At 38.0% G+C, this 140,286-nt stretch overlaps 1 protein-coding gene and 2 pseudogenes across 2 annotated transcripts; 1 reads left to right on the forward strand and 2 right to left on the reverse strand.

Annotated features, from left to right (window-relative positions):
- Positions 1 to 18,263: 18,263 nt before the first annotated feature.
- On the reverse strand, positions 18,264 to 77,542 carry LOC110287368 (uncharacterized). Of its 2 annotated transcripts, none has more exons than XM_021154011.2 (7): positions 77,470 to 77,542; positions 75,031 to 75,136; positions 60,056 to 60,247; positions 57,357 to 57,450; positions 19,911 to 19,993; positions 19,124 to 19,262; positions 18,264 to 18,386 (listed from the first exon to the last, which is right to left on the reverse strand). In XM_021154011.2, the coding sequence occupies exons 1-7, from the start codon at positions 77,540 to 77,542 to the stop codon at positions 18,264 to 18,266; spliced, it is 810 nt and encodes a 269-aa protein (XP_021009670.1). The 2 variants fall into 2 exon arrangements, with proteins under 2 accessions (XP_021009670.1, XP_021009669.1); XM_021154010.2 differs by having other exon boundaries at positions 57,327 to 57,450.
- Positions 77,543 to 97,770: 20,228 nt separating this feature from the next.
- LOC110286344 (elongation factor 1-alpha 1 pseudogene) lies at positions 97,771 to 107,396 on the reverse strand (annotated as a pseudogene).
- Positions 107,397 to 107,615: 219 nt separating this feature from the next.
- Positions 107,616 to 111,773, forward strand: LOC110286343 (ubinuclein-2-like; annotated as a pseudogene).
- Positions 111,774 to 140,286: the final 28,513 nt, after the last annotated feature.

Here is a 140,286-nt window from a genome sequence, read left to right on the forward strand (position 1 = left end):
TTCATATTGTTGTTCCACCTATAGGGTTGCAGTTCCCTTTAGCTGCTTGGGTACTTTCTCTAGCTCCTCCATTGGGGGCTGTGTGACCCATCCAATTGCTGACTTTGAACATCCACTTCTGTGTTTCCTAGGCCCCCGGCATAGTCTCACAAGAGAGAGCTATATCTGGGTCCTTTCGGCAAACTCTTGCTAGTGTATGCAATGGTGTCAGCGTTTGGAAGCTGATTATGGGATGGATCCCTGGATATGGCAATCACTAGATGGTCCATCCATTCGTCACAGCTCCAAATTTTGTCTCTGTAACTCCTTCCATGGGTGTTTTGTTCCCATTTCTAGGAAGGGGCAAAGTGTCCACACTTTGGTCTTCATTCTTCTTGAGTTTCATGCGTTTAGCAAATTGTATCTTATATCTTGTGTATCCCAAGTTTCTGGGCTAATATCCACTTATCAGTGAGTACATATTGTGCGAGATCCTTTGTGATTGGGTAACCTCACTCAGGATGATGCCCTCCAGGTCCATCCATTTGCCTAGAAATTTCATAAATTCATTGTTTTTAATAGCTGAGTAGTACTCTATTGTGTAAATGTACCACATTTTCTATATCCATTCCTCTGTTGAGGGGCATCTGGGTTCTTTCCAGCTTCTGGCTATTATAAATAAGGCTGCTATGAACAAAGTGGAGCATGTGTCCTTCTTACCAGTTGGCACATCATCTGGATATGTGCCCAGGAGAGGTATTGTGGGATCCTCTGGTAGTACTATGTCCAATTTTCTGAGGAACCGCCAGACTGATTTCCAGAGTGGTTGTACAAGCTTGCAATCCCACCAACAATGGAGGAGTGTTCCTCTTTCTCCACATCCTCGCCAGCATCTGCTGTCACCTGAATTTTTGATCTTAGCCATTCTGACTGGTGTGAGGTGGAATCTCAGGATTGTTTTGAATTGCATTTCCCTGATGATTAAGGATGTTGAACATCTTTTCAGGTGCTTCTCTGCCATTCGGTATTCCTCAGGTGAGAATTCTTTGTTCAGTTCTGAGCCCCATTTTTTAATGGGGTTATTTGTTTTTCTGGAGTCCATCTTCTTGAGTTCTTTATATATATTGGATATTAGTCCCCTATCTGATTTAGGATAGGTAAAGATCCTTTCCCACTGTTGGTGGTCTTTTTGTCTTATTGATGGTCTCTTTTGCCTTCCAGAAGCTTTGCAATTTTATGAGGTCCCATTTATCGATTCTCGATCTTACAGCACAAGCCATTGCTGTTCTATTCAGGAAATTTTCCCCTGTACCCATATCTTCGAGGCTTTTCACTACTTTCTCCTCTATAAGTTTCAGTGTCTCTGGTTTTATGTGGAGTTCCTTAATCCACTGTGATTTGGCCTTAGTATAAGGAGATAGGAATGGATTAATTCTCATTCTTCTACATGATAACCGCAAGTTGTGCCAGCACCATTTGTTGAAAATGCTGTCTTTTTTCCACTGGATGGTTTTAGCTCTCTTGTCAAAGATCATGTGACCATAGGTGTGTGGGTTCATCTCTGGGTCTTCAATTCTGTTCCATTGGTCTACTTGTCTGTCACTATACCAGTACCATGCAGTTTTTATCACAATTGCTCTGTAGTAGAGCTTTAGGTCAGGCATGGTTATTCCACCAGAGGTTCTTTTATCCTTAAGAAGAGTTTTTGCTATCCTAGGTTTTTTGTTATTCCAGATGACTCTGCCGATTGCCCGTTCTAATTCGTTGAAGAATTGAGTTGGAATTTTGATGGGGATTGCATTGAATCTGTAGATTGCTTTTGGCAAGATAGCCATTTTTACTATATTGATCCTCCCAATCCATGAGCATGGGAGATCTTTCCATCTTCTGAGATCTTCTTTAATTTCTATCCTGAGCTTTTGTCCCCACAGGCAAGAACATGCTCAGGACAACCGGAATCTTCTGCAGCAAAAGCTTTATTGCTCACTTCTTCAGGAGCCAGTGGAGAAGAGAGAGGAAAATGGCCGAGCCCCATCCCTTTTATGGAGGATAGTCCTCCGCCTCGGATGTGTAGCTCCCTGATTGGCTGCAGCCCATTGACCGGAGTTGTCGTCATGGGGAAGGCAGAGCACATGGAGTGGAAAGGTACCCCGGCACATGAGCAGCTTGCTTGTTTACTACTTAGAATACGGGTGTCAGCGCCATCTTATAATGGCGAATGTGAGGGCGGCTCCTCACATCTCCCCCTTTTCTTTTATTTAAGAGCAATAGGCCACCCATTCTAATGAGAGTGGAGATAGAGGTCAAATCCCCAGTGTGCAGGTAAAGGAGCCGTACACAAAACCTCCTCCCAGGCTCATCACCCAGAGGGGTCCTGGTCTGGTCCCGTGTTGTTTTTCCTGGGGGAAGGACACTTGGACACTCAACCTTCTTGAAAGATGACATGTCTCCCTAGAATAGGCTCATATATGCCGCAAAGCCCTTCTACTGCAGTGCTTAGCGGTGCAACTCTCTCGGGCTGCTGAAGCACACTCACTCTATCCCGTGCAATGAGACTAGCCTCGTGGGGTGCAAGAGCTGAGTGGCCAGCGACCTATTGCTTAAGCATAGATAACCATATATCAGGGGAAGCACCATGTTCTAGTGCTGCAAGCGCCTGGGCAATAACCACCTTGTCTCTCCTAGTTTGGGCCTTAAGCTTACAGACCAACCAGAGAAGCAACACTAATCCACAGCAAAGAACAGCTCCAAATAATCCCATCCCCACCCATTCTTTAAAGAAGGAAAATGTTGAGGAGATAATCCTTTGGTCAGGGACAGGTCCAAGTGCGTGGGGCAAGTCTCAATTTTTGAAGGGTCTGTTCAAATTTAGCCGTCCAATTCTGTATCTCCCAACGCTGCTCTCCCTTTGTTGTTGTCGCCCTGGACATCACCAAGACGAGGGACATCAGTATTCCCTTGGTCAGTCTGGATTTTTCGGGTGAGTCTTTCTGGTATCCAAAATGGGTTGTCTTCATTCTGTGGAAAAACACAAACAGCTCCCCTGGGTCTTATCAAAATAGGATCCGGTCCTTTCCATTTGTTACTTAAAACATCTTTCCATTTAACCATCTCATTGGGCCTATCTGGCTCTGAACAATGACGTTCAGCCGCAGTATGGCCATGAGAATCAAGATTTAAAAAATTGAGTGTAAAGAGTGCCATAGACACAGACACTCTTGGTACTCGGGGTAGAGCCTCTCGACTCCCCCTTTCTGTTTTATTAGATAGGATTTGAGGGTGCGGTGCGCCCGCTCAACAATACCCTGTCCTTTGGGGTTGTATGGGAGTCCAGTCAGGTGGGTCACGTCCATCTGACGGCAAAACTGTTGGAATTTTTGAGATGTATAAACTGGTCCATTATCAGTCTTAAGGAGTTTGGGTTTCCCCCAAGCACTCCATGCCTCAAGGCAATGTTGACTCACATGTGAGGCCTTTTCTCCGGTTAAAGGAGAGGCAAACATGATGCCAGAGCATGTGTCAATGGACACATGGAGATATTGAAGTTTTCCAAAGGAAGAAACATGTGTAACATCCATTTGCCAGACCTGTAGAGGTTGAATACCATGTGGGTTAATTCCCACATGAGGAACTGGCAAGAACTCACAGCAGCTTTGACATTGAGTAACAATGTCACGGGCTTCTTTTCTTGTCAAGGAGAAACGACGGCGTAATGTTTCAGCCGTCACATGAAAATTGTTATGAAAATTTCTTGCAGCCTCTATCGGGGATGATAGGGCAGCAGCCACCACTTTAGTGGCCTTATCTGCCAAATCATTTCCCAGAGCCATGGGGCCAGGTAGGCCTGAATGGGCTCTAACATGAGTAATATAAACAGGAAATCTTCTAGATAACAAAACTAATTGTATCTGCTGAAAAATATTGGCAACTTTACTGGAAGGCTTAATCACTCCAGCCACTTCTAAAAGATTTACTGCATTGACTACATAACAGGAGTCTGACACAATATTAAGGGGTTCTAAAAAGGTTTTTAAAACTTCTAAAACCACTAAACATTCTACCACTTGAGGTGAATTTTCATTATATTGTTTGGATACTACTTTACCATTAGCCACATAGGCACCTATGCCAGTTTTTGATCCGTCAGTATATACCACAATCCCATTTTTAAGTGGGTTTCTTACTGTTATTTGTGGAAACACAACAGATTGATTTTGGGCAAACTGTAAAATTGGATGTGTTGGATGATGGTTATCTATTTGTCCTGAAAAGGAGGTAACTAAAACTGCCCAATCATATGGGTCGTGCTGCCCCAATGCCCCCTAGAAAAAAACCCAGACCCTGTCTATCTTGGTTTCTTGCAGCCTCTTGCCATAGAGCTCTCCATTCCATATATTTGCCCATATTGGGGAGAGCGGCTTTTGCAATCATTTGCCAGTCGGCAGGAGTTAGTGCCATGCCGGCAAGCCTGTCTAACTGCACCAAGGTAGAATTAGCATTGGCTCCATATTTACAGACCAACTCAGCAAGCTTTTTAATCTGTATATACTCTACTGGAACGTGGACACGCCCACCCTCGGCTCCTTCAAAGACCGGAAATGCCTGTTGCATCTTCCTTTGTTCCTCTCTTGGAATGAACAAGTCTGCGCACTGCCTCTCTGTCCATTGCCTCTCTGCGCAGGGCTGACGCATTACGCAGGGCGGGGGCTCCGCATAGGGCGGAGGTGCACTATGACCTTGAATCCCACTGCCTCGAGCAGCAAGCTGGCCTTTGCCAGCTGCTTTTGGCTTTTTTCTTGACCTATAAGCTCGAATTTTATCTGGCTGGTACTTTTCTCTCTCATAATGAGCTGCTTTCTCCTCCAAGTCTGTTTCCTCAGAGGTGCTAATTTCTTCATCTGATTCACAGCTACTAAGAGCTGGCTCCTTAAACTCATCTTTTTTCTCCTCTTTCCTTCTAATCTCTCCCCAGGTATTCTTCCCTGACATTAACTTTTCCTCGGGTTCAAGACCCGTGGAAAGGCCTGTACACTTATTTGGTGCACCATGTTTCCTCTTTGCTCCTGCTCTCTCTCCCCGCTTTACTTCTGATAGACTGTCTTGAATTTTGTCCAGAATTCTCCACCCTGCCTTAACCACTTGTTGACATGTGAAAAGGAACAAAAGGGCTTTTAACACTAGAGAAAGTTCAAGACCAGACATACCTTGTAAAGCTGTAACGCATGTCCGTGTCCCTGAAGTTCTGGTTCCGCACCGCAAACTAGGGATCTTCTATGCGCTGGTGTGATGGTAGTTCCCGGGTTTCTCCACGCCACTTATCCTGTGCTTTCGATCCTGGGTTTTCGGCACCACTTATCCTGAGCTTTTATCCCCACCAGCAAGAACATGCTCAGGACAACCGGAATCTTCTGCAGCAAAAGCTTTATTGCTCACTTCTTCAGGAGCCAGTGGAGAAGAGAGAGGAAAATGGCCGAGCCCCATCCCTTTTATGGAGGATAGTCCTCCACCTCAGACGTGTCGCTCCCTGATTGGCTGCAGCCCATCGACCAGAGTTGTTGTCATGGGGAAGGCAGAGCACATGGACTGGAAAGCTACCCTGGCACATGCGCAGCTTGCTTGTTTACTACTTAGAATACGGGTGTCAGCGCCATCTTATAATGGCGAATGTTAGGGCGGGTCCTCACAAATTTCTTTCTTCAGAGACTTGAAGTTCTTATCATACAGATCTTTCCTTCCTAAGTTAGAGTCATGCCAAGGTATTTTATATTATTTGTGACTATTGAGAAGGATGTTGTTTCCCTAATTTCTTTCTCAGCCTGTTTATCCTTTGTGTACATAAAGGCCATTGACTTGTTTGAGTTAATTTTATATCCAGCTACTTGATTGAAGCTGTTTATCAGGCTTAGGAGTTCTCTGGTGGAATTTTTAGGGTCATTGATATAAACTATCATATCATCTGCATAAAGTGATATTTTGACTTCTTCCTTTCCAATTTGTACCCCTTTGATCTCCTTTTGTTGTCGAATTGCTCTGGCTAGGACTTCAAGTACAATGTTGAATAGGTAGGGAGAGAGTGGACAGCCTTGTCTAGTCCCTGATTTCAGTGGGATTACGTCCAGCTTCTCACCATTTACTTTGATGTTGGCTACTGGTTTGCTGTAGATTGCTTTTATCATGTTTAGGTATGGGCCTTGAATTCCTGATCTTTTCAAGACTTTTATCATGAATGGGTGTTGGACTTTGTCAAATACTTTTTCCGTATCTAATGAGATGATCATGTGGTTTTTGTTTTTGAGTTTGTTTATATACTGGATTACGTTGATGGATTTCCGTATATTGAACCATCCCTGCATTCCTGGGATGAAACCTACTTGGTCAGGATGGATGATTGTTTTGATGTGTTCTTGGATTCGGCTAGCAAGAACTTTATTGAGGATTTTTGCATGGATATTCATAAGGGAAATTGCTCTGAAGTTCTCTATCTTTGTTGGGTCTTTCTGTGGTTTAGGTATCAGAGTAATTGTGGCTTCATAGAATGAGTTGGGTAGAGTACCTTCTGTTTCTATTTTGTGGAATAGTTTGTGAAGAACTGGGATTAGATCTTTTTGAAGGTCTTATAGAACTCTGCACTAAACCCATCTGGTCCTGGGCTTTTTTTTGGTTGGGAGACTATTAATAACTGCTTCTATTTCTTTAGGGGATATAGGACTGTTTAGATTATTAACCTGATCTTGATTTAACTTTGGTACCTGGTATCTGTCTAGAAACTTCTCCATTTCATCCAGGTTTTCCAGTTTTGTTGAGTATAGCCTTTTGTAGAAGGATCTGATGGTGTTATGGATTTCTTCAGGATCTGTTGTTATGTTTCCCTTTTCATTTCTGATTTTGTAAATTTGGATGCTTTCTCTGTGTCCTCTAGTGAGTCTGGCTAAGGGTTTATCTATCTTGTTGATTTTCTCAAAGAACCAGCTCCTTGTTTGGTTGATTCTTTGAATAGTTCTTCTTGTTTCCACTTGGTTGATTTCACCCCTGAGTTTGATTATTTCCTGCCTTCTACTCCTCTTGGGTGAATTTGCTTCCTTTTGTTCTAGAGCTTTTAGGTGTGTTGTGAGGCTGCTAATGTGTGCTCTCTCTAGTTTCTTTTTGGAGGCACTCAGAGCTATGAGTTTTCCTCTTAGAAATGCTTTCATTGTGTCCCATAAGTTTGGGTATGTTGTGGCTTTATTTTCATTAAACCCCAAAAAGTCCTTAATTTCTTTCTTTATTCCTTCCTTGACCGAGGTATCATTGAGAAGAGTGTTGTTCAGTTTCCACGTGAATGTTGGCTTTCTATTATTTATTTTGTTATTGAAGATCAGCCATAGTCCATGGTGATCTGATAGGATGCATGGGACTATTTCAATATTTTTGTATATGTTGAGGCTTGTTTTGTGACCAATTATGTAGTCAATTTTGGAGAAGGTCCCATGAGGTGCTGAGAAGAAGGTATATCCTTTTGTTTTAGGATAAAATGTTCTGTAGATATCTGTTAAATCCATTTGTTTCATCACTTCTGTTAGTTTCACTGTGTCCCTGTTTAGTTTCTGTTTCTATGATCTGTCCATTGGTGAAAGTGGTTTGTTGAAGTCTCCCACTATTATTGTGTGAGGTGCAATGTGTGCTTTGAGCTTTACTAAAGTTTCTTTAATGAATGTGGCTGCCCTTGTATTTAGAGCATAGATATTCAGAATTGAGAGATCCTCTTGGGAGATTTTACCTTTGATGAGTATGAAGTGCCCCTCCTTGTCTTTTTTGATTACTTTGGGTTGGAAGTCTATTTTGCTAGATATTAGAATGTCTACTCCAGCTTGTTTCTTCATACCATTTGCTTGGAAAATTGTTTTCCAGCCTTTCATTCTGAGGTAGTGTCTATCTTTTTCTCTGAGATGAGTTTCCTGTAAGCAGCAAAATTTTGGGTCTTGTTTGTGTAGCCAGTTTGTTAGTCTATGTCTTTTTATTGGGGAGTTGAGTCCATTGATATTAAGAGATATTAAGGAAAAGTAATTGTTGCTTCCTGTTATTTTTGTTGTTAAAGTTGGCATTCTGTTCTTGTGGCTGCCTTCTTTTAGGTTTGTTGAGTGATTACCTTCTTGTTTTTTCTAGGGCGTGGTTCCTGTCCTTGGATTGGTTTTTTTCTGTTATTATCTTTTGAAGGGCTGGATTCGTGGAGAGATAATGGGTGAATTTGGTTTTGTCGTGGAATACTTTGTTTTCTCCATCTATGTTAATTGAGAGTTTGGCTGGGTATAGTAGCCTGGGCTGGCATTTGTGTTCTCTTAGTGTCTGTATAACATCTGTCCAGGTTCTTCTGGCTTTCATAGTCTCTGGTGAAAAATCTGGTGTAATTCTGATAGGCTTGCCTTTATATGTTACTTGACCTTTTTCCCTTACTGCTTTTAGTATTCTATCTTTATTTAGTTTGTTTGTTGTTCTGATTATTATGTGTAGGGAGGTATTTCTTTTCTGGTCCAGTCTATTTGGAGTTCTGTAGGCTTCTTGTATGTTCATGGGCATCTCTTTCTTTAGATTTGGGAAGTTTTCTTCAATAATTTTGTTGAAGATGTTTGCTGGTCCTTTGAGTTGAAAATCTTCATTCTCATCCACTCCTATTATTCATAGGTTTGGTCTTCTCATTGTGTCCTGGATTTCCTGGATGTTTTGAGTTAGGATCTTTTTGCATTTTCCATTTTCTTTGATTGTAGTGCTGATGTTCTTTCTTCCATCTTCTGCACCTGAGATTCTCTCTTCCATCTCTTGTATTCTGTTGCTGATGCTTGCATCTATGGTTCAAGATTTCTTTCCTAGGGTTTCTATCTCCAGCGTTGCCTCACTTTGGGTTTTCTTTATTGTGTCTACTTCCCTTTTTAGGTCTTGGATGGTTTTATTCAATTCCATCACCTGTTTGGTTGTGTTTTCCTGCAATTCTTTAAGGGATTTTTGTGTTTCCTCTTTAATGTCTTCTACCTGTTTGGTTATGTTTTCCTGCAATTCTTTAAGGGATTTTTGTGTTTCCTCTTTAATGTCTTCTACTTGTTTAGCAGTGTTCTCCTGTATTTCTTTAAGTGAGTTATTTAAGTCCTTCTTGATGTCCTCTACTATCATCATGAGATATGCTTTTAAATCCAGGTCTAGCTTTTCAGGTGTGTTGGGGTGCCCTGGACTGGGCAAATTGGGAGTGCTGGGTTCTGATGATGGTGAGTGGTCCTGGTTTCTGTTAGTAAGATTCTTACGTTTACCTTTCGCCATCTGGTGATCTCTGGAGTTAGTTGTTATAGTTGTCTCTGTTTAGAGATTGTTCCTCTGGTGATTTTGTTACCCTCTATGAGTAGACCTGGGAGACTAGCACTCTCCTCTGAGTTTCATTGGTCAGAGCAGTCTCTGCAGGCAAGGTGCACAGTTATCTGGTGTTTGGACCTCCTCCTGGCCAAAGATTAAGGCCCAAAACAGGATCTTTCCCAGAAGCTGTGTTGCTTTGGCCTGTCACAGAAGCCCTTGTTTCAGTAGTCCACACTCTCCCCTGTGTAGACTACTTTCCGCGGAGTCCTGAAACCAAGATGGGTACCGCGGATCCTGAGGCAAAGGTCACCCAGGCTGGGTGGACACCTGTCCTCTGGCCAGGAAGGTGGACAGTTGTCTGGAGCCGAAAATGGCGCTGCCTCAGGAGCTCTGTGGCTCTCGCCTGTCCCAGAAGCTGCTAGCCTCTGTAGTCCACACTCTCACTTCTCTTGTACATTTATGGCCATCTCTTTCCTTAGGTTAGGAAAGTTTTCTTTTATGATTTTGTTAAAGATATTTACTGGTCATTTGAATTAGGAATCTTCCCTCTCTTCTATACCTGTTATTCTTAGTTTGTTTTGTTTGTTTTTTTGTTTTGTTTTCTTGTTTGTTTTTGTTTTATCTTTCTATTATGTTCTGAATTTCCTGGATGTTCTGGGTTAGGAGCTTTTTGCACTTTGTATTTTCTTTGACTGTTGTATCACTCTCTTCTATGGTATCTTCTATGCCTGAGATTCTCTTTTCTGTCCTTTGTATTTTGTTCTTGATGCTTGCATTTGTGTCTCCTGGTCTCTTTCCTAAGTTTTCCATCTCCAGAGTTTTCTCCCTTTGTGATTTCTTTATTGTTCCTATTTCCATATTAGATCCTGAACTGTTTTTGTTCAATTTCTTCACCTGTTAGGTTGTGTTTTCCAATATTTCTTTAAGGGAGTTATTTATGACCTCCTTAAGGTCTTCTATCATCTTAGGACCTCCTTAAGGTTCTCTATCATCTTCATGAGATAGGATTTTAGATCAGAATTTTGTTTTTTGGATGTGTTAGGGTATCCATAGTTTGTTCTCCTGAGAGAACTGTGTTCTGATGCTGCCAAGTAACATTGGTTTCTGATGCTTATATTCTTGCTCCTACTTCTCATCATCTGGTTCTCTGATGTTAACTGTCCTTGATATCTCTGACTGCAGTCTGTTACTCCTATAAGTCTGATTATGATGAGCCTCCTTGGATCATGCTGTCTCTTAATATGGGTGTGTGGGTGTGTGTGTCTAGAGTGCAGAGAAGGAGGCCCTATATTCTCTGGGGCCAGGGGTCAGGGAGAGGATACCTTTTCAGTTAGGCCAGGTATTAAGGCATGGAAGGAGAACTTACCTGTGAGCCTATTAGTGTCAGAACTCTTAAGGGTTTAGGATGTCTCTGGGTGTGGGCAGGGGAAGGGGTGACTGGATCACAATATCTGCTCCCAGTCCCAGTTGCAATTTGGAAGCCAATGAGACATTTTTAAAGCCAGTCTGCTTTCCAGAGCAGAAGTTGCATAAAAATATTATCCCAATTAAAAAATATGTTTAGAGATCCTGTATGGCTCATACCATGAATAACTTTAACTTTCCAGAATGGCTTTAATCTTGAGTCATTTTAAGCCAATATTCTATTGCCAATATAATAGATGATTAACTGTGTATCATAAATTATAAATCAATATTTTATAACCAAGACATACAAAATGTAGTGACCTTATAGATTCAAGACTGGTCAGAAATAAGCATGCATTGACCACATATATTTATACATTTAAAACAGAATCTTTTTTTATTTCTTTTAGCTATAATTTTAAGGAAGGAGAACCTTGCTACCTGTTGAATCCATTTCTCATGGGCACAGATGTTCTGTTGTAGAATTATCCATGCTGCTTTCTTATTGGAGAAGCTGAGAAACTGCTGGACTCTCTATGTACAGCCTGAACAGAGCCTTTGGATTGCTGCCAGCTTGATCCAGGCAGGAGACAGGACTCCAAGGGCAGTACCAGTTTGTTAGTTTTTGTTGTTCCAATTCAGCTGCTTTTTTTCCTTCTAAAAATCCTTGAAGGAGTTAAAACTAAGGCAAAGGGTGAACAACCAGCAAAAGAAGTTTTAACCATTTTCCCCCAGACCCAGATGTCCTATATCACAGGAGTTAGAGATAGATGAGAGAGGCACAAAAAACAAAAAACAAAGCAAAGAGTTGGTGGACCTGTTGGCTATTTGTTACTGCAAAAAATGGTTAGTTTCCCTGACCATACAGTTAAACTTAGATTCTCTGTCAGGCATTTGAAATCATTGAAGTATAACTGCACTAGGTCCAGCAGAGTAGAGCTGTTTGTCTTTCCCATGGTGTCTCTCAAGGTAATAAGAGATAACAAATAAATCACAAGTACATAAAGTACACAATAAACCTACAGGAGTGAGAAAAAGAAACTCAAACGAAGCTGATAGTGGTGCATTCCTCTCTAGGGCTCTGCCTGTCAGAAACAACATTGTATCCTCCAACAAAACCCGCGTTTGGCTAGAGTTCTCTGACTCCCAGTGCCAAGGGAAGTGTCTAGAGATGACAGCCTCTCTAGCCCTCAGGCTACCCCAACTATGTCCATCCTGTCAGCCTCTACCAAGACCTGGTGCAAATCATACAAATGGGAGCTGTTCACCTCCAACTTAAGGGTTCACAAGCATCCTCAGAAATGCCCAGCCAGGAGGGAATCTGTGTCATATCTGTTCTGCCTCCAGTGGCCTTCAGGCTGTGCCTCCCAAAGAAACAGTAAAGGAGATAAAAGATCCCACTACACTGAACAGAGCAGGTTCTGAGAAAACAGGACAAGAGAGAAAAACACAAAGACATACAACACAGAGAGGTGCCTCAACTCACAGATTGGTGAAGAGCCAATTGCTCCCCTAAAATGTTCTACTACTGAGCCACAAGTGTCCACAGTGATGTGAGACAAAGTCCCAAATGTTAGGGTCCAAGAATTGCTGAAGGAAGACCCCAAATACAAATAGTATGCAAAGGCAAATAACATTTATCCTGCAGAAATTACCAGCATGCAGTGGGCAACCATTTATCAAAATGGTGCTCTTGGAGGTGAGATCACAGGCTCAATTTAAGTGGATTAGGGGAATTCCAGGGAGGAGTAGGTGACCTTTATCTTGATTGGTTTGCTCTATCTCCAGGGGTACAGGTGTCTCTGGGATTGGCTATGGTTCTAGGGGCTTTCCATAACCATTGCTGCTGGGGGGTCTGGGGACTTTCTAGAATAATTGCTGACTAACTATTCTTGGCTTAAGGTCTGACAGCCCCCATCCCCAATCACTGTAACCATTTTGTTCCATCCCTGTAGCTATTTCATATTGTTGCTGTGACATGTCTTGCCAGTCATAGACAAATGGATGTGACAGCTCAGAGCAAGGACAATGATGCCCACATACCCTGTTTTGTTCTGAATGTTCTATATGCAGTTTGCTAATCTTGGGATCCATCACATCAAAGGTCAATATGAAGTGCTTTGACTAACATATCTTGAGTCAGAGCTGACACTTCCTGTACCTGCATATGAATTTGCTGTGGGTTTTTCCTTTATAAACTGACAGGGAATGATATCTGTTCTTATAGTTCAGATAATCCCAAGCTATGTTCCTGGTCTGACCAGTATTAGGTTGTATACTCAAAAAACTATTACCGCTTAACTGAGATCAGTGTTCATATGGTTTGTGTGGTGATTCTTGAACCCCAACAGGTTCAGTCCAGATGGTGGGGCAGTTCCTGATTGGCTGCTCTCACACTGTGGCTTTTCCTGGAACTGGTTTGTTCAGCTCTGGGAAACAGAAACTTAGGCCTAGTCTCCCGAACTTGGCATTTTATAGCCTGTCATGGAGACACTCTAGCTCAGCCTTCTCACTAAACAGTGGATTCTGACAAAATCAAGCCGTGTGACAAGTCTCATTTGAGAGCTTTATTAAAAGGGACAGAGATTGCCTCTGGGGTGCAAAGGGAAGAAAAGATGGGGGAAGGAGAAACAGAACCTTTTATAAGGGTGTGGCACATCCACAGGAGGACATGCAACAGGAAAGCTAGTGATAAAGTATTTTGCTGTCCCTCAGAAGCTGGCTAGGAAGATGTCTGATTGCTAACACCAATGATCAATGGAATGGCATTGAAGATCTTCACATAAACCCATACTCTTACAGTCACCTGATTTTAACAGAGGCCAGCATCACTCACTGGAGAAAGGATAGCATCTCCAACAAATTTTGCTGGACAAATTGGATAGCTACATATTGAAAATTGAAGCTCATTCCTTCTCTTTAACCCTGCATTCACCTCTTTCACCTTACACACGCGCATGCACACACACACACACATGCACACACACATACACACACACACAATATTGTTGCTGGATTAACATACACATGCACACACACATACACACACACACACAATATTGTTGCCGGATATTAAGATATTTGTTCACACTGTGAACCTCAAAATTGTGTTATTTACTTAAAAAAAAAACTGTTTCTAGTTGTGGTGTGGCTCAGCCTTCACACACACCTTACTCCAAAAACATTCTGTTAATTTTTAACAGGATTAAATAAAGTCAACCATAGGTCAAGATATGGAGCAAGCAACCAGTTGACAGGGAATAAACATAGGAAAAAATAAGAGGGAGTGAGGAGGACAGAGATGCACAGGAAGTAGAAGGGAGATAGCCAATTTGTGAGTTTTTGGGAATTCATGGAGGAGAGCTTCCTTTTCCTTTTTGGAAGTCAGCTGAGGAAAAAGGTCAGTTGGGTGCTTTCTCTGCCTCTCTGATACCAGGCCCAGCCCATTGTGGATAGTGCTATCACTGGGCTGGGGTTCCTGGGTTCTATAAGAAAAAGGCTAATAAAACCATGGGGAAAAGCCAGCAATCTGAATCCCTCCATAGTATTTGTATCAGCCCCTGCCTCCAGGTTCCTACCGCCCTTGACTTTCTGTCTGATATCTCCCTCTGATGGATTATTACCTAGAAGTGTAATCAAGTTGTTCCCTCCTCAAGTTGCTTTTGGTCATAATATTTTATCACCGCAACAGGAATCCTCACTAAGACACCAAACAATCCACCATACTTGATGCAGACAGGACAGACAGTTCCTCAACCCAAACCACATATTACCCCTCCCTTTCACTGAGATTAGAAAACAGGAGTAATCATTTTGTTACCCCCAAGAAATACACTTCATTATCAAGAATAGATGCACCATAAGGTAAAAAATGATGAAAGGTGTTCTATGCAAATGGAACTAAGAAACAAGCAAGTGTAGCTATCTGAAAACACATAATCTGGACCAAAATGAATCACAAGAGATATGGAAAGACACTTCATACTCATCAAAGGAAAAAAATCCACTGGTAGAAAAAGAGATTTGTAAGGAAGTCCTACAGGAGTCCTACAATGAAGGGAAAGGAAGTAGAGTAAATGGGGATAAAGTAATCAGAAAGCATTATATACATGTATAAATGAAAAAGTTATCTTCTGGGGTATTATTATTATTATTTATTTACATTTTAGTCATCACCTCCCCTTGGTCCCCCCTCCCACAGTTCTTCATTCCATTCCTCCTCCCCCTTCCCTCCTAGAGGGTGCTCCTCTTCACCAGGCCTTCTCCTTCACTGGAGCCTTTGAGGCCAGACCAGGTAGATCTCTGCTATCTTTGTGCTAAGGGTCTTGGACTAGGCCATGTATGCTCCAGGTTGGTGGCTCAGTCTCTGGGAGCTCCCTGGGGTCTGGGTAAGTTGAGACTGCTGGTCTTCTTATGGGGTCTCTCTCCCCTTCAGCTTCTTCAATCTTTCCCCTAATTCAACTTTAGGGTGTCCTGACTTCAGTTCAATGGTTCGGTGTAACTATCTGCTTCTGTCTCAGTCAGCTGCTGGTAGGGCCTCTCAGGGGACAGCAATCACAGGCTCCTGTCTGTAATCAGCTCATAGCATCAGTAATAGTGTCAGGCCTTAGCATCCTCCCATGAGATGGATGGCAAGTTGGGCAGGTCATTGGACCACATTTCCTTCAGTCCCTTTTCCATTTTTGTCCCTGTAGTTCTTTAGACAGGAATAGTTCTAAGTCAGAAATTTTGGCTATGAGTTGGTAGTCCTGTCCCTCCACTTAGAGCCTTGTCTATCTACTAGAGGTAGAGTCTTTGAGTTTCCTCTCCCCAGTGTTGGGCATTTTGGCTAAGGTCACCCCCATTGAGTCCTTAGAGTCTTTTACCTCTGGGTCTCTGGTACTTTCTAGAGGATCCCCCCACTTCTCACTTCCAATGCTGCTTATCGCCACTTTCTTGGCCCTCTGGGCTTCTCTCCTGTCCCCCATACCTGATCCATTTCTCTTTTCCCCCTCGCCTCTCCTCTCTCTTACCCAGGTCCCTCTCTCTCTCTACCTTGAGTGATTAGTGATTATTTCCTTCCCCCTTCTAAGTGGGACTGAAACATCCTCACTTGGGCCTTTATAAAAAGGAAGAAAATTATTTTCTTTTTGGAAATAAGACCTGTTCATTTTGCAGTTCTTGCATCACCCAGAACATATTTATGTAATAGTTTTTTTTTCCAAATTCATCTTTATTCCTTGACAAAAATCTGAGGACTATCATTATCTAGAGCTATTTTGGTTCCTTAATCCATTTTCTTGGTGTTTGTTTGTTTGTTTTGTGTTTGTTTGTTTTGTTTTGTCGTTGTTTTGATTCAGGGTCTGTGTATGTATCCCTGACTTTCCTGGAACTCCTTATGTACACCAGGCTAGCATTAAACTCAGGAATCTGCCTTCCTCTGCCTCCAGAGTGTTGAGATTAAAGGTGTTACTGAGAATAGCCACTTAATTCATTATTTTCAAGTCATTTATATTTTATTATAGAGCCAAGCCTGCCAGCATGTGGGAAACTATTCTAAGGTTTCTAGTTTAAACTCCAGGCACTATAAATGTAAGAAATTTCTTCCCCAAAGGATCATTGGCCCAATATCTAGTTTGTCTCTTGTTGTTGATCTGTGTTTGTACTCTGGTTCACCAGAGATTTTGATAGCAGCCTTTTGTGACCTTGTTTTTGTTTTGTAGATTTTGCTCCCTGGTCCAGATGCACAGGTTCCTAAATTCTAATTGTTCTTCTAGCTACATTATAGACCACTGTCCACAGCATTTTACTTACTTTAACCTCATTTTTATAGTAGAATCTTGCACATGTTTCTTATTGGATACTTACCCTTTTCTGAGTTGTTTTAAGTACTTTGTATGTCATATCTTCATTTAATCATCTTGACTACCCTATTAATTACATAGACTCCTTTTCTTGGGTCATCCATTCAAGATTTGGATGATGCAAGAACCATATTATTTGTAATGAAATTGGAAGGTTAACACATTCATTTTACAGACAAGGAAACTGAGAACTTGATATCTCCTTTACTGGCTTTATGACATTTTCTGAATTTCTTGGCCCCATCTGACACCTCTTATATTTTCAAGCTTGCCGTACTTATAGCATCCCTCTTCTAGTGTAAAAACAAAACAAACAAGCAAACAAACAGAAACAAAATACGTGGAAGTACTTGCCAAGTCCTCCAAATTTTCTAGAATGTAAGTATCACAAATCGTGTGGATAAAGTGTCTCAATGATATAAAAACAAATAATATAAATATTCAAAATACCTACTTAAATAAAAGCATAACAACAGATAAAAGGAGATAATTGCTCAAAATTTATGAAAAATACCACAGGGATAAGTAATCCCTCAGAGATCAGCATGAACAACTTTGTAAAAAAAAAATCAATGCTATTTAATGATACTGCAAATGACTGTTGTATCCAAACTTTAAAAATACTAGATATGGAATTCTGATTCAAAAAGTAATGCAAAGTGGACTACTCTATTATGGTTCATTGGTAAAGACCTTACACATATTACTTCTTGTGGATGAAGCCTTATATAAAACCAGAGATTTGTTGGTTAGTCCCATAACAGTTGTGCCACTAGTGCACCAGTTGACACATCTAGAAGGTTGTTTTTGTTTTCTTTTTTTTTTTTGTAGTTTGTGGAGTTCATAGATGAATAAGACCACTGAAACTTTTACTTCTTTAGTAGCTTACACAACATCTTTCAATACTATGACAACTATATAGCATGAAAGAAGCCTCTAGCTCATTTCCAACTTGTTTTCTCTATATTATGAAACAAAGGTGTGTGGTGTCTTCAGCAATAGGTTCTTATCAACTAGTTTCTGGTAGGTAACCAAGAGGAATGCTAAGAGCCTGTATTGGGTGAGGAGCTCTGAAGCCTCCCTGACAAAGAGCTCATAAGATGATATTCTATAGCCACCACTGGAATTTTTTGCTTAAAAAAAAAAAAACCCATGGTTTTTAGAAGCAGCATTATTCAGTCCTCCAGGATTCCCTTCACCACTACCCCTCTCCTAACAAGATTGTAGTTTTCACATGGCAATTTTATACACCTTCTATTTGGGTTAACACTTCCTTTCTCCCAAATTTCTTCCCACCTTTTTCTCCACCCCATGAATCTTGCGGTTGAACTCAGGTCATCAGAATTGCCAGTAAGTGCCTTTATTCATCATTATTTATTTATTTTATAAACAGTTTGCAACGGATATTCTTTTCATTTCACTGAACATACTAAAGAATTCCATGAATAAATACCCAGGTATTGTGCCAAATTTTGGAGATAACAAATATCTGCATCTGATGAATTAATGGAATTGAATAGAAGAAATGAAAATTTTGCATTATGGTCATCAGGAGGGGCCAGCAAAGAAAAAAAAAAACTCAAGACATAAAGAAAACAATTATAATTATAAGAAAACAAGGTATGTAGAGCATGGAAATCATATTTGTAGTGTTTTCTTGGTATATAACAAGATTGGTGTATGTAGATTTACACACATTTATTTTTTTCCATGGGGATATTAGTAGTTGGATATCATGTTTGCACGGCCAATTTTGTAAGGGATTTCTGACTCTTTATAAACCGAGTACTTCTTTTCTTTTGGAGGATATGCTGCTTGTGAGACCCCGGATGTGGAAAAATCCTGCAAGGAAGTTGAAAATGTCAAAGTAATTACATGACATTTGATAAAATGTTTAACCTTGCTTAGATAGGGATTGAATTAGAAAATTAAGCATATGCTATGTTATTTAATTAAAATGTTTAATTATCATAATAAGTCCATAATTATTTAAATCAATAAAGTATTTCTTTCAGTAAATGAATTTTAGTTGCTTTTAAATAGCCACTAAATACCTGTACTATTATTCCTCTAAACTAGTTTTGATACTGTGCAACTGATAATGTATTCACTAAAAGAAGCAAGCATTGCTGAATAATATGTATTTAAGAAAAATAAGTAGTTTTGGAATACTATCAAAGTTTATTTTGTTACTGTACAAGATGAATGTTAATACATCCCTGAATAAGTCTCCTTGCATTTAATCAGTTTTCATTGATTTCAAATCTCCTTTCTAATAATTGCCAATTTAAATATTTTATGTATAAATTATAGTACACAAACGAATACAAAACATGTTACATGTACTTACATATGCATTAATACCTATTCTATATCATGTATTCTATATCTTTGATTCTCATTTCCTAAGCCCATTATACAAACTGAAATAGTAGATATAGCAATTTATATAAACTTTAAGCCTTTGTTTGTACTGATTTTATTATGTAATTTTAGCATAATGAATTCTATTATTCACTATGTTATCTGTACTGTAATTATAATGATGATAACCACAAACAGAAAGGTTTTCTACATACAAAGTTTGGCTTTGCATATGTGGCTGACAAATGACTGTTTCCATAGTTTACTGCAGGATTACTTGGTCCTGGAGAGGCATTCCAGTTAAGATATGGAGAGTTGTAAGGATGGTCTTCTTTGTGTTCTTGAGCAATAAAGCTATTTTAAGAATAAAACATAATACTTTAAAATATAAAATATGCATAAATTGTTAAAGTATATAATGCTAAAGTATTATATTATAGATTATTATGACAATATTCTATATGAAGCAAATGAAGTTATGCAGAAGTCATTAGATTGAACCAAGAAGCATAATGACATAATGGTATATTCATAAGACAGAAAGTACTAAAACCATCTTTCTTTTAATCATATTACAAAACCTAGAGGCTTGATAGGAAATAGTCCCTATGTTATTTCTCAGAATGCCTAAGAAGTTGTGATACTTAGATAAATGGGGATGTACAGCATTTAATGTTCTAAAGTTTAATTTTGGTCATTTCTGAATTTTTCCTCAGGAAATATGCTAAAGAGCTATATTTTATGCTGTCAGAAATACCATTATATAAATATTTACAGTTGGAAACAGTCTTATCGTTAACTATGTCTGTTTCTCTCTGCAAATTTGCCTCCTATCCAAAAACCAATCAAACAAAACAACAATAAATAAATAAATAAATAAATAAATAAATAAATAAATAAATTTAAACTGTCTAAAGCAATTCTTTCCAAATAAGAAATTCTCATCTTTCTTTTTCAGTATTTGTACTTTGCAGTTCCCTTTTATAGGATAAGATGGCTTACTTGGAATTTGTTCTGGATAATTGTGATGATGGAGAAAAAGAAGTTCTAGAAAAAGCTTCTGGGTTTGATAAGCTCCATGGATTCTGCACAGGGAATTTTTTTAAGAGGGAAAGAAAGAGGTTAGTTATGACTTTAAGGAAATGTGAAATATAGTTTTATAATAACTCACTTTGCATCTCCATGCTAATATCTAAGTATCATGATAGTGTTAAACCACTTCCTACAAAATGACATATGAACTAAAGTAAGCAAAAATATTAGGAAGTTTGCAAGCATCTATTAATTGAGCCTTCTGGTCACTATCATCTACCTGTCACCTAACTAGTGATACAGAATGGCATTCTGAACCTGTGTAAATGGGAGTTACATTTCAGACACAATCTAAGCATTAACACTTTTTAACCAAAGCTTAAATTTAAGCCCATCTTTCAACTGTCATAATGTGGAAAAACTTCATAGATACAGCAGTTTTATGACAAAATAACTCTGGGAGAGAAAATTTCCGTTGAATACAGAACCACAGCATCAGAGAGCTATAGTACACTATTGTGCAAATAAAAAAGAAAATCCATGAAAAATCAATTGATTAACACTTTGAACTCAAAGACCAAAATACCTCAAATGAATTTAGAAGGGCTAACTTGTAACAGTATGGATTTGTAGAAAGAAATTCACATTTTAGTATAGATGTGAATGAAGCATGTATAGTAGATCTAACTCTACACAAACCTATTATTTTAAGCACTTTATCTATGAATGCAGGTACAACACTGTACTGTGGCCATTTAGACAGACAACAATTTAAAAATTAAGGATAACTTTAAATAGCCACTTTGATACATCTAATTTGACAATGAGACTCTATAAACTATACATGTACTTTGACATAGAGATGGTTAGATGCTGTGAAATATACATCATGATCCATGAGGGTTTTACTTTCTCCATGAAAAACATTTTTTCATAAAAATTTTTCATAAAAATTTGATATATTCAACAATAGGAATTCATTGTTTTGCATTCATATTGATGCAGAGAGAGTACATTTGTCAAATACACCATGAATCAATTTGTAGCCTAACTCACTGATTTCAAATAACAAAGAAAGATCCTCGTGGAAGAATCCTTCAGGGGTACAAGGGTATAGGAGCTACCACACTAAACATTTAAATAAGTAATCAAAGAGCATAAATATCATTTGTGTTTCTTTCATAAATACAGAAGAAAAATTTTAAAGTGAAATTCATGATAATATTATGAAAAATAACCAAATAGTCATATGCATTAAGATGTGGAGGTACATCTAATGTAACTACAATAGCCTAAGAGCCTATCTTTTGAATGCCACAGACAAGGAAGTGTTCTACACTTCCTCTTCCTGAATGTCAATGATGATTCCCCAACTTTTATATAATACAAGCCATCTCTATGAAAATAATACCTGGAACCAGAAGAACACTGCATCATGGGGAACAAAATCTGAATTTCTCAGAGGTAGTTAATCTTTTAAAATTCATGATTGAAAAAACAAAACCCAGAAACTTCAGAGACATCAAAGCACTATTCAGCCTATACTACAATTGTCTTATGTTCTTATAATCTCAAACTTCCAAATCATTCTTTGTGATCTTTATCCTCAGTTAATAATCTCACTTTTTAAAAATTATAATGAGTGTGGTAACCCAGACCCAGAAAGACAAATACCACATGTTCTCTCACTTGCTTTTCCTAGTTCTACATCTTCAGATGTCCTGTATACAAAATGGAGCAACCACTGAAACCACTAATGTGTAAAGGAACCATGAAGGGAATAACAGAAGGGAGCTGGCAGGTAGTAGAAAAGGAAAAATGGAGAAATAGGCTCCAAATGGGAAGGGGAAGTAAGATCAATACAGAAGAGGAGTGAGGGAGGAAAGAAAGAAATGACCGTGAGGTTCTGTTTTTAAAAAACACTTCAAGTAATCTTATTATTTTATAGTTACCAAAAATTGTACATATAAGTGTATTCAAATATATATATAAAGATTTTTTAAAAATTTTTTTACTGATAACTTTTTTTAAATTGTCAATGCAGTTGAATTGTTGCCTAAATCCTATAAATCCAACATGCTTCTTCAACCTTTCATCCATGGTAAGTTTCCTTTTTTGAACATGATACCCCCATTTTTATAGCTACTTTTTTTTCCAGAAAGTCCTTTCTCTGATATTGTTTATGTATAAAGATTTTTCTCTAAGTATCTAATTCAAATACTTCTTCATTGAGTTATCCCTAACTTTTGGAAACAATTAATATCTCCAATTTCCAAGTCATCATTCAGCATTCTGATTTTTTGTTTATTTGTTATGTTTTTTATTAATATTTTGTTTACATTTAAAATGATATTTTCCTTCCCAGTTTTCCCTCCATAAACCCCCATACCCTCTCCACTTTGCCTCTATGAGGATACTCCTCCACCCACTCACCCACTCCTGCCTCACAGCTCCTGCATCCCCCTACATTAGGGGCAACAAGCTTCCACAGGACCAAGGGCCTCCCCTCCCACTGATGTCAGATAAACACTTACACCAGGGAATGGATTTTGTGCTGCAATCTCCCTCCACCCTGCCCACACCCAGAGGCAGCATCCTGTTTTAATTATATATTTTTCTCACAATCTGAAATTGCCTTATTTCATATATGCTCACTTCTAGATTGCCCATGAGGATAAAACCTAAATTTGGATATTTGAAAACTAAGTATAAAGGACAGTTTTAGTCATATGTATCAGAATCTTGTTGGATGAATTAGAGAGTATGTAATATAGTTTACTATATATTTTATGCTAAGGACCAAACATAATAACGTTGATTCTTCCCTCATAGAGTCTGAAATCCTTATATTGTAACCAAGTACCTTAATAGCATTTTAAAAATATCTACCTGAGAGTATAACACACACACACACACACAAACACACAAACACACACACACACAAAGGAATGTCTGAGAATAAAGAAGGTGTACTGGCATTTCAATTAAAACTAGTCTACTATTTTTACTTCTACACCATTCTGATTGCCCTCTGATACCTCTGTGTCCTCATGAAGAGAATTTAAAACTATTTTCTTAATTCTTTGAGACTTTCATACATGCATACAATGTATTTTGATAGTATTCACTCCTACTAATCATCATATCTCCTCCTAGATCTATCCTAACTCCTCTAAGGTTTGTGCCTATCTTGTTATATTCAGTAACCAGACTAGGTTGAATCTGTATTGCCCATGTGCTGAAGTATATAGGGTCACATACGGGAGCAGGGTTGACCCACCAGATAGTACAGATTTAGATAAAACTGACTTTTCCTACCTCAAAAACCATCAATTGTCAGTACTATCTCAGCTAGTAGTGGGAGTTCATGAGTCTCTCCTCCTTCACTCTGGAAAGATGATTGAATTGATCTTGTGCTGGCCTTCTACAGACAATCACTGCTACCATGAATCCATGAGTGTAATGGTGTGTCATGTCCAAAAGACCCTGTTTCTCTCCAGTTCTCTGTATCGTAGAATCTTTCTGTTCTCTTCTCCATGATGGTATTTGAGCTTTGGGGAAAGGAAGTATGATGGAGACGTCTTATTTATAGCTCATCACTCCATAGATACTTGTTTTGTGTACTTAAAATATTTGCGATTTTCACCATTAACTTCCTTCACTGCCAGACACTGAACAAAGAAACTTCTCTGATGAGGTCTGCTCCACTAATCTATGAGTATAGAAATATAAATTTAGAGGGCATTTAAATGCTATGTCCATTTACTAAAAGAATACTAGGTTCACCTCTAGAGTCTGTAAGCTCCCCAGCCATAAGTGTTTGGACAGATTTACAGTACAGGTCATATAGTTCTTCCATAAATTCAATCATAAAATGATTGGCTAACCCCATAACATTCATGCTACTCTTGCAACCATAGTCATTTCTAGGCACACCAGTTGTTATTGTAACTCTCAGAGTTAACATCTGGCATGGCTGTTGATTTCTTTGCTCTGTCAGCCTGTCAAGCACCCTAGGATATCTAGCAGGCAGGAAAGAAGCTTCTTTCTCAGTACCAAATTGAATGGTCTATATACTGTAACCAAAGCACGCAATGCCTTTAGCAAAGGGTCAGACCACCAGGTTCTTGTGGGCAACCAAGAGCAACATCTATAACCTGCATATTTTGAAGAAGATGGTGGGTTTGAAATATTTCTGACAAACAATTCAAGGGGTGATGGGCCACATCTGACATTGAACTTCCCCCTTCGATAGATATAAATAGATAGATAGATAGATAAATAGATAGATAGATAGATAGATAGATAGATAGATAGATAGATAGATAGATAGATAGATAGATAGATAGATAATGTGTGTGTGTGTGTGTAAGTTGACTGCATAAGCCAAAAGAATGTGTTCATCTCCTAGAGCTAGGAGATTTGTAGTAATCTACCCAATGTGGGTACTAGGATGTGAACCCAGGTCCTCTACAAAAGCATTAAGTGGTCATAGCTGCTAAATCATCTCTTCAAGCCCCGTATAAGGCTTTTTATTTGACAATTTATAGGTTATGTGAGGAGCATTATCCCCAATGTAGAGTAAATCCAATCAGACTGTTCTGTAAATATACATGTAATTAATATAGTAGGACTGAATGTGACTTTTTCAAATTCCTTGTTAATTATTCTACCTCCTGTTCTTTCTCTTTCTTCCTCTCTCATACTTCACACCATTTCAACTTCCTTTCCCATTATTCCTCTTTCTCCTTCATGTCACATATGTTCTTCTATTCCCCACTCTCTTAAGATCTTTCTTCTCCTTAAACTTTCCTGACATCCACTGGCACTGCAAGTTAAATACACAAACATAAATAATGTTAGGTTTCAAATATGAGTGGGAAAATGTGAAATTTGTTTTTTGGAGCCTGGTTTACCTCACTCAGTATAATGTTTTCGATCTAGCTCTGTCCATTTACCTGCAACCTTCATAATTTCACTTTTATTTACAGATTAATAAAATCTCATTGTGTATAGGAATCTCATTTCCATAAAAGAATATTAATCAGGAACAAAATTTTTACTCAAATCTTTGTTACTATTAGTAATTTTAATAAAAAAAAGAAACCAATCAAAAAAAAAGCATTCAGAATGAAATTTGATTAGTTTTTACTTGAACATTTAGCATATCCACATTTCTTTTACTCTTCCATTTTCAAGACTCACAATAATTAAGCACCAAGTATATAAAATATAGTGAATAGTGTTCATCTACCCAGAGAATAAATAAGTTAAAGAAATGGAAAAAGGAAAAGGGTAGTTTTAAAGCATCTATGATAGGATTAAACCAAAAGCCAGAATGGAATTGTTTCCTGTTTTTACTTCATAGTAATACGCCCCCCTCCCCCCGAATAATAACCTTAGGTCTCCTTTGATGTGTTTTGCCTCAATTTAACCACTATACGATCGCGGCAAGCCACACGCCCACCTTTCCCATATTTTTTTAATATATGCCAATTGGCTTGTGAAACTTAGAGATAAATTCACTTTCATGACTGAGAAAATCCATAAAGCATATATAAATGGAGCTAAAATATATCTGTGAGAGGAAAACCTAAAATATATCAGGTATACACAGGTACACAATAAAATCTTAGAGATGTCTCTTGTAAAACCAGCAAAATAGTATCAGAATCTCATAAGATCATTCTTCCTAATTTACAGTCTTCTTTGTTATGTGGAAATTCTCTCTGACCACAGTGAGGAAATATGTATACATGTATTTCAGTCATTGGCCAAAACTTTTTTCTTCTCTCTAAAATCAAAATTACACTCACATGAGTGTATTCATGCATGCACTTGCCCACATAAATATGTGCTATGTATGTATTGTAAGGTCCATTAAAATACAGTCACCTCTGTTTGCTTTCTCTGCTACACCCTGAAGGTACTTTAGAGTAGAAAGAGTGAATGGTGCACACTTTATAACTGTTGTGTTAATTAAGTGCCTCATCTTATTCATGTTACAATTTCTTCCACTACATAACACCTAATAAAGAGACTATGTATCTTGGGTTTTTAAAAGAGACAGCACAAATTTCATGTACTTGTTTTCAATACTAGAAGTCAAGGACCCATGTGGTTGAATTAGGGAAAGGCTGGAAGAAGCTGAGGAAGAAGGAGATCCTGTAGGAAGACCAGCAGTCTCAACTAACCTGGACCCCTGAGATCTCTCAAACACTGAACTACCAACTAGGCAGCATGCAGTAGCTGGTCCGAGGTCCCTGTCACATATACAGTAGAGAACTGCTTGGTCAGGCATCAGTGAGAAAAAAAGGGGCCTAATGCTTGAAAGACTTGAGGCCCCAGGGAGTGGGGAGGTCTTGTGGGGTGGAGGTGTGTGGTGTGTGGTGGGGACATCCTCTTGGAGACAGGGGGAGGAGGAATTAGATGAGGAACTGTGGGAGAGGGAAGGGCAATGGCTGGACTGTAAAAATATAAAAGTAATATACAAAAGAAAAGAAATTGTTACATGTATCACCTAAAGTAAATGCAGCCTTATGCAAAGATTTTAATGTAACTAAATATAAAATTGTTTTAAACAATTTTGAAATGATAAATATTTTTCTATAAAAGTAAAATTCTCTTGTAAATATTGCCTATCATTTTAAAATAATTGTCTTTCAGATCCATGATAAGGGAAAAAAACACAAAACTTGCGAGAATGAGTCTATTTATCACCACATCAATTTTTCATTGTTTAGGAGATCACATATGTTTCCAATATCTGAGTGCAAGTTCTGTATTAATCATTTGAGTCTCAGGTGTTTACTTTATTGTTTATTTCAAAGTATGAATAATAGTATCAGCAACAGAGGTTTCTCTTGTGATAATTAAATAAGATTTGTGAAATCCTGAGCTCAATGCCTGGTGAGGTATAGCTTTCCATTGAAATTGTCTCAAAGACTGTTCTTAATATAAGGTTATAACTTTCCCTATTATCCACACTATACTTTTCTCTAGCCCCATTATATATTTTAATGGTGCAAACACAGAGATAGACATGTCACAGAACTTGTAGTCTGGATGGAAAAGTTCTCAGGAAAAAAAACCAAAACAAACAACAACAACAAAAAGGCCACCAACAGATTGGGAAAGGATCTTTACCTATCCTAAATCAGATAGGGGACTAATATCCAATATATATAAAGAACTCAAGAAGGTGGACTCCAGAAAAATCAAATAACCCCATTAATAACTGGGGCTCAGAGCTAAACAAGGAATTCTCACCTGAGGATAACTGAATGGCTGAGAAGCACCTGAAAAAATGTTCAACATCCTTAATCATCAGGGAAATGCAAATCAAAACAACCCTGAGAATTCATCTCACACCAGTCAGAATGGCTAAGATCAAAACTTCAGGTGACAGCAGATGCTGGCAAGGATGTGGAGAAAGAGGAACACTCCTCCATTGTTGGTGGGATTACAAGCTTGTACAACCACACTGGAAATCAGTTTGGCGGTTCCTCAGAAAATTGGACATAGTACTACCAGAGGATCCCGCAATACCTCTCCTGGGCATATATCCAGAAGATGTCCCAACCGGTAAGAAGGACACATGCTCCACTATGTTCATAGCAGCCTTATTTATAATAGCCAGAAGCTGGAATGAACCCAGATGCCCCTCAATAGAGGAATGGATACAGAAATTATGGTACATTTACACAATGGAGTACTACTCAGCTATTAAAAAGAATGAATTTATGAAATTCCTAGCCAAATGGATGGACCTGGAGGGCATCATCCTGAGTGAGGTAAACCAATCACAAAGGAACTCACACAATATGTATTCACTGATAAGTGGATATTAGCCCAAAACTTAGGATACCCAAGATATAAGATACAATTTGCTAAACGCATGAAACTCAAGAAGAATGAAGACCAAAGTGTGGACACTGTGCCCTTTCTTAGAATTGGGAACAAAACACCCATGGAAGGAGTTACAGAGACAAAGTTTCAAGCTGTGATGAAAGGATGGACCATCTAGAGACTGCCATATCCAGGGATCCATCCCATAATCAGCTTCCAAACGCTGACACCATTGCATACACTAGCAAGATTTTGCTGAAAGGACCCAGATATAGCTGTCTCTTGTGAGACTATGCCGGGGCCTAGCAAACACAGAAGTGGATGCTCACAGTCAGCTATTGGATGGATCACAGGGCTCCCAATGGAGAAGCTAGAGAAAGTACCCAAGGAGTTAAAGGGATCTGCAACCCTATAGGGGGAACAACATGATGAACTAACCAGTACCCCGGAGCTCTTGTCTCTAGCTGCATATGTATCGAAAGATGGCCTAGTCAGCCATCACTGGAAAGAGAGGCCCATTGGACTTGCAAACTTTATATGCCCCAATACAGGGGAATGCCAGGGCCAAAAGAATGGGAATGGGTGGGTAGGGAAGTGGGGGGGTATGGGAGACTTTTGGGATAGCATTGGAAATGTAATTGAGGAAAATACGTAATAAAAAATATTAAAAATTAAAAAAAAAACTGTAACTTCATTCATGGGATCGTGCGCCCTCTTCTGCTCTCAGTAGGCAATGCATGCATGTGTTGCACAAGCATGCACACTGGCAAAACACTCAAAGCATAAAAATAAAGATTATAAAAGGGATGGAACATGAAATGTAAAAGTGAAAGGTTTTTGGACATTTGCAATCACTCTTTTCTAAAAAAGCAGTTTTATTAGGATGCTGTTAAGATAGTATAGAACACATCCACTTAAAGTCAATGTTGTTTTCAGTATAGTCAGAGAATGGGGTAGTTGTGAGTAAAATTGTAGAATATTTTCAGCATCTCCAAAACAAAATTCTGAACTCATGAGCATTCATCCATCATTTCTTCTTAAATCTTACTCCATACTCCTGCCCTAGAAAATTATCAATCTATTTCCTGACTGTGGAATCGCTGGAAATTGTGGAATTATGAAAAATGTAAGTTACTGGCATTTTCACATACTGCAATGTCTTCAAGTGTCATCAATTCCATAAAATATATCAGAATTCCTATTTTTAATAGCATATGATATTATCAGAATATGCCACTTTTGTGTTTCTATTGATTGATGGATGTTTCGGTTCCTTAGTTTGTCTATCTTGAGTTTGCTATAAACATTCCTGAATAAAATATTATTGGACTGTAGCCAATTCTCCTTGTTCTATCCTTACAAGTAGAATTGCAGGTCCTATGGTAACACTGTGGTTAACTCTTGGAGTAAATGCCAAGATGTTTCTCTAAAGCAGATGTGCTAGGCTACATTCCAAATAACAGTGCAAGAAAATTCCAATTTAAAATGGTCCTCACTAAAACTTTTCTTTTCTCTTTCATTTTATCTACCCTTGAGTGCCAGCATATTATCACATTATAGTACCAGTTCTCATTTCTCTGATAACTATTGATGATGAGTATCTTTTCATACATTTATTGTTCATTTGTACATATTACTTACTAAAAATTTATTCAGAGACTGTCAAATTTTAATTGGGTTATTTACATAAGCCAAGAAAATGTGTAACTGTAACCTACTAAAAATTGTCTTTTAGCTCTTATGTTTAGATTGTTTTCCAATTCTAAGTTAATTTGTATATGATATGAAACAGATGACTGGTTTATTTTTGCATATGCAGACTTGATGCTCTTCCTGAAGACCCGAGTTTGATTCCTATTATCCACAACCAGGTGGCAAACTGCCTGTAAGTCAAGCTCTGGAATACCCAGCATCCTCTTCTGGCCTCTGTGGACATCCACACATGTGTGGCATACACTCACAGACAAATATCAGTGCAAGTACAAATACATACAAATGGGAATAGGGAATACAGTCAAATAAAAATAAATCTCTGGTTTTTGATATAGACAGATAATGTTTCATCAGGATTTTTAGTCTATTTCTCATACCAAGTTTCATTGGCATCCTTGTTAATACCAACTGATTACAAATGTGAAGGTTTGTTTTAAAATTGCCAATTTTATTGTATTGGTTTCTATGCCTACAATATGCCTAATACTTCATCATTCAAACCACAGGAAGGTATTCAGAAATATCAATCCTTCAACTTTCAAAATTGTCATTTTATTGAACATATTTATGAGATATAGCATGTAATGGGCACTGCCCATATGTTAAATATACTAATCAAATCAGGATCAATAAGGCTTTTGTTTCTTTATCATGATTTTTTTCTGAAATATTTAGGTTCTTTTCTAGACATCCAAAATACATACAATAGATTATCATGAACTATATTTATCAGATTGTGCTTTGAAACCTGCAACTTAATACTTTCATCATTGCCACAAATTATTTTTAAAGATCATTAATATTACTCATGTTTAAAAAAATCTTGTAATTCTCTTCTTCAACAGGACCACAAAAGAACCTCAAATGGCTTAAGTAATTCTAAGCAAGAATAACAAGATGGGCAACACAACACTGCCTGATTTTTAAACATAATACAAAGTAGCTGGTGAGATGGTGGTGCAGCCAAGCTTGATGACCAGAGTTTAGTCAACAGAACTACCACATACTTTCTGTGGAATGTGTGTAGCCATTGTAATCATATCATTGGCACTTGTACAAGAGCAAACCCACAGAAGACAGAATCAGGATGGAGTGCAAGGAACTATCTCTGAGCATTTATAGCTAACTGATTTTCAAGTTGTATGAATATGTAGTTGTTGTATAAAACAATGAGCATTCATAATGAGATTTCTGCTGAGGTTTATCATGTACTTTGGACAGATTGACTCCCAGTGACCCTCTTATATACCCCATCCCACACTTTGCTAATCCTCTGTCTCTTCTCACGTAGACCTCTTCTTATTTTCATGCCATATGTATATGTTTTTGATGTATCACCTAGGTTCTATCTAAGATAAAATGCATGCAAAATTATCTTCCTGGGTGTGATTTACTTAGCTTAGTATGATGATTTTTACCTCCTCCTATTCTCATGCAAATGACTTAATTTTCTTTTCCTACATGGCTAAAGAATTACCATTGTATTTCTTTCTTATATATATATATATACATATATATATATGTATATGTATATATATGTATATATAATTTATAAGATGTAATATTATATATGTAATATAATATGTAGCAGGATTTTAGCAAGAATCTAGAGTGATGGTAATTGCTATCTGACATTTTATACGCTTATTCATTTGAAGGATTCTCAGAGCCTTTGCATAACTTAGTCCTGAGACAGGCCTGGGAAACCAGGGAGTCTTGTATGACTGAGAATTGCTTAGGCGATGGGTCTTTCAAGATAACCCCTAGATCAGATAAGAAGTTTTGGTATGCGGAAATTGACTTGATAAAGGCGCCTTTTAATATAACAATAAAAAGAGTTTCTAGGAAGCTGTCAGTGCTCAGTCCTTCAGAGGCTAAAGCCTAACTTTATCCTGCAGTGGCTCTCTCTTCTTTGATCAACCATCAAGCATAACCCCAAACATCAACAATAATATATAAATATATATTTAAATATATGTATCACACTTTATTTATATATTTACTTGTCCTTGTACCTAGAGATAAGTATAGTCTTTACTTCTCATCAAGGAAATTTCTCTTTGCTATAGATAGAGACCATTACAAAAAATTACATCAATCAAAATGAGGAGTTGTGGAGACTGATCCCAACTGATTCATCTACAAAACCATTCCTGTACCTGAGGTTCAAATAACATTGTGGAAGAAGAGGTGGAAAGATTTAAAGAGCCAGAGGTTGAGGAAGTTTACTATGAGAATATCAGAAACTAGACCCATAAAGGCCCACCAAATATGATTGCCTAAATATAAACTGAACAAGCACCACAACAATAGACATGCCAAAGTGGACAGAGGAAAGCCCATAAGGCCTCAGGTCTACACAAAGCAACCTACACAGGCAACCAAGGAATGTTTAGAATGGAAGAAGAGACCACGTCAACTGGCTATCCAATGCCAAATGGTCAGTACCGAAGACATACATACAAATAATATTATACAAAATGAGCATTTTATTTTTGGAAAAAAGTTATCTGCATGTAACAATTCTTGCAAAAAGATGCCATGAATTTGAAAGAGAATAAAGAGGAATATATGGGAGATTTTTATTATATTTTTATTATATTATACTCTAAAAAACAAAATAAAGTTTTTATAAACTAACACAACATATACAACTCAATTTAACATCAAGCAGCAAAACAAAATATACAACTCAAATTAAAAAACAGGAAGATATACAAATATGTACTTTTTAAAAGAATAGATTTAAGTTCCTAACAAAGTCAAATAAAAGTGACAAAAATTATTGGCAAGTCAAAACTGCAAGAAGATATCATCTTACCCCACCAGAATGACTTTTATATATAAAATAGAGATAAATAAATGTTAGCTGGGTCAGTGAGAAAGGCTACCCTATACTGTTAATTAGCTCTCCAACTTCCTCTTTTACAAAATTGTTTTGGCTATTATTGACTATTCTTGAAATATATATTTTAGGGTAAAAATTTATCTTTCTGTAAAACCATTGAAATTTTGATAGACCTTGCATTTAATCTGCATATGTATTTGAAGACTGTTAACAATCTTAACATCTGTGGGTTTGAATAAAATGGTCCTATAGGTTCATAGGGAGTGGCACTATGAGCCAGGTGTGGCCTTGATGAGGTTGGTATGGCTTTATTGGAGGAGAAGAGTGACTATGGAGTAGGTTTTGAAGTCTCAAATCTCAAGCCAGTTCCTTTCCTGCTGCCTGCAGATGTAGAACTCTCAGCTACTTCTCTAGCACCATGTCTGCCTGCATGCTCCCATGCTTCCTGGCATGACAATAATGAACTAAACCTCTGAACTGCAATCCAGCCCCAATTAAATATTTTCTTTATAAGAGTTGCTGTGCTCATGGTCTGTCTTCACAGCAACAGAAAACCTAAGAGAACATCATTGAGGTTTTTAAAACCATAATATAATTATAAATTATAACTAATTTATAATTTAAACCCAAGATATAATATAAGGTCTTTCTAACTTTATTTCAGTACCTTTTGCTTTTGTGAAATTTATTCCTGAGCATTTTTAGTCATCCTAGAAAAGTTGTAATTAAAATTGTTTTGTTAATTTCAGCACAGCTCCACATAGATAAAAATTGTTTATTAGAAGAAGACTTTTCATTTACATTTCAAAGAAAACATCTCATTTTAAAAAGACTTTTCTAGAGAAACAAAGAGTTCATAAGACATTTGTATCTTTTCTTGTGTATCTAAATTTTCATATCTTATAATCTAATCTATCTCATCCTTATCATAAGTATATGCAATAGAATAAGTAGAATGGACTATTTAAAATGATTTATTAATATAAAACTAATGTGTAAAAATTTCAACTTGACGTCATAATTGCTTATTTTAACTTCATAAGAGAATATGTCTAGCCAGGGCGTGGTGGTGCATGCCTTTAAACCCAGCACTTGGGAGGCAGAGGCAGGTGGATTTCTGAGTTCAAGACCAGCCTTGTCTACAGAGTGAGTTCCAGGACAGCCACGGCTATACAGAGAAACCCTGTCTCAAAACAAACAAACAAACAAACAAACAGAAACAACAACAAAAGCAGGATATGTCTGAGTATAAATAAATTAAAGCATAAAATTTAATTTTTAAAATTAATTTTCTCATTTGTACAGGGGATTTGTTTGACTGCATATGTGTATGTGTACCACCCATGTGCATGATGCCCATGGAGTCCAAAGTTCATGTGTCAAATACCCTGGAACTGGAGTTACAAATGGTATGGACTGCATGTGGATGCTGAGAATTAGAGATGTACTTTCTGGAAGAATAGCAAGATCTTTTAACCACCGAATCCTTTTTCCAGTCCCATGACCTATACTTTTATATTGTTAATATCTACCAATGAGATTGGCAATCAACCCTTTAAGTTTTGTGATAGGTAAATATAAGAATAATCTGCAACTCACAAAAAAAATGATTAAAGAAGACACAAGCTGTTTTTTTTTTTTTGTCTGTTTACTTATAAAATCCTGCAACTAGCTGCACTGATCATGCTGTATAGCTGACAGTTGTCTGGATGCAATGTCCAATATACACGTCAGTGTGATATGCACAAACTGAATTTCAAATCTTAGCAAGCAGCATTCATGTACTTGTGTTACAAAAAAATCTTGCTTTGCCTCCTTTACACTAACATCTCTGAAAAAGTCAGACTTATGAGTCCAACATTAGGTTGTTCAGCACCAAATGGTCAGCCCTGAAAAATACACAAGCAAATAACACTATGTGGTCTAAACACATTGTATTGTGTATATTAAAGAATATGTGTATATGCATGTAAGTGTATATGCAATAATTAAAGAAAAGGATGCCAGAAATTCAAATGATGACAAAGTAGGATACAGGTATTATGGAAAGAGAAGGGGGGATGTTGTTAATATTAAAATCTCAAACTCCTTCCATGATTATTTTGTTCCCTAACCATCCAGAGACTGCCCAACCAGGGGATCCACCCCATAATCAGCCACCAAACACAGACACTATTGCATATGCCAGCAAGATTTTGCTGAAGGGACCCTGATATAACTGTCTCTGGTGAGGCTATGCGAGTGCCTGGCAAACATAGAAGTGGATGCTCACAGTCATCTATAGGATGGAACACAGGGCCCCCAATGGAGGAGCTATAGAAAGTAAATAGGAGTTGCAACCCTATAGGTGGAACAACAGTATGAACTAACCAGTACCCCCGGAGCTCGTGTCTCTAGCTGAATATGTAGCAGAAGATGGCCTAGTCGGCCATCATTGGGAAGAGAGGCCCCTTGGTCTTGCAAACTTTATATGCCCCAGTACAGGGGAACACCAGGGCCAAGAAGTGGGAGTGGGTAGGTAGGGGATCAGGGCGGGGGGAGGGTATAGGGGACTTTCGGGATAGCATTTGAAATGTAAATGAAGAAAATATCTAATAAGAAAATGAAAAAAAATCTCAAAATACAACAAAATTATAAAATATATTCAATGACAGAATATTTCAGCAAAACTAGCAGAATTTAAAAACTTTCCTTGTTTACTACTGGAACAGGGAAAGATTGATATATTTTTCCATTCTAATGCCTGAGTTAAGTTGCTGTGTGAGTGAGTTAATTGTGTGATCAAATTCAATCTATAAATGGATGTGCTATCATTTTGATATTGGAATAAAATACCTGAGGCAATCATCTTAAAAATAATGAAGGTTTATATCTCCTCACAGTTTCAGAGGTTTCTGTTCACGAATAATTTTCCCCTTTTCCTGTGAGACTGTGATAATGCACCACTCACAATGTGAGTGAGTGAGCAATACAGCAAAAGACTGCTTTATCAAGATCCGAGAATCACAGAAAGACGAACTATGTAGGGTGCCAATAACCATTCCAGAGAATATCCCTAATGATGCTTTTCCTACTAGGTCTCATTTCTTGAATGATCTAATTGCACTATATTCCTCAATAAAAAGCTTTAACATATGATGAACCTTTGAGAGACACCTAACCATAATAGCCAATACAAAAATCCAAGAATCCTATGGCCATTCTGGCAGCCACACACTGATGTAGATAATACATTATCACTAACAAGTACAAAAGCTAGAAGTGAAAAGGGATAGTACATCATTTACTACATAATTCTTCCCTTTATCATCAATCACACTCTATACAGTGTAATAATGTTAATAAAAAAGCAATGAAAATCTAATTTTTCAAATATGTTTCTATGTCATTTGCAGTTTTTAAAATGTGTAACAGGTTTGAGAATTCTTTTTTCTTTTTTTTTATTTATTTTTTTAATATTTTTTATTACGTATTTTCCTCAATTACATTTCCAATGCTATCCCAAAAGTCCCCCATACCCTCCCCCCCACTTCCCTACCCACCCATTCCCATTTTTTGGCCCTGGCGTTCCCCTGTACTGGGGCATATAAAGTTTGCATGTCCAATGGGCCTCTCTTTCTAGTGATGGCCGACTAGGCCATCTTTTGATACATATGCAACTAGAGTCAAGAGCTCTGGGGTACTGGTTAGTTCATAATGTTGTTGCACCTACAGGGTTGCAGATCTCTTTAGCTCCTTGGATACTTTCTCTAGATCCTCCATTGGGGGCCCTGTGATCCATTCAATAGCTGACTGTGAGCATCCACTTCTGTGTTTGCTAGGCCCCGGCCTAGTCTCACAAGAGACAGCTATATCAGGGTCCTTTGAGCAAACGCTTGCTAGTGTATGCAATGGTGTCATCGTTTGGAGGCTAATTATGGGATGGATCCCTGGATATGGCAGTCTCCAGATGGTCCATCCTTTGGTCTCAGCTCCAAACTTTGTCTCTGTAACTCCTTCCATGGGTTATTGTTTCCAATTCTAAGAAGGGGCAAAGTGTCCACACTTTGGTCTTCGTTCTTCATCAGTTTCATGTGTTTTACAAATTGTCTCTTATATCTCGGGTATACTAAGTTCCTGGGCTAATATCCACTTATTAGTGAGTACATATCCTTTTCTCTGCATAGGCCCTAATTAATATATAAACAATGACTTTCATCGAAGTATTCATAAAATACAGTTGTACATACCTCTTCCCAATTGCTTTAAATTCTAATATTTCCCCACACTAGACTTCATATTTATAAACATCTCTAATTCCACAAAGGTTGGAAAATGTATTTATTTTGAGGAGAATACAAAAAGCAAGAAAGCTACTTAATTATATCTACTTGGTCTCATTTGGCATGTTTCTTTGTATTTTGTGGCTAAATGCTCTTTCATGCATATTTTATATGCAAGGAAGGTAAATTTTTACTTCCAAAGAGATAATGAATGATAGAGTATGTTAAAAAAATGTTCCAGTGAGCTTTTACTGAATCATATTACTATTTTGTAAGATGAACAATGGATTATTGAGATTTGGGGATGATTTGTTTTCATGTTACAATAAAGGAACTGAGAAATTATTAATTTCATATATATATATATTTAAAAACTTAGACTTTGTAAAACAATGTCTCGCTTTAAGAGATCATATTTTATTTTTTATTATTTAAAAATAGCTTTGAAATTTATATACCATTTGATCATATTCTCCCCTACCCTAAGTCTCTCCAGATCTTCTCCCCCTCCTTATCTACCCAACTTTAAGGGTTTTTTTTTCCTCAAAACAAAACAAAACAAGAACCCAATACAACAACAAAACCAAGAACATGAAACCACATGCAAAAAGTTTTTTTTTCTCAAAAACTTGGCTAGGGTTATTGAGAAAATTATTTTAATATGCAGAATAGCCCATATTTGTTTTGCCCAATATAGTAGCCACTAGCACCACTTTTACTAGTTACATATAATTAAAATTATTGAAAATAAAATTTAGAGTGAGTGCTGGTAAGATGGCTCAGCAGTAAGAGTGCTTGTTGGACAAGACTAAGAAGATGAGTCCTATTTCTGCGATCTTTGGTGAAAGGAAGAAAACAATGCCCTGAATTTGCTTTCTTACCTCCACACATGCGATGTGACATGAACACATGTGTATATACATATCCCACACAAAAATGAGAGATACATTTTTGAAGATGCATTTATGTTTGTTTTCTTTGCATGGGTGTTTTATTTGCATTATATGTATTTGTACTATGTGCAGGCCTGATGTCCACAGAGGTCAGAAGAGGATGGTGTCTGCCCTAGAACGGAAGTAACAGATGGTAAAGAGATACTATTTGGGTGCTGGGAATCAAACTCAGGTCCTCTTGACCTGAACAATAATAATTCATATTTGTCCATGGTATATAGAATAACATCATATAAAATATGATCAACAATGGGAAAGCAATCATGATTTCTATAAATTAAAACTATTTAAAAACTATAAGTGAGTAAAGCAACTATGGTCTTCTGAGTATTTTTAGTAAGGGAGTTCAAATATTTTAAATTTATTTAGATGATGAGAGAAGTATTGTATCTCTTATTCATTTGAAGCTGAGTTTTGTGCAAGGTGAGAGAGGGATCTAGCTTCATTCTTTTGTCCATTGATAACCAGGTTTCCCAGCACCATTGGTAGAAAATGCTATCCTTTACACAATGAGTATTTTTTGGTATCTTTGTCAAAAATTAATTAGCTGTAGATGTGTGAACTAATATGTGAGTCCTCTATTATACTGATGTATGTACATGGGTTTTTTTTTGCCAGAAGCATTCTACAATATTGAGCATATAATTATAGATAGTAGTTTTCTGAATATGACTCTAGTAACACAGGAAATAAGAAAGCAAATGACAAATAGAACTTCATGGAATTTTTAAAAAACTATGGTAAAGGAAACTATCAATCACATGAAGAGGCAGAATGGGTGAAAATCTTTGCTAGCTACTTATGAAAGAGATTTCATGCCTAGTGTAGAGAAAAATCTCCAAGAAAGCAAACAACCCAATTAAAGATGAGCTATAGGACTAAGTATGTCTGAAAAGAAAAGTGCACAAGCCAGTGAATACTTTTTAAGTGTTCTCTATCCTTAGCCATCAGAAAAAACACAGATGAAAAATACTTTAATATTCTATAACCCAAGTTTAAATGGCCTCATCAAGATTAAGAATACCAGTAACAACAATCACTGGTATGAATATGGGGAAAGGACTTTATACAGTTTTACTGGGAATATAACTAATGAAGCTACTTAGGAAATAAGTCTGGGGGTTTCCAATAACTAAAATCAAAATTGCCTTCTTACTTAGTTTCCAGGCATCTACACAGATGACTCTCTATTATACTACAAGATATCTACACATCTATGTTCATGGCTGCTCTATTTATAATATGTTAAAAGCAGATAGAGCCTAAGAGTTCATCAACTGATTATATATTCTGGGATATAATTATATATAATGGAATTTTATTTGGCTTTAAGTAACATTAAAATATGGCATTTGATGTGAAATAGATGTACTAGGAAAATATTATTCTGAATGACATCACCCTGAAGGAAAAACACTACATACTCATTAATATACGGATCCTAGCTCTATAGCATGGATAAAAGTAATTAGTTTGGTTGGAAATTATTAAGCAGGGAGGGAGTGCAGGGATTTGGGGGGTGAGTTATGGAGTTGTAGGGAGGAGTAACCAGGATAAAGACATTAAAAATCTCTATGGAAACTTTTGATCTTGTATCCTAAGTAATAATATATGACTCCTTTCATGGCTTAATGGCACTGCTCGTAGAAACAATGAGTTATCAAACATTTTCCCTAGTCCCAAGGATGAGATCCTGTCACTGGACTTGGTCATGGGGCCCCAGAAGCCCTCAAAACAATGTAGGCTCTTGTCAATTCTTTGGTTTGCATGCTAGAACTAGAGGATAAGATAGTATTGTTGAAGACATCTGTCCTGGTTAGGTTTTGTTTGTTTGTTTGTTTGTTTTGTTTTGTTTATCAACTTTTTTCACACTCATAAAATGAAGTCCTTTATACATTGACCAATTACCCCTGGCTTAAACACTTGAGAACAGCTAGTAGGTAGTAGGAGGAAGGAAGAGGATGGAGAAGTATATCTGTGGTGACTGTTGAAAGAATGGTGCGATGACAACTCAGTTAAGAAAGGGCAACTTCTTCAGGAACTGCTGCTGAAAAGTTGCTGTATCCTTTTCAGACTAAACACATACTTCAACTTACTTCATTATTCTTCCTAAATGCTGTACCATACCAGAACTTGTGATGCAAACTATGTATGTTGTAGTAATCATCTCTTTGTCTTTGTGACAAATAAATGTATTTTCAATGAATTTATTCTGACTCATGGATTCAGAGGTCTCAGTCCATGGCCATTTGGGTCTTTGTTTGGCCTATTGAGAGACAGGGTCTTACGCAGTGGGAGTATGATGGAGAAGTTTCTTCCCATCATGGCAGCCCAGAACACATAAATGAGGAACACCCCTGTGTTCAACTGGCTTTCTCCTATTCATTTTACCCCTTGATTCCTACTCTCAAGTCTTTAGGATTGTACTGACCACATAGAAGGTGGATCCCTTGCTCCAGTGAATCCTTCCTGGAAACACTGTCACCTACATGGACAGAAGTGTCCCTTAGTGAACTCCTAGGTCAATGTTGCTCAATCTATGGGTTGCAAATTCTTTAATGTTCAAATAACCCTTTCACAGGGGTCAACTAAGACAGAAATGCCAGATGCTTACATTATGATATGTTACATAGCAAATTAATATTATAAAGTAGCAACAAAAATAATTTTATGCTTAGAAGTTATCACAACATGAAGAACAAATGTTTTAAAGGACTGCAGCATTAGGATGGTTGAGAACACTGTCCTAGGTAACTCTGAATTCCGTTATGGTGATAGTAAGGAGTAACATCTGTGAAACATGGGCCTTGGCCTGTTATACCTATTGAATTCTTTGACACTATGTCATCTTCAAGTCGTGTTTTGAGTCATTTCTTCTAGTATTAGTCTCATGACTATGATTTAAGCTATAAAGCAACTGATACTCATCCAAACAAAAGTATAAAATGATCAGAAACACACAAACATTCATACATCTCATATATACATTATTTGGGAACCTCAACTTGACCTAATCCACAGTTATCTTGGAAGAGACAACCTCAGTTGAGAAAATGCCTTCATCAGATTGACCTATTGGCATTTTCTTGGGCTGCATAAGAAAGCTGGCTGAGTGTGACCTGGGGGAAACAAGACAATAAGCACCACTCTCCATGATCTCTGCTTCACTTATGACCTCCTGGTTCTTGTACTACCTGAGTTCTGTCTTGGTTTTCTTTAGTGAAGGACTGCAGTCTAGACATGCCAAAGAAACACTTTCCTCACCATGTTCCTTTTGGTTATGGTTATTAGTAACATAACTAGAACAATACTCAACTTTGGTCATAGGAAATATCCACAGCAGGAGAACAAAAAGCAGAAGGCCAATCTGCTAGTCATTATTGGCCCACCTACACAATAGCAACTTCACTGGGGTTAACTAACAGCTCTCTGATTGGTTTTGAGGTCCTCTCAAGTAAGGGGCCCCATGTCTTCTACTTTAAGTGTTGCTAACAGTTTAGGCCCTGCTAACAGGCAACAGGCCCTGTTGGACAACATTACTCTAGTATAAGTAAATTGACATGGCATCAACGTGCCTTCCTAAGTATTTATGCTTATTCTCAAAAACCAAAAGCTGCTCCCAGCTTTGATCAGAGAAACCTCTCTCTACAACAAACAGTGGCAATATAGAGACTCATGGCAGTCCAAGATACTGAAAACAAGTAAATGTTCAGTTAATTTACTGAGTTCAAAACAAAATATTTGCATTACCTTTTCTAAGTTTCATGTAACACTCCAGAGGGTGGGGCAGGAAGTATTTAAGACCTATAATATAAAGCACTGCAAAATGTAATCATTTGTACTTGACATGACTATTGCAATCATTCTCTCCCATCTGTGGTTACCTACCTGCACTAGGCTCCTATAAGATTTGTCTATCAACAATTAGTCAAGGAATGAGAAGAGACTAATGGGTCCCTGCCCTTTACTTTTGAATTGTTCACTATTGGTTAAATCTGAATTTGGGGGGGGGGTGTTCCTGTCTTAGTTGTATACCCAGCAGGTTCCAAAGGATAATACCAAACCCATAATCAAACAGATAGCCCTTGTTTAACTCTGCATGTCACAAACATACAAAATAAAAAGATATGAACATGAGAGAGAGGAAGACATGTATGGGGTAGAAGAGCAACACAGTGGTAGTATGAAGCTGAGAGAGAGTGGGATTTGAGATTGGTCTGTATGCGTTCTATACTTGTGTGAAATTGTGTCAAAGAAAAACTTTGATAGTAAAAAATTAGCTAGACCTTCAAAATTACATGTCAAATTACCACAACAAAACCTATTTAAATTTAGGTCACCATAGGACTAGAAAGATTATCTGCTAAAGAAATACCTATTTTCCTCCAGGCTACCATTTGATGATGTCCATCCTTGAAATGAAGTTTTAAGTCAAGGATAATATTCACTGAGATCAGTGAAGGCTGATTGAATGAATAGGACTCAGCAGATAATCTTCATTAAACTAAGTGTTATTCATTAGAAAATGGGCTTCAAAGAATAGCCTTGGCATTTAACATACCTAGAACACAGAATTCAGAAAGGATGTTTGGAAATGCACAAGCCTAGTAAGTCAACCACTTTCTGTTGGAAGGCCACATATCCAAGGATGTATAGGCAGCATGAATTGAACTTAAAATGACACAAAAATGTGGTGGATCTGGGAACAGTTGGGGCAGTGAATATGATTTAAATATGTTGTACAAAATTCTCTAAGAACTAATTTTAATACAACACACACACACAAACCCTTTTGATCCTTCACATGTAGAGTTAAATCAAATTTAAATTATGGCATGCAGAAAAAAATATAGATTCTTGGAGATGACTGATGATCAGGGAATCTTAGCTATCATTTAATCTACAGCTTCACCCGAAGATTTACTTTTTGTCATTTTTTACCTTCCCTAGAAATATTTAGAGTTTAGTTGTGAACAGCGTTTTGCCCTCACTGGAACGACTGTTGTTGTTTCAGTTGTTAGAAATTTAACTCATTAGATTAAGGTTATGTTTGCCTCTATTATAAGTTCCAATGCAGCCCATTGAATCCATGCAAACGTAATATAGACCCTCTTTCACATGAAATATCCTATCTATACTTTCAATCCTCTTTCATGTACACTATTGTATAGAATGTTTCCTCTGATGCTGTTAAACACAAATTCTAGAGGCACAGTAGATATTAAGAAGGACCATTTACAAACTAACTACAATGAATAATGATGACATAAGGCCAGGAGCACATATTTCTTCATCATAGAAATTTCAATTATTTTAGCTATTTATAAGGAGGTGACAGTTTTAAATTTTTAAAGCCTAAATGGTCTTTTCCATAGTTGCAGCACTAATTTATGTTCCACTCCCAACAACATTGCCTTTTTTCCCAATGCAAACATTTAGAGATGGCTCAGTGGCTGAGAGCACTGGCTGCTCTTCCATAGGGCCTGAGTTCAATTACCAGCAACCACATGGTGGCTCACAACCATCCATAATGAGATTTGGCTCCCTCTTCTGGCATGCAGGTATATATGTAAACAGAACACTGTACATAATATAAATAAATTTTATAAAATGTTTCTAAATTATGCATAGTAGAATATTATACAGCCTTGAAATAAGATTCTGTCATTTAGGACAATCTAGACAAAACTGTGGAACCTATAAACCAAGAACAAAAGGAAAGGTATCATTTAATTTGAAATCTTAAAAAATGTGGAAAACACAAAGTAACAGAGTTATAAAGCACCTGTAGTCTTGGGCCTAAATAGTAATGTGGCTAATTCATTGGTTACTTTATTCCTATAGTTTATATTTACGTTTTCAAAAGGTAGATGTAATAATTCATCATCTGTTTTCCTATATTTTCTTGAGTGTTGTTTTAGAATGCCTTTGATGCAAATCAATAAAATTTTTATTAAAATAATAATATGTTGTTGTTGGCTGAACCTGGACCGTGAGGAGACCTTGGGCACTGACTCTGTATCTAGTTCCACAACACCCAGAGGAAGCTTGACTCCCAGGTACTCTAACATGTCAGGATCACAGGTGGGGAAGCCCCAAAACCTGGAATAACTGGGATCCCAGGATCCAGAGAAGCAGGAACCCCAACTGGTGTGTGACACCAATTCCTTCTGGTTTCAACCTGCACCTGGAGAAGACCTGGGGTGCTGGCTCTGCACCCAACACCCAGAGGGAGTCTGACTCCCAGGTGCTCTGAAATTCGCAGGATCGCAGAATCTCACATTCACAAGATCACAGAGGCATCTGAATTCTGAGGAGTTATGACTCAACCAGGATCACAGGAGCGACAGACTCCAGTCAGAGACAGCAAGGGCAGGCAGCACTAGATAAAACCAGATGACAAGAGGCAAGCACAAGAACATAGGAAACAGAAACCAAGGCTACTTGGCATCATCAGAACAGAGTGTGTCCACTACAGAAAGTCCTAGATACCTCATCACACTAGAAAAGCAATACTCAGATTTAAAATCATATCCCATGATAATGACAGGGAACTTTAAGAAGGACATGAATGACTCCCTTAAAGAAAAACAGGAGAACACAGGTAAACAGGTAGAACCCCTTAAAGAGGAATCACAAAATTCCCTTAAAGAATTATAAGAAAATTCAACCAAATAGGTGAAGGAATTGAACAAAACCATCCAGGATCTAAGAATAGAAATAGAAACAATAAAGAAATCACAAAGGGAGACAACCCTAGAGATAGAAAACCTAGGAAAGACACCAGGAGTCATAGATGCAAGCATCACCAACAGAATACAAGAGAGAGAAAACGGTATCTCAGGGGCAGAAGATACCATAGAAAACATTGACACAACAGTTAAAGAAAATGCAAAATGCAAAAAAGCTCCTAACCCAAACGATCCAAGAAATCCAAGACACAATGAGAAGACCAAACCTAAGGATAATAGGTATAGAAGAGAGTGAAGATTCCAAACTTAAAGAGTCAGTAAATATCTTCAACAAAATTATAGAAGAAAACTTCCCTAACCTAAAGAAAGAGATGCCCATGAGCATACAAGAAGCCTACAGGACTCCAAATAGACTGGACCAGAAAAGAAATTACTCCTGTCACATAATCAAAACACCAAATGCACAAAGCAAAAAAAGAATATTAAAAGCAGTAAGAGGAAGAAGTCAAGTAATATATAAAGGTAGACCTATATGAATTACACCAGACTTCTCACCAGAGACTATAAAAGCCAGAAGATCCTGGACAGATCCTAAGAGAACATAAATGCCAGCCCAGGCTACTGTACCCAACAACAAAAAAAATCTCAATAAACATAGATGGAGAAACCAAGATATCCCATGACAAAAACAAATTTACACAATATCTTTCTACAAATACAGCCCTACAAAGGATAGTAGGTGGAAAACTCCAACACAAGGAGGGAAACTACACTCTACAAAAAGCAAGATCGTAATCTTCTTTCAACAAACCCAAAAGAAGATAGCCACACAAACACAATTCCACCTCTAACAACAAAAATAAGAGGAAGCAACAATCACTTTTCCTTAATATCTCTTAACATCAGTGGACTCAGTTCCCCAATAAAAAGACATAGACTAACAGACTGGATACATAAACAGAATCCAACACTATTATGGATGCCAAGAAGTGCTTGCGGAAAGAGCCTGATATATCTGTCCCCTGAGAAGCTCTAGCAGAGCCTGGCAAATACAGAAGTGGATGCTCACAGCCAACCACTGGACTGAGCACATGGTCCCCAATGGAGGAGTTAGAGAACAGACTGAAGGAGCTTAAGGGTTTTTACATCCCCATAAGAAGAACAACAAAATCAACCAACCAGACCTAGGGAATAAACCACCAACCAAAGAGTACACATGGAGGGACCCATGGCTCCAGCCTCATAGGTAGCAGAGGATGGCCTAGTAGGCCATCAATAGGAGAAGAGGCCCTTGGTCTTGTGAAGGTTTGATGCCCCAGTATAGGGGAATGCCAAGGCAAGGAGGCAGGAGTGGGTGGGTGGGTGAGTTGAGGACACCCTCATTGAAGCAGGGGAGTTGTGGAGGGGAAACCCAGAAAGGGGATAACATTTGAAATGTAAATAAAGAAAATATCCAGTAAAAGAAAAGAAATAATGATAATATATTGTTTTTATATCCTTCAAATAATTAGGCTCAGAGGCCTTAACCACTATTTTTTGATACTGAAATAGTATAACCTATTTATTGAAGTCAGTATGTGTATGTGTGTGTATATGTGTATATGAATAATAGAATCTTTAAAACCAAAGTTTTGGTAATTTGAAAGAATGGACCTACAGAAAACTTTGTTGAATGTGAGACTAGAATTTTAGTTCATGAGTTTTCAAAAATTAGATTGCTGGGAGCTGGAGAGACGTCTCAGTGGCCAAGAGAACTGGCTACATTTGCAGAGGAACCAGGTTTAGTTCCTAGCACCCACATGGTGGTTCCCAACAACTCCTAATTCCAAATCCAGGGAATTCTGACTTCTACAGTTACCAGGCATACATATGATGCAGATACACAACCACAGACAAACCATTCACACAAATAAAATCAATTAAAATCTATGTTCCTGATCTTAGGAGATTGTTCTGTCAGTAATGTGTTTGGCAGACAGAATAAAAGACCAGAATTTGATCTGAAAAGCACACATGAGGCAAAGACTGAATTAATGAAACACATGTCACCCTTATCTGGGGGTGCAAAAGGCAGGCTGATCCCTGAGGCTTACTGGCCACCTATGATAGCATACTTGTTGAATTGCAGGCAAATGAGAAAAGTTATCTCTTAAAAGCAATAAGGAATGCATAAGGATGCATAAGGAATAACAGCCAGATATTGTCTTCTGGCCTCCACAGTCCCCCCCCCCCACACACACACAAACACACTCACACGAATGTACACACTCACAAATGCACACACTTGTATACATACCTGCACCGGTATATATATGAATATGTACATACATACACAAATTTTTGTTTGTCTGTTTTTCGAGACAGGGTTTCTCTGTATAGCCCTGGCTGTCCTGAAACTCACTTTGTAGACCAGGCTGGCCTCGAACTCAGAAATTGGCCTGTCTCTGCCTCCTGAGTGCTGGGATTACAGGTGTGCGCCACCACGCCCGACTCACACAAAAAAAAATTAGATTCCTTCTTTTGCAACCTTTAACACTTTTAAAATATTTAAACCACATTTTTTGGTAAGGTTTGTTTCTTTGTCTTGCTTTGTTGTTTCTTGTTTTTGTTTTTCTGCCTCAAAAATGCAAATTGTTTGTAGTAAGTAGTCAAAAGCTTTGTAAAGGAGCCATAAGGCTCTCAAGTTCACCACCTCACACCCCACACCCTGTACTCTCTGGTTCAGTATAAGCATGCTAGCTTTAAGAGAAAACAGCATGTACATATTGCAGTGTCCTACACTAATCCTCAAAATAAATTTCTCAATCTTCTACAACATGCCTCCTCTTTGCCTGATTTCCTCCCACTTAGCCCAACAGTTTATTAACCGTGGTATCATTATTTAGTAATAAAATATTCTGAGAAAGTAAGAAAGTTTTATGAATTTTAGAAAAGTATGATTATGAGAATATTAATTTACTGGTTTAAAAGAGTTTAATGTATTAGAAGCAGTTTATTTAATTACTTCTGTGTGTGAATGTGCATGCATGAGTGTGTGTGTATGTGTGTGTGTGTGCGCGCGCGCGCGCACGTGTGTGCATGCCCTTGAGCACACGGGCTTGTGTACATGTGCACACACATGCATGTGTGCTTGTGTATCTGTGGAAATGGTGATGAGTAGTGTGTATGCCACGGAGCATAGTGGAGGTCAGAGGGAAAATCGCAGTTGTCACTTCTCTCCTGTGTGGGTTCCAGAAATCAAACTCAAGTAGTCAGGTTTGGCATCCATTGCTTTTACCCAGTGAGCCACCTCACCTTTGTTGAAATTTCTTTAGAAGAATATTCATATAACTTAAATTTCAAGAGATATGTAAAGGTCAACCACTGCCATCTACTGGTGAACTTAGTGACTATACTTTTGGAGGTCTGCTCTTTTCTGAAACAGGAGGGAGAGTGGATCTGGGAGAGAGCAGAGGTGGGGAGGAGCTGTGACAAGTGTAGGGAGGGAAAACTGCCATCAGGACATATTGTATGAGAGGAGAATCTATTGTGAATAAAAGATTTAGAAAAATTAAAAGAGCATAAAATAGGCTTATGATATAGTAAAAGAAAACACACTTTTTATTTTAATTTTTGAGGCTACAAGATGAACTATCTGGGACCACTTGAAACAAAAGTTTTAGGGGTTAGATATAATGATTAATCAGGTAGTTTAAAAGATCAAGAAGGTTAATTGGTATCAGCCAATAATCACTCAGAAACAGCATTCATATCTCAGTGGAATCGAATAGCTTATTCAAATTAAAGCATATTTGGAAGGTTCTTTTACAGGTATTACTGTCATTATTGATGTCTCATATTTCCAGCTTTATTAATCAAAATTTAGGCAATGATTCTATCATAGATTGTCAGTGAGCAAAGGCTGTAGACAAAGAAGACAGTGGGTTTTACTAGATTAGTCAAATGGCTCCTATATATAGTGCCATAATGTTTCCTCAAAGGCTGTTGGCAATTAGCAATTAATTTTAGTTCAGCTTGTGTCATAAAAGATAGGACTTCCCTAGCCAATTGTTTCTTGACAATGCTGCTGCTCCTTGACAATGTTGCCTTCTATTACTGGGTCAATTTTAATTCAGATCTAGAGGGAAATATCTACCATTTTCATTCCATGGAGTAATGATACAGAGCAGTAATCCCTTTGCCTTTGAATCTGAGAGAGACTATATTGGACTGAAGTCCAGTTACTTGGCAGTCATATTCCATCAGTATCTGAAAGGTAATTATGTTTTTAGCAGGCAGAACGACATGTTATGTGTTAGGCACTATGCAGTAAACCTCTTTGCCACTGTGCAGCAAACTGGGTGTTTTTGTTATAGATTCATGACATTATTAAGGGATCTAATAAGGATAGCTGCAGAGATTTAGTTTCATATGTTCATGGTTATATCAGAAACAGCAAATTTTCTGAGGCAATGAGCAGTTATGATACTTTAATTAGTTTAATTACTGCTATTTTGGAATATAAATGCAAGCTTTGACAAGTATACTATCAATGTCCTTTATCTCATTACAGACTTTCTAGAATTAGGTCCACACCTTATGCTTATTCTAGAATAATTTCCAAGACAGAGACAGAAGTTTTAACAGATAATTTATCCCATCCTTCCCATTCTTCCATTGTCCATGCATTGCATCTTAGTTCAAAGAACATATGTCCCACACAAAGCTGCTCCTCAGAGCTCTTCCATTATTCTGTGTGTACTCATAGCCTTCTGTAATGCAAAGCAGATATAGCAAACTACTTTTCTCCTAGTAGACAAGTGCTATGTAATAGTTTTATTCCCTCATTGTAAATAGTAACAGATGCTGTTTGCAGATTAATAACTATACTCTAGGCATCAATCCATTATTTCCCTTTGCAATCACATATCCAAAACATAATTTCATGTCAATTTAAAACTGAATAGTCCAGAAACTTTAACTATTCAAAAGTTGTTATCTTCTATTCCCCTGTCTCAATAGCTCATATTTTTATACATTCCCATGTTATTCCTTGAAACACAAACTCTAGGTTTACCTGTAAAACTGCACCCTGACATTAACTACACAAATCAATGTTAAGCAGGCTAGAGCAACACTTCGTGGACGCCTCAGACACTTGAAGAGAGAGTAAGGGGACATGTGGTTGGGGGAGGGGTTCATAACTTATTAAATGCAGTATCAGATGCTCCAGACTCACCCCTGAAGCTGCAATAAGTATTGTTTACTATGATTGAGGCAAGGTCAGTATTTAGCACAATTGTTACTTGAAGACTGAACTTATCTTACAAACATAAGCCAGGCTGACAAAGAAACAGAAAGATAGGGGGGAAATGAAAGCATTAAGAGAAATGTTAGAAAGAATTCTAAAAGGTATTTACAACATAGCTAAATAAAATAGAGAAAGATAATATTGGATGATAGAAAAAAATTAAAAACACCAAAATTGAGCCTTGAAAATAAAGTTTTAATTTATCCAATAAATTAGTGTGCTACCAATCAAAGATGGATTTTTTTCTATTATTAACTCATGGCAAAATAAACATTTGTTACAAAGGAAATAATAAAAGATAAATGAATCTATTGTGTGTTTTACAGTCTTTCAGATAGGCCCATTGGAGAGATACCCTGATAGCTATCCTCAATGCCTCATCCAGCTGGAAGAAGCCATATCAAATCATTACCCCAATTCTATAATGGCAGTTAAGGTTACCATTGTAGAGAAAGGGGGATGATAAAACAGCAGGAAAGGCCTCTTAAGAGAAAATTCCTTGGGATCAAGAAAATATAATCTCAGGGTATACTCATATACTCAGTCAAGGGACCACCTCTAGGAAGATGAGCTCATAACAATAATATTCTCTTAATAGAGCCTCAAATGGTCAACATGTGATGGTTAAATTTAAAGGAAAGATGTGGGACCATGAAAGGCAGCCTGTTTTCTGGTTGAGCTAGGTTTAAACCCTGGAGATCCAGCAGATAATTCTGCAAGGAACAGAAGGAAGTTTGCCATGCTCCCAGACACCAGGCTCCTGACACAGAGCTCCAGATCCATAGTTCTGTGATCATTAGTCACATAGGGCAATGCCCCAAGCTCCTGGTATTCTGTCTGGACTCCACCCCCACAGTTACCTGGCAACAGCCAGGTATGCTCCTATTCATGGCAATAGTCAGATAGGCTGGTCCACTATAAAAGAGGCTGCTTGCCCCCTCCTCATTCTCTTGCTCTCACTCTCTTACTCTTGCCTCTATCTCTTGCCCTCTTGCTCCTCCTCTTTCTGCATTCCCTTTCCCCCTCTCTCCATGTGGCCATGGCCAGCCTCTATTTCTCTACTCTCTCCCCCTCTCTGCCTTTCTCTGCCTCTACTCCATGAAATGTTTGTTCTTCCTAACAGTTACAGCTGAAACAATATTCATGTTTCTCAACCCAAATTTTTCTTGCTTCTTTATTTAAATGTTTATTTTTCTCTCTAGCATTCACGATGTATGTCAAAAACAAACAAAAACAAAAAACAAAACAAAACTTCAACTAGTTTAAGATTTATTTTAAGGTTCAAAAGTCATCTAATCTACTTCCACAGGTCAAATCAACTATGCTGATTACCATTATTCAATCCTTAATTAACAACCAGTTTCCTTTTACAAACTTTTACTGCTTATCCCGGATGCATAATTAACATGATATTTTCTTCCTCAGCCATCCAAAGCAGACTTAAGGATGCCTTCCAGGACTAAATTCCTCAAACACCCTTGCTTTTCTAGGATCATAACAATGGACCATCATGTTCTCCCAAGCAAACCACTACAAGCTTAACATCCACCCTATGCAGACATCCTCATGTAGGGTTCTGCTCCTCTGTAATGACCCTACAGGTTTATCCCCACAAAAGAAAAGGACAGTGCCTCTACCCAGCTGTGACAGCGCCATCTCCTGAGACCTACAGACAACAGAGCTGCCTTCCTCCAGACACCTCATCTGACTGAAGACTCCCAAGACACACGCTGAAATCCAGACAAGCTCTGAACCCCACAGAGGACAGACTTGGAATCTTCCAGCTATAGACGAACTCTTGCCAAAGTCAAATGGCTACTGAACGTGGGGGAAGTTATATGATAATAAGGAAAACATGATGTCTATCTAGATTATTCAAATGCTGATGTTATTACCCTCAAACTGTACTACCCAAAGAACAACAAATTGATTCAATAACCCCTTGCCTTCCCAACCCCAATCCTTAACCCTCCTTACCACTCTGGCTTAGTTGTGTTATCCCTCCAGCCTGTGTAGTGTTTTCTTTTGAAAATTTTCACTACAAATGACACAGTCACTCCAGTGACCCTTCCCCTTTAAAAAAGTGAAAGGGGCAGTTATGGGGCCATGGAAGGCAGCCTGATTTCTGGTCGAGCTAGCTTTAAACCCTGGAGACCCAGCAGGTGTTCCTGCAAGGGACAGAAGGCCTATTTGCTATGCTCCCAGACACGAGGCTCCTGACACGAGGCACCAGCTCCATAATTCTGTGGCTGTCAGTCAAGTAGGGCAACACCTCAAACTCCTGGTATTCTGTCTGACTCCACTCCGACAGTTACCTGGCAACTGCCAGGTATGCTCTTCCCCAGGTTACCTGGCAACAGCCTGGTAAGCTTGGCCCACTATAAAAGAGGCTATTTGCGCCCTCCTCCCTCTCTTACCCTTTTTCTCTTACTCCTTCTTGCTTCTCTCTTGCCCTCTTGCTCCCACTTTCTCCGCATTTCCTTCCCCCTTCTCTCCAAGTGGCCATGGACAGCCTCTACTTCTCTGCTCTTCTCCCTCTCTCTGCCTTTATACAATAAAAGCCTTAAAACCATGGACTGCCTCTTCTCACCTGGACCAGCTGTGCTGGAGCAATGGAGCAGGTCTTCCTCTAAGGAACAGCATGCATCTAATCTCCATCTCCCTGCATTTCCAGCCATGGTCACCACCAAGCCAAGCAACCCGATGATCAAGCCAAGGACTCTCCTCCACGTGGGAACCAGCTGGAGTGCTCTCCTCCCCACCCTTTCCCTCTCAGCCCCTTTTCCCCTCAGCCCAGGGCTAGAGCCAGTCCCTTGTCTTAAGAGATAGACTCTCAGTGGCAAACTCAGACATTTAAATAGCAACTGGGAAAAATACTTAGCTATCATATGGCCTTAATACAGCAGATTTAATTTTTAAACTTTTATTATCAGTTCGTGTAAAACAAATTTTATCATGGTCCTAGATGAATAGTAATGTATTTTCTAATAAACCTTTGATTCAGGAATCTTTAACCATGGTAAAAGTTCCTGAATAAATCACTATTTTTTTCTGGTAAAGTTCAGGGGACTTGCACTCTTACATGTGTAACCCTCCCCCACGGAAAAACATTATTTATTCACTGAACACAATCATTGGAAGGGTAAGTATTTGTAAACATGGAAATATTTGAATGATGTTTCACATCACAATTTTACCTTCATTTACCATATTCAATAACATTATCGAAAATTGGAAGCTAAATAATGTGTTGATACTATTATAAAAATGTTTTAATATTCATCATGGATTTAGTCTTATGAGATTCAAAAATGAAATCAACGAAGAAATGTTTATTTTTAACTAGATCGCTAACATGCCTTTAAGCAATGTTCTATCTTTTCTTTTGTGATTACAACATAGAACAGATAAATGCAGGCCCTGATTTTTAATTAAATGAACCTGTATACTTGTATGGAGGAGTATGTGAAAGTTAGAATACAACTTGTTAGAGGATTGGTTCTCTCATTTCTCCATAGGCTAGTGCAAGTGTCTTTAACCACCTTACCTGCTGAGTTCCTGGATTAATCCTATAATGTGGAAATTCTTGATTTTTTTCAAGGCACAAAGCCCATCTTTGCACAAAACAAAATAGAGTTTTAAATGAAAATGGAAGTAATCATATCGCCCAATTTGGCTGATTATTGTTTTCTGCTAAGATTATATGTTTATGGCCTCAGTGGGAGATGATGTGCAGTGACTTGATATGCCAGGGTGGTGTGATACCCAGAGGATGGCTCCCTATTCTCAGAAAGGAAGTGGGGGGGAGGACTATGGGGGGCTGAAATCTGGATATAAAGTAGATAAATACATTAATTAATTAATCTAAAGAAGAAATTTGCCAAAATAGAAATGACTATAAGACAGTTTGCCTTTGACCAGAGCATGAGGTTGGTTTTGATGCTTTAAAAAAATTCACTATGTTTTTTTGCAATTTCTTTATTGATAAAACAACACAAAGTGAAGATATGAAGAATCATATTCTCTTTACAGCTAATGAGACTCTTCAGTGTTTTTAGAATGCCTTTTTAGGTAAAATATTGAACCACGGATGCGTGGTTGCTTCATACCTATTATCCCAACACAGGAGGACTACCTTAAACTTGAGGCAAATCAAGACTTCAAAGTGAGACCCTGGCTCAAGAAAGAGAGAAAGACCAAGAAGTTATCATGGCAAAGGGACTATTTTGCCTTGCTAATTTACATAATAAATTTTCTTTAGAAATTCAGAATTAGGTCAATCACAGAAGAAAAAGTTTTAGTTATTTATATATCAATAAAATGATAGCTATTAACATACTTGATGCAAAATATATGCAGAGATATCACATATTGAAAATGCAACAATGATCTTGAGTTTATAGAAAATTTCACAGAACTGTTTATAATAGAGGAAGATTACTTAACTATTTGAAATGATATTGACTTATAAGGAGAAAGTAAGTCATAATAATAGTATCTTGTATATAAGGAGCACTTTACTTAATTAGATATTTTCATATATTATTGTCTTAGGATTTTATTGTTGTGAAGAAACACCACGACCATGGCAACTCTTATAGTGGAAAACATTTAACTGTGACTGGCTTTCAGCTTCAGAGTTTTAGCATGGTGAACTAGTGCTGGAGAGACAAACATAGTGCTGGAGAAAGAGCTGAGAGTTCTGCATCCAGACCAGCAGGTAGCAGAAAGAGAGAATGCCATATTGGACCTAGCTAGAGCATCTGAGAGCTCAAAGCTCACTCTCAGTGACACACTTCTTCCAATAATGCTACACCTACTTCAACAAGGCCATACCTCCTAATAGTGACATTCCCTATGAACCGATGAAGGCCATTTTCTTTCAAACCACAATTATCTAGGACGTATAATTTCCTGAACTTATCTTACGATCTCTTAATTTGAATTTACAATTTGTAAATTTAACAAAGTTGACAACTGAGAATGTCTTGTGAGTATTACTACCCAACTTTAAAAATTGAATTATTCTCATTATTCCTTAAATATTGCTATTTTATGCTTTAGTCTTTCAGTTGTATCACTGTTTATTCTATGATCATCAAAACATATTCATTTTCTGAAGCTATAATAAGTACAATATGCCCCAGTATAGTTACTGCAAAATCTCATGGATGAAAATGATTCAAGTATATTTTATTCTGTGGCAAAGACTCCAGCAAGTAAGCTTATTTTAAAAGGCAAAAAATTAAAGTTACTTATTATCAGAATATAATCCCCAAATAACCAGCAAACGCAGTGGTGAATTCCCGGAGGACTAAATTATACAGCATATACACACTTGGCTGTCAAAGGGTCAGAATACATTGGGCTTTCTAATTATAAACTCATGCTCAAATTATAACAATTTTGAAACCACTTTGTGCTAAATGTAAAGATATGGGTGAGGTTGGTTAGAGAAGAGCTAACAAATACAAAATCTTACTCTATTAAATTGAAGTAAGTCAAATAAAAAATAATATGGACATTTCAAGGATTTTGTGTTTATATTGTGATAGCTAGCTAAATAAAGAAATTATCAATGGAAAACTATGTTTAATTCAATAGAAACAATTTGGTATTTAGCATCTGAGAAGTCTTTTTTATCAAAGGCAATATTTTAAGTGTACAATTAGAGTATAATATATCTGACAACTTTCTTTTTTTGAAAACATTCTTTATAAAGTGAATATAGATACATACATGTATTTCAACGTGTATATTGGGCTTCCAGGGCACAGGTCGGATTATCCATCACTCCAAGATCTATTCAGTGTCTAGACAACTTTCTAAACAACTTAACTCTGTGAAAGTCTCCCAGTTCTTTATTAAGGAGTTAACTGATGTAATCAATTTCTATTTTTTTAAGTATCCAAACTGGCAAAGAATTTTAAAGAGAAGACTGTGCTATATTGGGACAGACATTGTGGATCATTTGAGGCTTCCCCAGACAAGGAACTGTTCACAGCACTTGAATATAAATATTTAGATAGACATAATAACAATAGCAAACCTCTACCACAGAGAGATAGGAAAGGAAAAAATGTATATAATAAACACCACCTAGAGGATAAGCATTTCATGTGTTTCTCCTCATGAGTTTTACCCATACTCAGAGTGTACATAGCACATTTTTAAAAGATGAAAGGGAAGTAGAGAAAGTGAAATCAACTCAGAGATTTGGAAACTAGATAGGTGACAGATGTCACTATAGAGGCTAAAAACAAGTGAATTATCAAAATGGAAAAGTATGTTATTGCATGTAAGGTTTTCTAATTCATAGTTTCTTCCTACAAAACAAATTATCACTTCAAGGGAAAAACAGCCAGTCAAAGCCATTTGACAAGTTTAGAGATTATCACTTTGGAGATATCAACAATATTTACATTAGCATGTTCATCCAGAGTAGTTGAATCTTCTTTTTGGAAAAATGTTTTGGAACAGATCATTAATGCTACTATTTTAAAGTTCAAATATTTAATATATTTGATTTTAAGTAGAAAATAACTCACCACAAATCCTCCATTCAACAAATGTTTAGGTTAACCTTTTAGGGTTTCAATGTTTAACTGGCCTTGGTATTAAGAAAGGACCCAAATATAGCTGTCTCTTGTGAGACGATGCTGGGGCCTAGCAAACACAGGAGTGGGTGTTCACAGTCAGCTATTGGATGTATCACAGGGCTCCCAATGGAGAAGCTAGAGTAAGTACCCAAGGAGCTAAAGGGATCTGCAACCCTATAGTTGGAACAACATGATGTACTAACTAGAACCCCGGAGCTCTTGTCTCTAGCTGCATATGTATCGAAAGATGGCCTAGTCAGCCATCAATGGAAAGAGAGGCCCATTGGACTTGCAAACTTTATATGCCCCAATATAGGGGAATGCCAGGGCCAAAAGAATGGGAATGGGTGGATAGGGAAGTGGGGGGGCGCTATGGGGGACTTTTGGGATAGCATTGGAAACGTAATTGAGGAAAATATGTAATAAAAATATTTAAAAAAAAAGAAAATGAATAAAATAAAAAAACAAAAAAACAAAAAAACAAAAAAAAAAAAGATGGTACCAGATCAGACACATAAATAGAGCCATACTAAGCTTGGGGTTATTAAATTCAATACAGTTTGTACTTCTTTAGAATACAATCATCACTATTAGCACATTTAAAGATAAATAAAAGCTAACAAAGTGATTACTTTGTGGCACTTTGTGATTTGTTTGAAGAACAATATTTCTGACACTCTTATACGTGTGGTTTAATGTGATAGCAAGGTCCCTTTTATTCTGTATTCAGAGCAGTTCCTAAAATACACTGAGCCCAATATTTCCATATGACTTCTTTTAAATGATCTGTGCAATTGGAACTGTATTGCTAGATATGAGATTTTAATATCTAGACCAAATTCTTGGCATTTTACCCCTCTTTGTTGCCCTCTTCTGGCAACTTTTGTTATTTTATTTTATTTTATTTTTTCATATATTTCAGTTTCCTCCAAGTGTGCCTTTGAAATCTGTTTTAACTTGATTTTGCCTAGAGGAAATGATGTATAGAAGAGATAGAGAACATCTCCAGTGTCACTGCTGCATGCCTGGCCTGTACTCTATTGATATTTGATATATAACCTAGCAACAACCATCCCATATTTGTGCAATTTTATCTTTTGATAACATTTACTTTTAACATTGCAAATCTCTGCTTTCATTCTCTGTGACATTTCTCTCTTTGATGTCTTCTGTAAACTTACTTTATTTGACAAATGAGTTTCAGTGTTTACCTCTCTTTGATTAGGTTGAGGAAGATTCCTATCAGTAACCAAACCATATGCAGAATTATGTTGAGGTCGAAGTTCTGACATACTCTTCTCCACTCTGGCACATAAAAAAAATGTAATTCAGTTAGGATAAAGTATTTGCATAACTGGTTATAAACCAATGTCTTAATATTTTTTGAGAATACAGATCAAATTCTTCCATTTTAAGACTATACTCAAGAAAAAGGATTGATAAATGCTGCAATCTATAAAATCTATTTTATGATCAAGGTGCTTTACTTCATCTGATTTTATACAACATTGTGCTGTAAAAACCTTCAAGCATATTCTAAAGTCAAAGGAAATTTTAACAAGTATCCATATCTCTTCCATATTGACTCAACCACTAATATTTTATTGCATATATTAACATACTCATATTTATACATCTATTTCCCTATGGAACTATTAATTTATCTTATTTATTATGCAATTGAAAGTAAATTTTAGAAACCAGGATATTATACAAAGAATTTCACTGCATCATTTAAATATTTTAGAGAGCTTGCTAATTGGGTGTTTTAAATTCAATTTACAGTTAAGAAACCTAAGGCCTAGGCAATTTGGGAAAACTTCCTGGGCAACCTATTTAGGGATTTGTGGGAGAAGAGATGTTAACCCTACTCAGGCTCAATAATCTTTTCATTTTCCACTAATTTAAAGAATCTCACAGAGTAGAGTCGGAATTATCTTGTTGATTCACAGTTCAGATAATAAAAGAGCTATAAAAAGAAACTCAAATTAAAAATCACATTAAGTTTTTAAAAAAAGAGTAGCTTAAGTATTTATATAGAAAACCCATGAATGACCTTCAATCTTGTCAAGACTACTACTATCTTGATAAAATTTGTTTTGTTAATCATTCTAAATATCATTAATTATTTCATTTAAATCTCAGAATAATGAAGAAACAAGCTAGAGAAACTCTTCTTTCTATAAATGAGGAAACAGTGAACTTTGGTTTACTCAAAGTCACAGAGTTATTAAAAGAAAGAGAATTTGAGTACATGTTCATTGATTAAGTACTTTGGAATAGGGGGCCTGGAGTTAAGTGCTCAGTGGTTTAGAGAACTTGTTACTCTTTGAAAAGACCCAAGTTCAGTTCCCAGCATCTATGTTGGACAGTTCACTACTGTCTATAACTTCAATGTCACGGTCACACATTCCCTATTCTAGCTTCTGTAGGCATTCACACTCACATGGTACACACAGACACACAGACATATAGGTAACAATGATAAATCTAACAAAGAACTTTGGGATAGGAAGATTACAGAGAATATTACAATGACCTACATAGGTGTTACTTGTAATTATAATGCTTGGTTAGTGCCTCAAGGAATTTACTGCTTATATTAACTGATAATATGAAATTCTTCATATTCATTTCAATTTACAAAATTTATTTATTATATTTACCACATACATAAACATATGAATATGCATGTATACACATATACTATATGACACCTTAAAATATATGGAATAATGGCATAAAGATTGGAACTCTAAAATGACAAAATGGTTGGTGAGTTTAATCTTACTCTTTTTATAGACAAATATCCATGGCAGTTAAAACTGCTGATTTTGTTGGAATTTGAAAGCCAGCACATCAATATGAGGCAACCAGTATCAGACACTTTCCATTTAAAACTAATATTTCAATGTATCCTCATAATGCTTGGAAGGAAGGTAACATTATCTTGTCATGGAGGAATGATGAAGTAAAGTAGTTGATAATTTTAGTTAACTGATAGAAAATGGATGAGATTATACATTGATATTTAACCCTTATATTTCTAAAGTTCAGAAGCACTGAAAACCATAAAGGATAGAGTTTCTTTTACATAAAGAAATAAAGGTGATGCAGCAAGGCATACCAACTTTAACTCTGTTTTAGCTAATTGGATTCAGTTAGCACAGCATGAAATTTATGCCTAGTAACCAGACTCAACACCCCAACCTTGTCCAAGTTATTTGATATTTCTATGCCTCAGTAGTCTCATCAATGTTTTATAGGGTTGATGAGAGGATTAAATGAATTACTAGGCATGAAACATTTGTAACTCATCTTGATATGTATGCATAATAAATAGCCTGTACCTGATTGCTGCTTTTAGTATCATTGCCACAATCTCTGAAGTGAGTAGGCCTGATTATAAACATATCTATTTTGTATATGAAGAAATTAAAGCCTAAGGACATTAAACTAGTTAAATAAGACAGAGTGCCATTACAGCTAGCACAATCAGATTCATCTTATGGTGTCTTGGATAATGTTGCTAGTATGAGAAAGTTGGATGGACTGGCACAACCACCTCTGATCCTCTATTCCCACACTACCAGAAAAGACTATGTGGTATATACAAACACTGCCTTGGTAGGAAAAAAGCACCAAAATAGGATGTATTGCAAGTAGATTTGGTTTTTATTTGGAAAGGGGCTTTTATCTTTTTCTCTACTGAAATCCTAAATCAAATATGTGTGTTTTGGAAATGTTAACTTGATGCTGAATTACAGTGTTAATGGATAGGAAATAAATCATACATATTACATGCATAATAAGTAGCATTCAATATTCTTGATTCATTTATTGGTCAAGTGAGTGAGAAAAGTGAAAAAAGACATACTACTTTTCTCTGAAGTACTGAGAAATCTCTTACCTGTGATGATTTCCATTCTTCTTTGACTTCCCTTTACAGTAATGGATAATCTGGATTGCCACACCAACGATTATAGCCAGTGCTATTCCAGGCAATGTTGCTACTAAAACCAGGTCCAGAGTGTTCCAGAGTTGATCACATTTCTCCCCCATGTACCAGTAGTCTCCCCATTGGCCTCTGAAATTTGGACATCTATGTAGGGATAAAATAAATGTTTCACACAATAGGGGAATACAAGTTATCTCATAGGAGTGAATCAAACGTTTCATTGTTGGTCAACCATGAGACTTCTCCTTAATCTCTTCAGAGATTTATGTCATTCCATTTTTCCACTTGAGTGAGTGCTCTAAACCTACAAGTTTTGACACATTGAGTAATCATACTAAAGCTGTGGGATTTCAGGATTTCCTAACCATCAGCTAATGAAGATGCCACAATTAGTACATAAGAACAGGGAGAGAAGAAAAGCTGTCTTAAGTGTGCTTTCAAAACTATCCACAATTTGTGCACTGCTCCCACCTGCATTCTACTTTGACTACTTCAGCTTTCTGGTTTCTGTTAAAGAAAAAAAAGACTTATACTCAGTATAAGCTGCCAGTTCCGCAGAGGGCAGGCCATGTTCCTCCTACTCACTACCTTCTTCAGGAAAGAATACAAGTTAACAGACTAAATGTACCGCACCACAAGAAATGCAAGAAGAAACAAGAGAAGAAAATAGGCTGTCAGAAAAATATGTCTGCCCCCATCCTTCCCATGGCTCCAGAGTTTCCTTTTTATTTTTATTTTTTGATAGAACTGACTCATTTGTGAACTACATGTGTTTCATAAGTCTTGGGATGCAGCCAAATAATGTGAATATGCCTCTCTGGTGCATAGACTAAAATCTGGTGTAGCATACACACCCATAGAAATGTCTCTGGGTTAGTGAAGTCAGGAGAATGGGATTTTTCATACCTCCCCTGGAATTGACTAGAGAAGAAGTTTGCTGGGCTAGTGTCTTTAGAGATACTGCCTCCAAAAGACTGATATGAGATTACCCAGTTTTACAATAAAGGCAGTAAGTAAGACAAGCTACTTGCAGCCCTTTTGTGTTGTTCCAAAACACTAACTATAACTGTCATGGTTGACATGAAAGAGCTAACTCGATAGTTATAAACTTTTATAGCACCAACTGTCTGTGATTCATTTTTTAAAAAAATCTGTCAGTTACAACCTAATAGTCATCTACTAATAAGATGTGCTTTTTAGTGTGCAATATACCTACACAAATTTAAAGAGGTCAAAGAGTTGGTAATTGTATATGGGATGGATCCCTGAAGAGTGCCCCATCCTATGTACAACCGCCAAACCTAGACACTATTGCATATGCCAGAAAGACATCAATTGGAAGAGAGGCCCCTTGGTCTTGCAAACCTTATATGCCCCAGTACAGGGGAATTCCAGGGCCAGGAAGTGGAAGTGGGTGGATAGGGGAGGAGGGTGGGAGGAGGGTATAGGGGACTTTTGGGATAGCATTTGAAATATAAATGAAGAAATGTCTAATAAAAAATTGAAAAAAAAGAGGTCAAAGAACAGTTTTCCTATATCTTAACCACCTGTCTGTATTTCTTCCTTGGAAAAGACTTTGGTGAGAATATATTTCTTTACCTAGCAGTAAATTCCAAATGAACTATCTATCTTACAATATTTCACTCATTCAACATGTATTGACTGTGTACTAAGTATTATTTCTGATATTTGTAATACACTACTGAATAAAATAAAATAATCCATATTCTCAGTTGACATAAAATGTAGGAGAGAGAGAGAGAGAGAGAGAGAGAGGTAGAAAAAAGTAAGCAAAATTAGTAATTTATCTACCATGCTTAAATTTGAGAAGTACTATGGGGTTAAGTAAAGAAGAAGTGGCTAAGGGTGGTTGATACCATGAATATATTCTCCAACTAACACTGACCTTTTTAATACAGCTTCTGGGAAATGGGATTTTAAAATGGGGGTTATGTTGAAAAATTGGTCAAAATATAGGATAAATACAAAACATTTATTATACAGCATGATGAATGGATTTAATGATTTTATAGTATCATCTTGAAAACTATTAAGAGTAAATATGGTTTCATCCAAAAAGATGAGGTCATGCATATGATAATTAACTAGATTTAACCAAATTGTAGTAAATATGTATTTTTTTAATATTTTTTATTAGGTATTATCATAATTTACATTTCAAATGCAAATCTAAAAGTCCCCCATACCCTCCCCTCCCCCACTCCCCTACTCACCCACTCACACTTCTTGGCCCTAGTGTTCTCCTGTACTGAGGCATATAAAGTTTGCAAGACCAATGGGCCTCTCTTTCCACTGATGGCCGACTAGGCCATCTTCTGATACATATGCAGCTAGAGACACTAGCTCCGGGAGTACTAGTTAGTTCATATTGTTGTTCCACCTATAGGGTTGCAGACCCCTTTAGCTCCTTGTGTACTTTCTCTAGCTCCTCCATTGGGGGCCTTGTGTTCCATCCAATAGCTGACTGTGAGCATCCACTTCTGTGTTTGCCAGGCACCTGCATAGCCTCACAAAAGACAGCTATATCAGGGTCCTTTCAGCAAAATCTTGATGGCGTATGTGATGGTGTCTGTGTTTGGAGGCTGATTATGGGATGGATTCCTGGGTGCAGCAGTCTCTAGATGGTCCATCCTTTCTTCTCAGCTCCAAACTTTGTCTCTATAACTCCTTCCATGGGTGTTTTGTTCCCAATTCTAAGAAAGGGCAAAGGTGATCACACTTTGGTCTTCGTTCTCCTTGAGTTTCATGTGTTTTGCAACTTGTAACTTGGGTATTCTAAGTTTCTGGGCTAATATCCACTTATCAGTGAGTACATATCATGTGAGTTCTTTTGTGATTGAGTTACCTTACTCAGGATGATACCCTCCAGGTCCCTCCATTTGCCTAGGAATTTCATAAATTCATTCTTTTTAATAGCTGAGTAGTACTCCGTTGTGTAAATGTACCACATTTTCTATATCCATTCCTCTCTTGCATCTGGGTTCTTTCCAGCTTCTGGCTATTATAAATAAGGCTTCTATGAACATAGTGGAGCATGTGTTCTGATTACCAGTTGGAACATCTTCTGGATATATGCCCAGGAGAGGTATTGCTGGATCCTCCAGTAGTACTATGTCCAATTTTCTGAGGAGCAGCCAGACTGATTTCCAGTGTAGTTGTACAAGCTTGCAATCCCACCAACAATGGAGGAGTGTTCCTCTTTCTCCACATCCTCGCCAGCATCTGCTGTCACCTGAATTTTTGATCTTAGCCATTCTGACTGGTGTGAGGTGCAATGTCAGTGTTGTTTTGATTTGCATTTCCCTGATGATGAAGGATGCTGAACATTTTTTTCAGGTGCTACTCAGCCATTCGGTGTGAATATATATTTAAAAGTCCCATGTTTTACATAATAAATACAGAGATTCATGTGCAAAGTAAATGAATGAAACCTTATATAAAGATTTTATTTCATAATTATATTAAGAAACAAAGAATTTTACATACTACTCAATACTACTGTGTGAAATACAAAGAAATATTTGAAATGTTTAGAACTGTAACTGTTTTAGACTCTGCTCTGAAATAACATTTCATTTCTTATCCCTAGCTTCACGGTGCTAAATGCAACCTAAGACCTCATTTTACTTAACCTATCAAAAGCAATTAACATAACTGACTACTCTCCCTTCATTGAATTTTCACTTGGCTTCCAGAACATTCTTTTATTTATATACTTTTCCAGTTCATTGTTTGTCTCTAAATTACCTTTCTTAGTTTCTAGTCTTCAGCAATCTACTTAAAGTTTGGAGTGTTTCATGAATACCATTAATATTTTTAGATTTGTATGCTTACCTTGGAATACTTGTGTAATCTAGGAAGCTAGAAAAGACCAGAGAGAAGAGAAAGATCTTAAGAGAATGGAATATTGGACCACAGATTATGTGAACTGGGGAATAGGGGAAAACAGGTTTAGGTGGAAAAAGGAATGGAAGAAAAAAGCAGAGAAAAGGGTAGGAGAAGGGATAACTAACAAGGATGTTTGAAGAGCCAGGCATGTTGGAACATACCTTTAAGCATTCCAGTGGCAGAGACAGAGACAGGGCAGGGGCAGGGGCACGGGCACGGGCACGGGCACAGGCACAGGCAGGGGCAGGCTGCTGTCTGTGAGTCTGAGGCCAACCTGGTCTACATGGTGAAAATGTTATATAGAAATCCATTACACACACATGAGATGTGAGAGAGAGAACTTAAATGAAATTTTCATTGAAATCACCCCATTACAGAGAATTAGGCTATTTCTACAAGCCAAAGTTTGCCAAGTTAAAAGCTCAGTGCCAAGAGTGGGATACCTCCCTTCTGGGTGCTCAGAGGTGACCTAGAAAGTCCCAATACAGGTTATCAACATTGCTTTTTGTGGCCAACCAGAACTTATTGGTAAGACTTTATTATAGAATAAACCATATCCTTTCACCACAGGACATAGAAAAATCAAGTTATTGCTTATTTGGAAACTTCTTCTTTGCTGGGTCAGTTGCATAGTATCTGAAGTGTAAGCATAGTATCTTACAGTGTAAGCTGCTATGGGGGATAAAGTCATCAAGAGTTTTACCTAGTTGTAAACTTCAACAATGACATGTGTTGCAGAATATGTCAGTGGGTACAAGAGTGGCACAGATGCTATGGAAGTAATGCAGCTTGTTGATTGTATTTAAGGCCAAGCCTACAGTTGAAGACACACAACTAATACTAAAATCTGGCCAAGAGCTCATGATTAGGGAGCTCACAGGCCCCAGTGTGAATCTACCATTCTTATTTTGATAAATGGATACAGCATCAAACTGTCCTCTGTATTAAAATCTCTATGCACAGATTAGTATACATCTAACTTACCAAATACACATCTGATAGTAGGTTACTATTTACAGTATATAAACAACTAAAATGAAAACCCAAGAATCAATAAAACCATTTAAAATGAGATACAGAACTATGGTTCTCAAAAGATGAAACACGATTGGCTCAAAAATACTTCAGCATCGATAACCATCTAGAATAAGCAAATTGAAACTACTTTGTGATTTCATCTTTACCCCAGTCACAATAGCCACTCATGCACATACTCAAAGATCTCTACAGCCTACTACGGAGGTACTTGTTCATCCATGTTTATTGCTGCTCTACCCATAGTAGCTAGAAATTGGAAACAGCTTAGACTTCCATCAACAGGTGAATAGAAAATGAAAACGTGGTATACTTGCACAATTGAATATTATTCAACTGTTAAGAAAAAGTGAAATTTGTAGGTAGAATGGATGCAACTAGAAAAAAAAATCCTAGGTGAGGTAATCCAGACTCCCAAAGACAAATATTTTTAAAATGTTACTTAGCTATTTATATTTCATGTAATGGTTTGTATATCCTTGGACCAGGGAGTGGCACCATCTGAAGGTGTGGCCTTGTTGCAATAGGTGTGACCTGGTTGGGATAGGTGTGTCACTGTGGGTGTGGGTATAAGATCCTCACCCTAGTTGCCTGGAAGTCAGTCTTCCACTAGCAGCCTTTGGATGAAGACATAGAACTCTCTTCTCCTCCTGCGCCATGCCTGCCTGGATACTGCCATGCTCCCACCTTGATGATAATGGACTGAACCTCTGAACCTGTAAGCCAGCCCCAATTAAATGTTGTTTTTTTATAAGACTTACTTTGGTCATGGTGTCTGTTCACAGCAGTAAAACCCTAACTAAGACATTTCATCTATGAACTTGTCCAGTTCTGCAGACTACTTTTAATTGGGTTGGTTTTCTCTTTTGACATTTAGACTTTTTTAGTTCACATATATTTTAGACAATAATCTTCTATCTAATGCATAGTTGGTGATGGTTTTTCATTGTTGTAGTAGTTTTTGGTTTTGTTTTCTATTCTGTAGGTTGGCAATGACCATTTCTTTGCAGTTTATTTGACTGTTAATACCCACCTGGCTACAGATGACAGAATAGGAAAATTAAAGAATAAATTATAATCTAAAGTAGCCAGTCTCAGTGCATGGTGATACATACTTGTAATCCTAGAACTCTGGATGCAGAGACAAGAGGTCACAAGCTCAAGGCTATCCCGGGATATATAGCTAGATTTTGACTCTCAAACAAGGAAATAAATGATTTCCCCTCCCTCAGTTTCTTAAATGACTAAGAAAATGATGAATGAAGGAGTCAAAATTTAAATTCCATATTATTTCTTTGAGAGAAAGAATGAGAAGAGAAAATGGGTGCTGGCTCCTTTCATAGAACCAGAACAGCATTCAAGGACATGGGCTATCTGGGAAGAGAAGAATAAGAAGGAAAATGAGACTCAAGTGAAACTCTCTCTCTCTCTCTCACACACACACACACACACACACACACACACAAGCTTTGCTTTTTGCCTGCCAACTAACCAAAGACAAAGAAAAAAACAGAGCACATGAAAATATAATGAATGGTCTTCATGATCAAAAAACAGCTGGTAAAGTTTATACTCTCCGGAAATGTTACATACTACAAAGGCTTAAACATTTAGCTCCCTGAGAATCTGCCTGGATGATTGGTCGCTGGGACAGGGAAGAAATGAAGCAGAGAAAATAGTAATATTATTGTACATCTATCCCTAGACATCATGTTCATAATGGCTGTCAAATCTAAGGAAATATTACCCTTACTTAATGGATTATCTTGGGAAGGAGGGAAGCATGACCAATGATCAGGATCTTCTAATACAAGGACAATCCCCATGGGAAAACAGAGGATGGAAGGAAGGATATTTTGCAAAAATTGAGCATTCAATGGCAGTACTCAAGTCTTTCAAGGGTATGATAAAGCCATTTTTATAGCTGCAATGAAAAATAGTTGTTACAAAATGTTCCTTGGTAATTTGTAATCTGTTTTCTTCTCCGCTCTTTATCCTGATAGTAAGCCAGTATATTTATTGTGTGGGCATGGCTACTGTGTGCCTGGGAAATAGAAAATGTGGCCAGGACAGGGTGTGACTTGTCACAAGACTTGATAGGAAAAAGAAGCAAATAAAAATAAAAGTGGCAGGAGGGGTAAAGGCCAGTTAAGATAACAAGAAAGCAGATGTATTATGATTTATTTTCTTCTGACAGCCTCAAATGCAATCTTGGTAGTTTTATAGAAGGAACTTAGGTCCAAACCAACAATTACAAGACTGTGCCCCCCCAGAGAGGAAGAAGAGCTTCCATATTCCAGCATTGCTGGATGGTAAGCCTAGGTTTTCCTAACTTGACATGCTTAAGGGTAGGGCCATGGTTGCTTCAAATTGATGCCTGCAAGGGGTAACCAAATGCTTTACATGATTGTGATTAAACCTCTTCAGTTCTTGAAAACTAGGATAGAGAGTCTGTAAAGGTGGACATTACAAACTTCTATGGGGGAATTTAGACACAAGGACCAGGAAGCAAGTTCTGGCATTGGGAGGGAAAGCAAGGCAACCCCTGCTGCAAGGCATCGAAAGCTTTCAGGTGGATAGCTCAGAAGGGAAGGCCATAAAATGAAGTACTGTGGCATGTTATAAACTGCCCACAGCATCTTCCAAAGTCCTGAATTACCATTGAGAAAGATACCTGCAACTTTGAGACTAATGACTGACTACTAGGAACTAAGTATTTCTTATTTCTGTTACAATACCTAACATTTCTCTGGTACAGGGGGTTGGGTCCCCTCCCCTAGCTTTCTCAGCACATCTTTGAATTAAATACATAATGTTGAATTATCTTCATTTGGGAAAAAGAATGCATATTCCTAACTAATATCATCTGGTTCCATTAGATACATAAGCATACACACACACACACAGGTATTATGAGCATATATGTATAAGTGTGTGTGTGTGTGTGTGTGTGTGTGTGTGTGTGTTTATAAAGTTAATACTCTGTCATAAAACATACAAGCTATCCCTTCAGGGATTATTTATACAGTTTGTTATTAATTCTTAGTGAATGATCATTCACTTACACATAAAGTAATCGATTATCTACTTCAAGATTCAGGATCTTGGACCATCTACACAATTCCTAGGTATGGTAGCTTCATCAGTTATAACCAGCTTAATTTCAGGCAACTTGCAACATTATATACAAACCTTTCAAATATCAGGATGCTATGACTTTTGTGGTCTTTTGTATGGCTCCTAGGCTATATATTTGCTCTTCAAATTTTTCTTACAGAGATAATTACACAATTTGAGAATTGCCAGGTAATCCAGTAAAATTAGAGGTTACCTGTGTGACATGAATTAGGCTTTGAAGTAAGGGTAAGAACAAGGAGTACACTTGGCTTTTTAGTACCAGCTGGGAAGAGGAACTGAGGCTAGATGTACACTCTTATAACTGGAGTTTCTAATAGTGCCTACTATAGACAGAGCCACTGAGTCTTTGGTAGCCACAGTGTGAGCCATATTACTCATACATTGGGTAGGTAAATGCCTCATTTCATCACCTCCAATATGTTATAAGGTAGACCTGTAAGTAAGTTGCAATCAATATACATAACAGGCCTTTTGTGTCATTTTCAATAGTTATTGACTCCCAAGATGTAGTTGTTTTCTGTGAAACCATATCACCCCCCACCCTCTAGTGATTTTCCCAGCACTTACGGTCTGAAAAATTGAAGAGGGGTTGACCTGTAAACCAGAAAGTGCTTGCTATATAGAAGTTTGAACAGTGAGAAGCAAAATATCAGGACTTACACTGTAGTACAACTCACTATTGATGCTACCCATATTAAGAGTAAAATTAAAAGACACAACAGCTAATGGACAGAGTTTAATGGCCAGGGTAGTATAGCTGCTAGTACCACATGGGCCTGGGGTACTGGTTATTTGTAATAGCCATTGTATTAATCACTCAATATGCCAATTGCCCCAACACTCTGGATGGCATAATGATATATAAAATATTTTAACTACACTTCCAGGTTCAGAGGTCATTAATATGGAAGTGTGGCATATTAGTACCTGCCTCTGATTAACAACAGACTGGATATTCATTATGTTGGGCATGGTAAGCACTATTGTGCTGGGGCACTTTTTATCTACTATGTAACTCGCAGAAAGCAGAGCTAGAATAAAAAATAAAACACACTTCTTAAACCCAAACCTATAGAGCTGGAGAGATGACACAGCAGTTAAGAGCACTTGCTTTTCTTGAAGAAGACTGGGGTTCAGTTCTTGGCACCTATGTGGCAGCTCACAACCATCTGTCACTCCAGTTCCAACTTCATTTTTTGGCTTCTCAAGGTACTACAAACCTGTTGGACATGCATATATGCAGCAAAATATTCATATACATGAAGTAAAAATTAATTCTTTAAAAAAATAAACAGTGTTGGAAAGATGGCTCAACAGTTATGAATACTGGATTCTCTTCCAGAGGATCCAGGTTCAATTCTTAGCACCCACATTGCATGTCACAACTGTCTGTAACTCCGGTTCTAGAGTATCTTATACCCTCACATAGATATACATGCAAGTAAAACACCAATGCATATAAAATAAAAATAAATCATTAAGAAAACAAATACATAACTTCTATTGCTCAAATTCATCTTGGATTGAATTCCTTGAATAACTACTAACAAATTTAAATTTTCTTGTAGCCACTATGAGTGGTTCCTTATGGGTGGTTGTGAGTTTTGGCTTTTGATACAAAAACCTGTGTCCAAGGTATATATGCGAGTGTTACACAGGAGAGTTGACAAATAGGCAAATGGTTCTATTCTGAACACAAAAAGCATTATAATCATTATATTCCCTGGATGGGTCAGCTAAGTTTTGCCAGAGTGTAAAAAATCTCCAGCCTTTGTAATGTTTTCTGTTGATCTTGTTGGACATTAGAGTTCTTGTCATAGCTTACACACTGAATGTATCAAAGAAAATACATTGGAATACTATAGCTGCATTCTTTTTTTTCTTTTTATTTATTTTATTTTTATTTTTATATTTTTATTTTTTCATTTCCAAATTTTTTAATTAGGTATTTTCTTCATTTACATTTCAAATGCTATCCCAAAAGTCCCCCATACCCTCACCCCCGACTCCCCTCCCCTACCGACACACTCCCACTTCTTGGCCCTGGCATTCCCCTGTACAGAAGCATATAAAGTTTGCTAGACCAAGGGGTCTCTCTTCCCAATGATGGCCAACAAGGGCATCTACTGATACATATGCAGCTAGAGACACGAGCTCCGGGGGTACTGGTTAGTTCATACTGTTGTTCCACCTATAGGGTTGCAGACCCCATTAGCTCCTTGGGTACTTTCTCTAGCTCTTCCATTGGGAGCCTTGTGTTCCATCCAGTAGCCGACTTTGAGCATCCACTTCTGTGTTTGCCAGCCACCTGCATAGCCTCACAAGAGACAGCTATATCAGGGTCCTTTCAGCAAAATCTAGATGGCATATGCAATGGTGTCAGCATTTGGAGGCTGATTATGGAATGGATCCCCAGGTGTGGCAGTCTCTAGATGGTCGATTCTTTTGTCTCAGGTCCAAACTTTGTAACTCCTTCCATGGGTGTTTTGTTCCCAATTCTAAGAAGGGATAAAGTGTACCCACTTTGGTCTTCGTTCTTCTTGAGTTTCAGGTTTTTTACAACTTGTATCTTATATCTTGGGTATTCTAAGTTTCTGGGCTAATATCCACTTAACAGTGAGTACATACCGTGCGAGTTCCTTTGTGATTGGGTTACCTCACTCAGGATGATGCCCTCCAGGTCCATCCATTTGCCTAGGAATTTCATAAATTCATCCTTTTTAATAGCTGAGTAGTACTCCATTGTGTAAATGTGCCACATATTCTGTATCCATTCCTCTGCTGAGGGGCATCTGGGTTCTTTCCAGCTTCTGGCTATTATAAATAAGGCTGCTATGAACATAGTGGAGCATGTGTCCTTCTTACCGGTTGGGACATCTTCTGGATATATGCCCAGGAGAGGTATTGTGGGATCCTTTGGTAGTACTATGTCCAATTTTCTGAGGAACCGCCAGACTGATTTCCAGAGTGGTTGTACAAGCTTGCAATCCCACCAATAATGGAGGAGTGTTCCTCTTTCTCCACATCCTCACCAGCATCTGCTGTCACCTGAATTTTTGATCTTAGCCATTCTGACTGGTGTGAGGTGCAATCTCAGGGTTGATTTGATTTGCATTTCCCTGATGATTAAGGATTCTGAACATTTTTTCAGGTGCTTCTCAGCCATTCCGTATTCCTCGGGTGAGAATTCTTTGTTTAACTCTGAGCCCCATTTTTTAATGTGGATATTTGATTTTCTGAAGTCCACCTTCTTGAGTTCTTTATATATATTGGATACTAGTCCCCTATCTGATTTAGGATTGGTAAAGACGCTTTCCCAATCTGTTGGTGGTCTTTTTGTCTTATTGATGGTGTCTTTTGCTTACAGAAGCTTTGCAATTTTATGAGGTCCCATTTGTTGATTCTCTATCTTACAGCACAAGCCATTGCTGTTCTATTCAGGAATTTTTCCCCTGTGCCCATATCTATGAGCCTTTCCCCCACTTTCTCCTCTATAAGTTTCATCATCTCTGGTTTTATGTGGAGTGCCTTGATCCACTTAGACTTGACCTTAGTACAAGGAGATAGGAATGGATCAATTTGTATTCTTCTACATGAAAACTGCCAGTTGTGCCAGCACCATTTGTTGAAAATAATGTTTTTTTCCACTGGATGGATTTAGCTCCCTTGTCAAAGATCAAGTGACCATATGTGTGTGGGTTCATTTCTGAGTCTTCAATTCTATTCCATTTGTCTACTAGTCTGTCACCATACCAGTACCATGCAGATTTTAATCACAATTGCTCTGTAGTAAAGCTTTAGGTAGGCATGGTGATTCCACCAGAGGTTCTTTTATCCTTGAGAAGAGTTTTTGCTATCCTAGGTTTTTTGTTATTCCAGATGAATTTGCAGATTGTACTTTCTAGTTCATTGAAGAATTGAGTTGGAATTTTGATGGGGATTGCATTGAATCTGTAGATTGTTTTTGGCAAGATAGCCATTTCTACTATATTGATCCTGCCAATCCATGAGCATGGGAGATCTTTCCATCTTCTGAGATCTTCTTTAATTTCTTTCTTCAGAGACTTGAAGTTCTTATCACACAGATCTTTCACTTCCTTAGTTAGAATCATGCCAAGGTATTTTATAATATTTGTGACTATTGTGAAGGGTATTGTTTCCATAATTTATTTCTCAGCCTGTTTATCCTTTGTGTAGAGAAAGGCCATTGACTTGTGTGAGTTAATTTTATATCCAGCTACTTCACTGAAGCTGTTTATCAGGTTTAGGAGTTCTCTGGTGGAATTTTTAGGGTCACATATATACTATCATATTATCTGCAAATAGTGATATTTTGACTTCTTCCTTTCCAATTTGTATCCCCTTGGTTTCTTTTTTGTTGTCGAATTGCTCTGGCTAGGACTTCAAGTACTATGTTGAATAGGTAGGGAGAAAGTGTGCAGCCTTGTCTAGTCCCTGATTTTAGTGGGGTTGTTATAGCTGCATTCTTAATCTGATACATTATTTTATATTTAATTTTAGCTATCTTTCACAGGCTCCATCCTGTTGGCCAGCAGATGCTATGTACCCTACCACCCCTGCCAATATGTCATCTAATAAGAATTATGCCACAATATTACCTAAATGTACACAGGATGGCATACATTTACCTTTACAATTTGCTACTAAACATTTACTGTTCTACCCATTTCATATATATTGCTATTTTTGCTGTTATCTATATAGACAGTGGAATTTTAATACTTTATTGGCTATTGTCTTGAGTGATTGCACTCTGATCCAAGCAACTGCATTCCCTTACAAAAGATTACTTCAGTTGGGCTTGTTAACTGTTGTCTTCCTCTCACAGATTGTCACAGGACTCTCACCTGAGTGTCTATGTTTACATGAACACCACCTTAATTGCACATTACCCCATGGAGAGCTAGAGTATATAAGCCAAGAAAAACTAGTGGAGAGAAGCCCCAACTATGTGGCTACAGGGAAGCTCTCTTCCCTACTGGAGAAAGGCTTTCCAAGTGCATTCTCTTGAAGGGAAGCATCATGTAAATAACCCCTCACCTACGCTCTGTAAGGAAGCCCAATATACTCATTTGTTGCCACAGTGAACTTAGACAGAATTGTGTCTTAGCTCATCATTATGACTTTGGGAGTAAGGGTATTATATCTCTCCCTGGGAGATTTTTCTTATCAACAGATGTTTCTCTTATTCAAGAGATGATAAGACACTGATTTGGTTCCTGTGGCTTTTGGTGGAATAAACTGATTTTTTTTTTAATTATCACAACTGCTGGGATAGAGGGAAGGAGTGTAGGAAGAGCCAGCTGGAATTGTGGAGGGGTCTTTGGGAGGTAGTGTGGAAGCCTCGTGCTGTGGAAACTTCCTGGAAAGTATGAAAATTATCCTAATAAGGATTCCTAGTAATGGGGTATACTAAGTCTGAACTGGCCATCTCCTATAGCCAGGCAAGGCTTCCAATGCTGGGACTGAATTGCATTCAGTTGAGCTGTTGCTTAAGGGAGTCACATAGAAATCTCCAAACTGCTCAGGCTGTTGCTAAAACAAAGGTTTGGTTGCTATCTGCAAACTGACAGTTGGTTCCTATTGCCAAGAACAACACCTACACAAGTCATCGAACATGGAAAAGTCAAGCTGGTGTCTACATGGATCCTTCATCCCTACTTTCTAGTCTCCTTGGTATGGGAAGGTATTCTGCAAACTACTGAAAGATAAGCATAAACACCAAACAAGCAAAAAAAAAAAATTATCTTTCTTGCTCCCGACCTCCAGAACAGTTGAGAATATATGTGCATGCCATCAGGGCCAGCTTCAATGACTTATTGTTTAAAATCACTTTTCATTGTTCTTAGTATGAGTCCAGTATTTTGTAGTACTCAGTAAGTACTTCTATTCAGTGATTGGTTCATTGAATAAACCCTTATAAAGAAGAAACCTAAAATAGTACATGTACGGAGATGAAAGAATATTCATTTAGAATTACTAGAGCATAGTCTATCTGCATTTTCCAACTGTATACTTTCTTTCAAACTTCAGTTCTCTTGCCTGTAAGTGGTTATGCTATTGTACATTTTAATTATTTGCTCCTTGGTGGCTATACTCTTTTTAGTTTATGAGGCAAGCTTTCTTATATATCTGATAGCTTTTCTTCCAATCACTCTCATTTTTAGGGTTAGAAACATAGAAAATTTGTTTAAATTTTTTAAAAAAATGCTTTAATAACTGGAAAAAAGAAAGGCTGTCACATGTCATAGTATGTCTAAAGCATATTTTGATTTACAAACAAAAGATCGTTATTCATTATTGAATAAAATGATACACACCTAATTTTCCTTGCTTGTTAGAGTAATAAAACAGTTTACTAATGAGTATATATAATCTAGCTATAAAACGTCTATCTGCAGAAAGCAAATCTAAATGCTATTAATCTTATAAAATCAAAAGAAACATCTCATTTTTAATTTTTAATATTTACGTATATTTTTATAATATTTTAGGAAAACACAAACATTGTCCTATGTGCATTGGAGCTGTTTCATATTACATTATTATTCTAAAGTGTTATATCATTGCATATATGAAAGAAAGAGAGAAAGAAAGAAAAAGAGAGAAAGAGAGAAAGAAAGAAAGAAAGAAAGAAAGAAAGAAAGAAAGAAAGAAAGGAAGAAACAAAGGAAGAAAGAAAGGAAGGAAGGAAGGAAGGAAGGAAGAAAGAAAGAAAGAAAGAAAGAAAGAAAGAAAGAAAGAAAGAAAGAAAGAAAGAAAGAAAGAAGAAATTACTTACAATATAGCATGTTTTCTTTTTCTAGAGCATAAATACTACTTACTTGCAGAAAGGCTTGCCATCCTTGCATGCACAAACAATAGACTCTGGGCAGAAACCTGTTGTGTTTCCTAGACAATCGTTAAAGTCTTTCACAGATGTACAGTTGGCTGTAAACAGTAAAATTCAAAAAGCATTTTAACAACAGAAAATAATGTTTCAAGTGTATATACTACACATATGCAAAGTTCTAAATGTTAAGAAAATTGTTCATGTGGGAAGGAAAAGGTGGGAACAGACATGAGAGTGGAAATGATGGAATTATCTTTTCATTAAAGAAAAAGAATTTTAAAATAAAAAGGAACAAAACCAGCATACTAATGGTACAGGTAGTAACCAACTGGCATGCTTAACCTCAGTTTATTCTTGTTATCTCTAGAAAAACAACTGCAACCCCTCCTGTTCAAAGAGACAGAAAAGAAATCCAAAGGGCCAGGAGAATGAATAGAAATATGTAGCTTGGGGGGAGGGAGAAAGAGAACAAGGGAGGGGCAGAACACCAGGGATGTGAGAGGCTCCCAGGACCCAATGGGAATGGCATTACTTGAAATGCCCAATAGCGATGAGATAGACCTCTAGAGACCATATCCAAGGGATAGACATGGTCCCCAGTTGAGGTATGGGGTCACCCACCATCTCAAAAATCTTAACCCAGAATTGTTCCTGTCTAAAGAAAATGCAGGATCAAACATGGGACAGAGACTGAAGGAAAGGTCATCAAGAGTCTGCCCCACCTCGGGATCCATTCCCTGTGCAGACACCAAACCCAGTCACTATTTCTGATGCCAAGAAGTGCTTGCTGACAGGAGCCAGATGTAGCTGTCTCCTGAGAGGCTCCTCTGAGCCTGACCAACACAGATGCAGATATTCACAGCCAGCCATTGGACTGAGCACGGGGACCCCAATCGAAAAGTTAGAAAAAAAGACTGAAGGAGCTGAAGGGGATTGCAACCCCGTAGGAAGAACAACAATATCAACTATCCAGAGGCCCCACCCACCCAATATCTTGTCATATTTGGTTGGAAGCCTTCTATTTTCTGAACAGAAATAGAAAAAAGTGAGTCTGAGGAGAGAGGAGGTGGGTAGGAGTTGGGAGGAGTGGAGGGAGGGAAAACTGTGGGTGGGATGTATTGTATGAGAGAATAATATATTTTCAATACTACTACTACTAATAATAATAATAATAATAATAATAATAAATAATAATAATAATAAATATCCCCCAACTAGTAAGCCACAGAAAGTAATACAACAGACACTTCAGCTTCAACACATACTATTTTATCCCAAAGCCTCCATAGCCACTTATTCTGCCTAAGATATGGCTCAGTAACATCCCAATGAGAACAGAGAAAAAGGCTAGTCTAAAAACAAGTGAAAAGCACTTGTTACAAATCTCAGGATGCATAAAGCACAAAAATCTGAATCCCGGAAAATGGTGAAACATTTTTATTCTCCACCAGCACAGACACAAAATCAGTTTATAGAGTGAGATTTCAGAATTGTCTGAATCCTGGTATCTGTTTGGCACAGAAGATGTGGGTAATGTAGAATCCAATAAGAGGCTAATAACCTTTTGTGGAGCCTATTTTTCCTGATTTTCATATGTGTATATATATATATAATATATATATACATTACTATATATATTATATAGATAATATATATTAATATTTAATATATAATATATACTATATATATTACTAAAAGGAACAAAAGAGAAACATCACTAAACAAAATGGCACTTGTAAGCAAAACTAAAATATAATGTAATACTTTGAAGGTTTGATTCTCATTTTTTTTCTAATATGAAAGCAACTTCAACTGTCCAAAATGTTCCCTCTAACAACATTATAGAAATCCCCACCACAATTACTGAGGCAAATATCGCTGCTTAGTGAAACTTTGGACACATCTGTTTTTACCAGGCAATGTTTAGAAAAAGAAATATAGTTCTTGCCTTGGCAACAATATTAGATTTTATTTTATAGACAGATATAATTACTTAATCTATTTCTTTAACCACCATTTTAAAGCAATCCATTTGATTTGACTGTATCAAAAAGTACATAACTGAATATATTGCAAATTGAAATTTTTCTAAAAATAAATTACAACTTTATGACATTCTGAGAAACAAATTATTAAATGTAAGTGGCCTAAACCAATTACCAGCATCCTGAAAATAAAACCTTTACTTATTTCCTCACAGAATTTTTCACCTAAGAGAATTTTCCCCTAAGAGATCAGAAACAAACATGTTAGCTTCAAAAGAAAAAAATTCTTTCAGAAAGTAAGCAACTCCAATAAAGGAGATACTTTCAAAATTTACATATTTTCAATAACAGAGCTTTTGCCTAGAATGCTGGTTAATTCCTTAGGCTTGGATACTGAAACCCAATTACTTCAACCTATAGAAATAAAGCAAGTAAAATTTTCTTACGTTGTGAGCAATGTGCCATCAAAAACCAGGAGATGAACAGCATTTGAGTCAGCATAAATGTGCAATCTGCCATTATGAGAGAAAAGCAGAACCCTAGGCAGTGTTAACAACTGAACTTAGGTCTCCTGCAGTTTCGATAGCCAGCTGGTGAACTGAGATTGTGCGTGGCTTATATAGGAGACATGTGAAGATGGATTTTGAACTTTTCCCTTACAGCCTGTGTAAACTGCTAATTAACTTTTCATTGTAGATTTATTGGTTGCCTGTACTCACAGTTCCCACTTCTCAGAATACAAGTGATTTGTTTATGAACTGTGTACTGCTTGTGTTTATTCTCAGCTCTGTGCCATTTCCTAAAACTGTCTTTCTACTAGGTTTCATAATGTTTTGCTATTGCCAAAGAAGAGTCTTTACTTGGAATATATTTCTATGAAGACAGTTTTCACCACTGCTTAGAGTAAGAGGTCTTTGACTTCATGGCCACAAGGACTGCTAAGCAAGAATCAGAGGACATAATTGTGTAGTATTGCCAATAAGAAAAAGAGAAATTAGGAAAAGGAATAAAGGCATAAGCAGATAAGTAGAGCTGCGAGAAAAAGAAAATCAAGCAATGAAGAGGAAAGTATTACCCAGGCAGCAAACTCACATGTAAAAAAAAAAGGGTTAGGACAGTTTTCACGTTCATAGGCAATACAGAGAAAAATGAATATAGTTTCTGGCTTGGAAAACATTTTAGGATTTATTTTCTAGACATGTGTAATTGCATTGTTTATTTCTTCAGCCATTACTTTAGAGAATATTTTATGTGCTAATTCCCGTTTGGAATCTCATTGTTTTACTTTATTTTTGATCCCTGCTTTCCAGGTACCAATAAAATAAAAATACTATGAGCTCCAGGTTGAAACTTCTTGATACCATGTATAAAAATATGATATCCAGTAAAAGCATCATTTACTTGGTGTACCCTGATTCAATATAATTTATATATTCTGAACAGTTTTATTTAATATTTTAAGAGCAAGCTATTTATTTTATAATACCATGGAAATTAAATGAGTACTTTATGGTATTATTATGCTACTATAAAATATAAATACCTATTTTGAGTATAAGCAATTGTATTTATTTGGATCTATTATGGTTAAAGTCAAGGTCTTGTATGCACATAGTAAAAATTGACATGTTATAAATACATAATTTAATTCTTTTCTTAGTCTGTGAGTTTCCTCTACAATATTCACTGCATTCTTTTTGAGATAGACACTCACTATAATGGTCCAAGTTGACTTTAGACTCAGTGGTGATCAACCCAACATATCTTACTAAGTGTTGGGATGTGTCACCACACCTATTTTCTAGTGGACTTTAAGATGAATATCAGCTCTTCTTGGCTCAGTACTTATAAGTTACTGGTGTCATTCAAGAGTTCTGCTTATGTAGTCTAGTGACAGGTAACTGAGGCCTTCTATGCACACTCTTCCTGCAGCTCTGTCAGAAACAACCTTTCCCCCGTTAAATCAAAATCCACTTTCCTGAAACTTCCAGTCAGTATGGAACAAATTGATTATGATCCGCTTTGAAAGTTCTGACATAAAGTGAGACTCCAGGGATCCATCCCATAATCAGCTTCCAAACGCTGACACCATTGCATACACTAGCAAGATTTTGCTGAAAGGACTCTTGTCAGACTATGCCGGGGCCTAGCAAACACAGAAGTGGATGCTCACAGTCAGCTATTGAATGTATCACAGGGCTCCCAATGGAGAACCTAGAGAAAGTACCCAAGGAGCTAAAGGGATCTGCAACCCTATAGTTGGAACAACATGATGAACTAACCAGTACCCCAGAGCTCTTGTCTCTAGCTGCATATGTATCGAAAGATGGCCTAGTAGGCCATCACTGGAAAGAGAGGCCCATTGGACTTGCAAACTTTATATGCCCCAATATAGGGGAATGCCAGGGCCAAAAGAATGGGAATGGGTGGGTAGGGAAGTGGGGGGCGGTATGGGGGACTTTTGGGATTGCATTGGAAATGTCATTGAGGAACATATGTAATAAAAAATATTAAAAATAAATAAATAAATAAATAAATAAATAAATAAATAAATAAATAAATAAATAAAGTGAGACTCTGTAAATACAGAAGCACTAAGTCTTGGGGAGGGAAGGTTTAGCGCTCATGTATTCAATTCTACATGGATGCAGTTTATAACTGGTTCATCTATATCATTTTTAAGACTCAAGCATTTGTTTCTAATATTGTATAATAAGCACACAGTGGTAGCTACACATACAACAAACTTCTTCTTGGTAACCTAATAAACACCTTTCATGCTACATAGAAACAAGAATTTCCAGTTATTTCTGTTATAGCCTATTTTGCAGCTAAGAGGGGGAAATCCAGAGGAATAACAGACTAAAAGCAAGTTTGATAAGGATTCTCAGAAAACTTTTTACTCCCTATAAAGAAAGGGCTGCTTCCCTTTTTGGCCCTTCCTATTCCTCATTGCCTCCATCTTGGTGTGACTGTAATGATGGAACTTATAAACTCATCTGGCTACCTTAAAACTCTAGCTTTTGCAGAATTTAAAAGGTGGACAAAAATATGTGTTTGATGACTAGATTGACCCTGAGATTTCCTAGCATGACCCTGAGACTTCTTAACATGGGACATTTCCAAATAAACTTCTGTTGTTTAAACTACGGTTTTGTTGTTTGTTTGTTTGTTTTTGAGACAGGGGCTCACTATGTAACTCTGCCTAGCCTGGAACTCACTGTGCAAATGGGACTTGTTTGAAGCTCACAAAGACCTGCTTGTCTCTATGCCCCAAAAGGTGGAATTAAAGTCAGGTGCCATGAAGCTTAAACTAGTTTTAGTTGGGTGTTTGGATAGAGAATTTGTAGAAGAAAAGGACTGTAGTTAATATCAAATTAAAAGTAGAGATTAACATGGACTAACAAAAATACTTTTTTATTATTACTTTTATCTTTTACAGTCCAGTCATTGCCCTCTCCCCAGTCTGCCCTCCCACAGTTCCTCAACTCATTTCTCCTTTCCCCATGTCTTTAAGAGGATGCTACCCCCACTGCCAGGTTTCCCTATTTCCTGGGGCCTCAAGTCTCTCAAGTAGGCATGTCTTTTCCCATGTAGGCCAGACCAGGAAGTTCTCTGCTGTACATGTGTCTGGGGCCTCAAACCAGTATGTGTGTTGGTTGCTCAATGTCTGAGAGATCTCAGAGGTCTGGGTTAGTTGAGACTGCTGGTCTTCCTATGGTGTTGCCTTGCTCATCAGCTTCTTCCAGTCTTTCCCTAATTCAACCACAAGGGTTCCTCACTTCAGTACAATGGGTGCCTTTTACAAAATTCTAGGAATAAGAGATAAATATCCTATATTCTAATAAGTTTTCTAAATATTTATTTCCTTACTTGTATGAGTGTAATCATGTGTACTTGTACTCCTGGATGATATTAGGTTATGTTTGTGTAGCCCAGCAGACAACTTGAAAAAGTCAATTACCTCCTCCCATGTAATCTTAGGAATCAAAACTCAGTCATCAGGCTGAACAATAAAGTACCTTCACCCATTGAGCCTTTTAACCAAGATCTCATATATGCTATCACACCAGAGACAACTGTTGCTAACTTAGTGATTTAAAATACAGACATAAGCACAATTAAATCTAAGTAGGTTAAAGATGGATCCAACTTTTAAAAACTCATTGTAAAACAAGGAATTCAGTATGGTAAAGGACCATCCAACTTAAATAGACAAATATACTTAATTCTGTAAACGTAATGGTATTGTAACAAACTTTCTCTCTGAATTGAAATTTAACTTTTATCTCAATACATCAAAATATACTATTTTTTTAATCTATTCCAGTTCTGCTATTTGTTAACTGTGTGACTTTGGGTAAGCTTTCTAACCTTCCTTTGTTTCAGTTTCCTCTTTTTAAAAATTAGAGCTTCTTGGATAAATACCGTAAGTATGTGATAATACTGACTGCCGAAGACAGCACAACTCACTTTGTATGCAGGAAACAAAAAAATAAAAATATAAATCTTTCTATTCCTACAGACTAACTTAAATAGTTCCAGAAGGTGCTATGCAGGCTGCTAGGTAGAAAGCCATTGGTGGTATAAGCATAATATATATATATTGCATCATGTATATATAAGCATGTATAAGTTGCATGCCACAATAATAATCTGCTTGGCAAGATGTGCTAACTGGTGCAATGGTAGCAGGCCTGTTTTTTGGTGTAACCAATTTTTTTCTTGACTGGGTATGTGCCTGTCCACAGGAAAGATTTCATGCTTGCTACCATAAATCTGGTCAAAATCAAATGACTCAGGATCTGATCAATCCTAGACAGGGAACTTGTTGTTCTTTTGCTAAATGTTCATGCTGTGGAGCATAATTCTTTTTTTTAATTTTTAATATTTTTTATTATGTATTTTCCTCAATTACATTTCCAATGCTAACCCAAAAGTCCACCATATCCTTCCCCCACTTCCCTACCCACCCATTCCCATTTTTTTTTTTTTTTTGGCCCTGGCGTTCCCCTATACTGGGGCATATAAAGTTTGTTTGTCGAATGGGCCTCTCTTTCCAGTGATGGCCGACTAGGTCATCTTTTGATACATATGCAGCTAGAGTTAAGAGTTCCGGGGTACTGGTTAGTTCATCATGTTGTTCCAACTATAGGGTTGCAGATCCCTTTAGCTCCTTGGGTACTTTCTCTAGCTCCTCCATTGGGGGCCCTATGATCCATCCAATAGCTGACTGTGAGTATCCACTTCTGTGTTTGCTAGGCCCCGGCATAGTCTGACAAGAGACAGCTATATCTGGGTCCTTTCAGCAAAATCTTGCTAGTGTATGCAATGGTATCAGTGTTTGGAAGCTGATTATGGGATGGATTCCTGGATATGGCAGTCTCTAGATGGTCCATCCTTTCATCACAGCTCCAAACTTTGTCTCTGTAACTCCTTCCATGGGTGTTTTGTTCCCAATTCTAAGAAGGGGCACAGACACTTTGATCTTCATTTGGTCTTCATTCTTCTAGAGTTTCATGTGTTTAGAAAATTGTATCTTATATCTTGGGTATCCTAAGTTTTGGGCTAATATCCACTTATCAGTGAGTACATATTATGTGAGTTCCTTTGTGATTGTGTTACCTCACTCAGGATGATGCCCTCCAGGTCCATCCATTTGCCTAGGAATTTCATAAATTCATTCTTTTTAATAGCTGAGTAGTACTCCATTGTGTAAATGTACCACATTTTCTGTATCCATTCCTCTGCTGAGGGGCATCTGGGTTCTTTCCAGCTTCTGGCTATTATAAATAAGGCTGCTATGAACATAGTGGAGCATGTGTCCTTCTTACCGGTTGGGACATCTTCTGGATATATGCCCAGGAGAGGTATTGCTGGATCCTCTGGTAGTACTATGTCCAATTTTCTGAGGAACCGCCAGACTGATTTCCAGAGTGGTTGTACAAGCTTGCAATCCCACCAACAATGGAGGAGTGTTCCTCTTTCTCCACATCCTCGACAGCATCTGGTGTCACCTGAATTTTTCATCTTAGCCATTCTGACTGGTGTGAGGTGGAATCTCAGGGTTGTTTTGATTTGCATTTCCCTGATGATTAAGGATGTTGAACATTTTTTCAGGTGCTTCTCTGCCATTCGGTATTCCTCAGGTGAGAATTCTTTGTTCAGTTCTGAGCCCCATTTTTAATGGGGTTATTTGATTTTCTGGAGTCCACCTTCTTGAGTTCTTTATATATATATTGGATATTAGTCCCTTATCTGATTTAGGATAGGTAAAGATCCTTTCCCAATCTGTTGGTGGTCTTTTTGTCTTATTGATGGTGTCTTTTGCCTTGCAGAAGCTTTGAAGTTTCATGAGGTCCCACTTGTCAATTCTTGATCTTACAGCACAAGCCATTGCTGTTCTATTCAAGAATTGTTCCCCTGTGCCCATATCTTCAAGGCTTTTCCCCACTTTCTCCTCTATAAGTATCAGTGTCTCTGGTTTTATGTGAAGTTCCTTGATCCACTTAGATTTAACCTTAGTACAAGGAGATAGGAATGGATCAATTCGAATTCTTCTACATGATGACAACCAGTTGTGCCAGCACCATTTGTTGAAAATGCTGTCTTTCTTCCACTGGATGGTTTTAGCTCCCTTGTGGAAGATCAAGTGACCATAGGTGTGTGGCTTCATTTCTGTGTCTTCAATTCTATTCCATTGGTCTACTTGTCTGTCACTATACCAGTACCATGCAGTTTTTATCACAATTGCTCTGTAGTAAAGCTTTAGGACAGGCATGGTGATTCCACCAGAGGTTCTTTTATCCTTGAGAAGAGTTTTTGCTAACCTAGGTTTTTTGTTATTCCAGATGAATTTGCAGATTGCTCTTTCTAATTCGTTGAAGAATTGAGTTGGAATTTTGATGGGGATTGCATTGAATCTGTAGATTGCTTTTGGCAAGATAGCCATCTTTACAATGTTGATCCTGCCAATCCATGAGCATGGGAGATCTTTCCATCTTCTGAGATCTTCTTTAATTTCTTTCTTCAGAGACTTGAAGTTTTTATCATACAGATCTTTCACTTCCTTACCTAAACCACAGAAAGATCCAACAAAGATAGAGAACTTCAGACCAATATCCCTTATGAATATATATGCAAAAATCCTCAATAAAATTCTTGCTAACCTAATCCAAGAACACATTAAAGCAATCATCCATCCTGACCAAGTAGGTTTTATTCCAGGGATGCAGGGATGGTTTAATATACGGAAATCTATCAACGTAATCCATTATATAAACAAACTCAAAGACAAAAACCACATGATCATCTCGTTAGATGTGGAAAAAGCATTCGACAAGATCCAACACCCATTCATGATAAAAGTATTGGAAAGACCAGGAATCCGAGGCCTGTTTTGTGACCAATTACATGGTCAATTTTGGAGAAGGTACCGTGAGGTGCTGAGAAGAAGGTATATCCTTTTGTTTTAGGATAAAATGTTCTGTAGATATCTGTTAAGTCCATTTGTTTCATAACTTATATTAGTTTCCTTGTGTCCCTGTTTAGTTTCTGTTTCCACGATCTGTCCATTGATGAAAGTGGTGTGTTGAAGTCTCCCACTATTATTGTGTGAGGTGCAATGTGTGCTTTCAGCTTTACTAAAGTGTCTTTAATGAATGTGGCTGCCCTTGCATTAGGAGCATAGATATTTAGAATTGAGAGTTCCTCTTGGAGGATTTTACCTTTGATGAGTATGAACTGTCCCTCCTTGTCTTTTTTGATAACTTTGGGTTGGAAATCGATTTTATTCGATGTTAGAATGGCTACTCCAGCTTGTTTCTTCAGACCATTTGCTTGAAGAATTGTTTTCCAGCCTTTCACTCTGAGGTAGTGTCTTTTTCCCTGAGATAGGTTTCCTGTAAGCAGCAGAATGTTGTGTCCTGTTTGTGTAGCCAGTCTGTTAGTCTATGTCTTTTTATTGGGGAATTGAGTCCATTGATATTAAGAGATATTAAGGAAAAGTAATTGTTGCTTCCTTTTATTTTTGTTGTTAGAGTTGGCATTCTGTTCTTGTGGCTGTCTTCTTTTTGGTTTGCTGTTTTTTCTAGGGCGTGATTTCTGTCCTTGGATTGGTTTTTTTCTGTTATTATCCTTTGAAGGGCTGGATTCGTGGAAAGATAATGTATGAATTTGGTTTTGTCGTGGAATACTTTGGTTTCTCCATCTATGATAATTGAGAGTATGGACAGGTATAGTAGCCTGGGCTGGCTTTTGTGTTCTCTTAGTGTCTGTATAACATATGTCCAGGATCTTCTGGCTTTCATAGTCTCTGGTGAAAAGTGTGGTGTAATTCTGATAGGCCTGCCTTTATTTGTTACTTGACCTTTCTCCCTTACTGCTTTTAATATTCTATCTTTATTTAGTGCATTTGTTGTTCTGATTATTATGTGTCGGGAGGAATTTCTTTTCTGGTCCAGTCTATTTGGAGTTCTGTAGGCTTCTTGTATGTTCATGGGCATCTCTTACTTTAGGTTTGGGAAGTTTTCTTCTATAATTTTGTTGAAGATATTCGCTGGCCCTTTAAGTTGAAAATCTTCATTCTCATCCACTCCTATTATCCGTAGGTTTGGTCTTCTCATTGTGTCCTGGATTTCCTGGATGTTTTGAGTTAGGATCTTTTTGCATTTTCCATTTTCTTTGATTGTTGTGCCAATGTTCTCTATAGAATCTTCTCCACCTGAGATTCCCTCTTCCATCTCTTGTATTCTGTTGCTGATGCTTGCATCTATGGTTCGAGATTTCTTTCCTAGGGTTTCTACCTCCAGTGTTGCCTCATTTTGGGTTTTCTTTATTGTGTCTACTCCCTTTTTAGGTCTAGTATGGTTTTGTTTATTTCCATCACCTGTTTGGATGTGTTTTCCTGTTTTTCTTTAAGGACTTCTACCTGTTAGATTGTGTTATCGTGTTTTTCTTTAAGGACTTGTAACTCTTTAGCAATGTTCTCCTGTAATTCTTTAAGTGAGTTATTAAAGTCCTTCTTGATGTCCTCTACCATCATCATGAGATATGCTTTTAAATCCATGTCTAGCTTTTCGGGTGTGTTGGGGTGCCCTGGACTGGGCGAAGTGGGAGTGCTGGGTTCTCATGATGGTGAGTGGTCTTGGTTTCTGTTAGTAAGATTCTTAAGTTTACCTTTCTCCATCTAGTAATCTCTGGAGTTAGTTGTTATAGTTGTCTCTATTTAGAGATTGTTCTTCTGGTGATTCTGATTACTGTCTATCAGCAGACCTGGGAGACAGGCTCTCTCCTTTGAGTTTCAATGGTTAGAGCACTCTCTGCTGGCAAGCTCTCCTCTTACAGGGAAGGTACACAGATATCTGGTGTTTGGACCTCCTCCTGGCCAAAGAAGAAGGCCCAAAACAGGACCTTTCCCAGATGCTGTGTTGCTTTGGCAGGTCACAGAAGCTGTCAGCTTCTGTGGTGCACACTCTCACCTGTGCAGACTAAGTTCCTAAGTTCGGTGGAGTCCCGGAACCAAGATGGCGCTCCCTGCTCCTGAGGCAGAGGGCTCCCGTGCGTTCTGATGATGGTGAGTGGTCTTAATTTCTGTTAGTAGGATTTTTACATTTGCCTTTCACCATCTGGTAATCTCTGGAGTTAGTTGTTATAGTTGTCTCTAGTTAGAGCTTGTTCCTCAGGTGATTATGTTAGCCTCTATCAGCAGACCTGGGTGACTAGATCTATCCTTAGTTTCAGTGGTCAGAGTACTCTCTGCAGGCAAGCTCTCCTCTTGCAGGGAAGGTGCCCAGATATCTGGTGTTCGAACCTGCCTCCTGGCAGAAGTTGTGTTCCACTCACCAGAGGTCTTAAGATCCCATGGAGGGTCCTGTGAGGACCTTGGGGGTGTCCAGAAACTCCCTGGACCAGGAACCCTGGTGCTGCAGTGGACCAGAAGGGACTTGTGCCTCTGATCAGGCCGGGTTATCTACTTCCCTGGTTAATGCAGTCTCAGGTCCTGCGAGATTGGATTGGAGCAAATGCTGTGTTCCACTCACCAGAGGTCTTAGGATCCTGTGGGGGATTCTGTGTGGGTCCTTTCAGGTGTCCAGAGACTGCCTGGGCCAGGAACTCCAGTGCTGCCACAACCTTGTATTCTTATATTTGTAAATCCTTTAAGACAAATTTGTACTTCCCAAATCGTATAATAGTAAGTGGGTGTTTGGTCAGCTATTGTACCATGGTCAAATTACCAGGAGTTATATTCTCAGAGAAAACTGCATTTACCTTTCTAAGAAATTAACAACTGGCAATCTCTCTAGGGATCTGGGTGTGATTTTGAACCTAGCTCCCTCCTCTACACTGAGATTGTATCGGGGTTGATTTTGCACAGGTTTTGTGCATATGATTACAACCATTTGGAATTCGTATGCACACCTGCACTGCCTTACCCAAAATATAAGGTTTTCTTGTAGTCATCCTCCTCTACCTCTTACACGCATTCCTTCACATTTTCCAAAATGACCCATGAGGCATTGGATGAGAGGGTTGTTATGCCTGTTCAATTTAAGGCTTGGCATTCTGTAATCTCTTATTCTCTGCACGTTGGCCAGTTGTGAGTCACTGTGTTAATCACCATCTACTACAAATTGAAGCTTCTCAGGTGGGGATTTAGAGATGCATTGATCTATAGATATAATAAGTCATAAAGAGTTGGTTTTGAAAGACCCACAACGTGAGGACTCCCCCACGTTCTGACTCAGGAGAGGCGACACCCCAAAATCACCCACAAGAAATGGTCTTGCTGCAAACTGTAAGAGGATTTTTATTCAAGAGAGCTCTCGGGCCCACAGTCATACACCATGCAGGGGTAGAGGACCGTGGCGCCCCGAGTAGCTGGATAAGGGGGTATTTAAAGGGAGAAACCACAACTCAAGGAAGTGGGGAGGGCGTTGTTGGAAAAAAATACAAAAGATACCAGTTAAGAGTCACAAGGAAGTGCAAAGTCACAAATGTCACAAGGAATACCTGGTAATTGTTCTGGTTATCTCTCAAGACACTTTCTAAGAGCCCCTAACAATAGCACATTCTTTGAATGAACACTCTTTGAACCCAGGAAGCGGGTGGGTGGAGGAATGTCGCTATCTGTTTTATGACAAGCACACCTAGGAGCACTGAGCCACAAAGGCCACACTCCCAAGCCTGGGCCTAAAGGCCTAGAATTTTGCCCTTATGTTTTACTTTTTCAGTTTAATACTATATCCATTTAGCAGAACAAGGGTGGTAGTCCTGTTTAGCCACAGGTTCTTGCTCCAACAATGATGGCAGGTATGCATTTCACCTTGTACAGTAGAAGCTAAATCCAATGATAAAGTAGTAGTTTACTCCCTTGGTGTTTGTTCTATTCCAACAGTGGACATGTCTTCCAGACCATTCATTATTATAGCTCAGATGTTTCATAGCTGAGTATATCTGATGATTTCTTTTTTCCCCTCTGGTAGCTTTCATAGCATCTTCTAACACTATGAAAGCTAGTCAATAAGAATGAAGGTACCAGGTATGTGCCAGCTTGATTTTGCCATATTCTATCAATCAATAATATGGTTCCTTCAGCAATAGGGTTTTATCATCAAGTTCTGGAGGGTAACCAAAGGGCAGTGGCAATAGACAGTAATGTTTGGGAGTCTGTGTGTTGTCACTGGACAGCTCCTAAAGAAATAAATAATTTCTGGCACTGGACTTTTTCTTGGTAAGCCCTGGTATATAGTAGTGGTATTAATGCTCCTTATAGGGTATCTTTAATTTGACTCTACATACACACACATGCACACACACACACACACACACACACACACACACACACACACAAACACTACTATACAGTAGGAAGTTTGTATATGTCTTTTTTGAAAGGTTCTTAGTATCACTTATGCCTCCTCATATTCCCTCTTCTGCTCTACTCTGTGTCCCCCAACCCCTTTTAACCCTTTGTAAATCACATATTCCAGTTTTTTTTATCGTTTATACCAGTGCATTCTATCTTCCCCCATCCAAACTCCCTCTCTATTGCCACTTAGTCATTTCCTGACATCTATGGGAATTCCAAATGAAATATACATATCCAAAGATTCAAAGTTAACATCCACAGATGAGAAAAAAATGTTATGTTTGTCTTTCTGGGTCTGGGTTACCTCACTCAGAGAATTTCATTTTTCTGAAAACCACATTTTCAATAGCTATTCATTCAGTTAATGGACCTCGAGGCTATTTTCATTTCCTGAATATTGTGAGTAGAATGGTAATGAACAGAGATGAGCAGATAGCTCTGGAGGATGGGAGTCCTTTGAGTCTGTGGCCAAGAATGGTATAGCTTGATCGTATGGTAAATCTATTTTTTAGCATTTTGAGGAGCCTCCACACAATTTCCAGTTTAAACTTTTACTCTTTTCTTCTCACACATATCTCTGTTTTTTCATCACTCTTTGTAACTTAGCCATTCTGAATAGGATGATATAAAAATCTCCAAGTTTTAATTCACATTTTCCTAAAGCCTAAGGGCATTAAAAATATATTTAGATGTTTCTCAGCTACCTGTAATTAACCCATAGAGAACCCTCTGTTTAGTTTGCTGACCCATTTTTTGATAGTTTGATGCTTTATCCCTGTATTGATTTAGGAGTGAGAAAGCTCACACAGCTGGGTTCAAGTTCTGGCCCTGTCTTAAACTTCCTGTAGGCTCTTGAGAAGTCACTAAATATCATTGTTTCTTCTTTTGTAATACTTAAAGCAATAATGTGAAACTTCATATTATTAACCCAATATATATGTAGTGAACATAAAATAAATATATTTTATTTATAATGTATGCTGTTCTACAAATATAAGTTAGTGAGTTGATATGATAAGGAAAAGTGGTGGGGCCAGCCAGTGGCTCACATGTCTGGGTTCGAGCCTGGAAGGCATCTTGGAAATGAAAGAAAAGAGGGAGCCTAGGTGGGTTGAGAAATAATGGAACCAAGACAACTAGTCTGCTCAAGGTTCAAATTTTTAATGGCAGACATGCTTTATAAAAGAGGGGGAAAAGTCCATTCCTGCCAATTCATCCTTGGAGCCTGGAACCAGCTGCAGGTGATGACATGCAGGATAGTGGGTAGTCTCCAGAATAGGAATAGCTCTGGGGGACCTCTCAGCAGGTAGCAGTATCTTGAAGAGGAATAGTGACAGTGGCTCAACAATAAAGTGATATAGGGAGGAAGGCTCCACCCTAGACAATCTCCTTAGTGGCAGCAAGGTCAAGTTGTGGCTCAGCCTACTTCAGGCTTATGGGAGGCTACAGAAAAGAAAGTATCAATCATGTTTTGTTTTGTTTTGTTTTGTTTTGTTTTGTTTTCTCTAAAAATCATGAACACCTTTCACTGAAGAAGTGAACTCACATCTATTTCTGTAATCTCTGAAGACCATTAGCATGGTACTCCTATTACTCTAAGCTTTGTATAGTTCCTTTTTTTCACATATTACTACAGGATCATTGTGCTTTGGGATTTGATTTCATTTGTATTTTTATTTATCCTTAGAATGAGGTATCTACAGAACATTGATGGGAATGTGGACAGGAATGCTGAACAATAAAGTGAGAAACCACAACTTTATTTATATGGGTGTTATCTCAGAAAAGGAACTGGCCCCTATGAAAATAAAGACATGTAGAAGCACTAAAAGAGAGAATTTCAAGACTCTGCAGTTCTTAGACAGGACTCACCTTTAGGTTAGTAAACCTTTTGATTTTGCTGCAAAGTATATAGAATAGTTGAAGAGAGTGGGTTAGTATATGCACAGCACTATATCATAATACATGACATAACTAGAATTATCTAAAAGGAGGGAACCATAAGATCCAACTACTGTAAAGCATTTTCTGAATTAGTGATTGATGAATGAGGGCCCAGCCTATTATGGGTTGTGCCAACCCTGGGCATGTGGTTCTGGGTTCTATAAGAACACAGACTGAGCAAGTCATGGGAAGCCAGTAAGCAGCACCTCTCTATGGCCTGTGCATCAGCTCCTACCTCCACGTGTCAACCCTATTTGAGTTCCTGCCCTGACTTCCTTCACTGATGAATAGCAATGTGGAAGTGTAAGTCAAATAAACTCTTTCTTCCTTAACTTGCTTTTTCGGCATGGTGTTTCAGTGTAGCAATAGAAACCCTAAGACACACAGGGTTGTTAAAATTACAAGATTTACAGCAAATGAAAATCTGTTTTCCTAGAACAGTTCTTATTTCTCCTTTATTACTTTTATTATACAAGGACAGGTCTTGATGTAGCACCCTTTGGAGTAAACCCTACTGGTACTTAGCTGCCAGTGACAGTAGAGATTAATGTAGAAAAATGATGAAATATGAAAATAATCTAAGAGAATAGGAGACCATGAAAAATGTTTAAATGATTAATGATAAGAGAATGTGAAGAATATAGTGAAGTCTGAAGGACTGACAAGAAAAAATGAAAATAAAATTCTATTTTTATAGTAGAGATCAAAATCAAGTCCAAAAACTCACTAAAAATAATCATCTCAGAAGTATTTAAGGAAGTGATAGTTAGTGTTCTAATGATCATTTCAAGGACAAGATTGTTTTATAAGCATTTCACTTGAACCCATCACAACAATGGCATTCCAATCATCTGTTTTTATAAGCCTATTTTTATTGGATATTTTATTTATTTACATTTCAAATGCTATATCCCCTTTCCAGGTTTTTCCTCTGGAAACCCCTATCCCATCCTCCCTCCCTCTGCTTCTATGAGGGTGCTCACCCATCCACCCACTCACTTCCACCTCCCTACCCTGGCATTCCACTACACTGGGGCTCCATGAAGATGTAAGCTTAATCTCTTCACATTCGATGAGCTGTCTGCATCTAGTCCTTGGGAATTGGGCTCCACTATCAGTTTGTAGAGAGCAGGCCTCTGTCATAGCAGCATCTTGGATTGTTGGAAGATCTCCACGGGACCCCTTTGTCCAAAAACTCAGACAAATGCAACCCAGTCCTTCCACTGGGAGCCTTGCTTGGCTACAAGAGATGGCCAGTTTAAACTCCGTACCACCCATTACAAGGAGTTCCAACTATGGTCACACCCATACATAGGAAGTTTCCACTTCACTATGATTCCAAAACGCCCCAGAAAGGCTCCACTATTCCACCCATCTATCCCTGCAAATTTTCTCCTTATCCTATCACCCAAACTGATCCCTCCTATACTTGTCCCCACCCCTAGTTCACCTGCAAAATCATCTGTTTCTCTTTACCTGGGAGATTCATACTTCCATGACAGAGCCCTCTTCTATGAACCTCTCTGGATCTATGGATTATACCTTGGTCATCATTTACTTAATGGCTAGTATCCACTTATAAGTAAATACATATCATATTTGTTGTTTTGTATCTGGGTTACATCGCTCAGTCTGTTTTTTTCCTAATTCCATCCATTTGCCTGCAGTTTTCATAAAGCCATTTTTTAAACAAATGATTAGTACTCAGCTGTGTAATCGTACCATGCTTTCTTTATTCACTATTCATTTGATGGACATCTAGGTCATTTCCAGTTTCTGACTATTATGAATAAAGCTTCTATGAGCATAGTTGAGCAAGTGTCCTTGTGGTAAGATGGAGTGTACTTCGGGTATACCCAAAGTAGTATAACTGAACCTTGAGGTAGGTTCCTCCCAATTTTGTGAAGACCCATCATATTGATTTTCATGGTGGTTGTACAAGTTTGCAATCTCACCAGCAATGGGGGGGGGGGTGTTCCCCATGTTCCACATCCTCACCAGCCTGAGCTGACACTTGTACTACTGAGATGGAATCTCAAAGTATCTTTGACTTGCATTTCCCTGGTGCTGAAGATTGTTGAACTTTAAGTGTTTCTCAGCCATTTGAGTTTCCTCTATTGAGAACTCTATTTAGATCTCTACCCCAGTTTCTTGAGTTCAAGTTTTTTATATAGTTTGGATATTAGTTCTCTGTTGGATGTGGAGTTAGGGAAACTCTTATTTCTGTAGGCTGCCATTTTATCCAATTGATGGTACCCTTAGCATTACAGAAATTTTTCAGTTTCATGTGGTCCATTTACTATTGTTGACCTTAGTGCCTGAGTTTTTGATGTTCTGTCCGGAAAGTCATCTCCTGGGCCAATTTGTTCAAGGCTATTCCTTACTTATCTCTTCTATAAGGTCCAGTGTATCTGTTTTTATGTTGAAGGTCTTTGATCCATTGGACTTGAGTTTTGTACAGGGTGATAAATATGAATCTCTTTGCATTCTTCTACATGTAGATATACAGTTTGATCAGCATCATTTGTTGAAGATGCTATATTTTTACACTGTGTGTTTTTATTTTCTTTATAAATAAATCAGGAATTCATAGTTGTATAAATTTATGTCGGGGTCTTCAACTTGATTCCACAAATCAATGTGTCTGTTTTTATGCCAATACCATGTGTATTTATTTTATTTTATCTATCTTGGGTTTTTTTTTGTTTTTCCATACGAAATTGATAATTGTCCTTTCAGGGTATATAAGAATTTTGTTGGGGATTGCATTGGATTTTTAAATTGCTTTTGGTAGGATACTCATTTTTACTATGTTAATCATACCAATTGAAGAGCATGGGGATCTTCCCATCCTTTTGTATCTTAAATTTTTCTTCAAAGAATTGAAGTTATATTATACAAGTCATCCACATGCTTGCTTAAAGTTATGCCAAGATACTTTATATTATTTTAGACTATTGTGAATTTGGGGGCTGTTGGGGAAAATACTGATTTATTTCTTAGTCCTTTTGTCACTTGTATATAGCAGGACTTCTGATAATTTTTAAAAAATTAATCTTCTATCCAGCCACTTCACTGAAAGTGTTCATCAGATGTAGGAGTACTCTGGTGGAACTCTTAGAGTCACTTATGTATACTAGGATATCAGAAGCAAATAATGATACTTTGACTTTTTTCATTTATAATTTCTATCCCTTTTGTCTTTTAGTCGTGAGTTTCAAAGCATGATTTAAGATTTGGGTACTTTTTTTCTAGCAAATGTGGGTGCCCTTGCATTTAGGGCATAGATGTCAAGAAAAGTCATCTTGATGGATATTTCCTTTGATGAGTATGAAATGTCTTTCTCTATCTCTTTTGGTTAATTTGAGTTTGAAGTCTATTTTGTTAGATATTAGAATAGTTGTACCAGCTAGCTTCTTGGGTCCATTTGCTTGGAAAATCTCTTTCCAACCTTTGTTTCTCAGGTAATACCTACCTTTGATGTTGAAATGCCTTTTTTATGCAACAGAAAGATAGATCCTATATTTTGTATCCTTTCTGTTAGCCTGTGTCTTTTTATTGGAGAATTGAGTCCATTGATATTAACTATCAATGATTGTTAATTCTTGTTATTTTGTTGGTGGTGGGGTGGTTGTAGTCTCTGTGAGTATGTCTCTGTCTCTGTATCTCTGTCTCTCTGTCTCTCTCTGTGTCTCGTGTGTGTGTGTGTGTGTGTGTGTGTGTGTGTGTGTGTGTGTTGGGAATTTTTTAGATTTAACATTTTGACTGATGTATTAATTTCTTCTATCACATCTTCAACATTTTCATCTCTTGTATTCTGTGGGTGGTGCCTTGGTTCCTGTTTGCATACCTAGATTTTTCATTTCCAGAATACCCTCAGTTTGTGTTTTTGTTGTTTTATTGTGGTGGTGGTAGTGGTTGTTTGTTAATTGTTGATTTGATTCTATTTCTATTTTGAAGTCTTTCATTCACCTGTTTGTATTTTCTTGATTTTCTTTCATGGACTTATTGATTTCTTCCAATTTTGGCTGTCTTTTCCTCAATTTCTTTTAGGAGATATTTTTAATTTCCTCTTTAAGGAACTCTATCATTTTTATAAAGTTGGTGTTAAAGTAGTTTTCTTGTGTTTCAGCTGCATTGGAATATTGGGGTCTTGCTGTCATAGAATAGCTAGAATCTGGTGATTCCACATTGCCCTGGTTTTTGTTGATTATATTCTTATACTGACATTTAGGCATTTGGTTTGGGAAAATTAAAGATCTAGGTGGTGATTTCTTAATTTGTCTTTGTTGGATGAGTGTTTTCTTCCTTCTTTTCTGTTTCTTCTTTGTTCTTCTGGTCTTTGTGGCCTGGATTTCTGGTGGTTTGTGTGACCTCTGATCAAGTAGGGAGTCTCTATCTAGGTTGGGGGCTAGACTTCTTACAGCTAGTTTGCCCTTTGGTGGATCAAGTGGCTCTATTCTTATGACTGGTATGGCTGGCACCTGAGCTGAAGAATTCTGGAATTGGGAATGGGGTCCAGCGCCAGTGTGGGCAATAGGGTGGGAAGGGGTGGTGGAATTATTATTTGGGAGCTGAATCTGGGGAGTGGGGCAGATCAGCGGACAGGTTGCTCAGTCACTTGTTCTTCTGAGTGCTGTCAGGTGGGTTTTTTTGGGGGGGGGTAATTTTTTTATGGATCCATGCCATAATCAGCCACCAAACCTAGACACTATTGCATATGCTAGCAAGATTTTGCTGAAAGGACCCTGATATAGCTGTCTGGAGTGAGGCTATGCCAGTGCCTGGCAAATACAGAAGTGGATGCTCACAGTCATCTATAGGATGGAACACAGGGCCCCCAATGGAGAAGCTAGAAAAAGTACCCAAAGAGCTGAAGGGGTCTGCAACCCTATAGGTGGAACAACAATATGAACTAACCAGTATCCCCAGAGCTTGTGCCTCTAGCTGCATATGTATCAGAAGATGGCCTAGTCAGCCATCATTGGGAAGAGAGGTCCCTTGGTCTTGCAAACTTTATATGCCCCAGTACAGGGGAATTCTAGGGCCAAGAAGTAAGAATGGGTGGGTAAGGGAGCAGGGTGGGAGGGGGTATAGGGAACTTTCAGGATAGCATTTGAAATGTAAATAAAGAAAATGTATAATAAAAATATTTGTATATTCAAAATAGCAATCTTCTGCCAGAGGTATAGTTAGTTGGAAAAAAATTCTATCTCATCCTATAAACTGTCTAATGACTGTCTAATATACTTCACTTTCAAATTTCAATTGTTGGTCTTGCTTCTGAGCTACAGGGCTCTTATTCAGGAAGTCTGCATCTATATCTGTGTCTTGAAGCATACTGTCTACTTTTCCTCTAACAACTAGAGATTTTTCAGGTATGCTGCTATTGGAAAAACCATCTAGTTTGATTTTTCTATGAAACAATATCTAGTTTTCCCAATACCATATATTGAAGAAGCTGTTTTTTCACTGATGTGTGTTTTTGGCAACTTTGTCAAAACTCATGTGACTCAAAGTACAGAAGTTGGTATCTCAATCATCTATTCTGTTCCATTGATCTACATGTCTGATTAAGTACTGGTACCATGCTATTCTGTTACCATAGATCTGTAATATCACTTAAAATCAGGTGTGGCAATATCTCCATCCCCAAATAGCTTTCTCAGCAAAGGTTCTGTTTAGCTCATACACACACACACACACACACACACACATATGGGATAACTAGCAAAGACTTTCTGTAACTAGTAGATTTTCTCTTCACTATATTTTTTCTCTTGCAGTGCAGGGAAACAAGGCTTTTAATTTGATGTACCCCATTTGTCAGTGCTAATAGAGTTCTATCCAATAAGTCAATCCTGCAACTATTCCACAGTCTCAGGTATTTAAGGCCTTGTGATATACTTTGAGTTGATCTAAGGATATGAATATAGTTTAAATTTTTACTTTATTTATATATTAACAAGAAATCAATAAATAAATCATAATGGGGCATGGGTCATTTAAGAAGTCTTTTTAAAAGATTTATGAAATCTTTCAATAAAAGATTTATGAAGATAGACCAAGACTACAGTAAGGAACTTTAGCTTTCATTTTCTCTTTACAGAGTTAACTAAGTTTAGCATAATTTGAAATGATCACCAAGGTATTTAGTGAATGCCTAGTCAAAAGTAGGCAAGACTGATAGTGAAAATGTATATACTCCTCTGTACTATCCAATGTTCTGTCTCCATAATGTTCTTTTAGCATAGTTGGTTCCCTTGATACTAGCAGTAAATGTCAATTTACCTTTCAATAAAATGGAAGTGATTATACATACCATTTTCCTTGTTGAATTATTATGATTAAATTTCTATACCTATTTCTTTTTATGTAAATATATATTTATACCTATACATATATATTATTTAGAACAATACCTGGCAAATAGTAGGTGCAAAGCAAGTTTTAACTATTACCATGCTTTACAGCCTTTCCTCTATTTAAACTTCCTCTTAAACACTAAGAGATTAATATTTTTCCCAGGATTCACACTCCATTTTTTTATCTAAGCTTTATTTTCTGAAATAAAAAAAAAAAAAAACCTGACAATAAGCCTTACAAAGTTTTATCTCATTAAACTTATTTTAATTGGTCTCAAAATTCTATGACAAATTTTGGGTCAAGTTGTTTCCATGAAAAAGCACTGATTTTAAAAACTAATAGCATGAATCTCCCACAGACACACTCACACAGAAACACACAGACACGTACACACACGATAGAGAGAGAGAGACTGATCCACAATATATTCTCATTTCCTTCTGAAAGCTTTATCATGCATTCTTACCATTAACCAATTGTTTACTATTAAACTTGAATGGCCAATGGAGACAGTTTTGTGACCTTATGTCACTGACTAAGACTGGAGTAGCAAGTGTTAGACGCAATATTATGTGGCTTTCAGAGCTTTCTGGGAAAATGTGGTGAATTTTCCAGCAGCTTTCTCGTCCATAGCGTTGATGACACAACTGCCTGCCTCACAGCAAAGTGACCCAGCAGAGGATAGTCAGAGAAGCTCTCAACCTGAATTGCCTTACCTGCAACCATATCAATAATAGCTGCATCACTAGATTTCAAGAATTTGAAGCCATCTTCTAGCTTCTTACCAGAACAATGATCAATCTTTTCTTTAAGTTCAGAAAATTTGCAAGCCATGGGGACCATATGACAATACAATACAGAGACATAGCCAGCAATAATTTGGTCTAGATGATTAAGGAAACTCACCTGATCAATGACACTAGCTGCTTCCAGTGGTGGCTTATTTTTTTTCTGTCACCAGCAGCATTGCCATTTCTAACATCTTTGACAGACATGTTCTTTATTACATTGAAAGCCCTCATTTGTTGCGGCCTGCCCACAGTCCACAACATGAATGGTTCAACTGAGAATGGCAGTTCAGGCTGAAAAGAGAGGAATCTAGACGGGGCGGAAGAAACAATGGAGCCAAGACAACAAGTTCTTATCAAGGCTCAATTTTACTATTTTCAGACACCCAGTTATAAAGGAAGGGGGAGGGAACCCAACTTCCCGCCAAGTAACTCAGGGTCCAGTAGCAGGACGAACACGTGTGTGCCTCCAGGCAGCAAAGGCAGGTTCCAGCAGTAGGTAGGCGTGACAGGACGAATGAGCCGGTAGCTCCACCCTTGAGCAAGCAGGTTCCAGGCTGGGGGAAGGGAGGCCACATTTCCTCCCATTAGTTAACAAAACAAAAATAAAAAAGGGGGTGGCCTGAGGCAGAAAAATTATCTATGTTCAATAGTTCTGCCTGAGTTTTTTAGGGCTAAAGAAAAAAACCTGTTTCCATGGGATTCCCTAACTTTTCTAATGGTAAACTGTATCTGGCTAAGACTGTCTTTAAAGCACTGATGGAATAGCAGCGCTGGGCTGTAGGCTCTGACTTTATAATGCTAATTAGTGCTGAATAGGTAGCTACCTGTTTGCATTTTAAGTAGGGCGTTGGAACCCTGGCTGAGTTTAACTAAACAATTTTAGAATAACACTGAACTGATAATTATCCGCAATTTTGGGTGAAAGGCAGGGGAAACAGTGAGAAACAGGGGTTAAGACCAGCTCTTTAGTACAAGGCCAGTTGGCTTTTTTATTTGGGTGGGAGGCAGTGAAGGGCTTGCCCTTACGACAGCAAGGTCTCCAACCTCTCTCCCCCCTATTAATTAAGTTTAAATAGGCAATGCTTAACAGAGGTGATCAAATGATTCTTTTCATCCATAGATGAGTGGGCCTTTAACCTTGACTTGGGTGGACTTTGACCTGATTCCTCCCGTGAGCATTATAACAACTCACATCTGTGGCTCTTGGTATCTTTTGGGGAGGGGAGGCAGAGCCTTAAGTATTTTTGGTTTTTAGCTGGAGTCAGATACCAACCTCTTACAAATCAGGTGTGTCGCACAGGGAACTCAGAAACGGTCAAGCTGGACCTTCCCTCTGCAGTAATCTCCTGCGCCAAGCGGTACCCAACTGTATTCATATGATTATGAATCAGTAGCGCAGTTCTGAGTTAATGCGCGGTCTCTATATGAGACTTGTCAACCTCAGATTTAGCAAGGCCTAGACAAGAATTATGTCAGTATTAACACCATTAATTTTGGTTAAAATAGGAGCTGAAAGTCTTTCCTCTTCATACCTGTTATTCCCTAGCCTGAGGAACTAAGGACACCTTGCAGTAACAGCAAGGGTGGAAAGCCAGAGGCCAGCTAAGGGACTAAGCCCATCTCTATCAAAATAAGAACTAATCTCTGTAAATATATATGAAATTTCTACTTCCCTAGCTCTCCTGGTAAATCTAAATCTTATCTTAGACTGAAAAGCCACATGCTGGGATGTCCTTGGAAGGGAGATTAGCAGTACCACCTGTTTGCTCTTAGGGGCGGAAAACCCGAGAATGTAGACTGACCTGCTTGAGAAAAGGAAGAATTCTAAACAATGAGAGTGTAGCAATGTAAATTTTCTGTTTGGAGAAGTCAAGGTACTTTATTTAGATGCAAATTGTAAAGCTAAAGTTAATCCGGCCTCTTGTAGGGGAATTGGCTCAGAGGAAAACAGTGTTTTTTGAGAGCTTCCACTCCCAGCTCAAGAGGAATTTTAGTCTTTAGAATGATACTTACGAGAAGAGACAGAATCTGTGTTTACCTGATGAATTAATCTCTCTGGTAGCCACCGTGCTTCATCTTCATCTCGTGAAAAAACACAAACCGAGCCTCTTCCCCAGATTAGAACTGGATCTGGACCCTTCCATTTATTAGTCAGGGCGTCCTTCCATTTTACCAATGCATAAGAATTAGAAGTAACTGGGTGCCAGTGGCGTTCCGCTGCAGACTGACCTTTAATGTCAGTTTGCAAAAAGTTTAGGACAAATAAGGTGAAGGCAAGATGAGCCTTTGGTGACCTTGGGGGATATAGATGCCCCTCTTTTGTTTTAAAAAGCCAATTCTTTAAGGTGCTATGAGCACGTTCAACTATTCCTTGTCCCATGGGGTTGTAAGGAATTCCAGTTTTATGTTTGATACCGAATTCTTTACAGAATGCAATAAAGTTTTTACTAGAATAAGATGGCCCGTTATCTGTCTTAATAAGCTTAGGCAACCCCATGGTATTAAAGGCTTGTAGGCAATGATCAATTACGTTTTTTGAAGCCTCCCCTGTATGCAGAGAAGCAAAGAGAAATCCTGAACAGGTATCAATGCAAACATGTATATATTTTAGTTTTCCAAATTCTGCATAATGGGTTATATCCATTTGCCAAATATGATTAGGCATAAGGCCTCTAGGATTGACTCCTAGATGTGGCACTGGAGATAATGTAATACATTTAGGACATTGTTTTACAATCATTCTTGCTTGCTCCTTAGTGATCTTATGGCAGAGCCTTAGGGTGTGGCTAGAGAGGTGAAACCTTTCATGATCACGTTGGGCCAGAGCAACAGGATTTGAAACTAAAGCTTCTCCTATTAGAGCCCTGTCAATTCGATCATTACCCTCGGCCAGAGGCCCAGGAAGACCAGAGTGAGACCGTATGTGGCCAATATAAAACGGATTTTTCCGGGCAAGAATGATGTTTTGCAATTCTGAAAATAAGGATCCTGATGGCGTATTGAAGTTAAACGTGCCACAGGTTTCTAATAAGGGTACTGATTGAGCAACATATAAACTGTCAGTAAAGATATTAAAAGCCCCATGTACAGACTGAAAGACCTTTAGCACTGCTGTTAATTCGGCTAGCTGAGCCGAGAGACCAGGAGTCTCTACGATAACCTGTTGATTATTAATAAGATATCCAGCTCGCCCTTTAGAGGAGCCATCAGTAAAAATCAATAGAGAATTATTTAAAGGCTGTAAAGAAGTCATCTTAGGAAATATCATATCATGTACATTTAAAAATTTTATTAACCTATCTTGAGGGTAGTGGTTGTCTATAATTCCACTAAACCCTATTTGTGCAAGCAACCAATCTGTACTATGCTGTTTCAGCCAAGTGTCTTGACTTACGCTATAAGGCTGAACAATGATATCTGGCTCTTTTCCGAAATAAGTCAATGCCTGCCTTCTTCCAGTGATAATCATCTGAGCCACTGCTTCGTGATATGGCAAGATATTACGTTTGGGAGAAATCCTTGAATGTATCCACATTATAGGAAATTTTTGCCATAGCAGTCCCGTAGGCACATGAGTCGTATTAAAAATTAACAGGTGCAGCGGCAAGGAGTAATCTATATAGGTAACGAATTGCTCTTCAATAGACTTTTCCACTAGTTGTAAGGCCAGCAATCCTTCTGAGGTTAGGGATCTAGGGGAAGTGGGATCAGAACTCCCTTTAAGAATATCAAATAAAGGTTTTAACTCCCCTGTAGTAAGCTTTAAATAGGGGCGAAGCCAGTTAATATCACCCAACAATTTTTGAAAATCATTTAAGGTCTTTAAGTTATCTCTACGAATAACGATCTTTTGGGGAAAAACAGCTTGATCAGTGAGTCTAAAACCCAAATAATTATAAGGATCCTGAGTTTGTACCTTTTCAGAAGCAATTTGCAATCCCTTATCAGCTAGGGCTTTTTGTAAACCTTTATAACACAAAAGCAATTCTTGGGGGTCCTTTCCCGCCATCAAGACATCATCTGTGAAATGAACGATGTAAATATTTGGCCATTGTTGTCTAACAGGCTGAATTGCTTTCGCCACAAACCTTTGACATAATGTGGGACTATTAGCCATCCCCTGCGGGAGGACTGTCCATTGATATCTTTTCATGGGTTCCTTGAAATTTACAGAAGGAACACTAAAAGCGAATCTCTCACAATCCTTTGGATGCAAAGGGATGGTAAAGAAACAATCTTTCAAATCTATAACAATCTTATAATATCCCTTAGGAATGGCCACTGGGGAGGAGAGCCCCGGTTGTAGGGTTCCCATAAGTACCATGGTCTCATTAACTTTTCTTAAATCTTGTAGCAGTCTCCATTTTCCAGATTTCTTCCTGATAATGAAAATGGGTGTATTCCAGGGAGAGTGAGACTCCACCAAATGTCCTGCTTCTAACTGCTCCTGCACTAGCAAAGAAGTGGCCTCTATTTTCTCTTTAGGTAAAGACCACTGATCTACCCACACCGGAATATCATTACGCCATTGAATTTTTTCCGCGTGGGATGCAGGCAAGATAGTGGTCGCTATTGAAAATACTTTAAACCTCTCATGTTAGAGTGGGGTTTAAGATCCTCAAAGGTCCTAATTCCCTGTCCTTTTTTTACTAGTTCACGACCAGGCAGGAGTCCCTGCCTGAGTGTCTGCTCAGTCACCATCTCCTTAGAACTGCACAGAATAACACCCATCTGTGACAACAGATCTCTTCCCCACAGGGTCACAGGCAAATTTGACATAACATACGGCTGAATCTTTCCTGATTTCCCTTCCTCATCTCTCCAGGTTAGCAATTTGGAACTACGTTTTGGGTTACTGGCGTACCCAATTCCTTGAAGGTGAGTCAAGGAAGCAGTCAAGGGCCAGTTTGAGGGCCAGTCCTGCCCTCTTATAATTGTTACGTCGGCCCCGGTATCTATTAATCCTTCAAAGCCTTTTCCATCAAGAGTCAATTTAAGGTTAGGTCTCTGATTTGTGATAGATTTCACCCAATTTACGCCCAAGGAGTCAAAATTATTTTGTCCTTCCTCACTTTCAAAGAATCTATACAGTGACTGGCGTGAAGGGATCAAAGTAAGTTGAGCAATTTTTTGATTAGCAGGTATAGTTATAACACCACGAGGGCAAGCGGCTATGATTTTAAGTTCTCCCTCATAATCATTATTTATAACACCTGGATAAATCTGCAGGCCTTCTACAATAGAACTGCTTCGTCCCAAGAGAAAGCCACAGGTTTCTGTGGGCAGTGGTCCGAAGACTCCGGTAGGCAGAGTTTGGACTCCCATTTCTGGGGTTAATACTGCGTGGACAGTGGAACAGAGGTCCAGTCTTGCATTTCCTGGGTTTGACCTGACAAGCTCAAGAACTGATCTTGTTGGCTGGGCAGCAGATTTATAGCCCCATAAGCTGTCTGTCCTCTTTGAGTAACTCGGGGCCTGGGGCTGACCCCTTTCCTCATTTCCCGGCACCGGGCGGCTCAAAACCTTGGTTTATGCTTACAATCTTTTGCCCAGTGGCGGCCCTTCCCACACTGGGGACATATTCCTGGGGTACGGCCTGTTTGTCTACCCTTGGTGCCCTTGTTCTTAGGACAATTACTTCTAAAATGATCCAAACTTCCACAATTAAAGCATGCATTATTTCCCCGTTTCCTCGAGAACATTGCTTGCGCGTGGGTTCCCTGCCAGAACTCGCAGGAAGGCCCGATGTCTGTGCAAAGACGGACATATCCCGCCAAATCTGTCTGTCCCTTATGCGGTTGAATTGCAGCTCGGCAAGTTGCGTTAGCATTCTCATAAGCCAGCTGCATAACAAAGGGACTACCTGTGTCTGGACTTCCAAGGATTCTACTAGCAGAAATCAACAGCCTGTCCACAAAGTCCTGATATGGTTCATCAGAACCCTGCCGAATGCTAGCTAAACTTCCACTAGTATCTCCTTTAACTGGCAACCTTCCCCAAGCACTACGTGCGGCTGTCGCAACTTGCACGTACACTGCAACGGAAAATCAATCTGATTTGTCTGTCCCTCATATGGACCCTCTCCTAAAAGCATGTTGCTATCCCAGTCTGGGTTACCAGCCTGAGCATTAGAAGCAGCAGTTTTCTTACTGGCGTCTCGCCATTCAGAATCCCAAAGCAAAAAATCTCCTCCTGACAGGGTAGCCTTGGACAGAGTCTTCCAATCTGAGGGGGTTAAGTTTGACTCTGCAACTGTGTCCAGTAATGCTTGAGTGAATGGGGCTGAAGGACCATATTGCACAACAGCCACCTTTAACTCTTTTAACAACTTGAAATCCAAGGTCTGGTAATGTCTGGTCCTAGCATCTTGCTGATCAACTACCTCGACCACAGGAAAGGCCAGCGTATTAAACGAATTCTGTCCTTTCCCATGAGTCTGACTCACAATTCTTTCTAGCGGCACCTGGTGAACTACAGAAGAGTTACTCTTCTCCGCTTCTGAGATCTTTTTTAGTTTCCGAAGCTCATTAGTCAGCCTCTGAAGCTTAATCTCAAATTCTAACTTGCTTAGCCGTGTGTCCCTATGCGAAGCACCTCCCGAAGTGGTGACTATAGGTGAAGCGGGAGATTCGCAAGAGGACCAATTCTCATTAAGGTAATGGGCAATTCCTCTATCTGAGTGATTTTTGTTAAAATTCAGTCCATCATCAGAGTTTCCACATTTATCAATTTTTGAGTTAAGAAGATCTTTTTCTGAGGAGGCCTTCTCTGATAGGCACTCCTCCTGAGATATCACAAGTTCCACCTGAGGGCGATTTAGCCCTGGAAAAGTTGCATCTTTTATAGCATCATTTACAAGCGCCCAGAGAGACCTAGGGTAAAATTATCTGTCTGAGCGATATTCAGGGCCTCACCAACTTTCTCCCAGGTTCCACAATCTATCGTTTCTTCTTCTTTGAACCATGGACAACAGCTATCTTATCTAAAAAATTTCTTACTAATTGTACTTCAAGCCTTACTCCTTTGGCCCGAAGCAACTCCTGAAAGCTAAAAACAACCGCCTGATCCATGACTTTGAACCCTTCCTTCTTCCACCTAAGCAGCTTTCTAAAAAGCTGCGGCACACCGCCTGTCTCCGTATCTAGTTCCGATTAACGAACTACTGACCCCAAGCAGAAACAGTGTTGGGTCAGCACTGATTCAAACTTGATTCGTATCCTACCGCATCCTCAGCAACACTTTACAAAACTGAAATTTTTTAGGCTAGCGCTAGCATGTGTACCTGTCCGTTGCTCCGATGCTCCTCCAATACGAAGATCCTTTCCTTTCTTGTGGAGCTCCACACAGCAGTCGTTTCTCTTAGCATCCCTCTGCCATTCTTCAGGTCCCAGTTCTGGCGCCAACTGTTGCGGCCTGCCCGCAGTCCACAACACGAACGGTTCAACTGAGAATGGCAGTTCAGGCTAAAAAGAGAGGAATCTAGACGGGGCGGAAGAAACAATGGAGCCAAGACAACAAGTTCTGATCAAGGCTCAATTTTACTATTTTCAGACACCCAGTTATAAAGGAAGGGGGAGGGAACCCAACTTCCCGCCAAGTAACTCAGGGTCCAGGAGCAGGACGAACACGTGTGTGCCTCCAGGCAGCAAAGGCAGGTTCCAGCAGTAGGTAGGCATGACAGGACGAATGAGCTCCACCCTTGAGCAAGCAGGTTCCAGGCTGGGGGAAGGGAGGCCACACTCATTGTCCCCAGGAAGTTTCAGCCAAAGCCTCATAATACATTTTAACACTTTTCTTTTGTTGTGACATGGACTGAAACAAAGATAACCTATGCCAGGTTTGAGAACAACAATTTCCACTTGGCCCAAAGGGACAGTACCAAGACAACACAATTTTATAGACATACTGGAAAGGCAGTCATAAAGGCTTGTCAGTTGAATGAGTTGGTGGCAGAATACAGTCCAAACTTTCCAGCAGTATAGTCCCAGTGACACTTCTATCCTTGCAGGTGACTCTTCATCCCTTGAACCAAGGCATATTTTAGCACTTTGTTCTAGCATGCTTTAACCATCCCAACCAGAAATGGGCACACATGCTGTCTCAAGATTGTAACCAATTTTCTTAATATAGGTACTTTCTTAACAATTTTCTCATATCACTTCTGGATGTAGGTTGTCTCAGTAAAATCTATTTTGTTGATACCAACAATTAGCTCTTTCACATCCAGTGTGTAAGCCTCTGTGGAATGCTCAGGAGTCTGCCTATTTTGGGATATATTGGCTTCAAATTCATCAACACCAGCAACAATCAATACTCAGGATAGGACAACCAGCCTGACACCTGCCTGTAAAGTAAAGTCTGCTTTGGTAAAGTCTCTGTGTCCTGGAGCATCAGTGATAGTCACATAGTATTAGTGGTCTTAATTTTTTACAGGGAGATAGCAATTGTGATATTATGTTCATATTCAGCTTTCAGCTTGTCCATGACCAAGGAATACTTGAAGAAGACTTTTCCTACCTTGGCCACTACCTTTTCAAACTTTTCAATGAATCATTTGTAGATTCCACACTTGTAGAAGAGATGGCCAGAAATGGTGGACTTGCCCAAATCTATGTGTTCAATGATTACAATGTTATGAGTCTTCTATTTGGTGTCAAATTGGCAATGATTTTTTTTTCAGAACACCTGTGTTCTGATGGCAAAACTATTGTGGACCACCCAAAAAATCAGCAACACAGTTTTATATAAGATTTATGAACAACGAATGGATGTTCGTTCTAATATAATTCCCATTCTGTCTTCTGTTATTATGTGTGATTTGTACAAAATAATAGGTCTCATTGTAACTTTTCAAACATGTATTCATTGTACTTCAATCAAACTTTCTCTTCCCGAAATTGCTCCTATCACATAGTCCAGATGATTTTTTTCAAGAGGATAAATCACTGGAGTTATCAATGGGTAATTCTGTCTTAAATGGAAGTGGTTATTCACAGAAGGGTAAATATGGGCATTAAAGAGGGAAAAATATACTTAGGGGAAGATCTTTATAATTTGAGCTAGGTTCCTGAGTTGGAAGGATTAATGATGTTCAAATACTGACATTAATTCATATTTAAAGAATTGATATTGCTTTAATGGTTGTACTTCCCAAAGTAAAAATTGATATTGCCCATCAAAATATTAAGACATTTTTCACAATAGAAAGCATCCTAAACTTTACACAAAAATGTTAAAGTACTCCAAAGAAAAACAAGATACTTTATAATATCACAGTGTATGTCTTCAAAATGATAGTAATCAAAATAGCATGGCGGCCACAAAATCAAACGCATAAGTGAGAATGTATCTCAGGGATAGCATGCTTGCCTAGCATATACCAGACTTTGGGTTCAATACTCATAACTCATAGAATCAGTGGAATAGAATAGAAAACCAAGAAATAAATGTATATGTCTAGAGCTAGCTCATATCCAACCAACAAAGGCTCAAATGACATACATTACAGAAAGGACAATATGTATAATAAATGGTGTAGGGAAAATGATATCTAAAAGAAAAAGAATGAAATTGAACATATTTCTTTCATCAGTTTTAAAGTCTGTCAGTTCAACATATACCAATGAGCCGGGAAGTTGGCTCAAGGGGTAAAGATGCTTGCCACCAGGTCTGATGGTGTAGGTTTTATGTCTGGAACCATATGGTGGAAGAAAGAATGGACTTTTGCAAATTGTCCCCTGATCTTCACTTGTGCACCTGTACAAATGTGTTCACATTACCTTTCTAAGAGAAATAAAATACTGGAAAGTAGGGAGAGGGAACTTATAGGACACACCTCCAGCAGGAAGACAGGACATCAAGTGAGGGATGGGTTTGCCATCCCACAGTCACATCTCTGACCCATAATTGTTTCTGTCTGAAAGAATTACAGGGATGGGAATGGAGAGGAGCCTGAGGAAATAAAGGTCCAGCAACAGGCCCAAAGTGGGATCCAGCTCAAGGGGAGGTCCCAAGGCCTAATACTATTACTGAGGCTGTAGAGAGCTCACAAAAAGGGATCAGGCCTGCCCTCTGAATACCCAACAAGCAGTTGAAAGGGTCAGATGCAGATATTTGCATCCAACCAATGGACAGAAGGAGCTGACCTCTGTGGTTGAATTCGGGAAGGCTGAAAGAAGCTGAGGAGAAGGGTGATCCTGCAAGAGGACCAGCAGTCCCAATTAATCTGGACCCCCCCCCGCCCCAAGATCTCTCAGACACTGGACTACCAACCAGCCTGCATACACCAGCTCATATGAGATCCCGAACACACATACAGTAGAGGATTGCCAGATCTGTGTTCATTCAGAGATGATGCATCTAACTCTCAAGACACTGGAGGCCCCAGGGAGTTTAGAGGTCAGGTGGGGTGGGGGGTGGGGATATCCACGTGGAGATGGGGTGGGGTGGGGAGGAGGTGTGGGATGTGGAACAGTAGGATGGTGGATGGGGGCAGGAAATGGAATATGGAGTATAAAAATGAATTTAAAATAAAATTAAATTAAAGAAATAAAATGTAATAGAATTTCAGAATTCACGGAAATAATTATGTGATAAAAAATTAAAGGTCAGCCACGCCAAGCCGCCCATGGAGCTGCAACTCAGCCCCAGCGTCCTGAGCAGCCGCAGCTGCCCATGCAGATTCCCCCTCTGAGGGAGTCTGCTTCCAGGGCAAGCCACAGCTGACTGCTGCTGAAAGAGTGGATTAGCCTGGAGGAGCTGGTGCTCGTTAGATGCGGAAAAAGCATTTGACAAGATCCAACACCCATTCATGATAAAAGTCTTGGAAAGATCAGGAATTCAAGGCCCATACCTAAACATGATAAAAGCAATCTACAGCAAACCAGTAGCCAACATCAAAGTAAATGGTCAGAAGCTGGAAGCAATCCCACTGAAATCAGGGACTAGACAAGGCTGTCCACTCTCTCCCTACCTATTCAACATTGTACTTGAAGTCCTAGCCAGAGCAATTCGACAACAAAAGGAGATCAAAGGGGTACAAATTGGAAAAGATGAAGTCAAAATATCACTTTTTGCAGATGATATGATAGTATATATAAGTGACCCTAAAATTTCCACCAGAGAACTCCTAAACCTGATAAACAGCTTCGGTGAAGTAGCTGGATATAAAATTAACTCAAACAAATCAATGGCCTTTCTCTACACAAAGAATAAACAGGCCGAGAAAGAAATTAGGGAAACAACACCCTTCTCAATAGTCACAAATAATATAAAATATCTTGCTGTGAAACTTTTTGATGAAGGAAAGAAAAAATTCTTTACACAAGAGATGAGTGATATTCTTCTGGCCTTGGAGTTACAGCTACAAGAACTAGGTCCTGTCATTCGTAGTGGTGTCTACTCCCATCTTGAAGCATTTGTGCCATGAAATAAGAAAATACTGGTAAAACATCTAAAGAAGTTACATCGTAATGGATGATCATTTAAGAGAACCTCTGCAGAAACTGAAGCTGACAGCAATGGCATGCCTGAACAGCTGTTTAAATACCAGGAAGACTGCCAGGATCGCACTCAAGCCAAATATGCCAAGTTCCAAGTAAATGAAGAACAGGAAAAAATGGATCTGGTGATGATGAAGATGATGGTGATGATGATACTGATGATGGTGGTGGTGATGATGATGATGGTGGTGGTAGTGATAATGATGATGGTGGTGGTGGTGATGATGATGATGATGATGATGGTGCTGGTGCTGCTGTTGCTGCTGCTGATGATGATATTGATGATGATAAACCAGGGAAGCAAGACATCATAGGCCCACAAAAGAAATTCCACTGGGATGACACCATCAGAACTTTTTTATGTAACCTCATTGAGATCAAATTGGGACGCTATGAATTAGAGCCAAATAACAGCCAGTCTGCTGAGGATTATCTTAAATCCTTTATGGAGACAGAGGTGAAGCCACTGTGGTGTAAGGACTGGATGCAGGCAAGAATGGTTTTTTGGTTTTTTTTTTTTTTTTTTTTTTTTTTTTTTGGTTTTTTAAGGAAAGCCAGAGTGTACATAATCATCTTACTTGTGATCCAGCAAAGAAAAAGGTGATTCCTGCATCAAAACCCAAAGTCAAGGTGATGGTAAAGACCCTTCCTGTTTGTTCTTTCTCTACTATGCTGAAGGAATGTAGCCCCAAAAGGGACCCAAAAACTTCCGCATAGTCCTTCCATGAGCTCCAGCAATCCATCATTGCCTCAGCCAGCCTAGCTTAGCACCAGTGCAAGAAACCATCTGCCTTGACGACTCCCTCGATGAAGACCTTTCTTTCCCCTCAGCCTCACTGGATCTTGTATCTGAAGCTTTAGCTGTCATCAACAATGGGAACAAGGGCCCCTCAGTTGGTTCAAGGCTAAATGTGCCAACTACAAAACCTCATCCAGGACTGAGAGAAGAAAAACTAGCAAGTATCATAAGTAAGTTACCACTGGCTACTCCCCAAAAAACTAGATTCTACTCAGACTGCTCACTCATCAAGTCTTATTGCTGGTCACATGGGGCCAATACCAAAGAAACCCCAGGATTTAGCTCATACTGGTATTTCTTCAGGCCTTATTGCTGGTTCTTCAATTCAGAACCCTAAAGTTTCCTTAGAACCTTTGCCAGCCAGGCTACTCCAGCAAGGACTGCAAAGGTCAAGCCAGATACATGCTTCTTCTTCTTCACAGACTCATGTCTCCTCCTCCCAAGCCCAAGCTGCTGCCTCCTCTCATGCTCTGGGAACATCAGAGGCCCAAGATGCTTCTTCGTTAACACAAGTCACAAAGGTGCACCAGAACTCAGCTGTCCAGCAGAACTATGTGTCTCCACTACAAGCCACCACTAGTAAATCACAGAACAACCCAGTGGTGAAATTAAGTAATAACCCCCAACTTTCCTGTTCGTCCCAACTACTCAAGACTTCAGATAAGCCACTGATGTATTGCCTCCCTTTGTCTACCCCATCACCTGGAAATGGTTCTCAGGTTCTCAGGGGCCCCACCCCCTAGTTTCTAGGACAGCACTGAGTACCACTACCTCCAGTAACTATTTAGCCAAGGCTATAGTGTCACAAATCTCCACGCAGGGTTTCAAATCTCCCTTCTCAATGGCTGCATCTCCCAAACTTGCCGCATCTCCCAAAACTTTACCCCACCTAAGCCTTCTGTTTCACTCAAGCCCTTTCTGTCAGATAAGCCTTCAATATCTACTAAACTGATTTCTCAATTCAACCCAACTCCCAAGCCTGCTGTATGCCCACGTTCTTCTAGTCCAAACATACTAGTACTCCAGAGTAGCCACTCTATAAGTAAGAACCCTGTCCATAAACAGCCCAGTGAATGAACATCAGCAGACCGTCTCCCACTCTGAGATTGTTGCCCTCAAATCATACTTCTAGCCTTCCAGCTACAAAAACTCTTTAGACCCCTTCTAATCTAACAAACTCATCATCCACTTGAACTGTTGGGAAGAACAGCTTGAATGGAACCCCAATGAATGTACCTGCCAGCTTGAGGTAGCAAGCAACCTTAGCTCAAGTGGAATTAATAGGACTTGTCAATCTGGGGGAACAGGAAGTAGAACAAAGGGCGCTACTAAACTGTTGTCTACTCCACATAGGTCAACCTCTGCCACAGGGTCTTCAGTGGTAACAGCCAGTGTGAAGGACATAAAGAACCTCAGACCTGACTATTTTTTCAGCTCAAGAATATTTTATTTTCAGTCAGTGAGATGGCTGAATGGGTAAAGGTGATTGCTACCAAGCACAACAACTTGAATTCGATTTCTGGGACCCATATGATAGGAGAACAGACTCCAGAAAGTTGTCTACTGGCCTACACATCCACATACCATAGCACAGTCCCCCTGCCCAAGAATAAATGTAATTTTAAGATTTTTTTTGATAAAAATAAATACTATATCATTCTGTGAAGAAAAATTAAAAGTACTAGAAAAAAATAAGCAAAGTCGCTCAGGACATGGATATCGCCCCCCGCCCCAAACACAACTCTTACTTCAAAAGAGATAGTTTTTCCTGGGACCAAATATGAGTGAGTGTGGATTGGGAGCACATTTAGGTGATGTGGTGGTTTGAATATGCTTGGCCCAGGAAGTGCTACTATTAAGAGGTGTGGCTTTGTTGGAGGAAGACTGTCACTGTGAGGGTGGGCTTTGAGACCCTCCTCCTAGTTGCCTGGAAGTCAGTCTGCTCCTGGCTTCCTTTGGATGAAGATATAGAACTCTCAACTATTCCAGTATCATGCCTGCCTGAACGCTGACAAGTTTCCTGCCTTGATGATAATGGACTGAACCTCTGAACCTGTAAGCCAGTCCCAATTAAATGTTGTCCTTTGTAGTAGTTGCCTTGGTCATGGTGTCTGCTCACAGCAATAGTACCCTAACTAAGACAGGTTATCTCAAAATTCAGGTTCCAGCATGAATTTTGTACAGGTTTTCTAATAACAGAACAAATGATGTCATTCATGAGTCAAGACAATTTTCAAATACATTGACTGATGCATGGATGAGACAGCTTACAGCAAAGTGGGAGAACCTATTATAATGGTTTGTATATCCTTAGACCAGGGAATGGCACCATCTGGAGATGTGGCCTTGTTGGAATAGGTATGACCTGGTTGGAATGGGTGTGTCACTATGGGTGTGGGCTTAAGATCCTCACCTTAGTTGCCTGGAAGTCAGTCTTCCACTAGCAGCCTTTGGATGAAGACATAGAACTCTCAGCTCCTCCTGTGCCATGCCTGCCTGGATACTGCCATGCTCCCACCTTGATGATAATGGACTGAACCTCTGAACATGTAAGACAACCCCAATTAAATGATTTTTATAAGACTTGCCTTGGTCATGGTGTCTGTTCACAGCAGTAAAACCCTAACTAAGACACCTATTATTCTTAGATTCTATTCTATTTGATGACACTCTTAGCTTCTGTCTTGGTGAAAGCTCAAGGTCCACTAAGTTAACACATTTAAATAGTTTTTTTCTGATACTTACAAAGATATTATGTCAGACACAGAGTGAAGAAAAGAATGACAAACAAGAGTACTGAAGACAGCACAAGATTGTAACTAGGCTCTAGGCCTGTAATATTCCAGCCATTTTACAAGCATTGATGTTCTATTCACTTAATATTTCATTAAGTTAAATGGCAAAGCTTCTTCCTGAGAACTTCCATTGACAATATAGGCAATAATTTCTTTGGATAAAATTCAAAAGCATGGGCTGGTGAGATGGCTCAGTGGGTAAGAGCACCCGACTGCTCTTCCAAAGGTCCAGAGTTCAAATCCCAGCAACCACATGGTGGCTCACAACCATCTGTAAGGAGATCTGACTCCCTCTTCTGGAGTGTGACAGCTACAGTGTACTTACATATAATAAATCTTTAAAAAAAAAAAAAAAAAAAAAAAAAAAAAAAAAAATTCAAAAGCATAGGTAACAAAATAGAAGATAGACAAAACAAATATTCATCAGCTAAGGGACTGATATCCAGAATATAAATGGAAGTCAGGTCATATAAGATTTCTCAATGGCTAAAGGTCATTTCTGTGGCCCACATGTTGTAACGGAGGGAACCAATTCCCACAAGTTGTCCTCTGACCTCCCTGTGACTAGCATGACATATACTTGATCTCTCTCTCTCTCTCTCTCTCTCTCTCTCTCTCTCTCTCTCTCTCTCTCTCTCTCTCTCTCTCTCATGCACATGTATGCATACATAAAGTAAAAATAAATGTAACAAAATAATTTTTAAATGAAAGTCATACACCTCAACAACAACAACAACAACAACAACAACAAAAACCTGACTGACAATTTTCTGACTAGGTATTTCACAAAAGAAGCAACACTAATGACAAATAAATACAATTTAAGCAGCATCTGTCTACAAATCCAGCTTTACAGGAGATTCCAGAAGGACCAATTCAATCTTAGGAGGTAATCACACCCAAGAAAACACAAAGAATATGTAGTCTTAGATGATCAAATAAAAAGAGAGGGGGAATCACACCACATCAAAACACTAACAGGAATCAACAAGCATACCTCATAGATAACTCTCAATATCAATGGTCTCGGTTCCCCCAAGGCACAGTCACAGACTGAGAGATTGGATACAAAAACAGGATCCATCCTGCTGCTGCATTGAGGAAACACACATTAACATCAAAGGTAGATAACATCTCAAGGTAATAGGATGGAAAAAGAAATTCTAAACAAATGGAAGATGCAAGCCAGTGTGTCCAATTTAATATCTGATAAATTATATATCAAACAAAATTATTCAGAAGGGACAGGGGAGAACACTACATACTCATCAAAGGAAAAATTTACCATGATGACATTTCAGTTCTAAATCTATGTACCACACACAAAGATACCCCCTTTTGTAAAAGAAACTCGACTATAGCTAAAATCAGGTATTGACCCTTACACACAGATAGTGGGAAATATCAGTACCCCACTCTCACTAAAAGATAGGTCATCCAGATAAAAACTAAACAGAAATTCTGGAGCTAGCTGATAACATAAACCAAATATATCTAACAGATATTTATAGAACATTTCACCCAAACACAAAAGAATTTACCTTCTCAGCATCTTATAGAACTTTCTCCAAAATTGACCACATACTCAGCCACAAAGTAAGTCTCAATAGATACAAGAAAATTATGATAACATCCTGCATTCCAGCTGACCACCACCACTGATTAAACCTGGTAACAACAGAAACAACAGAAAGCTTACAAATTAATGGAAACTGAAAGGTTCACTACTGAATAAAAGTGCATCAAGATGAAAATTAGAAAAGAAGTTTAAAACTTCCTAGAAATTGAATGGAAATGAATACACAACATACTCAAATCTATGGGATATATAAAGGCAGTTCTAAGAGATGAGTTCATAGCACAAAGATTAGAGAAATTTTAACACAATGTCATACCTGAAAGTGCTTAAACAAACAAACAACAAAAAACAATATCCACAAAGAGTATATGGCAAGAAATAAACAAACTCATGGCTGAGAGCAATAAAAGAGAAACAAACAACAACAAACCAATACAAGGATCAATGAAATTAAAAAAAAATAGTTATTTGAGAAGATCAGTAAAATTGAAAATACCTTAGCCAAATTAACGAAAAGACACAGAGAAAAGACACCAAAACTTAGAAATTAGAAGCAGCCTAGATATCCATTTACAAATTTGTGGATCAGAAAATGTGATACATTTATACAATGGAATATTACTTGAACATTAAAAATGAAATAATGAGATTTGCAGATAAATGGGGAGAGCTAGAAAAAATAATCCTGAGTCAGGTAACATAGACCCAGAAAGTCAAATTTTGTAAATTATGTTGTGCATTTATTTACATGTAGATGTCAGATGTTAAGCCTTCAATTAGCGAACTACAATCTATATAACCACAGAGGTTGAGTACAAAATAAGGTACTAAAAAGGGAAGGGAAAGTCCTTCTGAAGAAGAGGAAATAGAATATATTGTTATGGACAGGGATAGGAGGAGATAAAATGGGAGAATTAAATGAAGATGGGCAGAAAAAAAAAAAGAGGGGTTTGGAGGGAATATGGGGAAGGACATCTAAAACCAAAACTCATTTGAGTTGTTACATGAAAAATCAACTGCAGTAAAAGATCCTTAATATATATATTTGAGAAACAAAAACTAAATAAAATCACCAAGTTAGGGGAAATCCAAATGAAAACCCAAATGCCAGGAATGTGTTACATCTACTTGAGTTGTTGATCAAAGGGACCCCATGGAAATCCCCAAGCAACCTTAGCTATTGCTAAAGCTGATGTTTTCTCTCCACAAACTGACAGCAAGGCCCTACTGCTGAAGACAACACGTATATGACTATTGAACTGGAAAAATTGAGCTGGTGCCAACTTAGAGCCTTCACACCTACTGACTAATGTTCTTGGTATTGGAAGGCACACTACATGCTACCAAGACAAGGATAAACACCAACTTAACTTTAGATGTACAATGGTGACTCATGCACAATATTCATGAAATGGAACCTATACCTGACAATGCTCTGGTGGGCAAGAACCTGAATCCAGATAGTCTGTGGACCTACAAAAAATTAAAATACTACAACAGTTCTGCTAAAAATATCTAGTCATAATTGACTCCTAAAGACATTCTTCTATACTTGTTGCTAAGTGTCTTGTTCATTTGCCATCAGAGAAGCTTCCTCCAGCAGCAGATGGGAACAAATACAGAGACCCACAACTGAAAAATGTACACAGAGAGAGACTTTGCAAAACTGAGTTCTAAGTGGGAGATCTCTATCAATCCCTGGGCCTGTGTGGGTCTTCACCAGATGGGGTCTCAGTGCTGAAAGGGGAAGTGGACATATGCCTCCCATCCCTAACCCAGAAGCTGTGAATACTTGATAACTGATCACAATGAAAAAATTAGTTTTCTTCAAAGGAGTCCCACTGGGTATACATTTAAGAGCTGTCTGTATGTTCAACAGTAAAGTTTGTTTGGCTTTTATTCTATTTTTTTCAATACCTGTTTGATCTCTGATAAAATAATGGAAAAAAGGATGTAGGTTTGGGGGTGGGAGTGGAGAAGCTCTGGGATGAGTTTGAGCAGAGAAAACCATGATCAGAACATATTGTATGAAATATGTATTTTCAATAAAATATATAATATTTAAAAAGGTAAGCACTATATGTTCTCAACTGTGTGATGTAAAAGGTAAAGTAGCTTACTTTATAGAATTAGAGTGTGAGAGTGGCAGAGGGACAAGAGAACGGGTTAGTGAGTAGAGCTTAGGAGGAACAGAGCCTAGGATTGTATAGCACAGTAGAGAGAAAATATAGTAGAGATTTTACAATAAATTGAAAAAATGCTCTGAATGTTTTTAATATAACATCATGGTAAATGTCTACGGTGATAAACATGAGAATTTCTCTAATTTTGTTATTTTACATAACATGTATGTATATGTTGAAATATTATATTATACATGTATAATGTGTCAATTCTAGAAATCTTGGGAACCTCAGAGCCTGTTTGTAGGGAGGTCATGCTTTCAATACCTTGATACCTCATTAATAGGGTCACAGTGTAAGAGTAATTAATTGCTTATCTGTGTTGTATGACACCGAATTGATTTAAGGAGTGTTTGGTAAACTCACACCAGGTTATAGAAAAGCAGTCACACAACAGGAGATTTTACCTGATATAATGTCTACTTTTCAATGAAAACTTATAAGCCATGATGAAAGACTAGAGAAAAAAATCTGAATAGAAAAAGTGACTATCAGAATTCTAATAAGATATGACATAGATTTTGAAGTTATCAAGCCAAGAATTTAAAATCGCCATGATGAACATAATAAAGCTCCCAACATAAAAAGAAGACAGCATTCAATAATATGTGGGTAGCTTGAGTATAGAGATAAGCATCAAAGGGAAGAATAAAAATGAAATTCTATATCTAAAATATTGTAAGATGAAGGGCAGCTTTAATAGACTTATTGGACTTTAGATTGTCTCAGAAAGGAATCGTATTCATTAAAATAAATCGATAGGAACCTGCTAAACCAAGCTGTAAAGCATGGGAAATGAATAAAAAGAAAGAACAGAGCATCTAAGACTTATACCAAAAGCATGTGACATATACATAATGGGAACATGGCTAAAAGAGGACAGACTGAAAAGACCAAATGATATATTCAAAGTAACAATGGCTGAGAATTGTCCATAGTTAATGACTAGTATTAACCCACAAATCCAGGAGAAATTTTGAACAAAACACTAAGAAGGCCCAGAGACCACTATAGATAATCAATATCTCTCTAACTATATATCTAGGTTTATATTCAAATTGTAGAAAACCAAAAGAAAAACCTCTTGAAAGTAGGCACAGTGGGTGGAACTAAGATGGGTGAACAGAGTCACACAGTGAAGTTCTGATGACTCCAGCTAAGCTAATATTAGTAGAGTTTGAGAAATGTGGTTGAATTAGGGTAACATTTTGAAGTTTACTCAGTTTCCTGATAGAGTGGAAATAAGCTATAAGACTAGAGTAAGAAGTAAATAGAATGACCTCTAGTCTCAAAGTATTCAGGAATGTATAATGATAATCTTCTCCTTCAACCATTTTCTTCATCAGTTATCTCAGACTTAACTACTCAAAGAAGATTTTTATTAATTGAAAACTTCCTGGCCCTTATCATTCAGCCCTCATCTATAATCTTCAAGTCTTTGCTTGCATCTTTATTTCCTACAATCTCATCTAGAAAGGATGGCTGCCAATCATAATACATCCCACCTTTCGCTTTGTCCTCCAGATCTAATCCTTATCTGTTTCTTTATGTTTTCTGTTCCACCGACTAGACCTCTCTCTCAATTTTACCCTCTTCTCTTCCATTGGCTTTTATACATCAGTATTTAGACATGGCAAAATCTATTCAGAGATGAGAGCAAAAGGAGGAAGAAGAGGAGAAGCAGGAAAAGGAAGGAGGAGAAAAAAGAAGAGGAAGAGGAATAGGAAGAAGGTGGAGGGGAAGGAGGAGGAGGAGGGGAGGGGAGGAGGAGGAGGAGGAGGAGGAGGAGGAGGAGGAGGAGGAGGAGGAGGAGGAGGAGAAGGAGAAGGAGAAGGAGAAGGAGAAGGAGAAGGAGAAGGAGAAGGAGAAGGAGAAGGAGAAGGAGAAGAAGAAGAAGAAGAAGAAGAAGAAGAAGAAGAAGAAGAAGAAGAAGAAGAAGAAGAAGAAGAAGAAGAAGAAGAAGAAGAAGAAGAAGAAGAAGAAGAAGAAGAAGAAGAAGAAGAAGAAGAAGAAGAAGAAGAAGAAGAAGAAGAAGAAGAAGAGACCTTACATAGCTAGTGCTGTAGTAGGGGATCTGTAGCACTTGTTCATTCAACTTATCACTATTTATCTCTATCTCAAAGATAGTTGAAAGAATAATATTCATTATTTGTCTGTACTTCCGCATTTTCTGAAACACCTTTAATGACTTCTACCATTATAAATTATATGCAGTGAGGATGTATGCACTCAAAATATGCTGAAGTCTTCTGATTTTTTTTAGGTTGGGAAAGGGAATATTTCTGATCTATTTCACTTCTAGTTTACTACTTGGCCCATTGCAGTTGTGATTCTATTCTCTTCATTGAAACTGAAACAGTGCTAAACAAAGTTCTGTATGACTTATTACTTATTAAGTCTACTGGTTAATTCCATGTTTTTATCTTCACTTGGTGTTTACAATGTTTGACAAAAGTGATCTCTTCAGTAAAATCAATTCCTTGGTCTTCTATGAAAATGGCAGTCTTTTTAACTTTGTCCATATTGCTATGAACAATTTTCCTGTCTTCCATGGGTGTTCTCCTTCCACTTAGTCAAAAAGCAGTGATTGTTTTTCATTCTGATGCCATGTCTGGAACTCTCTGTTGGGTTATATCATTGTGATTGCCCTCATCTACCACCTCTCTAAAACATGTCTGTATACAGCCCAGATATCTGTCAGTAGAAATTTTAAAATCATCTCAAATTTGATATAACAATTTAAATCCATAATGTTACACCCATATCTGCACATTCTCCTATGTGACATTTTCATCAAACTACCCTGTGAGAAATATATTTCCACACTTCCTTCTGCATGCATTGTCATCACATAAAGTCACCAAGTCTTCCCCTCCCTTACCTCTCCTTTCTAAGTTATCGAATGCATCCTTTTTCCTCTTTTTGCTTACTACTTTACTTCAAGACAGAATCCTTCCTTGTCCTTAGAGTATTGCTATGTTTCCCAGGCAGGTTGTGAATTCTTAGGTTCAAGTGATCCTCCTGCTTCAGCCACTTGAATATATGGCACTACATATATTTGCTTGGCCATTGGTAATCACACAGTTCTTCCTTTACATTGCATTTACCTATTTAAAGCACAAAAGTTATCATGAAATTATTTTCTTTAAATTCCTTTCATTGTTATCAGTCACTTCAAATCAGAATTCTTAGCAAAGTATATCAAGTCTTTTCAAAATTCCTGCCTACATATTTGGCCATATTTATTGCTATTGCTTCCCTAACATTCTAGACATTGGATCCACTTAACCAGCCTCCAGAACCCTTTTTGCTTTCATAAACAACGTTTACTAATGACAACAATACATCATATTCTCTACAATGAATAACTACAGTTTCACACTTTAAATTTAGCTCAGGGCTTTCTCTTCAACAACAACTAAAACCATTGAGAACAGAAGTTTATCTGTCCATCTCCAAAGAACCTTATATGATACCTACATCGCACAGAAGAGACAAGTAATACATTTTCTTTAGTGAAAGCCTAACTGAATCAAAATTTTTTACTTTCTTAGGATTGATTCCAAATTTCTATATTATCCACTCATATGTACCTTCTCTTTCTCAAGAATCGCATAAACATCATTTTAATGTGTTTTAAAGACCTTGAGGTTTTTTCTATTGGAAAATTTAAAGGTGCGGATATTGTGTATGTTTATAGAGTATTTCTGTTATCATTATTGTAAATGATTGAAATTTTTATTGTAGTCGAATGTTTTGTGGCTGGGTTGATTGCCCCAGTCCCTCCACTGAGGTTTTACGTGGTTACAGAAGATGGCCAGTTCAGGCTCTGTATCCCTCATTATTAGAAGTCTTTGCTAAAGTTACTCTTGTAGATACCATGGAGTTTCCATTGGACTGGGTTTCTACCTTGCTCCCCAAATGTCTCCCAATTCCACTCTTTTCTCCCTCTTCCCTTATTTTCTCCCTCCCTTTCCCTCATCCTAATCTATTCTGTTTCCAATCCCACAAGCCCCCAACCCACCCTCAAAATCTACTCTAAATTTCCTTCCCAGGGAGATTTTTTTGTTTATTTTTTATTAGATATTTTCTTTATTTACATTTCAAATGTTATCCCCTTTCCTAGTTTCCCCTCTAGGGAGATTTTCTAGTCCCCCTTAAATCCTGGTCATTATTTAGCCTCTCTGGGCCTATTGTTTGTAGTATGATGCTTCTTTACTTTACAGCTATTATCTGCATATAGATGAGTACACACCATGTTTGTCTTTCTCGGTCTGGGTTATCTCACTCAGGATGATTTTTTTTTTCTAATTTCAGAGTTTGACATTCCAACTTAAACCTAGCTAAGATAGGATGTGAAGCAAGGAGAATGAATAGTCCATATGGAAACCAATATGGAGTTTTCTCAGAAAAATGAGAATCTATCTACCTCAGGATACAGCTATACTATATCACTCTTAGGCATATACCCAAAGAATGTCCCATCTTAGCATAAAGATACTTGCTGAACTATGTTCAATATGACTAAATTTATAATAACCAGAAACTGGAAACAATCTCATTGTCCCTCAACCAAAGAATGGATAAATAAAATGGTGTACGTTTACACAATGGAATACTAATCACCTGTTAAAAACAATGACATCATGAAATTTTTAGAGAAACTCTTAAGCAACATTTTTCTGTTCTCAGATTTGATATTGTGAGTAATAAAGCCTATGTTTGTGTAGCTCTTTAAAAGGGACACATTCTTATTTGATTGTGAAAATTATCTTTGCAGTGAGGTAAATACTGTTTCCAACTTTTCAGACTGAAGTAAACAGAAGTAGAAGACAGGAGGGTGGCAGGCAGGACTCAGAGAGATTACATAAGTAATTAATGTTATATGAAATGTGTTGGATCTAGAAATCTAATTCAAGACTTTTAACTCTTAATTTCTGTACTAATTAGCAATACATTGCCTAAAAATCTAAGTCATTAATTTATAAACATAAATATAATTTTGTATTTTATTTTTATCCTTTTTTTTCAAAATAACTCATTGAAATTATGTAATGGAAAATTTTGAACAAGTTGACTGGATAAAAGTATTCCCCACATCAGTTATCTAATGCTTCGAAATGCTGTTGACCTTTGACTATTGAGTCATTTTAATTGCAGTAAATGATAAGGTTCATGCAATGGCATATATTGGAATGTCAACTTGTTATCAAAGAAATAAAGGTCACTGTTGGGTATTTCCTTCTCTGGAAGCTCTTTTCTATGTTTACTAAGTTATTAAGTGTCTAATCTTAGGAGTTGTAAGGGCTAGAGAAATCACTGAAAAATCAATTCTTTACATCTCAAGGCTACAAAATGTTTCAACAAGTAGTTCATATTGGTAAATTAGATATTGAAATATAGGACATTGATTAACAATGAATCTCAAACTTGGTAAGATCATTAAAGTAAGAATTTGAGAATAAATTGAATGGATAGTAGAAGACATTTACATTATTCTAAGTTTCATAACTGATGCATTCCAAAAATACATAACTTGCTAATAAAAAGGGTTTAAAATCACTTGCACACTCAATTGTGGTTTTTCATATGTCTGTTCATATATATACACATTCTTATCCATCTGAAATCTCTCCAGTGAATTTTATGATACTGGAACTACTTAGTTAAGCAAATTCTCATGGCCTTATTACAGACTGACTTTGAGATATGTTCTTATGTGTTCAGAGTTCAAAAGTGATACTAGTACTTACATAAAACACTGGAAACTCTATTCCTCTTCTCTCTCTTTAAATCTCTCTCTTTCTGTCTCAGTCTCTCTATGTCTCTATCTCTCTGTACACACACACATTGGTACTTAAAATTGAAGTATTGTTTTTTGTTATTTTTATTTCATTTTTATGTTCCTTTTTTATATTTTTATATATTTTTATATTTTATATTCATTTTTATATTCCTTAGGGAGAGAATCTACTTTAACACACTAAAGCAAAAACAAAACCAAATAAAACAGTTCTCTTACACTTTCTCCTCATATTTCATTGTTCTTCACTGCATCCAAAAGACCTTTCCACTGGGTAGAAGCTGGGTGACTTGTCTATCTTGTTCTATGCTTGTTCTATGCTTGTTCTATGCTTGTTCTTGTTCTCCCTCCTCTAACAACCATTAACTTTTAATAGCTCCCAGTGAAGGGTGAAGCCAAATGAAGCCTCCACCATTCATTACAGAAATTTGGAGGACACATTCATGTACAGATCTTGTAAAATAAATCACTAACTATATTCGTTCATTAGTGCAACTGATATATTGAGTTCAGAAGTCAACATCTCACAGCAGTTTTTTCCATCCTTCTAGATATTATTTGTATCCTTTATTCTGTGATGTTCTCATGGTCTTGGGGAATAATGGTTATGGACTGATGTCTGTTACAAACATACATACAACAGTTTTCAATAAAATACTTGCAAAATAAATACAAATGAAACACATCAATATTATTCACTATGACCAAGTTGGCTTCATTCCAGAGATGCAAGGAAGGTTCAACATATGGAAATCAATAAATATAACACATCATATTAATGTACTCAAGAAAAAAAGAAACATACGATCATTTTTAAAAGGTGCAAAGAAAAAGATTTTAACAAAATGTACTGTGATATAAGCTCTGAAGAAACTATCAATAGACAGATGATATTTCAACATAATAAGGAGTATAATGGCAGTACTGTAGCTAACATACCAAATGAGGAAATGTTCAAAATATATCCATTAATATAAGGAACAAAACCAGAGTTTCTACTTTTTCCATCCCTATTCCATATACTACTTGAAGTCTTAGGGCAATAAGACAAGAGAAACAAACAAAAGTGGCGTAAATGGGAAAAAATAATCAAAATCTTCTTATTTGCTTTTTTATTAGATATTTTCTTTATTTACATTTCAAATGTTATCCCCTTTCCTAGTTTCCCCTTTGAAATCCCCTAGCCTCTCCACCCTCCCCTACTCCCCAAACCACCCACTCCCATTCCTGGTCTTGGCATTTCCCTATATTGGGGCATAGAGCCTTCACAGGACCAAGGGCCTCTCCTCCCATTGATGACCGACTAGGCCATGCTCTGCTACAAATATAGCTAGAGCCACAATTTCTACCATGTGTTTACTTTAATTGGTGGTATAGTTTCAAGTAGCTCTGAGGGTACTGGCTAGTTCATATTGATGTTCCTTCTATGTGGCTTCAGACCCCTTCAGCTCCCTGTGCTCCTTCATTGGGGACCTTGTGTTCCATCCAATGGATGACTTGAGAATCCACTTCTGTATTTGCCAGGCACTGGCAGAGCCTCACAGGAGACAGCTATATCAATCTCCTGTCAGCAGGCTCTTGTTGGCATCTGCGTACTGTCTGGGTTTGGTGGTTGTTTATGGGATAGATCCCCAAGTGGAGCAGTCTCTGGATGGTCATTCCTTCAGGCTCTGCTCAGAACTTTGTCTCTGTAACTCCTTCCATGGGTATTTTGTTCCCCATTCTAAGAAGGAACAAAGTATCCATACTTTAGTTTCCTTCATCTTGAGTTTCATATGTTTTGCAAATTATATCTTGGGTATTCTAAGTCTCTGGGCTTGTATCCACTTATCAGTGAGTGCATATCATGTGTGTTCTTTTGTGATTACGTTACCTCTCTCAGGATGATATCCTCCAGCTCCATTCATTTGCCAAAGAATTTCATAAATTCATTGTTTTTAATAGCTGAGTAGTACTCCACTGTATAAATGTACCACATTTTCTGTATCCATTCCTCTGTTGAGGGGCATCTGGGTTCTTTCCAGCTTCTGTCTATTATAAATAAGGCTGCCATGATCATAGTGGAGCATGTGTCTTTATTACAAGTTGGAACATCTTCTGGGTATATGCCCAGGAGTGGTATTGCTGGATCTTCCGGTAGTACTATGTCCAATTTTCTGAGGAACCACCAAACTGATTTCCAGAGTGGTTGTGCAAGCTTGCAATCCCACCAGCAATGAAGGAATGTTCCTCTTTCTCCACATCCTCACCAGCTTCTGCTGTCACCTGAAGTTTTGATCTTAGCCATTCTGAAGGGTGTGAGATGGAATCCCAGGGTTGTTTTGATTTGCATTTCCCTGATGATTAAGGATGTCAAAAATTTTTTCAGGTGCTTTTCAGCCATTCGGTATTCCTCAGTTGAGAATTCTTTGTTTAACTCTGTACCCCATTTTTAATAGGATTATTTGATATTCTAGAGGCCATCTTCTAGAGTTCTTTATATATATTGGATATTAGTCGACTATCTTATTTGAATTGGTAAAGATGCTTTCCCAATCTGTTGGTAGCCTTTTTGTCTTATTGACAGTGTCTATTGCCTTACAGAAGCTCTGCAATTTTATGAGGTTCCATTTGTAGATTCTTGATCTGACAGCACAAACCATTGCTGCTCTGTTCAGGAATTTTTCCCCTGTGCCCATATCTTCGAGGCTTTTCCCCACTTTCTCCTCATAAGTTTCAGAGTCTCTAGTTTTATGTGGAGTTCCTTTGTGTGGACTTAAGCTTTGTGTGAGGAGGTAAGAATGGATCAATTCACATTCTTCTACATGATAACTACCAGTTGTGCCAGCACCATTTGTTGAAAATGCTGTCTTTTCTCCACTGGATGATTTTAGCTCCCTTGTCAAAGATCAAGTGACCATAGGTGTGTGGGTTCATTTCTGGGTCTTCAATTCTATTCCATTCACCTACCTGTCTATCGCTGTACCAGTACCATGCAGTTTTTATCACAATTGCTCTGTAGTACAGCTTGAGGTCAGGCATGGTAACTCCACCAGAGGTTCTTTTATTGTTGAGAATAAATTTTGCTATCCTAGGTTTTTTGTTATTCCAGATGAATTTGAAAAAAAAATGCCCTTTCTAAGTCAGTGAAGAATTGAGTTGGAATTTTGATGGGGATTGCATTGAATCTGTAGATTGCTTTTGGCAAGATAGCCATTTTTACAGTGTTGATCCTGCCAATCCATGAACATGGGGAAATCTTTCCATCTTCTGAGATCTTCTTCAATTTCTTTCTCCAGAGACTTGAAGTTCTTATCATACAGATGTTTCACTTCCTTAGTTAGAGTCACACCAAGGTATTTTATATTATTTGTGACTTTTGTGAAGGGTGTTATTTCCCTAATTTCTTTCTCAGCCTGTTTATTCTTTGTGTAGAGAAAGGCCACTGATTTCTTTGAGTTAATTTTATATCAATCTATTGCACTGAAGCTGTTTATCAGTTTTAGGAGTTCTCTAGTTGAATTTTTAGGGTTACTTATATATACTATCCTATCATCTGCAAATAGTGATATTTTGACTTCTTCCTTTCCAATTTGTATCCCCCTGATCTCCGTTTGTTGTCTAATTGCTCTGGTTAGGACTTCAAGTATAATATTGAATAGTTAGGAAGAAAGTGGGCTGACTTGTCTAGTCCCTGATTTTAGTGGGATTGCTTCAAGTTTCTCTCCATTTAGTTTGATGTTGGCTACTGGTTTGCTGTAGATTGCTTTTATTATGTTTATGTATGGGCCTTGAATTCTTGATATTTCCAAGACTTTTATCAGGAATAGGTATTGGTTTTTGTCAAACACCTTCTCTGCATCTAAGGAGATGATCATGTGGTTTTTGTCTTTGAGTTTGTTTTTATAGTGGATTACATTGATGGATTTCCATATATTAAACCATCCCTGCATCCCTGGGATGAAGCCTACTTGGTCATGATGGATGATCGTTTTGATGTGTTCTTGGATTCAGTTTGTGAGAATTTTATTGAGTATTTTTGCATCGATATTCATAAGGGAAATTGGTCTGAAATTCTCTATCTTTGTTGGGTCTTTTTGTGGTTTAGGTATCAGAGTAATTGTGGCTTCATAGAATGAGTTGGGTAGAGTACCTTCTACTTCTATTTTGTGGAATAGATTGTAAAGAACTGGGATTAGTTCTTATCTGAAGGTTTGATAGAACTCTGCTCTAAACCCATCTGGTCCTGGGCTTTTTTTGGCTGGGAGACTATTAATGACTGATTCTATTTCTTTAGGGGATATGGGACTGTTTAGATTGTTAACTTGATCCTGATTTAACTTTGGTACCTGGTATCTGTCTAGAAAATTGTCCATTTCATCCAGGTTTTCCAGATTTGTTGAGTATAGCGTTTTTTAGTAGGATCTTATGATGGTTTGGATTTCCTCAGGTTCTGTTGTTATGTCTCCCTTTTCATTTCTGATTTTGTCAATTAGAATACTGTCCCTGTGCCCTCTAGTTAGTCTGGCTAAGGGGTTATTTATTTTGTTGATTTTCTTAAAAAAACAAAACAAAAAAAAAAAAAAAACAGTTCCTGATTTGGTTGATTCTTTGAATAGTTCTTTTTGTTTCCACTTGGTTGATTTCAGTCCTGAGTTTGTTTAATTTCTGCTGTCTTCTCCTCTTGGGTGAATTTGCCTCCTTTTGTTCTAGAGCTTTTAGGTGTGCTATCAAGCTGCTATCCTGTGCTCTTTCTAGTTTCTTTATGGTGCCACTCAGAGCCATGTTTTTCCCCCCCCCCCTTAGGACTGCTTTCATTGTGTCCCATAAGTTTGTGTATGTTGTGGCTTCATTTTCATTAAACTCTAAAAAGTCATTAATTTCTTCTTTTATTTATTCCTTGACCAAGGTATCATTGACTAGAGTGTTCTTCAGCTTCCACGTGAATGTTGGCTTTCTATTATTTATGATGTTATTTAAGATCAGCCTTAGTCCATGGTGATCTGATAGGATGCATGGGACAATTTCAATATTTTTATATCTGTTGACGCCTGTTTTGTGACCAATTATATGGTCAATTTTGGAGAAGGTACCATCACTTGCTGAGAAGAAGGTATATCCTTTTGATTTAGGATAAAATGTTCTGTAGATATCTGTTAAATCCATTGGTTTTATAACTTCTGTTAGTTTCACTGTGTCTCTGTTTATTTTCTGTTTCCAGTAACTGTCCATTGATGAGAGTGGGGTGTTAAAGTTTCCCACTATTACTGTGTGCTTTGAGCTTTACTAAAGTTTCTTCAATGAATGTGGCTGCTCTTGCATTTGGAGCATATATATTCAGAATTGAGAGTTCATCTTGGAAGATTTTACCTTTGATGAGTAGGAAGTGCCCCTCCTTGTTTGTTTTTTGTTTTTTTTGTTTTTTTTTTTGATAACTTTGGATTGGAAATCGATTTTATTTGATATTAGAATGGCTACTCCAGCTTGTTTCTTGGGATTGTTTACTTGGAAAATTGTTTTCCAGCTTTTTACTCTGAGGTAGTGTCTGTCTTTGTTCCTGAGGTGGGTTTCCTGTAAGCAGAAAAATGTTGGGTCTTGTTAGTGTAGCCAGTTTGTTAGTCTATGTCTTTTAATTGTGGAAATGTGTCCATTGATATTAAGAGATATTAAGGAAAAGTAATTGTTACTTCCTGTTATTTTTGTTGTTAGAGTTGGGATTCTGTTGTGGCTATCTTCTTTTAGGTTTGTTGAAGGATTACTTTCTTGCTTTTTCTAGTGCGTCATTTCCCTCCTTCTGTTGGAGTTTTCCCTTTATTATCCTCTGAAGGGCTGGATTCCTGGAAAGATATTGTGTGAATTTGATTTTGTCATAGAATACTTTGGTTTCTCCATCTATGGTAATTGAGAATTTTTCTGTGTATAGTAGCCTGTGCTGATATTTATGTTCTCTTAGGGTCTGTATAATATCTTTCCAGGATCTTCTAGCTTTCATAGTCTCTGGGGAGAAGTCGGGTGTAATTTTGATAGGTCTGACTTTATATGTTACTTGACCTTTTTCACTTAATGCTTTTAATATTCTATCCTTATTTAGTGCATTTGTTGTTCTGATTATTATGTGTCAGGAGGAATTTCTTTTCTGGTCTGGTCTATTTAGAGTTCTGTAGGCTTTTTGTATGTTCATGGGCATCTCTTTCTTTAGGTTAGGGAAGTTTTCTTCTATAATTTTGTTGAAGATATTTACTGGCCCTTTAAGTTGAAAGTCTTCATTCTCATCTATACCTATTATCCTTAGGTTTGGTCTTCTCATTGTGTCCTGGATTTCCTGGATGTTTTGGGCTAGGATCGTTTTGCATTTTGCATTTTCTTTGATTGTTGTGTCCATGATTTTTATAGAATCTTCTGCACCTGGGCTTCTCTCTTCCATCTCTTGTATTCTATTGCTAACGCTCACATCTATGGTTCCTGATCTCTTTCCTAGGATTTCTATCTCCAGAGTTGTCCCCCTTTGTGCTTTCTTTGTTGTTTCTACTTACATTTTTAGATCCTGGATGGTTTTTTCAGTTCTCTCCCATGTTTGGTAGTGTTTTCCTGTAAATCTTTAAGGGATTTTTGTGTTTCCTCTTTAAGGGCTTCTAACTGTTTACCTGTGTTTTCCTGTATTTTCTTCTTCAAGTCCTCCATCATCATCATGTGAAATGACTTTAGATCCATATCTTGCTTTTCTGGTGTGATGGTGTATCTAGGACTTGCTATGGTGGGAGATGATGCCAAGTAACCTTGGTTTCTGTTGCTTCTGTTCTTATGCTTGCCTCCTACCATCTGATTATCTCAAGTGCTTGCTGTCCTCAATATATCTGATTGGAGCCTGTCCGTCCTATAATCCCAGTTGATTCAGGACTCCTCAGGGTCCAGCTTTTTCTGTGATCCTGTGATTCTGGGCTCCTGTGAACCTGAGATTCTGGGTGTGTCAGAGTTCTTGGCAGTCAACTTTCCTTTGAGACCCTGAGATCCTGGTGTGGCCAAGCTCCTGTTATCCTGGGATCCTGGAATCCTAATATCCTGAGCATATTACAGTGCCTGGAAGTGGTGTCTCCTCTAAGGACCGTGGGGCTATCTGGTGTGTTTGAAACCATGGGGCTGTCTGGTGTATTTAAAACCAAGGTATACCAGCATCTATCAGAAGGAACCCGGGCCGCTGGTCAGGCAGGGCTCTGGTGTCCTTGTTCCTGCTGTCACAGGCCCATCACAATTGGATTGGAACCGATGTTGTGTTCCACTCACCAGTGATCCTAAGATAGCATGGAGAGTCCTCTAGGAACCATGGGGCCATCTGCCAAGTTAGAAACCAAGGTGACCCATTGCTGGTGCCAACCGAAAGGGCCAAAATATTCTTATTTGCAGTTCATACAATTGTATTTATGAGGAATGCTACAGACACAAGCAAATGTTTAGAGCTAATAAACACTTTCATCAAAGTCACAGGTACAGAATTAGTCCACGAAGTCTTCCTGTGTATCAGTAATGAAGATGCTGGGGGAAAAAAATCAAGGAAGTCATAACATTCAGATTTGCCACAAAAATGTAAATTACCTTGGAATAAACCTAACCATGGAAAGGAAAGACATCCATAATGGGAACTTGAAAGGAGTCAACAAAGAAATTGAAGAAGATACTGGTAAATGGAAAGAAAATTCCAATGCTTATGGAGTGGAAGAATCAACATTGTGTGTCTTACCTAATGCATTCTATAGATTCAATATAATCTCAATCAAATGTCTGGACCTTTCTTCTAAAAAAGATCTTAAAATCTATGTAGAAGCACACAAAAAACTCAGATATCCAAATCAATAATATCAGTAATAGTTATAACAATAATACTTGAAGGTATCATCATCCCAGGTTTTACATTCTATTAGGAAGACACACTCACAAAAACAGTATAATACTAGCACAAAAGAGGCACGTAGATCACTGGAACGGAGTAGAAGATCCAGCTTAGCTATACATCCATGCAGTTATAGTCACTTGACTTTTTTATTTTTTATTTTTATTTTATTTATTTTTATTAAATATTTTAGATATTTTCTTTCTATAAATTTCAAATGCTATCCCAACTTTTGAAAAACACAAAAGTGTGAAAAACTCTCAATGGAGAAAAAGGCAGCCTCTTTAATAATGTTAGAAAAACTAGATTATTGAAGCAAGATCATTATCTCTCAGCTTGTATAAACAATTGACTCCAAATGGAGCAAAGCCTTAATAGAAAACCTAAAACTCAGAAACTGTTAAGTTAAAAACAGGAACACCACTTCATGACATAAGCATAAGTAAGGACTTTCTAAGCAGATAGGACTCTGTTCACTCAGGAAGAAAAACCAATAATTGACAAGTGGTGTCATGAGATTTAAAGAGTCTTTGTAAAGCAAAGTATGTAGTTAGCTGTGTGAGGAGGAGGCCTTGGGAAATGGCAGAAATCTTTGCCAGCTATATACACTACTTTAAATTATATATACATTGCAGAGTAGATAAATTGAAGTTATTAACATAAGTTTAATCTCGTGCACTCTTTTGTCCTAGCAACATATTTTGCTTCTACTCTCTTGACTATATTTTATAATACAATATATTATTAAGTGATAAAGATAGTTACTTTGGCACCAATTTAATTTAAAATTCTGTCTATTCAAAAAGAAAGGAATAAAAGAATAGCCATTTAAATATATAGAGTAGTTATGCCTAGACAGTATTCAAAACATTTTTTTCATTTTTATTCTATTCATTCTTGGGTGATCCTTTCAGGAACAAAATGCCTTGCATCCCCACCCCAGATAACAGTACAACTTGTTCTCCTTATCTGCTCCTTTTTCTAGGGGAATCACTGTTTTAGATTCTAGTTCATGAACCAACTCCAGGTACAGTCCAGTTGCTATTGTACTTCACAGCATTCATAGTCAAGTAAGACTAATTTGAGAAGCTATTGGTAGTTAATTGATAGCAGCTCTTAGAGAGAGAGAGAGTCAGTTCTCTCTCTCTCTCTCTCTCTCTCTCTCTCTCTCTCTGGCACTTTCTTTTCTTTTTTTAAAAAAGCATTGCCCCTGGTAAGCTGACCCACTTCAGGAGAAGGCTCTATCTAAAAATATCTTTCTATCACTAATTGAATTGATAGGTGACATAAAGGAAATGCAAAATTGAGTGGCTAGAGAAGGGAAACATGGATCTAGGAAACGTTGGGAAAGGTGATAGATATAATCAAAATACACTGTAGGAAACTCTCAAAGGATTAATAAAAATTAAATTTGGCAGCTGGAGAGATGGATCTACTATTTTGAGCACTTGTTATTCTTGCAGAAGTCCTAGGTTTGATCACCAGCACATATATGATGGCTCACAGTCATGCATAAGTCCAGTTTCCAGAGGACCTCAGTTCTCTTCTTACATTTGTGGATACCATCGTTCACATGGTACACAGATATACATGCCAGAAAAACATATACGTAAAATAAGTGTACCTTTTAAAAATTAAAATTTAAAAGAAACTTCTAAAGTATGAGAAATATTTTGTTAACCATAATGTATTTTGTACATCATATTTATCAGGCTAATAAACAAAAAATTACAATTGACTTTTGGGGATTTAGGAGTCTATATATAAAACAAGAGCTCAAACTTTAACCATGTAAGATACAAGCTTACAGCATTTAACTAGAGACTTTTGAATCTTAAACTGAACAATACTGCCACCTTGTGGCAGAGACTGGCTATGGAAGCTTTCATTTAATCAAGCTAAAAACTGTTTATCACCTGATGATGTATCCCTAACAGAGGATTTTTTTAATGACTGACAGATACAATGTCACTCAGTATTGTTAAGGTAGGATAAGTTGCACTAAGTAACCTTGTGTGAAAATATCTTTCTGTGTCCCTTTCAATTGCATTCAGTTGCAAAGGACTCAAATCCAATGCTTTTCTAAGAAAAAAGACAAGGGGTGATAACTCAAATGTCTTCAAATTATGTAAACAACTATGATCCAATATCCAATACACTCTCAAACTACTTCTCTATCGCCAAACTGCGCTTTAAATCTTACCCATAAATGTATCAAATAGAGACATCATATAAGCAAAATCCATATGTCATCTATGTATAAAATAGGTTGCATAAATATTTTCATTTTGTAAAGCAAACAACAAAACCACTTATATCATTCCTGGAATTTTAAGAAAAACATAACTAAGCTAACTGGATGCCTCTTATTTTATTTGCACTTTCAGTTGTGTGACATATATCAAGTTATTTAATATCTCTGAATCTTAATTTTGTTACCCTAACACTGCATATACTAATATTGGCTAGATATTGGATTGTGATAATATAGTGAAGTTGTGCCTGAAAGCACAACAAATATGTTTCATTTGAATTCTTATTTACATTATAAAGATAGTAAGAAGCAAAATAGATGGATACCAGTAATGTACTTATATCTAATGTGTATTGAGCTTCACATGGTTCTGTACTGTGACTTGACTAACTTCTCAGACTACCAGCAGATGCTTAATGATGACTGGACTTTTAGTTTTATTTGAACCCTCCCATTAAGAAAATGAGCCTTAGCCAGGCATGGTGGTGCACGCCTTTAATCCCAGCACTCGGGAGGCAGAGGCAGGTGGATTTCTGAGTTCGAGGCCAGCCTGGTCTACAGAGTGAGTTCCAGGACAGCCAGGGCTACACAGAGAAACCCTGTCTCAGAAAGAAAAAAGAAAAGAAAAAAGAAAAAGAAAATGAGCCTTGACCCCTAGCCTCGTTCTAACATAACTAGACTTGTGTAAATCAGTTAATATTCCTAAGTTTTACATTATTGACAACAAAATTGACAAAAAAATAAGTCCCATCTATGATGGTATTAATACCTGTTACATAATAAGCACAGTTGAAGGAGTAATCCTGTATATTATGTGATAATAGAGAGACAACTGTGGAGATTTAGGGTGATAGGACATGATTGGCCTCACAGACACGAATATGAAGAATAGATAGTATACACGAATAAGGAAAGAACTTGGCAAAAGGAATAAGAGAGAGACCTACATTTGATTGCAACCTTTTGACAGTTTCTATGAGGCCTAATTTAGTTTATCAAATCCTTTAATAAATTTCCTCAGAATCTAGGATAAAAGGACTACTTTAGGGGTGAGAAAATATAAAGTGGTTCCCACTAAGCCTATGTCATAAAAGAAATCAAATATCAGCTGTGGTAATTTGAATGAGAATGTCCCACATAGGCTCATAAATGAATGTTTTGCAGCTGGTGGACTGTTTAGGAATGATTAGTAGTCATAGTTTGAATAGCTATGTTTTGAATGCTTAGCCCATAGCATAATTAGGAGGTGTGGCCTTGTTAGAGTAGGTGTGGTCTTGTTGAAGGAAATATGGCACTGTGTGGGCAGGCTTTGAGGTCCCATGCTCAAGCTATGACAAAATATCCTGCTGCCTACAGATCAAGATGTACAACTCTCTCTTCCAGCACTACATCCACCTGCATGCAACCATGTTTCTTGCCATGATAATAATGGACTAAACCTCTAAAACTGTAAGCCAGTCCCAATGAAATGTTTTCCTTTAAAGAGTTTCCTTGGTGTGATGTCTCTTCATAGCAATAGAAACCCTAAATAAGACATAAGGTGTGGCCTTGGTGGAGGAGGTATATCACTGTGGACTTTGAAATTTCCAAAGTCCATGCTAGTTAGGCCCGCTGTCTGACTCTGTCTCTAACCTGCAAATTTCATGAAAGATCCAGTGCCATGCTTTCCCAGGCCGGCTGCTGTGCTTCCCACCATGATGGTCACGGGCTCACCCTCGGAAACTGTAAATGAATCCCTAATTAAATACTTCATTTTATAAGTTGTCTAGTCATGCTATCTCTTTATAACCACAGAAAAGGATCTAAGACATTGCCTGAAGTTATTATTTTAAAAAAAATGGTTATTTTCTGCATTTAAGATCTGATTACCTTATTAGGGCATGCCTTTAAACAATTCTAGTTTTTTTATGTGGAAAAAAAAACACAAAGTATGAAGTAAATTATTCACTTGGGGAAAGTTAGCCAATTGAAAGAGATGTCCTTAAACTAATTAGTAAAATCAATGGGAACACTCAGGGTTATTGGTGAAAATAAGCTTTGAGAACCTTCTTAGCCTCTTTGTCTTTTTCTCTTTGTTTCTTTCTTTCTTTCTTTCTTTCTTGTCTAATTAAATTTATTTGTTTATTTGTTTATTTACTTACTTCCCAAATGCTGCTTCCCCTCCTGGTCCCTCACTCACAGGGTCCCTCCCCTTTCCTCTCTCTTCTTCCAATTTGAGAGGTTGGAACACCCCACCCATCCTCCTACCCTGGTACATCAAGTTTCTGGCAGATTTCTTTCATGTTTGCATGTATTTTAAGAAGCTTCTAAAATAGTAGGTTTTCATATGATCTCTAAAATGGCCCTTAGTGGGCTGGAGAGATGGCTCAGTGGTTGAGAGCACTGACTTCTCTTCCAGAGGTCCTGAGTCCAATTCCCAGCAACCACACAGTGGCTCACAATCGTCTGTATTGGGATCTGATGCTCTCTTCTGGTGTGTCTGATGACAGCTACAGAGTACTCAGATACATAAAATAAATAAATAAATCTTTAAGGAAAAATGGCCCTTAGTGCTAGGTGCCCTCTCTCATATTGTTGGGCCCCATTTTGCCCCTGATTTGGGTCTTGAGGGCAAACCGGAACCTGGTGTGTGTTTTGAGACCTGTCTCAGTCACTTCCATATCTGGGTGACTCAGCAAGACCTGTTTGGCCCTGCCTCTGCCCCGCCATTGCTAATGTAGAGTTGTGCCATTGGCCCTGTCAGTCACTCCATACCCTTTGTCACCCTTCGCTGCCTCCTACATCATCTTATCCCACCAAAACTCCCCCTCCCTATGTTCTGAACTTATATAAGGGAGAGGCTAATGCCATAAAGTTGAGTTCTTGCTTCAACAAGACTCCTGGCTCGGTGGCAACATTTTTTCCCAGTCTGTAGCCTGCTGCTTTGACCAAATAATGGTATTCTTTTTTATAATGTGGCTTTTCAGTTTCATGAGGTTCCTGTTAAAGATTGGTGTTCTTTAGTGCCTGTGCTATCAGTATTCTGTTTAGAAAGTCTATTCCTGTGCCAATGAGTTCAAGGCTATTCCCCACTTTCTCTTTTGTCAGATTCAGGGTATCTGGTCTTATGTTCAGGTCCTTGGTAGATTTAAAGTTGAGTTTGGTGCAGGGTGATAGGTATGGCTTTATGTGGATTCTTCTACAAGCAACCATCAAGTTTGATCCTGTCTTTATTTCCAGTCTGCAATTTTGGCTTCTTCATCAAAAATCAAGCATCCATAGGTTTGTAGACTTATATCTGGGTCTGAAATTCAATTCCATTGATCAATGTGTCAGTTTTTATGCCAATACCATGCTGCTTTTATCACTATAGCTCTGTAGTATAATTAGAGATTGGGGATTGTTGAAGAATTTTAATCCAGAAACATTGCTACTCTGGCTGGAATACAGACACACCCTTAGTACACACCCTTAATCCCAAACAGTTTAAGTTATGTGGTAGAAAGATTCAACCATGCTTAAAAGTGACTTCTGAGCAGTAGTCAAAGTGATGATTCAGAGAAAATTTTGACAAAATGAGTCAGAGATGGGATATGCCCAACTCTCATGAGACAGACCAGAAAGAGAGTCTACTTGTTTACTTAAAAGCAGGCAGAGAGAGAGGAGGCAGCTTTACTGGGAGAGCTTTACTCACAGGTTGCAGAGAGAACAATCTAAACACAAGTGAAGACTGAATGAGATCTTGAATGAGAAGGAGCCAAAAGATTAGAACAGATTGCTAGAATTTGTTTGAGTCCAAGAACAATTCAGTGAGAAGCCAGAGAAGCCAGATTGAATCAGTTCATTTGGAGAGGAGTTTGAGCCAGAATAGCTGAGTCAAACCAGCCAGCCAGTGTTCATAAAGAGCTAAAAAGGATGAGTTATTCAAGAGTAAGGCTCCGCCAAGATAACAATTACATCAGACAAATAAAAGATACTTTACAGGGGATGGTGACACCTCCAGCAGACTCAGGATCATATTAGCTATCCTGTTTTTGTGAGTGGGTGTTTTCATATGAAGACTAAAATTGTACTTTTAAATTCTGTGAGGAATTGTGATGGGATTTTGTTGGGGATTCATTTAATCTATATATTGCTTTTTGTAGGATGACATTTTCACTGTATTAATACTATCAATCTATGAACATGAGAGATCTTTCCATCTTCTGATATCTTCTTTCCTCAATGTCTTAAAGGTCTTTTTTGAAATTATTAATATACAAGGCTTACATTTGCTTGGAAAGAGTTAATACAATACATTATTGAGGTTATTGCAAAAGGTATTGTTTCCCTGATTTCATTCTCAGTATGTTTGTATATAGAAAGGCTACTCAGTTCTTGAGTATTAATTTTGTACCTTGCCATGTTGTTTAAAATGGTTATTAGCTGTAGAAATTTTCTGATGGAGTTTTGAGGGTCTTCTATGTAGAAAATCATATTATCTGCAAATCAAAATACTTTAACTTTTTCTTTCCAATTTGTAGTCCCTCGATCTCATTTAGTTTTCTTATTGCTCTAGCTAAAAAATTAAGTACTCTGTTGAATAAATAGAGAGAGAGTGGTCAACCTTGTCTTGCCCCTGATTTTAGTGGAATTGTTTTGAGTTCCTCTCCATTTAATTTGATGTTGGCTATAGGCTTGCTATAAAATGCATTGGATAGGTTTAGGAATGTCCATTGTATCCCTGATCTATCCAGGACTTTTATCATGAAAGGATATTGGATTTTGTCAAAGGCATTTTCTACATCTAATGAGATGATCATGTAATTCTCATCTTTCAGTATGTTCATGTGGTAGATTACAATTATTGATTTACATATATTGAACCATCCTTCTTCTCTGAGATAAAGCCTACTTGATCATGGTAGATGATCTTTCTGATGTGTTTTTGTATTTGTTTGGCAAGTATTTTATTGAGAAATTTTATATCTACATCTGTAAGGGAAATTGGTCTATAATTCTCTTTCATTTTGGGTTTCTGTGAATTTGATATTACAGTAATTGTAGCCTCATAACAAATAGACAATGTTTCTTCTTTTATTATTTCATAGAATATTTTGAGGTTTGATGGCATTAGTTTTTCTTTGACAGTTTGATCTAATTATGAACTGAATCTATGAGGCCCTAAGCTGATTTTTGTTGGGAGATTTTTAATTATTGTTTCTGTTTTACTAGGAGTCACATGTCTCAGTTACTTATCTTGATTTAACAGGGGTAAGTCATATATTTCAAGAAATTTCCCTATTCCTTTTAGGTTTTCTGTTTTGATGGAATACAGACTTTTAAAGTATGTCCTATTTATTGTCTGGATTTCTTAGGTTTTGAAGAGACTAAGCTCAGGCTAAGCTGACTCCATGACAGGCTACAACTTAGTAATTCAGGAGAGTAGGCGTAAATTGTTGGTTCCCAGAAATGAGAACACAGATCCAGGAACTTGTGGTCCTCCAACCACAGCCTCGGGCTGCCTCTGAGGATGTGTTGTCATCTGGCCTGAAGCAAAAATAGGCAGCTAGAAAGAACAAACAATGACACTGGAAAGACCACAGATCCCTAACCAATGAAAAAAAAATCAGTCAGATCCCTAGAGATAAAGCTAACCAATCAAAGTAAAGGGCACATACCCCTCCCCTCCCTGGTATTCTCCTAACTTACATTAAATCTGGGCCTTCAAGTTCACTGGGTGTCTCCATTCCTTAATGGGAAGAGCCCTTCATGCAGGAAATTCTGCTGAATAAATGTTCTTTGCTTTTGCATACTATTTTAGGGGTATCATTCTTTAGAGATTCTCAAACCCTCACATGTGGGGACTTACTCAGGATTCGCTGGAAACTCCCCACTCAAATAGTTGAGCTTTTGGGGGAACTTTCTCTCCCCACTGATTTTTGGGAGTGCCCCATCTGTGTCTCTAATATGTATCTGTTGTCAATCAGGAAGCTGAGAGGGGCAAAGCAGATGCATATTTTGTCACCAGACAATGAACTAGGGGGTATGCCCCCAAATTCCTACCAGAATCCTGAACCCAACCATTCACATCTGATTTTTGAACCAGTTGTCAGTCTCCTTTTCTCTCACAGATCAAGAGGGAGAACAAAAAATGCTTTTGCATTTTTGCTTCATTTTCCATGGACTGTCCTGTTGGGGTTGGTTGTGTATATTCTGTGCCTTCTGTTCTTCACAATATTTCTCTTTCACCTATTAGGTATGTTTTAAGATGGGCCAGACATAGTCTACCCCTTTAAGATTGGTCCTAGGTCATTTTGAAGACTGTCGCAGAGCCTTGAAAGTCTTGGGTTTTGTTGTTGTCCCAGCAAACTATCTTCTGCAAGAACGAATATCCCACTTTTGATGTGGGCTGACCCCCAGTGGGGACTTCTAGTCACACCATTGTCTACCTCGTTAAACACATTGTATATGGGACCAAGCACCTCAGGAGCAGCAGATATGCAGATTAGATGTCATATATCACTACAGTGGTTGGTCGAGAGACTCCCTACTTGGATGAGGCTCATTTTACCTCTGCTGATGCTGTCCCTGCTCTCCCTCCTGTTTGTACCTGCCCTTCATGTCTACACCTCTATCTGCACTTGTGGCATAATGGTTTGTCTGCCTCCACCCAAATCCCATAGTCTGCCTGTCTCCCAGGAGATCTGCCCTAACCAGGGACACTGGTAAGACAACTCCCCCCCCGATCAGCTGGGACCCCCACAGAGTTGAGCAGACTTGGAATCTATCCTGTACTGCCTGAGTCACATCACCCTTCCAGTCTAGACCTCCTCCTGCACCTGTAGCAGAGCAGGATGCCTGAACACCCCCACTGCCACCCCACAGCCTATCTTTCAGAAGGTCTGCCGTAACCAGGACCAGCACTGCCTGCCTCCCAGGAAGCCAGCTCTAACCTAGGTCACACAGTTCTACCTGCCTCAAAAGAGGCCTGTTTTAATTCAAGACATCCAGGTCACTTAATACCAGAGATAACCAGATGGTAGAAGGCAAGCAGAAGAACATAAGCAACAGAAGCCAATGTAATTTGGCACCATTAGAATCCAGTTCTACCACAGTAAGCCCTGGATACCCTAACACACATGAAAAGCAATATTTTGACCTAAAATCCCATCTCATGAAGATGATAGAGGCCTTTAAGGAGGATATAAAACCTCCCTTAAAGAAATACAGGAAAACACAAGCAAACAGGTGAAGTAATTGAACAAAATGTTCCAATACCTAAAATGGAAATACAAACAATAAATAAATCACAAATAAGGCAATCCTGGAGATGTAAAACCTAGGAAAGAGAACAGGAATTATAGATGCAAGCTTCATCAACAGAACACAAGAAATGGAAGAGAGAATCTCAGGCATAGAAGATACTGACACATTGGTCAAAGAAAATGCAAAGTATATAAAGTTCCTAACACAAAACATCCAGGAAATTTTGGACAGATATCTACAGAACATGTCATCCCCCCAAAAAAAGAATATACCTCTTTCTCAGCACTT

The sequence above is a fragment of the Mus caroli genome, unplaced genomic scaffold (assembly GCF_978045245.1).
Source record: "Mus caroli unplaced genomic scaffold, Mus_caroli_1 scaffold_5, whole genome shotgun sequence".
Lineage (NCBI taxonomy): Eukaryota > Metazoa > Chordata > Mammalia > Rodentia > Muridae > Mus > Mus caroli.

What these genes read in the sequence shown, in the direction of transcription:
- LOC110287368 (XM_021154010.2), bottom strand. Translation starts at nt 77,542, where the DNA reads ATGGCAGATTGCACATTTATGCTGACTCAAATGCTGTTCATCTCCTGG. An exon ending in AAGAATGGAAATCATCACAG is followed by an intron (nt 57,451 to 60,055) that starts GTAAGAGATTTC and finishes TTTATGTGCCAG; the next exon opens with AGTGGAGAAGAGTATGTCAG. An exon ending in TTATCCAGAACAAATTCCAA is followed by an intron (nt 19,263 to 19,910) that starts GTAAGCCATCTT and finishes TTCTTAAAATAG; the next exon opens with CTTTATTGCTCAAGAACACA.